The following is a 144179-nucleotide window of genomic DNA, read 5'->3' on the forward strand; positions in this document are numbered from 1 at the left end:
AGGGTGAGTTCATAGCAAAATTCTCAACATAATTTTTTCTAAGAAAGGTGTTGATGGTCTGACCCACTGCACAATTATTTGCATATTTAAATTCTTATGTGCCTAAGACATTTTACATACCTAAGCTGGATTTAACCATTTAGAAGATTTTGATGAGAACTGTTATGGTAAGGAGCTGGCTGTACTGCTCTACTGGAGAACACTGCAGTCTGGAGATGTGCAGCACTTCTGAAGCAGTGGCTCCAAAACTTGCTTGAGCAGAGCTGTACATGTGGGTGGTGAGAAGCTCGTGGCCCATTCCACCTTTCTTCTCATAGAGATGTACCTCACAGCTGCTGTTTTCAAGAAGTAACTGCAAGCCCAGGTAGCAGAGACAGTAACTTCTGTCCATCACCATTCCTTCACACACATACCAAACCATGCCTGTGTATCTCACCAACACAAACTCTCCAAACTCTCATGCTGTTGTAGTGCAGACAAGAACTCTTGGCCCACAGCCATGCACAAACCAGACGTGCTGCACCAGTCCCCAGGAACCAGAGCAGGAAGGAGCCTGAACCCATGCCTATGGCTGTATCAGGACCAGTATGGTTAAATATCTTCATTGGTAACAGAGACAGTGGGATTGAGTGTCCCCTCAGCACGTTAGCAGATGACACCAAGCTCAGTGGTGTAGTTGACACGCCTAAGAAATGGGATGCCATCTGGATGGACCTGGAAAAGCTCGAGAAGTGGGCCCTTGTGAACCTCATGAGGTTCAACAAGGCCAAGTGCAAGGTCCTGCAGGTGGGTCAGAGCAAACCCCAGTACTAACAGGCTGTGATGTGACTGGGAGCAGCCCTGCTGAGGAGGACTTCAGGGTACTGGTGGATGAAAAAATGGACGTGACCCAGCAATGTGCAGTCACAGCCCAGAAAGCCAGCAGTATCCTGGGCTGCATCAAAAGATACGTGGCCAGCAGGTTGAAGGAGGTGATTCTGTCCCTCTGCTCTGGTGAGACCCCACCTGGAGTACTGCACCCAAACCCAGAGCCCCTGGCACAGGAAAGACATGGACCTGTTGGAGCAGGCCAGAGGAAGGCCACAGAAACTATCAGAGGGATGTAACACTTCCGTGAAGACACACTGAGAGTGTTGGGGTTGTTCAACCTTGAGAAGAAAAGGCTCCCAGGACAACTTATTGCAGCCTTTCAGTACTTTAAAGGAACTCATAAGAAAGATGGGGGAAAACTTTTTAGTAGGGCCTGTTGCGATAGGACAAGGGGTAATAGTTTTAAAATGAAAGAGGGTAATTTTAGACTAGATATAAGGAAGACATTTTTTACAATGAGGGTGGTTAAACACTAGAAGAGGTTGCCCAGAGAGGTGAGAGATGCCCCATCCCTGGAAACATTCAAGGTCAGGTTGGACGGGGCTCTGAGCAACCTGATCTAGTTGAACACATCCCTGCTTGTTGTGGGGTGGAGGGGTGTTGGCGATGGACTAGAAGACCTTTAAAAGTCCCTTCCAACCCAAATTATTCTGTGATGGTGCACTAAAGGGCTCAGGCCAGTCCTGTGTGACTCTGCTGCTAGGCTGGTTGCTCCTGGCAGTGAAGGGCTACTGCACCCCTCAGCCTCATTTGTGTACCCAGGCAGTAGTCACAGTCCTTCATGCTGGTCACTATGCCAGCCCTCAAAAAAGCCAGCCTTCAGGGTACAGAGTCACCTATTCTCCTGCAGACCAACCCCTCCAACTCCAGTTGCAGCCTTAGATTTACTTTTTCATCTGCAGTCGGTTCACTTCCATTCTTCAACTGTCTGAATCTAGAAAACAGATGAAGCAGCTGTCCTTCCCCTGGACCTGGTGCAGTCCAAAGCACCAAATACACATTTCTTTTTCAGACTGCTCTTACATTCCAAATCCATTTTGTTCCACAAAGAATCTGCTGCTTTCCCTGAGACAACTGCACTCATAAGGACCGGTGGGAGTTACTGTGTCCCTGAGCGTGCAGGGCCTTCATTTCTCCTAGCCCTTGCACAAACTGCAGGGATGGAGAGCTGCCCTCTCTTGCGTGCTAGCAGTCCAGCAGAGTAAAGGCCTCTGACTTTGCAGTCTGAAGGTATCCGTCCAAGGTAAAGAAAAGTTTTTTAGGGGAAAATCAGGGAAATCCAAGGGGCCAGGATTTATTCATTATCTTTTGATTTGATTTTTCATGCCAGGTCCTATTGCATACAACCTCCCTCCAACTGCTGCCTCATGCATACAAAATCACAGTTGGAAGTCCAGTCTGACCATTTGGCACTGCTTTTTTCAGTGATACTAAGAAAAAGCCTTTGGAAGGTCAAAGGCTTATCAAAACTCTAAAGATTCATACTAGTGCAACTTCGATCTGTTTGTTTTAATTCATTCTTGCTTTTAACAGATTTGGACGTTGCATGTTAGTACCCAATTTAAAAGTGGTATGTAGAGGTAATGCCTCTGGAACTTGCTGGGGCAGCAGCAGCAGCAATGGTAGCCTTCTATTAACCTAGCTAACAGGTATGATATCGAGAAAAGAGTTTCCATGTCTCTCAACACCCGGTTTGGAAGGGTAGAAGGCTGGCTTATGTATAGATATGTAGGTATGTGAATATTAATATTAATCTTTCTTATGCCAAGACGTCTTTAAGCATTTCCCCCTCACTTTCAGGTCCTCATACCTCTTCTCCAAATCACAAGTGTCAAAGAACAACACGTTTAACCCAGAATCTGTTGTAAGACTAATTGCAGTCATAATGCAGAAATTGAGGTTTTTTATACGCACTCACCCTCCACAAAAATATGCCTGCTATAGCTGGCTGCTGGCTTTCTGAGAAACGAGGGGGAATTCTCTCTGCTAGTAAGCATGCCTCTTGCTGGTGCAGACCATGTTTCTGCCAGCACTGGCCTCGTAGATGGCTGTCCCAATTGCAGCATGATGAAAGCAAATACATACTGCATGTACCATTCACACAGATAGACCAACTGCCTTATCTTCACATTATCCTCTGTATTGCTAATCTGGGAGAAGACCTTCTTCTGTAGCAGTAAATGGTGTTCCCTGCAGTTTGGACCCGTTTTTAAGGGGTTAGCCAGAGCACATCAGCCAGTGACTCAGAAGCAGGTCTCTGAGGTGGAACCCCAGAGCATCCCTTCACATGCTGCACTGTACGCTTCCAGGGGCACTCCTGCACTGTGCCCTGCGATTGTAATTTCTTCTTGTGGGTTTCTGGTTTCAGCTCGTGATTCCTGGGCAGATGCTTATTCCTATCTCTGGCTGCTGACCCTTGGTTTGACTTTCTGGTTCCTGATTTTTGGCCATGAATATTTGGCTCCTTTCCCAGTTCTGGATGCGGGCCCTAACCTTTGGGCTGAATAGCCCGTGCTCTAGTCTGTAATCCTAGAAGGCCACCAGGTCATCAGTAGTAGACTGTACTCTAATTTATTCAATAACAAATGAAATCTAGAAGATAAGTTATTTTTTTATGACAACTGCAGCTATTTATTTGTAACCTGGTCTTCTATTAGTATTTTGCTAGGCTGCTAGATGCAAACTTCTCCTTTCTGTTAGTCATCATATTGTGATGGCCATTAATGGCCATTCTTCCTTTGGGGAAAATATAATCATACCTCAGCCAGTGCAGCAGGTAAACAGACCTGTTAGCATATATACAAATTTTAAATTGGTGACTACAAGTCCAATAAATTACACCAGAAAAGGCAATAGTGTCAGATAAAAATGAAATGGAAGTTCATAATAATATGAAACATTATAAACATTATTGATATACTGCATACATGGTCTGCTTTTTCTTTTGGGAGTTCGTAATGCCATTCCATCACACATGACAGAAGAGTGTAAACATACGCTCAAATGTAGTCACTCAGACCTTTTACAATCTCGTGACTGAAACTCGATGAAAATATGTGTTATAAAGTTGACAAAGTATGAATGAAAAATTCCAAATGAAAGAGGAAGGACTGAAGTCTGTAATGTGTGTTAATGATCAGGTGGAAGAAGGGTCAGGTTGCTTTGGCAGGAGAATTAATGGAGAGTGAATATAAAGCTGAGTTGTAAAACTGAACTTAAAACTGAAGTTAATACTTAATCAGCTACAAGTAATACAAAATCAGCAGCAATGTGGATTTGAGTGAAAATAAAACTGCTTTAATATATACTATGTATGTCACATTGTTTATACACAATTGTGTAACAGACACACATATACATGGTCAAGAGAAAATAAAAATCACAAGATCTGGATGGATTGTATTTAATTTTGTTCATCAGTAATTTGGAAATAAAAAGCTCCATGTTGATGCAATGTTTTTGCTTTGTAATATTTTGATGGAGTTAGGTATCTAGACTCAAAGAAACGTATGATCCATCTGTCCTCCTATGTTGAAATGTGACAGTTGTCAGTCTAGGAAAAGTGCACTTGTTAGTTTGCTTTAGCCTAAAAGCAGGTTACATTATAGTCTGCTGTTCATTGATGCTTCATAGAAATGTGACAATTCCTTAATTTTAGAGCTTAAATCGAGACCTATCAATATGGAGACACTTAGATTACATTTTTAAAATTATACGAACGTTTGCTAAACCCACCTCCTTCTCCCTTTCACCAAGAAGGGATGTCCTTTACTGGAGTAATTTTCATGGAAACACACATTTATTTATTTTTCCTGAAGCAGGCTAACTCAAAGAAGGGATAGCGGGATGTTTGTGGAGTTCAGCTAAGGGTGAATTGAGACTCTCCTTTGCTTAGTATAAGTGAAGAGGATGATGGAAGAAGCAAGTTTGGTGTATTGCTTTGGGGTGTTTCTTCCAAATCGGTCATGTACATATTAGTATGATTTTACATACTTTTGTTAAACTGTCAGATCAGAGGAAGAAATCTGGTGAAATAAGACAAGTGACTTCTTCAATTTGTTGGTCAGTTAAAATCTGTTAGTATAAAAAGCTAGAGCAGAACAGCAGGGCATAGCTTTTATCTAAACTGAGAATTTTTGCTTGGTGTAAAGCTCTTTAATGGAACTGCCCGTGAACTCATGTGACATTCACCATGTGTAATGACATCTTTTTTTTTTCCTTTTTCCCCCAAAATGAATTAAAAATGGAAAATATTTCCGGTAGTACTTGGTAAGTACCAAGAAGTCAGATCCCTTGGTACCACTGAGGTCCTTTCGTCATTAGAGGCAGGTAGTTTCCATTATTCATATTGGATCGCATTTCATTTAAAGTCTCACCATTACTTAAGAAGCAAGATATTAATGAGAGGTGTTAACTGAAGTGCTGTCTTTTAATTTGATATTGTTCGATCCAGCTGTTTTAAAATTTCAAAGAATAAAGCTTCCATTACCTTACATCAGAGAAGAATTTTATGGGCAAGAACACCTAATTCTTGCCTAGTTTCTCTTGTCAGCCAATTACCTTTCTTAACTCTCCACCATTTAGTTCTAGGTTAATCCTCTTGCTTCACTTTAAATAGTTTCTCTGATTCCTTGATATTCATACACTGCAGTTAGTTATATAGAGATATTTTTCATACTACCCCCATCCACTTAGCTGGTGAGTAGCCAAGTAATACATACTTAGCACTTTTAATTTTATCTCATAAATCAATCACTGTAGCTCTAAAATCAGTTAGATTTTTTTTTCTTAAACGATCGTTCAATACAAAAAGTCCATTATGCATTCCTGTGAATAATATATTAATTGTGTGGTTTAATTTCATAAACAATATTACACAATTAACTTCATAAAATTGCTCACTTTGAAAATTGTACAACTACAATTTCTATAAAAGTAGTTACAAGATGACATAATTAATCCAAGCACTGTCGCTCCGAATTGCCACTGGTAAAGCAGAGGCCTCTTAAATGTGCGATTATGATAGAGAGAAAGTGTATTCCTTTTTACAGATTTATTCCTTTTTGCCATGCACTAATGATGTAAGGCAAGATTACTTCAGTGAATGGCTTTATTAATATAAAGAAATACTACTAAAGGTATTTTTTTAAAAAAAACAGATTTTTTTAAAAATCTCTTTTTCACTATGCTGTATTCTCTATCAGGTTGTTAAAAAAAAAAAGAAAAAAGATAAAAATTACTTCCTTACTGATTTTACTCTTTTGCTTTTGGCAAACACCATTTTTTTTCTCTTGGGATGGAGACAGAGACGGTATGAATAACAGAATCTACAAAAGAGAATACAAATCAAAACTGAAAGGAAACATGTTTATATGTTGATAATTATTTGTTCCCAGTTAGAAGAGTGAACTGAGATCCAGATTCCACAGGCTAGACAGAGTGCTGATGCCTCTAATGGAATATTCCTGCTGTATTACAGGGTGCTTAGATAAGGCAGGGAAGGAGTTGGAAAAGGCGCTACCCCGTGTCCCAATCTGCAAACCTGAGGTGCAAAGAGACGAAGCAATTTGTTCAGTATTACAGAAATCCATAGGAGAATCGGGAGTGTAAGCTCCCGCCTCCCAGATGAACTGATCTACAACACTGTATTTATACTATAATCTGTTTTTATGCTCTTATCTATTTAATCTTCCCCTCATACCAATTTTTATAAGTATGTCTCCACAGAGAACTCCAGCATAAGAGATGTTTCTGCAGATGAACCCTGAGGTTTTATAGTAACGCTGTATAATCATTACGTGGGAGGTACTCGGAGTTAAAATGGTACAAATTACCATTAGAAGTGAATCACTTCAGCACAGCCAAGTAAGGTTAGCGATCTGCTGGCTGCCGCCTTACCGTCATTCACCAGCGACAGCAGCCGCTTCTACGGCCTTACGTAAGGTTACATATGTGTCGCCAGATTGCCCACAGAATTCTGGTGGGGGTGGGGGGACACCCCCAACCAACTCACACCCCCTCCTGCTGTGACGGGGAGGAGAATCCCGAGGAATCCCGCCTGGGATTTTCCTGTATCTTTTTCTGGGCATGGGAAACTTCGGCCCTGTGCCCCCGTGCGTGTACCTATGCACTGGTGGGCAAACCTGGGGAGGGAGGAGATGCTGGTACCCGCCACCTCCCTTCCCACGGCCGCGCAGGGGACCGCTGCCTGTGCCTCCCTTTCCTCTCAGTGATGCTGCTAAGGAAAGGCTGTAGAACAGCTCCTTCCTTAGCTTGCTCCGTGCTTCTCCTGTCCGTTTCTCCCTGTTATTCCTCGCCGAATAAAGGGGGTGGGTCAGCACTGCCCTCCCGTCACCTGGATATCCACACACGAGGGCTGTGTGGTCAAAGCCAGCGCCATACAGCCATCCTTAACCTTTGCTGTGTAAAAATAACCCGGGGGGACGTTATCCCATGGCTTAGAGCTACGGTATAGAAATACACTAAAATGAAAGCATGGAATTAATGGATTTGGTACCCTGCTACTCAAAAGTAAAGCACAGCCACTAATAGCACAGTGTGCCAGTTATTTCACAGGTTATTTGTTTAAACTGAAGATTCCACCACTGCTTAATTGTACTGTATGTGAAACTCCAAATCTGCTACGGTTCCAGATTTAAAAAAGAGCATTATATAGAATATAGGCCTATTAATTTTACAGTCTAATTTCTGATTAGATTTTACAGCACCTCTGACGATCCACATAGATTTTACCCATTAAAAATGATGACAATTCAGTTCTGTCATTTTAAGTGGAATTAAACCCAGTATTGCCAAGTATGATAATATCCTATGAAAAAAATGAACCAACACTTAAATAAAAAAAAATAAATAATCAGTCTCAGCATCATGTTATTTCTGTATAGGAAAAGTTAACTACAGTGGGATTGTTACCTGTTAGTGCAGCCAAAATCCTGTGGGTCTGACACCAACAGAAATTCTCCATTCAGGCTGAGCAGGTTAAGTACTGTTTCCTAGCACAGCTGTGTAACGTGTCCGTTGGTAATTAAAAGAACCTGCTAGAGCTGGTTAAGGAAAAGTTTACTTTCAACTGTTTTCTATCAGAAAATAATTTTGTTCAAAATTAAAATCCCTACCATGTCTGTGCCTTGTTTGAAAGGAAACTAAAAAAGGTGGGGTTTTTAAGAGGAAAAAAAAATCTAACACTGAAACAGTCTGTTCTTGACTTATTTTAGATGTATACTTAAATAAACACCCCCAAAACCAAAAATGGAAATGTTGTTAATATGAAAATAAAATTTCCATTTTCTTTAGTGTCGATTTTAAATTTGGGGAAGGGGCTTATTCTGACTTGAAACCAAGCCAGATTCTGAAAACAGATATAAAATGACATTCCTACTTGTGACGTGACTTTCCATTTGCATTTGTAGACACAAGGTATATTTTTTAGCTCTTATTTGCTACACTAATCCTGTTGACTTCACTTGAAAAGAATGGCATGCTTCCCACTAACTTTATTAGTGACAGGATTGGGCCTTGATGCAATACCTCATGTCACAGCAGCAAAACTTGTTGCCAATAGACTGTCTCAAGGGAGGAGATTTCCAGTAACTGCTCCCTGAGAACTATTCTAAAAATGCATCTTTTTTTCTGTCCAGCCATCGGGATAATGATATACTCGATCCCTAAAGAGAGGGGCACTGCCTGAGCTGCATTGATGGCACCAGAGGTCCCTGCTGGCTTGTTCACTAAACAGAACTGGCAACTGACTCTGAAGATAAAAGTTCTTGACATTTTTCCAAGCTGGTGGAATGGAGCTGAGTGACACTTAGAAATAAATAGAGGAGGGAATAGTATGATATTGCATGGCAGACAAGCTTTCATGAAAGACTTTCATGGGGGAGATGTGGGATGTAGTGTTCCAGGCTTGAGTCTAGGGGATTTGTTGACAGTTGGATAATGTGCGTGTTTGCTACCACTAGTACGAAATGTAGAGGAAAACAAAGGGAAAAATTCCAAATTAATTCTTTGCTCCCATTTAAATGGTTAAAACCAAAATACAATGATGTATCTCTTTCTTCCCTATAATTGACTCTCTACAAATTGCCAATCTCTTTGGAAATCTGTTAGAAGAATGTTCTCTCCTGACAAGGAAATGTACTTCATGCAAAACATTTGTCATTTGTCTGTTATTATAATTCACGATCTTATCCTTCATTCTCTCACTTGTTTAAGCAAACAGTAATAGTACTTTTAACCTGAGTCTTCAAAGGTAAAAATATTGTGAAGAGGTCCCCATTCTTTTTCTTCTTGTCTCTGATCTCAGACAAAGCCTTTGAACATCAAAGTGGCTCAAAATTTGGGGCGAGTTCTTAAGGATCAGGTTACTAGAAAGAAATTCATTGAATGTCCATGTTCATATTCAACATAGACCAGAACAAATATTAATATTCAAGAAGAGTTTAATTTAATCACAACAATTAAAGCAAGTTGCTGCTTAATCTTTTCTGCCCAGTACAACGAAGCTCACTCGTTCCATTGTATTGCCATGAAAAATCCTTGACTTCTGTCAGTCAGAAATTGCTTGAAAAAAATTCTAACCTAGGAACTATAAAGCAATTAGAAATGTAAAATAAATTCCTTAAACAAAGAATGTTGCCATTTTAATTATAGTATCATACTGTCATGTAAAAGGTTAAAACTTAAAAAAATGAATCTTGTACCCTCAATCTATTACCTCTAACCAATTCTTATTTTCACATTAATTTTTGCAGGTTGTCATTTAAATTAAATACTTTTCAACTCTGTCAGTTTATCTCTATGTGTATTCTCACTACAGCAGTCACTAGAGCAGAAGTAGTTTAATCTTTGGTATAATCCCTGTAGGACCATATTCTTAGCTACAACTTTAGGGGTTCTACAGATGATCTTTTTCTTTTAAACAGCGGCACTCCTTTGTGGGGCAACTCTTGCCCTTGTAAGGACTGTCTATAAACAAGATAGTTTTACAGTCTGTTCTGAAATCTCCTTCATTGTCAGTGGCTAGGTAGTCATAAATCCTCCCTTTCTCTGTTACCTTCTAATTTCTGTGTTCTCAGGAAAGGTTCTAATAACATTATTCTGATAGGTTTAATTTCTAGTTGTTTAAAAGCCAGATCCTGGGGACAAAACTCTTATAATTTTCTTTTTTTTTTTTTTTTTTTTTCCTTTTTCTTGTCACTGATAAGAATGTATCTAACATAAATGATAAAACATGTTGCTCCTAAAGCTAGATCCCTCCTCAGATCATCGCAAGCATGCATGATACATTCTGAGTGTGCAAACAAACCTGAGTGACCACAAGAATCAGTAATAAACTGTCCAGCAGAAACACATGCCATCAGTAAGGCCAATAAGGTGGGCTAATGACTCTGCCACATGACTACTTCTGACTTAGGTTATGGTTATGTTTGGTTATGGAGAATTTTCACTGACTTCAGTAGTATCAGAGAATTGCAGAATCATTTAGGTTGGAGAAGACCTTTAAGATCATCGACTCCAACCACAGAATCATAGAATTATTTAGGTTGGAAAAGACCTTTAAGATCATCAAGTCCAATGATAGAATCATTAGCACCACTCAAGAAGTAAGGTACTTGTATGAGTAAGGTTGCCTGAAAAAAAACAGGCTGCTGCTGTTTGTTTGCCAGAGTGGGCTTTGGGTTTTTTATTTACTTATTTATTAGCTAATAGTAAAGAGTGCTTAGTCCAAGTTCTTAAAAATGACTACAAGAACCATGATAAAATTAAACAGTTCCTTAATCCATGGAGCTGACAGACAAAACACCTTCACTAGCCAGAACTCCTCAGAAAACAATGCAAATCTGGTGCAGCTTGTGGCATACTCAGACCATGGCCAGGAACAGCAGCCCAGGCTGCCTGGCCAGCCCCAGTCCTCTGACCAACCTGATGGAAGGGTGATCCTGCATGAGGATTTCCTTCAGAAGAAAATCAGAGCTGGCAAAGAAATAGTGCCTATACCTAGGTTTCATTTCAATACGTAGGATACAACCATAGTGCACAAGCACCTGGATTCAGGAGCTGAAAAGCACTTCTGAATCTGCCGGTCGAGATACACCAACTCTATCTGAAAAAAAATACAGGGTATGAGCAGAAAGCCATTACCCAGTGTCCACGCAATAGCTTTAAGAACACCAGTAGAGGCTACATGGGTTTACAGCTTATTTTTTTTGAAGTCAGTGATAAAGCCTCCATTAACTTAACTTGGTAGGATCAGCCCCCTGGCAAATATCTCTCAATAATAAGTCAAAGTTCATCAAAAAACTTCGTAGGGCAAGAGCAGCAATAGCTTAAACAGATTTTGTGGTGTATTAGTACCCACTGTGAAAGAACAGCAGGTATGAAACATGCATTAGTCTGTACAATATCTTCCCCTGGAAACAGAACTTGCTATACAAGATGAAATTTGATAATTGGTCTCATTGGCGGATCAACAAGCTGGGCATTAAAATAATCTAGTCTAGGGAACATAAAAGCATGAATGAGCAATAAGCAAAGCACATTTATTTCAGCTAATAATAGGAAGCCTTAATCTTTTGACTGCAATTCTGAAAGAAGAGCTTGCAATCAAAAACCACATAAGGTTTTTAACCAATGAACCTGGGTTGAATTTTAAAGATGGGTTAGAAGTTCAAGTGGGTTTGGGTTGATGGCAAGAGCCATCCATGAACAGCTCCATTTTGTCTGATTTTAACTGAAGAAAATTGATGCTCGTAGAGGCTTTTATAGTCACCAGCTCGTCAATATGGTAATAGCATAGTTTGAAATTGCTGGTTTGGTTGACAAATAGATCTGTGCTTGTCGGCATAGAAATGAAACCCAGCATCATGCCAATGAACAACCCTGTGCACAGGCAGCTACGGACTGCTGAGTAAGAGCAGGGCCAAAATGGAACCCTACAGAGCACAAGAAATAAATGCTTAGGAGAAGGACACAAATTACCCTTGAAAATATAATGCAGGTAACTATTGGATAAATACGATTTAAGCCAATTTAGAACTGTGCCAAACAGGAAGATAAAGTTCCTCAGGCGTTCAAGAAGAACATTAAGATCTAGCAAAATGAGAGTAGCTGGGAATGAGAACCTGTCTTTAGGAGAAGGTTATGTCTCATTGCTGTCTTGGTGAAAATTTTAAATAGTAAAAACCCCACTCAAAATACAGAATTTGATTCCGTACTCACTGAAGCCAGTGTCAAATTTTTATGTATTTTGGAGATGCTGGATTATGGGGGTGTAAAATAAGACAGTAATTCACAGAGGGGTTTTATGCTTTGTGTTGTGTATCAACATGGCTCTCTTGTCAATATAATAAACAGAATTTATGCATGGTGTTGCACTTCTTGCTTTCTTCTGGATTCCAGCGACTAAATAATGTTTATTGTTACTTTTTTTTATTTAACCCCAGAAGAGACAAGAAAAAGACAATTCATCATAATAATTGGGTGAAGCATTCTGAAAATCTGATTTTTATCCATTTTTAAGAGTTTGAGAAAACATCAACAGGTTACTTTTTATCTTCTGGTTTATGGATTTTCTTTCTACCAGAAGCATTCTAGCAGGATCAGAAAATGTTGATGAAAACATTCACTGATATTTCAACTCTCAGTAAAGACACAGGGGAAAGAAGGAATGAAACCCTGTAAGCAAGAGAGCAGCTGTATAATAGGAGGAAAGGTTCAATGTCCTCCTCTTTCGCATGCTCCAGACCATGCAATTTACCCCCCATTTTTTAAAACAAGGAAATTTACTTTTTTTTTTTTTTTATGTGAAGGTGGGAACTGAGAAAAAGCTGATGAGTCATAGAAAGCAGAATTACATGTCTTGATGTCATGATTTACACTGTGTTTTACTCAGAAATCCAAGTACAGCTTATGACTGGAATTGCAGTAGATCTCTGATACTGGGAAAGAGAATTTCAGTAGACAATGGTTATTCATAACACAGTAAATTGTTTCTGCCTTTTTTTTTTTTATTTATAGAAAGGAAATGAACAAAGTCTATTTACAATTAAAGAAATCTCTCTGGAAAACACATGGAACTATTTTTTTCAAAAAGCCAAGAGTTCATCTGAACTGTTGCTTCATTTATTGGCTTTCCTTAAGCATCCATATGAGGAACATCAATCAGATATCATGAGTAGAAAATAACAAGTAACTAGTACATACAGTGGCTTGGGAGAGGTGAAGAAATGTTTATGGATTTAACTAATTTATATTGTGTTGACCTGGGAAATTTAACTGCTTATTAATTATTTGTTAATTAATTGTGAATAGTGATCACCTTTTCAAGAGCTTAAATCTGCTCTAGACAAACACACAGACAATTTTTTTTCAAATACATTTTTTCAAGTAACATTTTTTGTACATTTCTGTAGGTAGACAATACTCCTGGCCAGTAAAATATTTAAGTCATTAGGGATAGTTGTGTGAGTCCTTACCCTTCTATTAAGAGAGTTGGTAATAGTGAGGAAGAACTGACGTAGCAACAGTTTTAGCATCATTTACATTAAAGAAGGGATTTTAGGGAATGGAACAGTTTTAAATAGAGTTTGTCAGAAAAACATGGATCCATTTATATTTTGTATGAGATGAGAGCATTCTGCTTAACCAAAATAACAAAACTCGACAAAAAAGTAGGCACAGCATCAGGTTAGACACAATTCAATATGAAAACATTTGAAATATTTATTTTCCCTGCTGCTTGACCATCTGATTCCTCAGATGGGGGAGGAAGCGAGAAGCAGGAATCCCTAGGAGTACAAACTTCTCCGCCCTCTGTAAGAGGGGCTTCCAAGTTCAGGCTTCTTGAAGTATTTTATTAATACAACAACATTAAGGTCCTGGCTTTCCAAATGAATTAATACAATGAGCAATAATGATAATAATATTGGAGGGCTTAAAATGTTGCTTCTCAGCCCAAATAAACATGAAACAAAACTTTCAAGCTATTCACAAAATGTAATTATTTTTCTCCACTCAAGCATTTACTTTAAAAAAGTTGTTTCAGGCATTGTAATGCAGAAAAATGGATACTGTTCAAGTGATGTAAGCCAGAGATTCTCCGTGCTAAGTCATCAAAACGCAGAATGAATTTTCTTCTCCACAGAAAACACTTTCATTCTTTTTTTATTATACTAGACAAGAAAAAAAGGACACAATTATTTTAAAGAAACAGATTATACTATCTGCTGTTTGGATATGGAAGTATCTCCACATTCTTAATCCTTGCTTTTCAAAGCAAGAGTAATCTTGGCTAGGCAGTTCTCTAAAATTCATGTAAAAAGTGGCAAGAAATTTCCCAGCTCTACGAGAGGATGTAGCTGATGTGAACTTAACCGTTGCTATCTGGTTTATGGTGAGCTGAATCGCTCCTATGCCTCTGCCAGCTTTATGTCACGGGTAAAATACTGGCATGGTGATCAACAGCATCAGAGCTGGATCTGTTGTATATCTAACATTTAGCGAAGCTAATGTCTCCTAATAAACCCTAGATATTTCTATGCTAATAAAAATATGCAAAGATATATAGGTGGATCCGTTATAAAAGCACAGCTAGTACGATTCTGGTTAACTAAATACAATCAAGCAGAAACTTATCTAAGCTTACATGGCCAAGTGATTTGAGTTGCTTAAGTTTTTTTGATACACAGTTTAAGTGGAATTTGCCATTAGGCATCTGTAGGTAAACAGAAGCAGTAATCACTTGTGACTAGATCTGTGATGTTAGGTAAGTAAGCACCGATTTTTTTTGAGAATATTAAATCCTCAGAACTGGGACCAAGTTTTCCAGTCACCTTTTAGGCACCCAGCCATAGCTGCCAGATTTTTTTTCAGAATTTCTCAGTTGATACTTTTCTGAGGGCTTTCATGAGTGGTGTTAGGGAATGGTGAATAGTAGTTCATGTCCTTTCTCTTTCCATCATGTTTTTGTGCATTTTTGAAAATTGTTAAGTGTAGTATTTTTCAAAATAGTATTTTTTCTTTTCATTATAAAACAAGAAAATCATAAAGATCTTCAGTACTTTTGAATTGCAGTAATCTTCAGAGGTTGACCTCTTTCCTTCACCTCTCCTTTCAACTCTCACAATGAAAAAAATAAAGAAAACAATCAGCAACTTAGACAAAAAAACCCACATTATAGACAAATAGAAAATATGTTACTCTGGCTTTTAAAATACTGATATTGTATTATTTCATCAACAAAACATTCATTCTTCTGAGGCATGAGGTATGAGGACTGAGTTGGCTAAAGTAAGGTACCTCCATGCCATATTAGAGATTTGATATTTACACTCTGGTGTAACTGAAATCAGATAAAATAAATCGGGACTTGTTTTTTTTTTCCTTTTATTTGTTGTTAAATAAAATATTGTATTATTTATTAATTTTCTTATAAAAGGAGAAAAAGAATAAAGACATGAAAACTTTGACTTAATGTAACTCAAGTAACTGTTCCAAGTTAGTGGATGGATAGAACCATAGCTTAAGTGTATTAAAATAACTTGTATTTTATATTACTGGTTTTCCATCAAAGGTTGTCTTCATAAGCTGGTATGTGGGGAGGTAAATATATTTAACAAAAATACGTGAGATACACAGTTCAGCTTAACGCAGCAGTTTCATTTACTTGAGTAAGAGCACTTAAAAGCATTTGTACTGATGAATATTATTGCAATTTTCATATGTAATTAAAGTGTTTGAATATTTTAAAACATTTGCCCAGTACCTCTATTATTTTGAAGGGCAAACACCAGTTGCTTTAGCTTTGTTTTTTTAGCCGCTTCCCATCGGTCCTTTCCAGAACTTAATTCATTTGCAGTTTGGTATGGGCTGCCAGATCACCATATGCATAATTTGTACATACTGTTCATTTTATTTTAGAGCATACCATTTCAACAACATGGCTTGTGTCTTCATGAGATCCACGACAAAGGGTTATCCAGTTTCCATGTTAGCCAGCCAGAAAAACGGGGCTGTGAAACAATAGTTACTGAGAGTAACTTCTGAACTCAAGAGTGTGAGAGAGGGCACAATTCTTCAGTCCTTGTTCAATCTGTTATTGCTTATACAGGAAACATCTTTGTCAAAGAAAAGAGGAAAATACAAAGTCTGAAAGGAATATGCATGTTCTGAACAGTTTCAACTACGTGCGTACAACCTTCTCAAATGCTGTCTTTTCATCGCTGTTGACCCACAAGTGGCAACAGTGTTTTCACAGTGTTTTACCTGCTCTACCAGTACTTTCTCATGTCAATTTGCAAGTAGTGACTCCAGGCTCATTATTTTCTGGACATGCCTTCACACTACCAGGAACGTGACTCATCAGAGCAATGTTTGCAGAAGTACATTTTTCATGTTTGTTTGTGTGAGTGGGATGAAACTGCACAAAATTCACAAGTACAGGATGTGTTCTTGTGACTGAAAACACCAGTATTTTATTCTGGTAAAATAATTAATGTGTTCCTATTGACTTAGCATACACCCCTTTGATTCTTCCATGAAAGGTGTTACAGGGGCTGAAAGTAATGTTCATTTCCTGCCACCAAATGTAAGACTCAAAGTGTTACTTCCTGTCGATGGTCAAAAAATGCGCACCCCCACCCCAGAGATGCATATGGGAAAGTGAGCCTCACCCTAGCTCATGCCTCAGAACAGATACAGTGTGCTAGAGGCATGGGCAAAACTCACCAGATGCTGCAAGCATATGATTCCTCCATGAGAGTTTATATGGTACAGCTGTCTTTAAATGTTTTTGTAATTGAAAAGACTGTAGCATCTGGTCCTTCGCTTATTACTCTTAGATCAAATACTCACAATCTGAAGCCTACTTTTAAATAATGCAGGAAAAAAAAAAAAACCAAAAACCAAAACAAAAACTTGAGGCGCTAAGGGTACATTTCTTTCCGATGACCTGCTTCAAAATGCTTGTACAAATATAAGTAAACTGTGTAATACAAAAAAAAAAAAAAAAAAAAAAAAAAAAAAAGGCAGCAGAAATCAGCTCCGGTGGGGAATGTGTTATGTAAGCATAAAAATACCTTTATCATTTTATATGTAGGTGGATAAAGTAACAAGCGGTATGTACTCTTGATACCTTTCAGTTATATAAAAAGTATATTAACCTTCCCTTTACATGTGACTGAGTAATTCAGCTCCACCTCCAACAGTTGCAGACTTGCTACTGTCATGAACAAACCAGGATACGCTCTATGGCACACCCCGCAGAAACGCTTGCCCTGGACCTGTTTTCCCTCTGATAACACTTGCAGTGTTCCCATTGATTTCAGTTAGTCCTAGATGCTGCTCCTGAAGAAAGGCAGACTTTTCCACTTTCCTACTTCAGATTTATGGAAGAACACCGTTACATGATTATCATTTATTTAGGCAAACCTCCTTTGAAGTCAATTATTGAATAAATAATATCGATTCTTTTTTTAATGTTATTATTTATTTTGTGTGCCTACATAAATTTTGGGATACTAGGTGATTTAATCCTCTGTGAGGGCACCTTCGAAATAGTAGGTAATCTGACATATTACATGAATTGAACTAGGCTGAGTCAAGGATGGAATTTCATTAGTTGTCTATGTAAGGCTGACAAACTCTTTTAGCAGAAGATTTAGTCTGGAAATGAATTTCTGTAAAGCTAGCTAGCTTCTTGACCACATCCTAAGCCTTTCATACCATGACTGGATGCCATAAAGCAAGGCCTTAATTATTTTGATTGAAAAAGGTGGTTTCAGAGCTGTTAGTTTTTTGAGAGGCTGAGACAGCCTTAAAGGAAAATCAAAACATGAGCAACTGTTGTTCTCCCAAGCTCTTCAAAGCACTTTATGTGTAGCATTAAAAAGGGGAATCGTGTAATATAATTTTCATTATCTTTTTGAAAATAATACGTGTCTTGTTACCACATGGCACAGACCTACATGTTTTTACTTCAGCAAGACAAAGACAGAGTTTGTCACTGGAACTGTAGCTTTGTTCATAATTTTTAAATGCATTATTGTAATCATCACAGTGGTCAAAGAAAAAGCTGGGGTACATCAACCATTATTTAACCTTTTTTGGAATGGTCACACAGATTAATTCTGTACTTCAAGAATGTCAGAACCACAATTATATTTTGATTTTGATAGAATTCCTACTAGGTCAAACCCATACTTTTCTGTTGAGATTTCCAGTCAGCAGTTTAGAAGAACATGCGCATGTGTATTAATATGTTTTTTTATGAGTACAAAAACAAATGGTTCATCGATATTACCAAAGTACGGTACCAACAGCTCTCCACTAAACGCTTGCAATTCTGGGAATGACTTCTCTACAAATGTGGTTTTTCTCTTCCAAGACTGATCCAAAGGCAGATTATGTTTTCCTGTCATAACTGGCCTTCCATTTACAGGCACCTTATAGCGATGAACTCCCCTTGACGAAAAAAAAATGAAAAAAGCTCCCCTTTTGCAACGTCTATAACTAAGTGCAGGTACGGGTACCACCCACAGCTGGTCGGTTGACAGGTACATTGGTAGAGGCTCATCTTTTATGTTTGGAGAGTGAGAGCATGTTCAGGTTTGGTTGCAGACTGCATGGGAAGAACCAGCAAATACACATCAATACTTTCATGGTTCTTGAGAGACTGATTTCACTGTATGCTGGATTTTTTCCTTTACTTGTACAAAGCATTTTGAATATTGTTTGAATTCTTATAGTTTAAGTACATATGAGCAAATGGCACAATTCAGTGAGTATTAAGCATTGGAAATGACCTGCTAAATCCATACATTATATTATTTAATACAGTCTCAGTTGATTGTATCATACTGAAACTTGTGTCCTCAGGCAACTATGTGTTACCTAACAACAATCGTTTCAACAAATATTCCAAACATGCATTTCTTCTGTTGCTTGTCCAAGACTCCTCATTTTGTAGGTCTCTCATCTACACAATATACTCCCTAAGGTTAAGCATGAAAGAGGTCTCTACTACAGACACCCTTGATTGAAATAGCAGCTAAATTGCTGCAGTAATGAGAAAATTTCCTTTTCCCTAGATAATTCATCTGCGTGGCATTGAGAAATTTTTGAGATAAAGATTCTTCATGAAATAAAAAATTTAAAGATAATTTCTTTACAATCAGAATTTGCTAATGAGCCTACTAAGGAAATGAAAAGCAAGACTTGCTGTTTTAATGGATATATGATCATGCTATATTATGAGATTTACGCTTTCAAAAGAAGAGACGGTTGCCTAAACACTGTGACACGCAGTAGCTTTAGAGAATGCTGCTGTGTTTCTGGAAGAAAGTGGTTAAAAACACACGATGATGAAGTTAACCTACATCTTTCATTGGCTTAAAAAAATAGGTCAAGTAATACATTACTAGCGCTGCTGTAAGCCTGTACACAATCTGTACATTCCAAAGTGAAAGCGGTTTTGCTTAACATTCCTACATCTACTTTCATTCATGGTATCTCCAGGTTAAAATATCTGGCTTTTCACAAATGTGACTCCCTTTTGGTTTTTTTTAAGTGGAAATGCCTGCATTCTTTAATGCTATTAGTCTTTTACCAAAAAAAGGTGCTTGAATACACCATTCATAATTATTTTACCTGAATTTTAGAACTAAAATGTTGGCCTATATTAATACAGATACTATCACGCCATTTAGAAGGGCCTTGGAAACACATTTGCTTCGCTTTTCTCAGTCTTTTAACTTCTGGAAGTCTCACGAAGCGTTCCGTGTGGCATTTGGCAAACACCAAATGCCGAGATAATTTGTTGGCACAGGGGCACACAGAAGATGTGACCAAGGTCACACAGGGCCCGGGCAGCCTGGCCTGCGCGGCCGCGCTCGGGCCTGGCCGCGGGTGCTCTGCCTCGGCGGGATGAGGGCTGAGCGACGGCTGGGCGCGTCAGGCGGCTCCTGCGAGCAGGGGCGCCACCGACCAAAAATGGAGGGCTGGCTCTTCTTGGGAGCCCTACCCAAGGCTGGGGTTTCTCCCAAATAGGATTTATTACCCCGTGGGCAAGCAGCATGGCTTTGGGGAGCTGTTTTGCCCTCACTCTCGAACTGCTTCCGCGGAAAGGGGGGGGGGCAGATCGTGATCCTGGGGTCTCTCCCCCCCACAAGGGTCCGTCCCCTCCCCGCGCCGCCCGACCGGGGGGCTGAGGCCGCGGGGTGGCGAGATGCCGGCAGCCGTGAGGACAGGGCCGGGGGGGGGGTGTTGGCAGGGGCCGCCCGGCCCCCCGGGAGCAGCCGCAGGTGCCGGGGCGGCCGCTACCCTCCCCCGGCGGCGCCGCCGTACGCTGTCGGCCGCCGCTGCTCGGCTCTTCCAAAAAATACCAACAACAAAAAAAAAGTTTCCAGCGCGTGTTTTGCGGGGAAAAGGCTGAAAATACAAGCTCTGAAGCGGCGAGAAATGGTAACCACTGGAGGAGCCCCCCCCCGCTATTCTGAGAGCGAACAGAAGGAAGAAGGGAGAAAAAAAAAAGGTGTTATTTTTAAGCCACCGCTGTTTTCATTAAATACGGGTCCTCCGGTGCTATCGCTCGTAAGTTTGTTTCCCGGGGGCTCTGCGCCTTCAGTTAGATTAATTAGAGAGGGCAGGAGGCGACGCGAGTTGCGTACGTGCGACGCGTTTAGCGGCAGCCCGGCCCGCAGGCTGCTCCCCCGGGCGGGGTGCGGGGGGTGCGGGGCTGCCCTCCCCCCGCCCGCCCCTCCGCCCGCCCGGGGTTAGAAAAGGGTTAAGAAACTTGGCTGGAGAGATGAATGGCGCGGTGCGGGGAGGGGCCGGGCTGCGCCGCGGCGGGCGAGGTGGAAGGCGGGGAGGATCGCGGCTGCGGGTTAGGCTTTGAAAGTCAGCCTCACAGGCATTGCAGCAGAGCCCCGAGCCGCGGAGGGGCGCGGAGAGGAGCGCAGCGGACCTCGCCGTGTATGTGCGCGGGGACGGGCGGATGGGCGCGGGGATGGGAGGGGGGCGGGGGCGGCGCGTCCTGCCCTCCAGCCGGGGCACCCGCCCGCCCAGCTCGGCGTGAGGAGCCGCCGCTGCCCGGACCTGCGCGTCGGGACCGGCCGCCGGAGCCCTCGCCGCTGGGCCGGGGCGGCACGCGTGGCCGCCCGCTGCCTGCGCGGGGGCCGCCGCCGGAGCCTCTCCCGGAGGCGAGGCCGGCCGGCGGGCACCAGGCAGCCCGCCCGGGAGGAGCCGCCGCCGCGGCGGGGGGGGGTGCGCGGGCCCGCTGCGGGGTGAGTGCGGCGCTCGCCCGCCGGCGGCCGCGCTGGCTGGCGGGGGAAATGGCCGAGCGGGGCGGGCCGGGGCCGCGCTGCCGGGCGGGGAGGCGGCGGCGGGGAACAATGCCGGGGTGAGCCCGGCGCGAGGGTGGCCGCGGCGGCGGGGGCCGTTTCCGGTGGCGGCCGCCCCTCCGGCACCCCCCGCCCCCGGTGCCAGCCGAAAGTTTGTCTGGCCGGGGTGGGTTTGGGGGAGCTGGAGGGACGGAAAAGTTACTCGTCGCTACCCCCGAGACCCGCCACTGTTCTCCCCAGCGCTGGCCGCGAGCCTCGGAGCCCGTTTCGGAGGGACACCCTCCTCCTCCTCCCGGTGTGTGCGCCCGTGAATTATTTAAAGCGCCGCAAGCTCGGTGCGCAGCGGCTGCGGCGGCCGGGGAGGCGCCGGGGGTGCGGGGAGACCCGGCCCCGCCGGCCGCGGCCTCGCTCGCCTCCCGCCGCCCGGCCGCCTCCACAGCAGCTGCGGGCAAGGCCACGCTTCCCTCGCCTCCCCCCCCGCCGCCCGCCGCGCCCGCCCCACCTCCACCTGCCCGCCGGCAGCCGCCTGCCTCCCCGTTGCCTCTCGGCGGTAGCGCGCCGCTCGGCTCCCTGCTTCCCCCAAAGATGCCTTCTCATCGCTTCGGGTTCCTCAGGGACGTCGCTGTTGCCTTTCTAGACTAAAGGTTACTTTTCCAGACGTGTTTTTGTGTCCCTGAAGCCCGTTAAAGGTGATCCCCCACCCTTTCTCCCTGCGGAGCGTGCTGATGGTGGCTGTGCTTTGTAAGGGGCAGCTGGTGATGAAGTTGGAAGGCAGCGAGACCCAAAGAAACGGCGTGTGGGCAAAATGAGGGGCAGCCTGGTGTAACATGCGAGCAGCCTTGCGCCACCGCTGCCCCCTTCTCTTCCCTCCGTGTTGTGGATCCTGGCGGTCGGTTAGGTTTTTAATTTCAGGAAGAATTCGGCTGAAATGCTTGACACGTGTTGAAGATGTTGAAAAAAATGGTGGGATTTCTGGCTCTGGGATTCTGGTGGTGTTAGGAAAGCTGAAGTGGAAGTTGTCCCCTTCTGCCTCATCTCTCTGGAATCTGGAGACTGTATTATTCCTTGTTTTATTTTGAGGGGACCTGCCTGCAGTGTCTAACAGCTCACAGGCTGATTAGAATTTAACTGAGTCATGGCACTATAAATGTTCAGAGATACTGTAAAGCTTTATTTAACAAAGAGTGCGAATCCAGCCTACGAAGACCCGTGGGGAAGAAGCAGTCGCTTGTGGAAAGGGGGTGGTGTATCCCTGAGCGAGCGGTAGAAAACATCTTTCTTTCATATCGAAACGCGATTTACTGCTTCTAGGGCTGACTGAACACACTAAAAAGTGACATGGCAAGATGCCGTGTGACAAAAGCTTTCTGAGCTGAGCATATCTTGTGGTTAAAAGTCTGATTTAATGGCATCTGCGTAATTGTCGCTATACGGGCAGCAAAAGTTGACATCTCGGAGGGCAAAAGTTATCGTCTGGAGTGATGTTCAGGCAGTTTTGGGGCTTCTGCTGTCTGGGACAACTGTCCTCACAAACTTGTGGTCGAGAAGTTGGACTTATGTTATCGATGGTCTCTCAAGATAGCGTTGACGTTGACTCCAAAGCAAGACAGTGAGTTTGTCATGAGTGAAATGAGTACGTAAGGGCATGCGTTTCCCGTGGAGTGGGATGGGAGAGGTAAGGAGTAGTGATTGCGTGTTTCAGGTAGGGGTGAAATCTGACCTCCTGTTGGACCTGCCTACGGTTCTGAGCTACCCAGTGAGCAAGAGCTGTCAGTCGTTTTCAGGTTTCCATAGACCATGCATGCACAGAATACAGGATGCTGTGAAATGCCAAACTGTACTGGATGGATTTTTATTTTTTTTCTCCCCTCTGTTAGTCTTGTGGTAGAAAATTGCCAGATGAAAACATGCCCTTCCTCTCTGCTGCCTGTGCTTGTTTCTTTTTCGAAAGTGAAAGACATGCTAACCAAAATTTATTATACCCATAAAAACTATGTTGATGAAGAAGTAAAAGTGAACTAATATTTTTATATTGTAAACTTAAATGGGTGACTTCAGCACTGGCTGTATCACCAGCAGTGTTTGATAGCTGTGTTTGGGGCGAATCTGTTCTGTAAAAGGCGTCAAGGAGAATTTTTTTTCTCTTTTTTTCTTTTTTTCTGAAGTGATTCACTAAAGGTTATAAAACTCAAACATGAATTAACTTTACGGTGATCATATTTGCCTGTAGGTTTTACTTAATGTGGGATTGGTTTAAAAGAATTGACAAAGGTTTGCTTGCTTAAAGCTTATTTTGTCTTTTCAGGGCTAACTTTATTTTTCTGGCTTTGAACATTGGCAGAAGGTTTCTGTAATACCAACTGTATTATTGTTAGCAGTAAGAGCACTGTTAATTTTACCAGTGACAGTGTGGGACATAACTATATTAAAAGATCAACTATGTTTTGCGTTGTGCCGAGCACATGTATAAACTTGCCCAAGGCAAAGCCAGGGAGTTGCATTTCCCACAGTCAGCTGTCTTGCTCAAGGGTTGTGCTTGAAACCTCCTTGCAGGGCTATCGGAGAAGGCACAAGGGCTGTAAAATTTTGTTAATTTTTAGAACAGCTTTTCAGGATTTGCCTGAACCTCAAAACCCAGATGGTTTGCGTTTTTTTTTCCTGTATGTGAAGGTATGGGGAGTGGAGGGGGTCCAGAAGGGGGACTGGGGAGAGCGTGGGGTTTCCAGAAGGGGGACTGGGGAGAGCGTGGGGTTTCCAGCTGGGCACCTGGCAGGGGGGGCACAAGCCCCTTTGCTAGTGGGGCTTTGGTGGCCGAGCTGCCACGTGTGGGGGGTCCTTGAGGCAGGGGGGCCTGAGCTCAGCCTGGCTGATCTTCCACCTGCTGGGTGACACGTGCTGAGCGATGGGCTGGGTGACAGAGCAATAGGTGGGATAAATAGGATACCTATCCTACGGATTAAAAAAGGATAAATACCCTTTTGGGACAAGAAGTGCAAATCTTGAAGTATAAATCATTACTGCTCAGCGGGGGTTTAATGACAAGCAAGTGGAAAGATAATGTAGGTAGGGAATGAAGCCTGAGCAGAAGGAAAAGGTATGAAAGAGTATGCGCAAATGTACAAAAAAGATTTAAAAAAAAGCCTGTAAACTTGAAAGTCTGCCTAAGCAGCCTGAAACTAAAGACAAAAAGGTTAATGGTAACAGCACTTGTGGTTTGCTCTTTCTTCCTGCCAGCAGGCCAAAACGATAAGAACAGTCACCGTCTGCGCTGTGCTGGCCGGCCTGTGGCAGGCCTGGGGAAAGTTACGGGGAGAGTATTTAAAAGGCTTTTGGCATTGCTTTTGGATATTGCGGCCTTAGGGATTTACTAGCTGCATTTGAAAATACCGGATCAGTAAATAGCGCGCTGTGGTGGGCAGGCAGGACTTCGGGTGGACAGCTGTGATCGCGTAAAAACTTCCTGGGAGTTCTCCGTTGGGAAGATCTGCCTCAGAAGAAGCAGGCAGAGGGATTCTTTCAGTAAAGATGAATGCCTGTGCTTTAGTGTTTCTGGATTATTTATTTCAAATACTTAGAAGTGTTAACGGACCTATTTAGCACTTGAAAGAATTAATTTGGTAATTTATTTGGCTGTCTGTTGCAGGTCACTTGGCTTGATGGTTGAAGAAGGAGAATAGGAACTAAGACTCATGTAAATAAATATTCATGTGCAGAAAGGGGAAGGAGCAGTTGCTAGCCATCTTACGTTGGGTCAGACCCCTCCTGGCACAGTCTTCTCTTACTGAAATTGTTACTGGAGCTCACTGCTCCTGTTTAATTGCCTGTCTTGAGAGAAACTCTCTTTTCATACCACTTATTTCTAAATAGCAGGTCTTTAGCAGAGGAAAACCGATTTTGCTTATAGACAAAATCAGATTAAAAGCAGACGCTACAGACCTTCTATTAGTCACTGGTTTAAGAGGTTGAATTTGGTGTAGGAAAGAATCTCAGTGTTGGGGAAGACTTCTGATGGACTGCTCTTCCCCCTTGCGAAAAAGTAAGTTGAGGGAGTCATCATGAGAGGTCAGGCACTAGATGTAACATGTTCCAGTCTTGACCTAAACTATTACTTGAAAACAAACAAGGGAGTATTTGATTTGCCCCAAGAAGCACTTTAATGAATTTCTGTGTAGAAACGTGCCTAAGCAGTACGTCTCGCTCGCAGAACAGTATTTTTGTTCTTCGTGGTGCTAGGCTGATTATGCTGCTCCAGTGCTGACTTTTTCACAGCAAACTAAAAGTCGTGGCTACGAGTTTTCTCCTTCTCTGTGCCGCACCCCACTATGAAAATGGAGTGGGGAAGGAAATTGGAAAGGCTTTTTCAGTGATACAGAAGGCAGGGCTTACCTCAGAGGTAGAAAGAAATGATCGTTCTTGGCCCAGGAGATTGGTCTGTTGGTATTGTTCATGGCATCACCTATCCCACTTTCAGCAATTTATAATACGAAACAAATCAACATTTAGAAAAAAATCTATAAGGTGTGCAAAACAAGTGATCCAGATCTGATGTTTCTGGGAATAAAGTAGTATTCTGGAAAAGCTTTTAAAAATTCTTCTATTATTTTTGAAACATCATTGAAGAAATACGGCATTTCCCCCAAAAATAACAAATTCTTTTGTTCTCTTTTCTCTGAACTGTTACAAGCCTTTTGTAGTCACTTGGAACAATGCAAAAAAGACTGTTTAATGGTGACCTAAAGGAAATCTTGCCTATACAGTGAACCTTGATAGGAATACAATGTGGGGTGGTGGTGTTTGGTGTGTCCATTCCCTCTCCTTGTGCCCCCCCACCCCCCTGGTAGAAAGTGTTTTGTCTGCATCTATTATATAGAACAGAAATACTGAAATCAATTTTTTCTCAAATTAGGGTGGATTGAAAAGGTGTATATATATATATATTTTTTTTTTTTTCCTGAGTGCTACTTCCTTCTGCAGGAAGGGGGGTCCTCTTGTCCCATTTCTCCTTTGGTCACAAAAGATTCCACATCCAGCTTATTTGCCCTTTCAGTGAAACAGGGTTGGGAAGGCTTTGAACTATGTTTATTACCACCTTTGTCACTGTACCCATCATTTCTCATTATTTTGACCGCAGTGATAGCTTTGGATTTATCCCCAGCCTGGAATCCAAATGTTGAGGATTGGCTACTGTTCTGTGATGCAAACTGATTATTTTTTTTTTTTCTTCCTTCCCCGACGAATGTAGGGGAAGGATTTGAAATTGTATATGCAGGTAGTATTTCAGGGTATTTACTTACTTTTCAACTTAATTGGATACATTACTTTTGTTGGGGTTTTATGCTGGCAGTAGTCCAGCATGATTCTGTTATTTCATGTACCTGACAGCTTTGAATAGGTCTTTTTTTGGATGATGACCTGTCTGTTGACACCTGTATTGGTTTTTTTCTTTTCTTTTTTTTCTTCTTTTTTTCCCCAGGGAGCACACTGCAGAGTTAGATGTTTTCTCTAAGCTGGCTTTAACCCAAGTGGTTTTGCAGAAGGGGGAACTGCTGAGAGCCCCCACTGCCCCTCTCCCCTTTGCATACTCTCTTTGGGGTCCTCTCTGCTAGAGAAATTCTGTGTTTAAAAAGCTTTTGTATGTCGTGGGTTTTGTGAGAACAAGCTTAAAGGTGTGGAAAAGAAAGGAGCTCTTCCTCTGCCAGGTAAGGGGAGGGGAAAGTTCAGCCAGACAGGGGAGAAAGTCTGTGTTGTGAGTGTGTGTTTTGTTTGTTTGTTTTTTAGTATTTTATTGTTATGTTTGACTCTTTATGCGTGATAAACTTGCTGCTTGGGTGGTAACTGACTGACAGAAAATTTAATATAATCTTTAATAATGACGCTAGTCACAAGAACAAGGCTGAAATAATACAAATCATGGTGATCTAGGCTAGCTGTAAGTTTGCATCTTTTAGCAAAAGTTGATTTAGGAATAACAGAGAAGTGCTGAGTAGAATTTTTATGGTGATGCTTGTGGTGGGTAACGTACTCTAACTATAGTATTATATACTATTTAATCCCTAAATATCTTAAGAGCAAATATTATAATTTCTACTGGTTTAGTTTTTTCTAACTAATTTTGTGGTGTTCAGCATTACATTCACCAGTTATACTATGCTCTCTTACTTGTGTGTTTATATATTTAAATTAATAGGGGCTCTTTACAAAATAAGATTTTGACATTCATTAAGTGGAAGTATCAGTAATTTCTAAATAGGAAGGAAGGCTTTTGTATGACAGCTGTTTTTTGAATGATAGGAAGCAAAAGAAGACTATGGCTTTGAATCAGTTGAACATGGATTTTGTTCTTGCAGAAATACTGTCCACTTAGTACAAGTCTAGACAACACAATTTGCTTTCTGCTTGTTTTACTGATGGTTCTGTTCAGAAGCTTTTGATTTCTGAAGTTGAGAGTTAGATCTTTCATCTGAAATAAAAATGTTGTTTGCAGATCTTGCTAGCTAAAACAAAGTCTTGCTTTACAACAGCAATTAAGAGAGTAGGTAGAGAGACAATGGATAGGAAAAATTGGTACGTGGACTTTCATAGGGCGATTTCTGCTGTTCTTTTCAGATCAAACATGGAATTGTTGAGGAAGAAAATTAATGCATCCTTGGACTCCTGAAGGAAGAGCTTTCCTGATGGGACCACTTTCAAGGTAAATAATTTGTTGGGGTTATTTACCTTGTCTGTTTGGTTTGGGGTTTCTTCTTCATATTGCCAAATCTGTCAGACAACTGTCTGCTATGTGTAAGTCTTCTAGGATTGTAATATGGTTTAAGTGATAAATTTTCAAGTTAATCCCTCTATTTTGCTGTAAGACTTTTCTTTATTTATTTAGTGTATGCTGATTAAAGAGAAATAATTATTTCAGTAGCGTTTGAACTTTTTGTATGGAATTCACTGGTAAGTCATGAAGATTTAGCCTACTTGTTTGGGAGGTGGCTGCTAAATAGAGAAGAACTTGATTTACATGTAATTTCAGAGTGAAAGAGAAGATTAAATAAAACTTACTGTTACCATTTCTCTCTTTTTTTTTTTTTTTTTTTTTTTTTTTAAATAAAACAGATCCAAATTGAGCTTCTGTGGCAAGGGACTGTCACAGTGAAATCATTACTAGATATTACATTACAATGGCTTGTAGACATTTAGCACCGCTGTCATTTTGTTTGGATCTGCTCCCTTGGTTCCCATTTCCTAAATCCTATTTTTCTTTGATACTGGGGAATAATTCCCTGAGTGTTGTCCAGTGATTGCTTATGTATATGCACTTTGCTTTGTGAGTAATTTCATTCACTTGAGTAGCCCCACTGTACTCGGTGGGCCTAGATGCATGCCTAAGAACTTGAGAATGCTGATGAGCATAAAGAATACAATTTGGGCGTGTAATGGTTGACAAGCAGTTGTTGTTTTGTTTCTGGTCTCTCTTAGGACTCATTTGCATTGCCTCCAGTGGCAACGTTTGAGCATTAGTAGGGAAGGTCCAGAAGCTGTAAGCAGTCATACCAAATCCCAGCCTGCAAAACTTCTCACATATTAGTTCTAATGACACAGATTGCAGATGCAAGGATGTATTTTTCTTTTTTTTTATTAATCCATGTGTTGCTTGACTGCATGTGGCTGTAGCATTGGTCTGTGTACTGCTGTTTGAGCATCTCTGGTACAGTAGAATATGGCAAAGTAAAATCATTAGGAAATACATGCACTTTTTAAATTGAGGAGCTTTGCATTTATCCAATCAGTGTTTTGGAAGCAAAGGGAAATCAAGATGAGGGATTCATTCCTCGGGTCCCTCCTAATGTTTCCTATTTGAGTCCTCAGAAAAAGATGGCATTGCTGTAGTGCTGCTTAGTTGTCTGAGCAATTGTATTTACAGGAAGATTAATTGTATTACTTGCTGGTCTCAGAATCAGTAAGATATACACTTTGGAATTAAAACATTATTAATTAATCAGCTATTTAAAACTTGAGAATTGTGCTCAGGAGCAGATGGTCACTTATACAGCCTTAACTGAACTTCATAGGCATTTGCTTTTGTGGCAGTCAGGGTTTTTTAAGTCCTTCACATCTTCAAAAATAAAGTGATTCAAAGCTTTGTTTTAAGATTGTCACCTCTGTTTAAAAGCAGTTCTACTTAGAGTTGCGGAAGTGTAAACTGTAAATAAGGGTCTTACACCAGACATTGAGCTGGTCAGTTAGGTGGTTAAGCTAAAGATTTGAGAAAATTTGTTTGTCTATACGTGGTTGGCAACCCTGACACAGTTTGCATAGGTTTTTCCGTTGCTAACCAACATTATAGAGCAGTTACGTGCTATGTCTTGATTTTTTTTGTCGGGGAGGGAACAGATTTGTTTATTGGTTGTAAGAACTAATTGTAAATACCTGTGTTGGTATACACATTTGCTTTGCATACCACTGTGAATAGCTTTAGGGTGAAGTGCAGTAGAGTTCTGTCTTGATCAGAGGTTTGGTTTTGTCACTGGAATTAGATTTCTTGTTTTAAGTCGCACTTCTGGACCATTAAGATGGTCTTTATCTAAAAGAGTACTGCTTTGCAAATAACTGTTGATCTTGATCATACTGTGTAACCTTTGTAAAGTAAGAGACACAAGAGGGGAAGGCAGTCATGCCAAGTTGAGCTTCCATCAAGGGAAAAGTCTGTAGCAGTAAGATAAAATTGATAAATTATGCTCTCTTCACTGTTCAGGTCTGAGAAACTTCAAAAGATGCAACTCATGAGAAGATACACTTACTATTAGTTTTTAATTCTCAGCTGCGATTGTCTTGTCAAAGAACAAGGTTGTGACTCAGCGTGAGCCAGGTTGGCTGAGGCAGCCTTTAATTGAGGAGGAATTGGACACTGTAAACCAATTATGCCTTATTTTTAATGATAGGTTTGAGAGAACAGCAAATGACTGTTGTATGATCTTGGCTGATAATACGTGCTTTTCTTGTTGGATAAAAACCTGAAAGCCTGAGGATATGAAGTTGCAAACTGAAGTTTCACTCCCTTCTCCCCCCTTCCCCATCCCTTCTTTTCTCCTCTGAAGAGGGAAAAGTAGGCTATGCAAGTGGAAGAAACCCCACTTTTTTTTTTTTTTTTTTTTTTTTTTCCCCCTGTGAAACTGCTTGGCTTTTGGATGTATTTTGTCTTTGGGGACCAACTTAGTGCTTCCATTTTGTTAGCCTAAGAAGCTTGGTAAAGAGATTGCAGTGTAGAGAAATGTCCCTCATTCTTTCTGTAGCTTGGCATTTAATATTTTACAGCAAACTTAAGTTTAACATATTTGAACTTGTACTAGATAGGGTTAATAGGCTAGAACAAAAGGTCAAAGCATAAGGCATTAGGCTTAATTAAGGGAGAGCAGGAGTGGCGGGAGTATGTGACAGTTAAATGGGTTTCCCACAGACTAATGTCTGTTACAGTGCAACCATGCCTCAACTTAAGTGGGTTATTTTGTGCAAAGGGCAGCAGTGATTAGCAGTTTGACATGCCAGACATTTCTGGCCAATCCCATCTGTTTTGGAGGTTAAAAAGCATACCTTTATGAGCTGATAGATTGATTTGTGTGCCCGTCTTGTACAGATTAGAAGTCCAAGGCCGATGCTGTAAATGCCAGTTACAGAATATTGTACTTTCTTAGTTGCTCTTTGTTTAAACTGTCAGCTGTGTTGTAATGGGGCTAACAGCTATAAAAGTGACCGTGCAACATGAAGAACGTGGCAGGGCTGCTGCGGCAAGTGTTTTGAACCAGAAAGGTCTGGGAGGAACACTTCCTCCTTCATCAGGTTTGTTTTGAACTTGAGCCTGTAGGCTTTGGTCATTTTGCAGTGCTTTGCTTGGAAAGGGAATCTAGCTTAATGTGCTCCTGCGTAAGGCTCTTGCCTCTTCTTTACAGCAGTTGCTGTTCATGTGCTTGTCTGGAGGTTACCTGCCTTGGCACGAGCAGTTTTCCAGTTTGGGGCATGGTTGGCTAAAGGAGAATGTCAGTATTTCAAAGGTTTCCGTATTTATCTTGACTTCATTACGCTCTCTGCGTTGTTCCCGCTCCGCTGCTGAACTGAGATGATACCTATGCGTTTTGTTGGTTTTTTCCTTGGTAGCTGTTACTCTCTGGATAGTTTTTCTGATTGTATCATGAGGTTGCCTTATAAGTCTAAAATAAAATAGGTAGCACAATTAAGTCTTGACTATGTTTCTCGTCATCTTTATGACTTTGTAAAGTCAAAGCTACATTACTATTAATATAAGACTATTAATAAATCGTTGATGCAATAAAACTGTTTTTGATAATGTTCAAGGTTCATACATAGTTGAAGGTGATTATCCTATTTTAAAATCAAGTAGAGGTCAGACTGTATTGTAAGATAACTGACTGTGGCCCAAATGATATGTGATAGCTTCAAGACCAATGAAGGTCTTCCTTGCTTTTTAAATACATACATGATTTTGAGTTAAATTGTTAACTATAAATGTACTTTGTGGTAACATACAGATTACTTCCTTTTGTATTTCCTGAAAAGCAGTGAGATATGTGCTCACTTAAAAGTAACGCTTAAAGCTCTCATTTTTGAAAGACATTAAGTTTTCCCTGTGTTCCCTCTCTCCTCCATTCAAGCAGTGACACTTGTAGCTAAATATAACTGAGAAATAAAATGGCATGAAATTAACATTCGGCGCCTTGCATTTAACATTCCTACCTTAACTTTTTAAATTACTTATGTCTAAAATTTCTTGGTTTTTCTCCTTGCAAACATGATTATCTTTTCCTTGCTCTGTTTAAAAGAAAATAAAAATAAAAACTGAAGATAGTAATGAATTGATATTCATACTATAAAGTCTGTTCCGTGTACCTTAGCTGTACTTCTGCTCTAACGGCTGTGGCCTGTTCCTGAAGAGATTTACTAATTTGTGATTTGAGTAAATTCTCTTCACCTTATCTAGCTCTGTAAGAGCCACCTTAGTTTTTTCTTTTGTTCTTGTGAAAGTCTCTTCCTTTTACTTCTGTTTGAAATGCTTAGAAATATTTTCGGTGTCCTTTAGGATGAGCAAGGCAACATCATTATCTTGCAGTTTATTTAGTAACATGGAGCTGAAATGGGCATATGCAGCATCATGTTCTCTATGGAATAATATCTATTTAAATGATTTGGATCTAATACATATTTACATGAAAAAACATCTTGCCCTTCTCTGTGGGGAGAGAAGGTGAACAAGCATAAATTTTATAATACTCATTGCTTCTGTTGCACTAAATCATACTTAAATTGCAGGAGGCTGTTGGCTTGAGAGTTGTGGAAAAAGTGCTTGGCTAGTAAAGTGAGGGTGCGGGGAGATTTATCTAGTTTAATACTAAGAAAATGTTGTCAGCTGTAGTGCATTGATGTGGGATTGCCTAAGTCCAAAAGCTGTACTTTAGATTTTTGTATATGCATATCTGTAATATTTTTGTGGTTATAATACACAAAATATAATCCTGAAACGATCCATTAGTGCAGTGTGCATGCATGCTTTATTTTGGCTAATTTGATTACTATTGATCATACCTGAGCCATTATCTAATATCTTGGGAATGGGATGGACACTGCGTCTGCTTTTCTGCTGTTTCAGGGCAGAACGTACTTAATGAAGCCTCTTGCAACAGTCATTGTCAACATCTTTGTAATTGCTGCTTGAGCGTAACTAGCATTTCCTGCTCCGAGCATGGCACAGACAATGGCATAATGAAGGTTTTCAGGTAGCATGATGAAGATTGTACTTGGGACTAAACGCAGGATGTTTTCTCCTCTTATCTTAAGGATATAGTCTAGTCTTGTTGATGACAGTGGAAGTCTGGGCAGTGACTTTTTTATTAGGCTTGGGCTTCTCTCCTAGTCTGCGCAATTCATGAAGTACAGCGCTGTAGAGTCAGTATGGTGGTTTCTCTTCTACTGTTCCACTTTCCTCATTGGATAAATCTTAGCAAAACTCTGCAGTTCAGTATTACTGAATGTAACAGCACTGTACCAAATATTCTGTAGTTGTCAGTGTTATCGGCTGCATTTTTAAAACGTATCTCTCCTTTTGTATTGTGCCTTTCAGTCAGAATATAAAATGTTTGCATAGGATATTCATACAGCTTGATTGGCCATTAGGCATTAAAACCCATTCTAAAGTGTCCAATGTTTTCAACTTTGAGTAGCCTTCAGAAAAAGAAAGGATGCAGTTGGTCTTCGGTGTTCCATGTAAATGATGAAAAGGTGAGCAGTGGGCTGGTGTACCTGACCCTTTGTAAACTGGGTAGAAAGGATGCCTCATCATGCTTCTGTGAACGGGCCGACTATGGATTTCTCCTTATTTTAGATTTCCATACTCTCTGACCTTGTAGTTGTTGACTTTGGTCTGGAACAATTTCAAAGTCATGTAAATGAATGTAATTAAGGTATTGCTTATCATCTTGGAGAGTTCACAGAGATGCTTATTGGCTAGAAAGGTTTGTTTACTTAATATGGAAGGTTAATATAAGGTTAAATTTTACTGTGTAAAATGGCTTCATAATGTTTTTATTTAGCAGCTGAAGAAAATAGTGTTTGAAAAGGCAAATAATAGTTTTATTTGACCTCCATGTGTTTCCTGTAGCTTGCATTATTGGGAAACTGTATCTTCATTGCATAGTCTTATTACAGTTTTCCTTTCTCTCCTTTCTAGGAAGGGAACCTCTCAGAACTATTTGTAGGCCTTTGTGAAGGAAAGGAGCTACATTAAGGAAGGAAGTGCAGAAATAATTAACAGTAATTGCTATAAGTAGTCCATCCACTTCCACTTAAGTCTTTTGTTCTCTCTCCCTCTTTTTGCCAGAATGGGATTCATGCTTTGTTCTTTGGTGTTTCTTTTGTCTTTATGCCCACTGCTGCCGAAATAAGGTGAAAAAGCAGCCTGAAACAGGGAAGAGCATCAAGCTACTGGCTTCTGCCTTCATTTCTCAGGCAGTAGAAAGAACAGGGCCAAGCCTACCATTTTCTAGTCTGTAGCCCTCAGCTTTGTTGGAATATAGTTACTTATGGAAAAAATTGCTTGCCTGAGTGTTGGGTTTTTTTCCGTTCACTCTGGAGATTTTGTAGTCATCAAAAAGGTGAGTACATGAGAAGCATCATGCAAAAAATGAAAGCAAACCAACCAACTTATTTCTTACACCTTTTTCATCTCCTGCTTGTGGCCATTTTTCTAGAAATGCAGCTCCCAGCCGGAGAAGCAGACATCCCCGGTGGGTGATGGTGTCCAATTCTGCCAGTCTTGTACTGGGCTGAGTTTGGTGGGGAAGAACAAAGCTATGTGAAAATTGGAAACAACTCCTAATGCACAGCACTTTCTGGAATCATTTGGGCAACAAGAGCTGCTGGCTGTGTTGGCGTTGGTTTGCAGAGTACTTGCTTCTGCCATTTTTCTTCATGTAACAAGTGGTACATGGATGGGCTCCTCACTGTTCGAGGTAGCTAACTTCTTTCTGCTTACTATAATTTTATGTGCTAAATTAAGCAACAATGAGAATATCCTTTAAAGGCTGAGTAATTGAATGAATAGCCTTATCTGAATATTTCTAGCTTGTGGAGATACCCAAGAGCAGGGGTCCTCAAACTTTTTAACCAGGGGGCCGGCGCGCGGGTGAAGTGGCAGGCAGTCATCTGCGGCTGCTTGGTTTCCCCCCCAGCCCCTGGCGGCGGGGGGGCGGGGGGGGGTTTCTGTAAATACCGGCGGCTGGATTGAGGACCCTGGGGGGCTGTATCCAGCCCGCGGGGCGTAGTTTGAGGACCCCTGCCCAAGAGCATCATTCCCTCCCATTTTTGGAAGAACTGAAGGCTTCAGGTTCTAGTCTCTGCTTCCTAAATGTGCAGCTAGGGCAATAGCTTGATTTTTTTTTTTTTTTTTTCCTTGAATTCATAACAATCATTACTTGAAGTAATCTAAAGGTGCTTCTAGATGAGAGATAAACAAAATCTCTCATGGATGAGATATGAGAAGGAATGTAAGAAGCTAAACTTCAAAACTAGAATGTAATGATCTAAAAGTGGTGGGGAGGAGGAATGCCACAGCTAAGTGTGAAATCTTTCACCTTTGAAATTGGAAGAAATGGTGCTGTTGACTTCAGTAAAGCCAATAATTTCATCTGAACTCCAAGATGCTATGTTGAAGTCTGTGAAATTCACTCCCTGATAATGGAGATGTTGTGTATGGTTATGGGGTGGAAAGGCAAAACGAGCTGAACAGTGTTCTTTATCTGTTACTTCAGGCTGTAATTATGGGAAAAAAGGGAAGAATCTATGCACTTCTGCCATTTACTTTTTCTTTGCTAACATACTAAGAGCAAGTCTGCTTCAGACTGCTCAACAGTGGCCCCATAAAAGTGCAAAATTTCTTGAAGAAAAATTTCCTCTTGCTGCTGGAGGTCAAGATGATATCTCAAGAATCAGTCCTGATCCTCTCAACTTACTGGTGTTTAATTCTCTGCTACCTTAAGTTTTATCCCATTTCAAAACAAATGCAAAAGGAACATTTAATAAACCGTGCTGATAGCATTTTGTAACCTCTTTGCACTCCTCCACGTTGGTTTAACTGTCAAGATGAAAAGATAACAAGGTTGTGCAGAACCGCATATACTGTTTACTGAACTCTGGCTTGTCTTTGGAGTGCAGCACCAAACATGAAAGTTTGATCGTTCCTTTTGGATACAGCTCTTCAACAGAGCGGTCTTGAGTGCTTGCTCACAAGTGTGGTTTTTTTTTTTTTTTGTTAAAGCTAGTTTTTCATATGCCTATGGCTATCTCAGCACGAATATAGCCAAACTGGTTTTTGATCTGAAATGCATAAAAGGCCGTTTTCCCAAACTTTATCTTTTGGACCTCAAATATTATCATTAGTCATTTTCTAGTATGAATCCCCTAAATGGGAAAAGGGTCTGTTCAGTGTGTCCTTCAGGCTTTCCAGGCAATTTGACTTTTGCATTATCCTGCTTTGGTTTTGTTTTCAAAGTATTCTAATGCGCAGTAGGAGAGATGAACAGTATTTGGACACAACTTTTGGGGTAATGCTGGGTATTTTGGGTTACAGTGCTCTACGGTTCCTCTAGCTCTGGTCTTCAGAGCCTCATCTATGCAAATGCCAGTTGTGTTTTGTTTCTGCAAAACTGAACTTTAGCAATAAAGCAAGTCTTAAAATATTTGTGCTGATGATCACGCTATTTCTGTGTCTCTTACCTTCTGACTTTGTTGTTATTTTTTGAGGAAAACTGCACATGCTTCACAAGATACCAGGAGCACAGGAAACAATCAAATTTCCACTCTTGCAGCCTTTTGGGGATAACGTAGGCCATTGCTGTTCTGCTACTTAAGTACATTTGGAGTCTTCAGAGATCAGTTACTCTTTTGGATAACAGATTGTATGAATTTAACATATAAACATGCTCGTCTCCTTTTCCTGTCCTCCTTAAAGGTCACTGTACAGGAGGGAAAGTTGAGTCATGGGCTATAAACACATGTAGATCTGCTATCTCGTCTAATTCTTGTTAGCTTATTGCTTGGTGCTGTGGCAGGTGCACTTTGTCAGGTTTGTCCGTGGTGGTGCTACTGTCTCTCGTGACCTGCTCCGTTCCTCTGCAGAAAGTCCCTTCCCTGTAGCGGGATGGCGTAAGTCAGGGTGCGTTGTCTCCTCACCTGCTGCCCTTCCTTGCTGAGTAAAGAAAGTTGCTTGGAAATGCATCTGTTCCATGTGTATCATACAGCTTATTTCTGTGGAAAACCTACTTTATTTAAACTTGCCCATGTCACGTGGAGATCATCTGCAGGATTCAGAGAACACTGACAAGATGCCCTGGACTGTAGAAATAGCAATGATTGTTTAAATAATTCAGAAAAGTAATATAGTATACTGAAATCCTCCTGAATATTGCAGTTACTGTGCTTCAGTATCAAAACTGTATGTAGGAGAAAGACTATTGGAAAGGTGTGTGACAGCGGGTATATTGGAGCTGGTGATACTGGGAACATCAGATACTCTTAAAACTGGGACGGATCTAATGGAGGTGTCCATTTTTCAGTTCCTGAACACATGTCATGCTGTCCTGGGGATTAAACACGTAATGTGGGGGTGGCTTGTTGGGTGTTGGGGGTTTGGGGGTTGTGGGTTTTTCTGGTTGGTTGTTTTTTTTTTTTTTTTTAAATCCTAATTTAGATTATGTATTTTAGACCTCTATCAAAAGACCTCATACATTCTTGTGTGGAAGAATTAGGGCAGAGGGCCACCTTATGACATAATTGAAATTATAGTGATGAAATGCACTTGTAGAAACTAAAAAAAAAAAAAAAAGAAGGAAAAAAAAAAGGAGTAGTGATAGAAGTCCTGGGGAGGGTAGGCTGTGATTATTTGATGTGCTTTCGTATCTTTCAGATGACCGAGGGCCTTACTCCTGGGTAGTACAGGTCTCACTCACATGGATCAAATGTGAAATTTCTAAATGTGTCACTTCTAAAAACCATTTCTGCAAAAATGATGCTTAGAGGCTTCTCATTGAAGACTACAAATAATGCAATGCTCTTCAGCTATATTAAATAAAAATGAGATGGAGAAACAAACACATGCTTACTTTTCAGCCTGCATAAACAGTCTTGCTAATTAAGATAAGGGCAAATATCCCTATGATTTTCTCTTGATTTAATCAGTAGACTAACTAAAAAAAAAAAAAAGTGTAAATATAAACATAATTCATAAACTCACTTTTCTGAGTTTTTCACTCCCTCATACGTGCACTAGTGACTAATGGTGTGTTCCAGCATTATTTCTGTATTTGTTATTTACAAGTGAGTCGCTTAAGATTGTGGAAATAACTGGTGATTATTAAAATGAGATCACAGAGGAGAAGGAGAAGGTATATTATCTTCTGTATGCTTTTATTAGCTCTCTTTCATTACCTTGAGTGTGCTATTTAAATAGTTTTTGAATATTGTTCATGTGTAATGTGTGCATAAAACATTTCCTTCTGGAAATGCATAAGTTGTTTATGTTTGAGTTGTTTGGTGACCATTGTACAACCAGGAGCCCATGGATTTGACCAGCACTGAATATTTTGATACTCTGTGGGCATAGCTTCCTCTCAGTTTACAAGTACTGTTTGCCATGCCTTGGGACTACATGTGTAAGTGATATAAGTCTGAACTAACGTCAGCTACATTTTTGAAGTTAGTTGAGGACCGTGGTTTAAAATTGACATCTTCTATTTAAATATTTTTGTCTTGGAGGCTCCAAGTATACTGGAAAGCATTTTTTTACTAAAAAACAAGTAATAAAATCAGTATTTCTGTGCCCGAGTGATAATACCCATGCCCCCTGCCCTCCATGTGTGAGATAAATTTGGTAATATATGTTTTAATATATTCCATGGCAAATCATGCATTCAATGGCGTTGTCTGTGGGCAGTGCTCATGGAACTAACTGGTGAGAAGCAAATCTATGAAGAGAATTTTGGCCTGTAGAGGAGAAGATACCTAAGCTGTCCTAGTCCAAAGGCAGAGCCCAGTATTTTTATCTGAGTGCAAAAGGAGAGTGTGGATGGATACTGCTGGAGAATGAATGAGTTTGGTCTAGCAGGGGCATTCTTTAGAGGTTTGGTTTTGTTTTTGTGTGTTTGTTGGTTTTTTGTTTTTGGTTGTTTTTTTGTTTTTTGTTTTTTTTTTTTTTTAAAGATAGCATCCTTAGTTTCTGGAAAAGCTGGTAAGGTGATACACGTAAGAATACAATAGAGATGTAAAGACTTACTAGTCCTAAATACTTGGAAATTGGAAGACATTATTACTTGTGTGACTGGAAATACCACTAGTTGAATTGAAGATATTGCCACAATTTGGCAGCTTAAATTCTGTGTGACTTGTTTGATTCTCTGTCTCTGTGGGTGAGAGGGGTAAGTCTTAATGAAAAAAATCTGTTACTTAAGGATGTGCAGATGATGGAAAACTTGAATAATCCCTTTGGGCTAGGTTGAGTATCCTTTAATTTTACTTCTTGTTTAAACAGTGTAGAGGGAAGAGCAACCATGTGGAGGGGAAGAGCGATAGCAGAGGGCAACTTGCTGCATGAAGCACACTATCAGTGGGAGTGTGTGCAAGGCTTCAGGGGCACCTGGAGGCTGATTCGGGGGGAAGAAGAGGAGCAGGCAGGAGCACTGTAGCTTATGAATCCTGTCAGTGCCCTTCTGAACATGGGGTTTGCTCTGATTCCTGAGACTACAGACTGCTAGAAACCAGTGGGAAAGTGTGCCGCTCTGTGCATCTGAGAGCACCGCTGGGAGAAAGTTGTTTAACTCTGGTGTAGTGGAGAAGGTAAAAAATAGGGTGTTCCAGCTTGCTATATGCACTGACATCGTTACGTAGGACTTGCAGAGTCTGTTCTGCACGGACACAACACCCACACTCCCCCGTTCTTGGTACTTTGTTGATATGATCGTTGCCTTAATAGCTTTAAAGCATGTTTTTATAAAATATGTTTTATATTGTGTGGGAACTGCTCTGAGCCTGGCAGCGAGTCTAGGGCATGAATTCTCACAAGTGGAAAAGGAGCAAAATGTGATGTCGAACAAAAATTTATATGTAGTAGTTCTAGGCAGCAAAAGGAAGAAATGGTTCCATGCTCTATCTCCCAGCTCTGGGGAAAGGCTTTAATGTCCATCAGTGGCCTCTTAAGTTTTGGTCCACAGATACTGCTGATGTAAAGTAGCTCGCTAAATCCCCACACACCCACCCTTTAATCACGGTTACAGGTTTGTTGGTGGTGGGTTGTGGGTTTTTTTTTTTCTGTTTGCAAGTGGAATGTGAAGAGCTGGCCTAGTCTAAAGCAACTTACTCCTTAAATACTTCCCAGTGTCACCACTGGCTGGCTGAAGTCTTTCTTTCCTTTAAAAAGACATGTGTGCTATATAGAGACCCTTCTAAACAGAACTATATAAACAGCTTTGGTTAGAATTGGCACATTTGTGGGCTGTATCAAGGGTAGCTAAAGCTATAGAAGTTGAATTTTATCTAGCTAATAAAAAACTGGCAGAAGGTTTAGTTAGGTATTTATACTATAAAGGCTGTGGTGGGTTTATTCTGTTACAGAGATACTGGCTACTTTATGAATGAAGGCAGGTTTGCTTATTTGTATATATTTTTGTTTTTTTTTCTGTAGAAGTTTGGGAACAGTGCTGTTTTTCTTCTTTTAAGCCTTGCAGCATTTAATTACATGGCTTTGGCACCTGCTGTAACAGAAGGTACATACACATACAGCATGCATGCTGTAGGAGGTTATGGGTCTTGGCCTGTAAGTGCTGTGCCTTGTTCCTGGGTGACTCCTTCCCGTTCTGTTTTTTCAGCTCTTAGTGGGGAAAGGGTGGGATGCAAAACTGTGGCGGGCTGACTTCCATGTCCTTGCTGCCTCTGGTGGTGGAACAGACAGGCTCAACAGGGATGTCTGGGCAGAGAGAGGGTAAAAAGTGTCCAGGCTCAAGTTTAAAAATTAATCTAGGAAGGACATTCTAAAAATAGATTAGACCGTGTGAACATACACCTGTGCAAAAGAGAAAGTAAAAGGTTTTGGTCCTAAAAGAGGCTTTTTAAAGGGGTAGCTGTAGGCATCTCTTGCAACACATCACATTGCATATTCGTGATTCTTAAAAATATTTATTACTGTTACGAGGGAAACCTGTCTCTGCTTTCATTGCTTCTTGCTCTTGTAAGCTTTGAGACTGAGTGTAAGAGCATCAGACTGAAGTGGAACACACCCAAATTCAGGGTAAATAGCCCTACTGCCAGCGGAAAGTGAGCTCTATATTTAGAGGTAAAGGCTGAATTTTTGACCAAACACTTGGTTTAATATGCTAACTAACATTTATTTTAGTTGTTCCTGTTAATATCTGTATTGCGGTAAATGTGCCTTTTCCAAGGAGGAGAGTCAGTCCCGTAACCATACTGTGCCCCAATTCCCAGGGGAGCTCAGCATGAAAATGGGTGAAACTGTAAGTTCTCCTGCAAGTTGGTGGTTTGGTTATTGTAGTTTCCTTTTGCTGGAATGTGTAGATTATACATATCAAAGGAAAAAGTGTCTTTTTTTTTTTTTTTTCCCCGCCCTGCCCCAGTCTGTGCTTTTTGTTTCGTATGCTAATGATTGTTTTGTAATACAGGAACATAGAAATTGTAGGTGGAAGTAGCACTCCACTGTGTTTTGGAGCATAAAAACACGTGCAGGCACTGAAACAGAGTAAGAATGGGGTTGCTAAAATTTTACAGGTGTGGGACTAAAATGTAGGGACTTACATGGGACTGAGCATCCAGAAGTGGCATCTGTGGCAAAAGTATACTCCATCCAGAGCCCTGTAGGCTTATGCCAGCGTTCCCGGCTGGATGTTCGGTCTAGTGCTGACAGAACACCTGGTTGTAGTTGCATGGAAGCATTATTTAACAGTAGAATATAATAGAATATAAGAAAAGACACTTGCATAAAACTAGCAAGAACGGCAGCATCTTGATGGCAGTGCACTCAGTTGAGGACAAAACTAAGACCAGGTAAGACAACAGATAACCCTCTCACCAGACATAGTCTTCATTCAGAAACAAATAGAGTAAGTATCCTGATTTTGTTTTTTCTCTTTTTTTCTGTTCTTTTGCTAAACTTGGAGATTAGAAGGCAACAGGAACCTGCCCAGTGCTTTAGTCTGAGGAATTGAAGTACTCCTCTTGCTTGACCTTGTAATGCAGAGGCAAATACTCTGTTACCTATGTGGCTAATGCAGCTGGGATTCAACATTGTTATCAGTGAGGGTTGTCTAGCCTCTGCTAATCAATTTTCATTTTAAACCTGTGTCAAATAATGTGAGATTTTGCTTGCACAGAAGGATGATGTTGTGTATGTGATGGAAAGCTTGGGCATATTCACTTAATTAGCTATGGAAGTGCCAGCGAATCCTTATCTGTAAAGACCAAGTGCTCAGATGGATGTTACAGCTCAGTTTCACTGAGCAGGGAAGTCCTACCCCTGGCCCATCAGTCCTGCCACTTCACTGGAACAGGCATAGACAGCAGTATTACCCTGGTGGGGGCATTTTAAGGAGGTGCACCTATTTGTCCTGTTACGAATACAAATGTCTGAGCTGTCTTCGTTACCTGAGCCAGCTTACTGTGCGATCAGGAAATAGAGTGCTGTCACTAATCAAAGAGTTGGGGCAGGGGGAGGATATGTAGGGAAAGGCTTGCACCAGGGCACAAGTGAAAGTAAAGGAAAGTGGGGTACTGGAAGTGATGATTTCTTTTATTTTTTTTCTTTTATTGCTTGCCCCACCTCCCCCGCCCCACCCCACCCCCAGTGGGCTCACCTGAGCCTATAGGCAAACAATGAAGAACAGCAGCAAGAGATAGATAAATAAAATGTGAATTACATATATTAGGTGAATCTCTGAACAAGACAAAAGAGTGTTTCCTTCCAAGAGACTATCAGTGTTGGAAGCGTTCTGTTTTTTTGTCATGTTGTTCCCCACCCTCACCTTTATTTTGTCCTTATTTTCCAATTTTATTTATTTTTAACACTTCTCCAAAGTAAAGAAAAAAAAGAGATAAATTCAAGTACAGGTGTTTTTGAGTCAGGCTTATGAGGTGTTAACTTCTAGTTTTGCTAAAGGAAATTTTATTAAATGAGAAGTCTGACTCATATGTGTTAACGTTTTTTCATTACAACATGTAGCTCTGTACTATGGTTAGTAAGTGACTGTTCCAGCCTGGTATTATATGAAATGGCACATATTACCACAGTAACTTTTGAATGCATTGGATAGTCTAAACAACAAGAACAAACACCACAAAAATTACCAAAAAAAAATAAAATTGGATTTATGAAGACCACTCATTTCATGTAAGTTTTGTAACAGCAGGTGAAGAGGCCAGGCCTTAAATTACTTAGACGTTTGTTTACAGGATAAAGTGGAACAAACTTCTGAAATTCCAATTCCAACTAACAAGTCAGTCTGTAATCCAGAAGTACTCTGCAGGCAGAACTAGTAGCCATCCATGAAAACGTTAGTATAATTTAGATAAGAAACATCTAATTCCGTAAGCTCGGGTTCATGAGACATTCCTGACTTGGAAACAAGGAAAAACGTTCTTAGTGAGTAAACAAAATGGAAATACACTTTTTAGTTTACCACTTTATAGGTTTTGTCTTTAAAAGACGGTAACTTTTTTTCTAATATTAGTGTTAAAGTATTAAAATTTATTTAATAGCTTAGAAAACATACACTGTTTTAACTAAAGTAATACTCTTGGGGAGGTGGGGCAAAAGCAAGCAGTGTCTGTTTTTCAGTTAATAAAGTGTTCTATATAGGAATTAATTCTGTACTTCTTACATTTGTCTAGAAATGCTGATGGCACGTTCATTGAAAAGAGCTTTGAAAGACCAGCTTCTCTGCTGCTGAAAAACAAGCATTTTGTTTTTTAATACCCTAACGTTTTATTAACAACTCATTGTAACTCTTCTGAATCAAAATGAGATGAATATCCCTTAAATGCTCTCCTCCTGTTTTGTGTATGTGTACGCTGTAGAATTGTCACTAGCAGCAGTAGGAGAGAGATGAGGGTCGAGGGCTCTAGGGTGCCGTTGCACTGAACTGATAAATCTGTGAGCAGGAATGGGCGCGTCCAGAGAGGTGTGTCGCAAAGGGACGTAGATGTGGGGTTGCGTAGCTGCGGTTTCAGCATCACATTGAAGAGCCCCTTTCCGCCTTTCTCCTTTTTAGCCATCTGAAGGACCCCTGGACAGTCCTGGTGTCAGGGTTCTCTGCTTGATGCAGACGGGCAGTTCCAGGCTGTGCAAAAGCAGAGTGAAACCTTGGCCTGTTCCCCTATAGACAGTTGGAGTGTAGCTGGCAGCAACATGGAACGGGACTGAGCAAAGAACACTGCAAAGATCTGCAGTTCTGCGGGCTTTTTTCCTTTAAGACAGGAATTGGACTTGCTGAGTGGTATTCTTGGTTCCTGCCATCAATCTTTTATCCGTGCAGCTGTTGTCTGCACTAGGAATTTGTGTACGTGCTACCTGTTCGATATGCAGTGTTCCAGAGCTTTGCTCGGGAGGCTGTAGGAGACCTATCACAAAGTATTGATGTCCTTGTACGAATGAAAGAGCAGAAAAGGCACAATTGCTTATTTCCAAATTAAAAAAAGCCTCTTGAAGAACATTAATAGGTTATCAACACTGTTGACTGCAAATGTGGATGTAAAATCGTAGAATATCTTGAGCTGGAAGGGACAAATAAAGCTCATTCAGTCCAACTCTGCTCCTCACAGAACTACCTAAAACTAAACTGTATGACTAACAGTGTTGTCCAGATGCTCCTTGTGACAGGCTCGCTGCTGGGACCGCTTCCCTGGAGAGCCAGTTCCAGTGGCTGACCACCCTCTCAGTGAAGAGCCAAAGTCTGGTGTCAAAGAAAAACCTTTTCTTAATGTCTTGATGGGTAAGGGAAAGATGTGCTCTAGTTCATAAGCCCTGGGGGATTCATCCGGGTTTCTCCCACTGATACAGGCAGATTGTGGTGATTGATTCCTCTTGGCCTATGTTGAGAAATACCATGTACTACTTACTACAAATACTTCAGGGTTAGTTTGGCTGTTGCTGTATTTGAACGTTTTATGCCTTACCTGGGTCTGCAACAGTATGCACTGTATAGAACAGAAAAAACAAAATTAAGGCATTCTTTTTTAGAGTTTTGTTTGGGCTTTTTGGATGGATGAGGGGGTCGTGTTTTTGTGGGGTTTGGTTTGGGGTTTTTTCCGGTTTGCACAGCGTTGGTTTTCGGTGTTTCTGGTTATTTTTTTTGTTTGGGTTTTTTTTTTTTTTTTTTTTTTTAAGGCACTGGCTAGCTTTTTAGAAGATCCTTGACACAATTTTGCATTTGGTCCAGGATTGTTATTCAGAACATTTGGACAAAGTGTTAGGTATCTTTATGGGCTAAAGAGCTTGTGTTTTTTTGGGGGAAAGTCTTTTTGTGTTCTCATTGGGCAAACCAAGCTGTCAGTGGTCCAGAGTACTGCATATGCTGTTAATTGCCAAACAGTTGACCGATAAATTACTTCTTCCAAATATTGTTCCTGCTTTGAAAGTCTATTTGGACACCTGTATTACTAAATTTTTGAATAAAATAATACAAATATTGTTGGAATTGCTATAGACTTTTGGTTTTCCAGCTGTGTTTGGGTCTACATAGCTATCAGTTTGTATGCTAAATACCAGCTTAGGGTCTGTTGCTTGAGCTATTCTATTGCAGCACTGTAAAGAAGTTTTATAACAGTACGAATGGGCACTTAACTTATATTTGGTTTGCAAGGAACTTAAAAAAGTACAGTCAGACTCTAATATAGCTATCTATAATAAAATTATTTTTTTCTGGCACTTGGACATTTAAAAAGCATTAAGATTCAGCAGTGCTTAAATGCAAAGGAAAATATTGATTACAATTTGGAAACCTGCTACGAGTTATGGAGTACAACTATATATTTTCATCTTTTACTCTTTAAAAATTAATCTGTTCCTTTTATGTCAGTTGTATAAAAGGCCATGTTATTTAAGTTCTGTGGATAAGTAAGGTGAGCCACTGGTTGTTTTCAGTTTCAGCTGTAGCTTTGGAAATACATGGATTGCAAGCGCTTGTGGAGTTGCCTCTTCTTTACATGAACTCTATGTACCTTAACATTTTCTTCATCTACTGTAAGAAATACTTTGTAAATAATTGGAAAAATATGTAGAAGGAGATACCCTTCACCATGAGCAGTGGTTCCAGAATCTGACCTTTGCATCGGCCATGATGGTAACTCCAGGACTGAAGATGTGTATTTGAATGCTCTCTCTCTCTCGTTTGCATTAGTAAGGTGCATTCTCAAAATTACTACTGATCCTAATCAATCATCTTCCCCTAAAAAAATAAATAAATAAATTGTGGGAGGTTGTTGGTATCAGGTGAATATTTGAGGTTTTGAAATCCTTTAGTCTGGTCTTTGCCTCATCAACAGTGATCGCTTTGACTACTTTGTTACTGTGTGGTGTGTGTCTGTCCATCCCCTCCCAAAAACTCGTAGATGTTTCTTTGTGACTCTTCCTGGAGTGCTGATCCATCTTGCTACCACTTTCGCTGTCTCCAGATTCTTCTTCAGCACCGTTACCTACTTTGCCTTCAAAAAAAAAAAAATCACTGTTCAGTCACTTTCATTTCATATGGTAGTCCAACAGAATTTTTTTTTAATTTTCTGTCTTTTGTAAACAGAAAATTCAAAAGTGCCATCCTTTTCTTTGGGAGTGTTTTTCTTGTTTGGTAGTCTGTTTCTTGTTTTTTTGGTGGGTGTTTTTTGTGGTGGTGGTGTGGGTTGGTTTTTTTTTTTTTTTTGGTTTGTTTTTTTTAAATTTTAAATTCTGTTTTCAGCCAACACTTTCACACGTGGTGGTGTACAGCACTTGTTGGCTTCTCTGGATAACTGAGAATCACCCCAGTCTTGTGCTCTCGCCAATAAGAAAACAACTCAGTTTTCCAGATCCTCTTTCCTTTCCTGTTGGACATTGCACATGCTTTGCCTTCAGAGTATGTAGACATAAAAGTGGCAGGAAACAGAGGTAAAGCACTAAAGGCAGGTGGCATGAGTTTGCTAGTAATTGAAGTGTTTCATCTGTCCCTTTATATAAGCGTGTTGTAATTTGCTGGTTTTTCTGAGGTGATGTATAGGGAGCAGCCTCCCAGCCTTCTGCACCAGGACGCAGAAGAGCGTACCTAGGGGGGTTCCGTGTCACGCAGGCAGTCGCTGCCATTGCGACCTCCCCGCGAGGCTGCAGGCTAGCCGGCTCTTGAGGCTGCGCTTGGTCGGTGCTGTGAAGCTGCAGTTTGAGAAGTAGGCAGCTCCCTACGCAGAGAGGGCATGGGTGGTAAGAACATGCTTGGGCAGTTCTTCAACAGCTGTGTTGGCTTCCTTTTGGCTTCTGGGTACGATTCAAGGTTTCTGCCTTGATTGCTTTTCAGTCTAATGTGACTTGAGCTCTGGCTGAGAGGTTGCCTCCTTTTTTTGATCCAACATAGCAATTAATGTCAACGGGGATACTTGACCTAGATCATCCTGGGTTTTAATGTCAAGTAGCCATTGGCAGGAAGTTCTTTGAGAAGGACTTTTGACTGTGGAATGCACTCCCAACCTGGTCTGGTGGGGCTGGCTTGCTGAGTGGGCTTAGTGCCAGGCGTATCCCATTTCTTTGCCTGTGGAGATGAGGAATTGTTTGGTGCTTCTGTTCTCCTTCGCCCCTGAAGAAAGACAGGTTAATGTGGGTTTATAATCACTACACTAAGATTTTCCATTTGAGCCGTATGGGAAGGCAAGTGAAGTGTGTTTCAGAGAAAAAACAGCATACATGCCTTTATACATAAAAGGGCTTTTTCCCTGAGAGAATTTAATTGAACATTTTGCATGAAATGAAAGCAAAAGACGTTTCCTCACACAGACCAGTTTGAAAGTACAGCAAGTTAAATTTAGGTAAGTGCTATTTTCTTTCAGCTTTGTGGAAGACTCTGCAGTTCACTGCCAGACACAGAAGGCTTCCTTCTTGCTGGAAAGGAGATCTGTCAAACCATTAAACCCATCACCAAGTTCTTCAAGCTTAAAGTACCCTCCCCAAGCCTCACAGCTGAATAGACTGTGATAAGGCTTGCTCTAACCCTCCAAAAGGTGTTTGATGCTTTTTTCCTAGCCATGCCATTTGTCATGAGGTTGGTCGGTTCCGTGAAGAAAGATGTTCAGGAGCAAAACGAACTTTTGAGAAGGAAGGCTTTTGTCTGGAGTGCTACGTGACAACTGCCCACTGAAGCTGGAGCGAACTGTCGGAATATAAATACAGTCATAGCTTTGGCCTGGAAAAACTCCGTGCTCTAGCAGCTACTGTGAGATGTCTGAACGCTTACTGGCAAATGCCCAACAGCTAACCAAGACAACTGTGGCTGTAGAAGGATACGAAGGAGGAAGAGGGGGGATAAATTTGATCTAAACCCCAAAACTTTAGTTCAGGGAGATGGGACCCATTTCTAACGATACAGCTACATCATGCCTCTTCTTGCTTAGTTGAGAGACTGCCTGGTCCTACAGCTTGCATGTCTGCTTTGGGCAGGGTAGAGAAAGTCTAACCACCTCCCTTTCCTGAACATGTTTTAGCACTTTTCCAGTCAGTCTGGCTTCTGGAGAGCTTTGGGACCACAGTTTAAGAGACGAAAGGAGAGAAATTAAAGAGGCTAGAAAAAAGGAAAAAAAGTTGCTTGTTTCTGGAAAAGGTTAGGGATAAAACAGAAGTAGAATTAGGGAACTTAAGAATATTCATAATTTTAGTTCTTTACTATCTAATAAAAATAGGGACTCTGTAAGGAAAAATAAGAGGTAACATGATAAACCTGATCAGGTGGCTTGATTCAAAGTCAACTGAAGAGTCCCTGGTTTCAGCGGATTTTGGGTCATGCTTTTTTTTTTTTCTTTAAGTGCAGAACAAAAGAAAAAAGGCTTAAGAAATGAAAACTTAAAGGAAATAAACTAGAAGAAAATATATGGGTCACACCTGAAGGGAAGGATCTTTTGGTAAGTGTTTTTTGAAGACTGGTAGCGAAGAGAGGAAGTTTCTATGCTAATGAGAAAAGTTACTACCTGGAGTGAGGCAATTCTTGTGACATCTGAGGGGAAAAGTACTGAAGGAGTAAGTGGAAGCTGCTGAGCTGAGTATGTTGAAGTAAACATGCTAACTGGTGTTTGTAACTAAAAGCAGTGATGTGGAGCACTGGTGTTACCCACTAGCAGGCATCCACTTTGCTGAGTGGGAAACTCTTGAACTTACATGATTGGTATGAACTTACATGGATGGAGGATGAAGATGGTGCTAGGACAGACATAGCATGGGATCTATCTCATCTGAGGTATTGATGTCTACCTTTTGAAAGTGGGGGGGAAGAGCCTGTATATATTCAGCAAAGAGATATAGGAACCCTGTAGAACTCTTAGCAGGCAGGGTATAGACACAAACGCTTTTAGGGTGTGATTCATTTGACCTCCTTTAGACATGTGCTATAGGATGAGTTCAGTAGAGGAGTGTAGTAGTTCTTACGGGCTCTAAAGGGAGACTAACATGACTTGTTCAGATACAGACACCTATACTGTAAAACATCTTTATTTGATCAAGTGAATTCTGGCTTAGCGTCCCCATCTAAGAATGGAAAGATAAGGGCACTCTGTTACTATGGCTTATGGTTAAGTGTTAGATTCCCCCCATCCTAGTTGAGTAAAGACACAACACCTTTTTGAAATGGAAGGTGGCATTCCAGGGCCTCCTGAGATCTGCCCAGACAGGGCTAACAATTCATGCTGAAACGTTGCAAAGGCATCGCCCTAGTGCCATCTGTTTATGGGCAGCAGAAGCAAACCTGTTGTGACTCCTTGATCCTCTTATGTCAGTGTACATGGATGCCAATGGTGGAATTTTGTACAAGGCTCCTGGATCCTGCAGCATCACTGGCAAGATGTGAGCACGTGTGTGGTTTACCCAGCTCTGAAGCAGGAAGCACCTTCAAAGAGCTGGAAGTAGTAGCCTGTTGAATTGCCTCTGTCGAGCAGTGATTGATTTACAGGTGAGCGTGCATAGATGTGACAAGTGGTCAGATGGTGAGCTCCACAGGGACACTATTACTGGAGAGCAGAGGGTACGTTCTGGTGACAGGCTTGGTGCTTACCTGTAAATCACCTAGCACGTGTTTGGTGGGCCATGGAAAGTAAATGATTTATTGAAGCTGGTTCCTGGGTGAAACTGGAGTGTGGTGCTGTATTATTAAATAGGGCCACATAAACCATAAGAACTTACGTTTTGTTATTACCAAAAGTCAGTAATCTTAATCTGTTGTTTGGACTATAAGTAATGTGCAGAAGTCACGATTCTTTCACTTGTTTCTATCACATCCATACAAATCTGTTTTTATTACTTCAGGGCTTTGAGATTTTTGTTTATGCTGCAGAACTCCTAAATAAATAAATAAGTATGTGTATCTTTATTTGCAAACTCCATTGAAATTTTTTCCTGCGCTTTATTTGGAATACCAGCATGTTATGTGGTGGCTGCAGTATTCTTTCCTTGGGTATGCAGTATAATTGATATCTCTGGAACTGAAGTTAAAAAAACCCAAACAAACAAAAAAACCAAAACCCGAAGAACTTCAGTATTCTGTTATTGTGAAATGTGTTCAATGTAAATTTTTCAGGAATTTTTGATATGAAAGTCAAAAAAATCCAGTTTTGATTTAAGTTTTATTAAAATTGAAGGCACTGGACTAATCCTTTCTTAAGAAGAGGAGAGGTGACAAATTTAGTGTTATGACTATTACGAAATACTGTATTAAAGGAGTTTTAAAAGGTAGCCTTGTTGAGTGTCTTTATTGCAAAAAAACCCAAAACCCAAGAAACAGATCATTCTCATTATTACACCTATTTTCTTAAAGTACTCATTGTCTCTGTGCAGGCTTATTTTATAATGTATGCATCTGGTAATGAAAATAATAATTAAATTCTTTCACAATGAAACTGTGATTGGGGGGAGGGTGGGGGCGGAGGAAGCTCAAATAATACTAGCAGCTGGATTCATACCCAGTAAAGATAGCTAATTGACTAGTAAGGCTGATTCTTCACGTAACGTATTTTGAAGCGGTGTTCTCTTTTTCTAATTGGCACTCTGTATTTGGAAATGCACCACTTCTTTCTCCCCCAATTATTCTTCCCTTAATTTTCTTTTTCCCCCTTTCCTGCTTTCCCCCCTTGCCCCTGGCCTGTCTTCTCTCCATCCTCATATACGCGCTCTGACCTTCATCCATTGAGGAATTGCTCTTGTACTGGGGCTGTGAGTGACGCAGGCACTGACTTGGAAGTGTTGGAAGAAGATGCTATTGAGGAGGTTGGAGGGGTCTGAGGGAAGGTGCCTTTGTTGGCCCAGAACATGCCTGGAGTGATGAGCCATGCTGTGTGACCAAGCCCAAATAAAGTCTCTCAATCCTGGGAAAGACAAGGATGTAATCTAGAGCTGAGTAGCAAAACCAGACTGATGGACTGATGTGGATTAAAATACAGCTATTTGGGTGTCCGCATGCTGATTGAAATGCAGGCAATGATGCAACAGTTGTGTTGCAACATGGTGACTAAAAGTATTGGGATTAAATCTGATTTACCTTTTTAGTTTTTAATCTCCTTGCTTTTAATTTTGTTATTGCTTATTTTATTTGGGATGTTGTGCTTTCTTCGTGTGTTTTGTCGGATTTTTCTGAAACCTCGTCTTTTCTTTTAAATATTTTTTTTTTTTGGCCTTCGTTTATACTACTTGGCCCAACAGTGTCCCTAAGCGCTGTCTACGCTCCTGCATATCCTCTGCATCTCGTCCAAGGTATATTCAAACAGGTCTACTCTTGAGTAAGGTCTTGAATATTACAGGAACAGCATCAAATGTTTTGAGAGCTTAGGACAAACTTCTGACAGTGCCCAGGCTCAGCACAGCCCTGGAGATCTCTACTCATGTCGCCTTGCAGGCACAGATTAAAGCTGAAATATTCTCACAGCCTTGGACTGTGTAATGATTCCCTGTGTGCAACAGAGGGAAGGAAGATGAGGTGGGAAAGACATCAGACCTGGCTGGGTACACGGGTTTCAGCTTGGGGCAGCTGTAGCATCTTTTCAGGATGCCTTTCAGTCATATCTGAAGCTTGGGGTTCCCTGAGTCCATATAAAAAGTGATTTTCGGGAAGGCTGGTCCAATTCATACATGAGTGCTGCACATTTGGTATGGTGTCAGTTTTCCCTTTTTGAGATTAATCATTGTAGCATTTTAATAAAATGGATGTACAGCCTACTTTTTTAATGAAGGCAAATGGCGTACAATATTAAAGACCTAAAAGATGCACTAAAATGATGGCATGTAATATTACAAGACTTACCTTGCATGAACAAAAGGCAAAGTGACTGTTTTTGAAGTTGCTGTTCCATCATTAACTTGGAAAGTAATTTTGGGCTTTCTGGAACTCATTTAAACTTTCTGCTTCAGTCACCACCTGTAGTAGTTTATGCCACCACCCTTAGCATTAAGTACTTGCTGCAGGACCTATCTATTTACTTGTATTTTCAATCGGTTGCTTTATGTAATGTTGAAAACCTCTGAGTCACCCCAAAATATTTTCTTTCCTGATGAGAAATCAACCTGATCCTTTAACCTCTTCATTACAAATGTCTGAGGCAGTTTATCACTTTCTTCTTTTGTAATCGACATCTCTATCCTTATTTGGATCAAAAATGAGAATCAACAATGTTTCTTTTCTCTGCCTGCAACAGCTGTATCCTTCACATTTTTATTACTTTTTTTTTTTTTTAGTGTAGATTATTTAAAATATACTCCCTCTCATACCTTCTCCCAGAGCAAACTTTTCCAGAAACTGGGGGGGCGACAGGGATGGAGCGGGAGACATGGAACTTGGTGATGAAAAGCCAAGTGTGGTGTGGCAAAATTGGAGTTTCATCAGAGGATTTGCAACTATGTATGCCCATTGCAAAAGCTTTGTTGGGCAAGATAGAATGTGATGGAAAACAAACTCTGGAGTTTGGTTTCTGCTTTTCTCTTTGGCTGTTCCAGGAGAAGAGGGTTACAAAAGCAGAAACCAGGTGCTCAGCTGTGCTGGTAGCTGCTCTGGAGGGGTGGACCAGCAGACCTCATGTCTGACCTCTTGCCTGCCAGCCTCTGTGGGAAGCAGCTTCCATCATCTGGCGTAGCTTCCCTCGCCAGGGAACAACCCCTCCCTTCTCCAGGGAACAGCGGTGTTCAGCCTCCTGCCCTCCCTGGCTCTGTCACAGACATCACACAGGGCAACAGGAGTGCTCTGGCTGAAGGACGTCACTGTTAGAAATAACTAAAAACTTCTGCATCTTTCTCCATGTAAAGCCATCATACATGCATCAAGCTTTGCACTGCTGAGAACTTTTTTTCTTAAAATGAGTCTTATTTTGAGAGTGTGCAGTAGGAGACTGCCTGCTTAGTGGTTTTCTGTACATGCACGAAACTAACGGTTATGATGTGTTACATCTGACTAAAGGAAAAAAATCTCTTATGGGGACATGATCAAGTTCAGTATTGTTAAAACTTCTGAACTGTTTAAAGAGAGCATGGGGATGCTTTGTCCTATCTACTTTTTTTTTTTTGGCAACAAATAGGAGAGCGTAAATGCCATGGGCAGCTTGTAAAAGAGCTCACCCATTTCTGCCATGTGGTGATAGACCCAGAAACCAGAGCTCAAACCCATGTCCAGGTTTGTATTGTGCTTTTAGTGAACTTCTGAAAACTACTACTTAGAAACTGAAGCCTTAACTGCTATGATGGAGAAGCTCAACCCTAAGTACAGAAGGAAACTAGTCAGAGGTTTTGGCCCTTTCCTGCCATTTTTCTTGTATGTGGTCTATATAACGTGTGTAACATAACCGGTGTTTCTGTGTTGGTAAATGACAGTGTGACATGTATAAGTCATGTTAGTGGTTGTAAGAAAGTGTGACTTTAGAAGCCATTTAAATTGAAAGCATTTTATTAGATTTAGTTCCTGTTTCAAACAGCTCAGAAGTGGAAAGTTGTTTTTGGATTAAACAATTTTTTATGTGTTGTTTACCATTATGAAAGACTAGTAAATCCTGTTTCCATGTGGGATGGTAAATTTTTGAGTAATCATTCAAGTTAATTTTAAGTATACCTTTTGGTTGGGTGTTTAGGGGGTTTATTTTTTTGTTTTGTTTTGTTTTGTTTCCCCTACACCACTGATACTCAGCTTTCTAGAATGAATTATGTTCTTGTGGGATATCTCATACAGTTCATCCCAAAAAAACCCTATTGGAAAGGGGTTGTTTTATTTTTTTAAAATAACAGAATACATTCTAGTAGCTTTGTTGCAAAACCATATACCAGTGTGCCTTCATGGTTCTTGAAACAATGCTTTTTCTCATTCATTTGCATTCCTTGATTTTACTATCTACCTAAGAAATGGGAAGTTCTTTGTATTTCTGAGGATGGTTGGCTGGTGTCTGTGAAATGTATTTTTTTTTTTTTTCACTTTTGTTAGTCGTCATCATTCATCTGCTCTTGAGTTTGTGGACTCAGTTTTGCAAGTTTTGTGTTTGTACTGTCATCCATCTGTCATACACACACATCTCATGACTAATAGTCCTGTGATTAGATTTCTTCTGCTTAGGTTCAATCACTATTGTCCTTGTACTTACCAATCTACGTGCTTGTTTATAAGGTTCAGGAAAATAGAGAGTATGATTCCATAGGCAAAATGATTTTCCTTATATTTATTTTTGGAACCTCCTGCTGATAAATGGAAAAAGCTGTGCCTAGAAGCTTACCTGATTGTTACTAGAAATTCTAACCCTTACATTTCAGAAAAGTTTGTTAATAAGGCACAGAATAACTCAGTCCTGTTACTCGTATTTGATGACAAAGAAACATCTGCTTGAAGAGCTTACAGTGACCCAGTTTAAATAGTCTGGACTGTCTAAAACCAGTTCTATGGTATCAGGGTGGATTTTTTTTTTCCTTTCTCGTTTTGAAAGAATCAAAGATAAATGTCTCTCACATTAAGGAGATGAGCTATAATAAAACATGTATGGATAATGTGGCAGCAGTCCAAGAGCATTAGTATGCATGCCCTGATCGAGTTGTGGTGGCAGCTAGCAATCACTCTCAATTTACAGTTAAATGTTACTCGGTGAGCATGGAGAACCTTCCTCAGTGAACTGTGCATGTTTTGGAAGGAAGAAACTCATCCCGGTTTCAAGGCATTTGTTGCCTGGATTGGTGTGAAACCTGTTGATTTGGAGAACTAGTGCCCAACCTCTCCAGGAGAGGGTCTGGGCTGCAGAAGACTGGGGATGCAGCATGTATGTGTTGTAACAGGAACATATGGGTAATATGCAGTCTTGCTGACACAGGACTAGTCATACTACAGACACGGAGCAAAATTTCTGTCTGTTAACACGCGTATGACAGTTATGTGAGCACCATCACTCCTGGATAATTTTGGTTTTTTGATAGAGAGGAGGCTGCAGGTTTTTATGAAACATAGCGATGGGAAATCAGGTGTGAGAGAATTCCCCTGGCCCTTGCCAGCTTCCTTCCTATATCTAATTAGTTATTGGGGAGGACAGCAAGGAGTGGGGGGCTGGGCAGGTAAATCATTACAGTGGATTGGATATGGCCAGCAAGTTGCAGCTGGGGCATTATGGTTTGGATTGCCAAAAAAAAAAAAAAAAAAAAAAGAAGAAAAGTTTTATATGAGTTCCTGACTCTGCTTGCCTTGAAAGACACGTAAATGAGGCGTTGGTGGTTATGTTTAAAGACCAGGTTCTTTTTCTGTTCTTGAGTAGAGGCTTTTGGAGGATCTTAGTAGTTTCTTTTCCATTATTATCTATTTATTCCCTTTGCTTAGGGCGGGAGTAATCTTTACTGCTTCTCTGCGTTATTACATGCTGCTTGCAAGTGTTCAGGCTTTTACTTTATTATCCTTCGGAGACTCTTTCACGGAGAAATGAACCTTGATGTTGGGTGGTAGTGAGCATGAATATTCCAGAGCCAAACTGCGCCTGCTGTGGAAAACCTCATACATAAGAAGAGAATTAAGGGAAGGAAATTTTCCACAAGGTTCTTTGCACAGGTATTTCTCATCTGTTCTTTACATTCTGATGGTGAATGCAACAGAGCAGAGAAGGCTGCTTCATGGGCATGGGAGATCCTTTCGATAATGTTGGGATACACGACGTGGAACCATCTGTGTAGGTCAACTCTGCGTACAGTTGTGTGATCTGTCAGTTATCTTACACTTTTGGGTGGGTGCTATAATGTTAATTTTGCTCTTGTGACCAAATAAATTGGGTCCTTTTATTTTTTTCAGTGGTCAATGCTTTGTTGATTGGTGATGCTTTAATTGATGCTTGTTAATGATCATATGCAGAACACTGGGAGGAGGAAGGGTTTAAGGTTTTATGTCATTTCTCTCCCTAATATGGCGGATACATTATGCACTGAAAGTTGAAACACCTGTAGAAGGACATCTGATATTTATGTATACAACTTTTATAAAGGATGTAAATTATATTTAGAGTAGCAACCAAAACATTCCACCTCCTTTATCTTTTTGAAATTGCTACTCGGTTTGCTTTTTCCCAATATTGCATTTCTGCTTATCTGCGCTTTCTCAGTAGTCGTTCACTTGTACAGCAGGGAAGGTGAAATAATGGAATAATGTTATTTTTCATGATTATGGATGTTATATACATTTCTAGTAGCTGAAATCATTTTTTGTGATGTTAATGTAAGTTTGGAAAGCTGAAGAAGTTAATTGTAAGTTGCTTTTTGGTTTTGTTTGAGGAAAATAATGGTTCTCAAGGTATTTTAATTTAGCAAATCTGTGGTTTTATGTAGATTTATGCCTTCTGAAGAATGCATTTCATGTCTGTGTTTGGCGCACACACACATGCTGTTAGTCATCCATAAATGAAAGTAAGTGAAAAGTGCAAAGGTTTTGTAAATGTTTTGAAATCTTAGGATGCATTTATAAAACTTGTGAAAGCTTCATATTTCTGATTCTCTAAATCAATCAACCTGAAGAGTGGTGGTGGGGATATTTGTACTACTGCTAAATCACCAAGAATTAGACAAACTTGAACGGACCGTTTCACACTTTGAGAAACTGGAGTTATGTTTTGTGGTGTGCACTAATTACAAACTTAATGTGTCTTCTGAAAAAGCAGAACAATTTTAGTGTGCTCCATATTTTCCTAACCCAGGAGTTTGGCAAAATCTGCTGTAGCTTAAAAAATGGTTATGGGTATGGAGGTGTTGTACATTCATTTTATAAAAGCAGTGTGTTTGGGCTGAGAGTTTGTTTACTACAAGAGAAATGAGAGGCTTTGTTTCTAAAAGGGTCTATCTAACCTTTCATAGAAAGGGAAGAGAATGGTTCAGGATAATTGCTTAAGAACTTTTATTTCCCTTGAGGTTTTTTTGTTTTTTTTTTGTTTTTTTTTTTAATTTAAAAGCATTGCTTCTTCTGATGACTTGGCCCATACCTAGGCTTACGGCCCTGGCTTTGACTAGGAACAGGATAAATCTCATTTGCTCTTACTAAAGTTTCTGTTGACTTTAATGGAGATGTAATACCGCTTCCGAGTTACATGGTAGGAGATATGAGGTCTAAAACTTCCAAAGGTACTAGAGATTCGTAAACATTTGGATTTCTAAGGTTGAAAAAAGAAAGGGGAGCCTAATATGTTGCAAACTAGGATATACAGCAGTAAAGTGGAAATCCCTGGCTTGAGTATAAGGCAAAGCACCTGCAATCCTAAAGAATGCTGTGAAGTGAAATAACAAAACAGTAAGAGAATGCATGTGGTAGGTGGGTTTCTGACACTCTTGCTGGCTGAAGAACAGGAGGGGTTTGAGTCACTGTATGATCTAGCAATTAGTATCACTGAAGATAAACCAAAGCGTGTTTGGGAGGAGGAAATGCAGTTGGCAACTGAGGACCCAAACAGCCTTGATAACCGGGAATCACTGCTGACTACTGTTGGCTGCAGCTATTTTGTTGGACACATGGCAAGGCTATTACAGTGTGATCATTGCTGGAACCGTGCAAATGTAATTCATGCTTCTTTTGGGCATATCTGGTTGTCAGCTTCTTACTCTCTTCTCAAAATGGCCTGGGGTACCAGGATAAGGTATGCATGTCTAACACAAGTGCACACGTGGAAATAAAGTGCATGTATACAAAAGATGCTTGCCTGCTAGACACTTCCAGTTTTTCACTTTCCATAACTAGCTATATTTTCTGTAATCAGTATTGCTGTGTAATGATACCTGAGATTTCCAAAGACAATAGAAAGTACTCTTTTAAGTACTCTAAACAAGAGTATTTGAAGGTGAATATTGGCAAAGTAATATTTCTGTGATGATACAGAGACCAATGTATTTGTTTAAAAAAAACCAAAAAAGTGTGATTTTTGTTTTGCCCAGGCTTGTGATATTTCTTCAGCAATCAAATGCTGACAAAATATTATTAATAATTAATACAGCACAATAAAAGGTGTAAAATCAGTGCTTACTTTTGCCTCCTCAATCCCACATCCTTAATTACAAGGATTAAGTGATACAGAAGCCTAAGGAGGTTGGTTGGGGTAATAAAAGAGAGGAATACGGAATCTTCTTTAACTTTACAAAACATAATATAAACCAACTTGTGGATTTTTTTTTAATATTGCAAATTATTGTTGAATGTAATTAGCTCCCCACCACACCCCCCTTTTAAGTACAAATGTGGAAAAGATTGTGTCTGGCAGAGCAGGGGAAGGAGCTCAAGGACCTGACTATGCTGGATGTCTTCAAAGGCTAAGAGTGCGAGCTGTGGCTTAGACTTGGAGATTGCTGGAGTTGAAACTGATTTTTATTTTTGTTACATCATGTTTATACCTTCCAGATATGGGTAGCTGCAGAGATTGAAGGCTAAATTAGAGCCATGGTAATAAAGGTAACCATGTAGAATTATTAAGAGACAACTGATTAAGGCAGCTTTAAAGGATGTTTTTCACCATGTAAAGATGTTTCCAGACATTACTTCGCTCTGAAATGCACTTTAAAAAATTCTCTCTTCTGCAGACAGCCAAAAAGCTGTGCTTGTGAATGTTAAAAATGACCTTGAGCAGAAGAACTCAAAGGTTGTTGGTGGCTTTGTACTGAATAAAATAAACTGGCACAGCAATGAGAAAAACCTGCAGTAAGGTTCAGGGCCCTGATTCAGCAAAACACACTTAATCTTAAACCTGGATACAGCCCTTTTTCTTCTGCGAATGCTCATGTAATTTGTGATCAGGACACAAGTTAAATAGTAGAATAAACTGTACTCATGAGTGTATGTAATATGAAGTGTTGATAATGTCCTTAGATGGGTATCTTAGATGCCTGAAGCAGGAAATGACCCCCTCTCCCCCCAAAAAAAAAGAAGAGTGCTGCTATCTGTGCAAGTAGTCAGCCTTGCTTTTTGGAGGTGCATCTTGTGGAGAGGTGTCCCCAGCTTTGGAAGTTACCCCTTTCGACAAAATATTTGCAGAGGATTGTTGCTGTGAGTGTTCAAGAGTTGTTGGGAGACCTAAATTAAACATCTGGTTTTACTAGCGAAGTGTAGAAGATGCCTGGGTATTAACTGAGATCTCGGTAGAATAAGGTTATTTCCTTTCTAACTGTAAAAACACTGATAATCTGTTAAGCCTTCTTCTTGCCCCTCTCCCCCATGGAGAAGAAACACTGTATTTGATCATTTACCTACATTATTCACTACTTCTTGCCCTTTAACTGTTACTATTAAGCAGCAATTATAATACACTACTTATATTAGTATAAGAAACCAGTATTTCATACTAGTATAAGTAGTATATTACATGCTAGTATAAGACCGCTAGCTATATTAAGTATACTTGCTACTATAATAATAAGGCCTCTCTGCCTTTTCTTTACTTCTAATTTCTGTGACTTTAGTTTAGATGGGTAGAATTCGTACAGACAATTAAGCAGATGCACCTAATGTTTCATAATAGTATTTTCATTTTGGTGTGGTTTTCTGTATAACCATTCTAAGATTTATCTGTGCTAATGCTTTAGCTGTTATTTCAGTACTTAGTTTGTATCTGGTGATGCTTTCTTTTTCATGAAAACACGCTTTTACTATATTAGTGCTAATACATTCGTCTGTTAGCACTATGAAGAGCAATTTATCAAATTTTCTCTTTAGTCAAGTACCCCCCTTACCTAATTTGCACTTAAAAAAATTGTCGTTGCTTTACGCTATAGCTAGCTCATAAATAGTGTAACAGAACTTAATAATAATGAGAAGCATAATTTACAGCTCATCTCTGTAGGAAAGTCCCATGTGTGGTTCTAGACCAAGGGCTGCTTTGGATGCTGCTGGGAAGTAAGGTCAGCAACACTGGGTGATGTGGGCACGGGACAGTTTTTCAGCTGTTCCTCGTTAGTACCAGTACTGATGGGAGTATCCATGTTTACTCCCAAGAGAATGTTTAGTCAATAGTGTTTTTGCTTTAACAGGTACGGTTTTATTTAATAATGGGGTCTAGGTGGGAAGAGAATACATTAAATTCCACCATCTCGCTCCTCTTTTTTTTTTTTTTATTTCCCTGTGCAGAAGTGCGCTGTGTATGAAATAACTGCTTTATGCTTAAAGAACATTAACATTGTATGGTCAGAATCAGCAGTAAGAAAATGGCAGAAATAAGGTTGTGCAGACAGACAGTCTGTGCTTGTGTTGTAAAATGCTGGTCCTGTCTTACAGGGCTCACACGTGCTTGCGTGAGCACGTCTGTGCAGGGAGCCAAGTGGGAGCACTGCTTCTGTGCGCTTGCTGGCCATGAGAAATGGTAGCTGCAAAGACCGTTTCTATCAGATGGTTAGAAATGAATGACTGGCTGATGTAACAGATGTGACACAGTGGCTGTATTTTGAGCGTATGGGACGCAGGTTGCTGCTCTAGGTTCCAAGTCATGGCTAGGTGCTGCAGAACTGCCCTCCCTGCTTCTGCCTGACATTCTTAGGACAGCCTGATTTGGAAAGTTTTCGCTGGACTGTTGTGACTCTGGAAGAAAGCTGCTAATTTGTGTTTTTGGCTTTTGGCTTCTACTTTTGGCAGGCCCACGCGATGTGTCCCATACTTGGCAGCAATGACTACCTGGCTTGAAAGCTTTTGTTGTGTCTTTAAATCTCCCTGCTCAGCTGCAACATTGCAATATGAGTTCTTTGTTTTTGTTTTTGGAGTTTTCACAACACTTGATGTTTGGAAAACCCACAGTATATTTTTGTCACATTAGATGTTGGATAAACTTAAGAAACCACGGATGTGGCATCATGGTCAGCTGTGCATACTGTGAAAATACTTCTCAGTATTTTCTGCTAGGCTAACATGTTACAATGTGAACTTCTTAAACTGGTCTCTCCTAATCCCTCTTCCTGGTAACTCTGGGGTGAACTCAGAGTGTTTTCTAGGAAACACAGTGTAGGACCCAGTACTGCAAAATTGTGTAATAGGCTAAATGACCAAACTTTTTTTTATTTAAACCACAGTTGGCGGCCTATGTGGTGTCCTGTCATTCAAAGGCCACAAAAAGGCCACATTTATGCAGAGATCAATGAACTCACATGTGTGGATCTGCTCAATCTCCATTTGCCAGAGGCCCTGAGGTGGTGGTGATGGCACACGAGGTTGTGCCACCTCCAGCCTCCCACTGCCCTACAGCTGCAGAGCAGAGGCCAGCCAGGTCCCTAGGGCAGAGCAAGCCTTGAGACCTCTCTGAGTAACCCCAGGGATTGTTCTGACATCCCGGTGCTGCAGGAATGCTGTGGCCCTCTGTCCAAGCATAACAAATATTTTGTAAACCTTGGTGAGTCTGTGGAAAAGCAGCTCTGTGGTGTGAGTTCCTCCTCTGCTAATACAGAAGGCACCATCAGTATTACTGAAAACTTAACAAAATTGTTAAAGCCTCCTAAGAAGGAGGGTATTTTGGGAGAAGAGCCATGGTTCTTGGGAGTGAGGAGTGAATCTGTTGTAGTCGGAGGTGAAGGGTAGTGTTATAGCAATTGTGACATAACTGCCAAAGCCGTGTCCTTCTCCAGTAAACTTAAATGTGTGCTGTTCGTGTCTAATAGACTATAGTACTTAAAAAAATGACTGCACAAAACCAGACTAAACAAGCCCTCAGTGCTCAACCAGAGAAGAATCACAACACCCTCTGCTGGTATGAGTGGCTGCTTCTTCCCCTTCTCCTCAAGGACTTGCCTGGCGGATATCCTAGAAATAGTAAAGACAGTTCCGAAGTGCAATGCTGGCTGCTGTTGATTAAGCTAAGGTTATTTTAACCCATTTGGTGGTATTTTTTTTTTTTTCTGGAATTCTGGTAGTTTAATCGGACCAGTAACATGACCACTAAAACCGATAAGGAGATGGTGGCGATGGTTTTTCTCCACTCTCACGCGTGGGAATCCATGATACTTTCTAACTGAGTGTACCGAAGGCTGCTCCTGGCTGGCAAACTTAGTGGAGCTGGAGGTTCTGTGCACAAATAAGTTTCTGAAGAAAGTGGCCGTCCCTTTGATGCACTGATAGTTGCATTCTATTAATGCTGCCAAATCCATTGGGTAAACTTGTGGTTTCATAGAGTAACCATGTGTTCTAGGGCCTTTCCTAGAGGTTGTCTCTACGTGCTTGCTCAAGTTTTTAGAAAGCCTCTGTGCCACTTGTCAGATGATGAGCAGTCAAAAGCAGCCAGGCTGGGCGATGAATTTATTTATTTGTTTTTCGCCAGTGCGTACAGTCATGCTCTCAAACTCTTTGGTAGGCCTGTTGCATATTAATATCCCTTCCTCTACTTCCTTCTTGGCTCAGGATGACTGAGAAGGAAATCACAGGTTAAGACGAGGAGTGGACACTTTTTAATTTCTTCTCATAAAACGTGCCCGATGCCTGCCAGAGCAGCCCTGTGCATGTTCCTGACCTTCCTCCTCCTCTTACCTGTCTTGGCTTCACACACAACATGCCGTGGTAGGTGCTACCGCTTTCACTCGGAAAAATGATCTTCACCCGGGGTATCTGTGGAGGGTTTGGGAGCATGGGGCGCCGCCAGGCACCCCTCTGTCCCACCGCAGCCCTGCGGGCGCAGGGGTGTCACTGCAGTGCTCACAGCCAGCCGGACACCACCTGGGTGCAGGACAGGGATGGGGATGGCGGTGTGGAGAGCTGGCTGAGTGTTCGGTATTAATAACAGCACCGTTCCTGGTAGATGATCGCTTACATAATTGCGTTATGAAAGAATGAACCGTGCTCCTCTCTGTGGCTTATTAAAGTATCCCCTGAGCGCTGCGATGCACTGCCTCCTGCATGGGAAGGGTTAAGAGGAGACAACATCCTGTCAAAGACCTTGTTTTTAATTTTGCCTCTCACACTGGCACAGATCCGGCTAAGAGCAGCCCAGATTAGTTCGGAAAACCTTTGAAGAGATTTAAGATGTCCTTCAGCCAGTTTGAAGGTTTTTGTCTTGCAAATCCAGTACAAGGGCGCCTGCAGGCATCTCGACCCTTGCTGTGCTGCTGATGCAGCTCAAGGTCACGCTAACCCGCCCTGTGACATTCAACAACACACACACACAAAAATTATGCGGTGAAACTGCTTCAGCATTCAGCCAACCAACAACTTCCTCAGCTCCTCACTAAAGGAAGAAGTGTATTTTTTTCTTTTCGTCGTGGTTTTTTTTTTTTTTTTTTTTTTTTTGGCTTCGTAGATTTTTGCTGCAGGAAATAATCCAGGATTTCTGGTGTGTGTGATGACAAGGTCATTTCTTAATTAGAACACATGTAAAGAACAAAGCTAAATGGCTTCAAAACAGCTTTGTAGTTGATGGAGAGGATTTAAATTATTTAAAGAGATAGTCACCCAAGTATGATGGAAACTGAATTCTAAACACATTAACTCTTTCAGTACTCTACGGTTTCCATATGCTACTCCAAAGAAAATATCAAACTTGATGAGCATTATTGCAACTGCTGTTAAATGAACATTTTAATGTCTGTTTATAGTTAGGGTTGTATTATGCTTTCCCTTATCAGAGTTGTGAAACCAAGAGTATTACTATTTCTTTTTTTTTGAACAGTGAAATATTCTGCGCTGGCTAGAGATCAAGACATAGCCACAGGAAATTGCTTCTTGGAGATCAGTGACTGAATTTCCACCACATTTCATATTTTGGTGACTGTATTAGCATAAATATGTGTGTATGTGTGAGTACATGTATGAATTACGGTGCAAGTATAGAGGTACTATTTCAGAACTGCTGCTGGGAGAAATCTGGACAACTGTCCTCAGTACTCAATGTGGTTGCAAGGCATAAATAAGAATATAAAGAAGGTGGATTTCAGATTAGGGAATGGGGAACGAAAGGAGAGAATTGACAAGATAAATGGCAACTTTGCTTAGTTTGAAATGATTGCGAGCTGGCTGGAAAGAGGAGATGGTGTCTTGGAATGTGAATTTTGTTCCTCAGATTTGTTTGTTTCTTAGACTCAGAGCACCTAAATATTAAAGGCATTGGTGCATCTCTTACCCGTGGTCTGAGGTGGTTGTATGTTAATTATCCATCCTTTTAATCTTATCCTTTTTTTTGGTGTTTGTTTTGGCTTTTTTTTCCTCCTTACTTGGTTTTCTAGACTCCTTGGTCTGTAAATGCCTGGGGGCTGGTGAGGTGCCTCACCCTTGGGCTTTGGTCACTCCTGCTGTGGGGTCCAGCCTGGCCTGCTGGAGAAGCCAGATTTACCGGGATCTGTGGGATGTGCCCTGTGATTCCAGCACACAGTAACTTTCCAGGTTGGATGCTTAAGAAAATAGTGAGGAGCAAAAAAATATTTGGAAATTGTTTACCAAGGGGAAAAAAGGCCAAAAATAGCGCACTGAACAGAAACTTTACTGGCAAACTTAGGGCTCTGTATGCCCGGAGATAGTACTGCATGATGCATCAGAGAACTGAAATGCGGAGAATTAAGTCTTCCCCCTCTAATCAAAAGTCTAGCACTTACATGGGATTTAAGTTTTCAAGTGTAAATGACGTAAAATTTACTGAGAGTTTATCACATTGTTGTTTTTGCTCTTGTTTTGTTCGTTGGTTTTTTGTTTTTTTTTTTTCCTGGGGTAAATCTTGTTCAGCTGGAACATGAGGCCAGCAAATGTCAAATGTCAGGCTGAAATGGAGTATGCTAACTAAGAGGGAGATTGTGCTGGCCCGGAGGACTCCTTCTAAGAAGGAAACTGCATTTGCCAGCATAAAGAGGGAAGATCATGCGCTACAACTTCTTTCTTCTTTGGGTTGCTGCTTTTCCTTTCCCTGCACTATCTGGCTTGGATGAGGCTTGTGAGAAGAAAACGGTGGAGTGAAACAGGCTCCATGCAAGAAAGATGGATAGGATGAAACTGATGTGCTCTGTGAAATCTGTATGTTCCTGCCCTTGCCTGGGGTGTGCTGTGCCCTTAATATTATGGGAGACCTAAGCTCACCTGCTAGTAATTTCTAATTTACTGTCCTAATTCATCGATTTGTTATCACTAATTGTACTTCATTTACTTCTGTGTAGTTTCCAGTACCTAAAGGGTTGAAAGGTTGCTGTAATTGGCACCCGCAGCTGCTCTTTCTTTTGACAGGGGATAATTTTGCAGCCTATGCTTTGTGTGACAGCTGCCTAATTGGGCATTCTCCCCTTGTAGCAAGCCTGCCTCCTCCAGCCTCCCTGCTGACAAATGGTGGTGGATTATAGATGAGGACACGCTGACCCGTTCGACCTTGCTGAGACAGCGGGGAGGGGCCTCCTGCTACTTGAGGGAAGCTTTGGGTCATTTAAAGGACAAGGTCATGAGCCAGGTGGGGAAATGACATGATATCACATGACAATAGCCCGATGACACGGTCAGTATGTCAAGGACAAACTCATCAGTATTGATTAATGCTGCTTTTTCCTGGTGTCTGTGCAAAGCCACTGGTATTTCAAAAATATTTTGCTAATTTATTCTAAGTAAAGTGCCAAACGTTATTTTTGGGGTTATTTTGGGGAGAATTTGTACAGTGTTTTCTTCTCGGTACAGATCACGTGCAAAAGCGGTGGTGTTAAAACCCCACCGATGATAATTTATAGGGTTCATCTCGATGTTTTTGGAAAATGTAAATCTGCATGTACTGTAAGGAAAATGCCATGAAGGTGCATGACAGAGCAGAACTTAAGGAGGAGGAAAAATCCCTGCTTTTCAAATTCAGAATTTCACAATTCATTCCTACTTGAAATGCACGTGTGTGAACCCTTATGAAAACACATGTATCCACATGTGTGCGGCTGCCTGGAATGTGGGAAAAGTGCTTAAATAAAGACAACTGAGAAGAAAAGTTGAATCTAAATTGAATGTTTAAAGAAAAAGTCTTGTATTAGCTCAAGGGCAATACAGTTAAGATAATGCCATGCCTATTTCAAGAACTAATACAGTATCCAGCGATGCCAGGCAATAAAAACCTGCTAAGTGGGTTTTTGAAAATGTTTTGAATACAAGTGACAATATTTTGAGAGCATCTTCATGTTGCATTTCTATGCTAATAAACTTCAAGGTAAATGAACAGCTTGTTTGACATTTGCTATGTTAGACAATAATAAAATGCTTTCTTCTGTAATTAGACTTGATAGATTGATTATGTTAAGAGGTAAAGATAAATGTAATCAAAAAGAAAACTCTTTCAAAGGGAGTTATTGCCTGTTTTTGAACTTTAATGCTGTCGTTCCTGTTTAGTCGATGCCTAATGGTGCATCTTGCACGCGTGCATGTGTGCGTATGTGTGCAGGTACACACATGTGTGTACAGACACATGCACACCCCTACAGACACACGCCGAGTTTCTGAAACAGCCTGTGAAGCCGGGAGAGGAGTGTTCACCTAGGAGCACGGTTCCCATTTCTGTGAGATCTGATTTGTTGTTGGAAGCTGTTGTGTCTGAACATCGTCAGTTCACCAGGATATAATTTTACTCCCCTGAGGTAAAAAACAGTCAGTGGGAAAGTGTGATAAATTAGTTCACTCAAGTAGATGCGCGTGCGTGTGTACGTGTTTAATTCTGACCTTGCTGTGCATGTGTTTAGCTGCTCTCAGTGCCCGAGTCAAGCCTGGTGGAGGTTTAATCCTGTGCCCTTGTACACATATACTTGATTAGTAGTTGTGGTTATCTCAGCAGAAGACATTCTGCCCTCCTCCTTGTATTGGTCGGGACCTGGGCATTGGGGAGTCAAGTCGAAGGAGAAAGAAAAGAGATTTTGCATTAGTATTCTATGAAAGCCTTACTGTCTGCAGAACAAATTGATTGCTACAGTGTACCTGTGCTTGGCACCACTGCTGTGAAAGAAAGGTATGGTTGTAATCTGTTTTATTGTATTACATATTGTGACACTCCAAGAATGTTTTAACATTCGGCTCTTCTATGGCACATGCTAGAAGTCTATAAAGAAAAATGTGTGAATGAATGAAAAGTATGCGAGGCTGCCGTATCGGCAGCTTTGTTTACTACAACGAACTAAGTAGCCCCTGCTAATGAGACAAATTTATGTGCCAATGGCAACGTAAGGAGATGGATAACTGAATTCTCTGTATTGTATTCACTTGCTCCCATCTGTGTCAGTAGTTGTTAAGTACCTACACAGATAAAATTCTAATTAACGTTTTAAAGGGGGGTTTGTTTAGCTTTTAGCAAGATGATAAATGTGAAATATACTTGAACATGGATGTGTTTGCCTTTTTAAATGGAAGTGTGGTTTTTTCCCCTAAATCTGCTGCACTGGGTTCTGCATGAATGGGGAGGGGGGAGGGGGGGGATGTATGAAAATACGAAAATCTTACATGTGGTGCTATGGTAAACAGAACAAGAACAAAGCTGAGGAAAAAGCCTTACAGGATTTGAGCCTTCATCTTTCCCCCCAAATAATGTGTAAATATGCACCCGTATTTTCATGAGGAAGCTGGTGCTCTTCATTTCCTTAACTCAGTTGCAGACTTTACACAGTTGATTCTCTGGTTTTATAGGTGCTCCGCTAATGCGAGCTGTGTGTTTGGGAAGTATGAAGCACTCCATTAATAAAACTCGGGCTGTTTCACAGAGAGCTGTGCTTAGTGCTTCGTTCTTGGCATCACTGAAGTTGTGTTGGTGATTATTTGGATGTTTGCTTGTGGTCAGTCTAAAACATCTGAAGTATCTGCTCTTGTCATGCAGACATTCCTGACTAATTAAGTTTAGGACAGGTGGCAGACTCCTCCTGGGCATTTAAACCTGCATGTAAACCTAATCTAATAACTTGATGAGAAAATGAAAATCCATCTTTCCTGGTGTGTTATCACCATGCGCAAGCCACAGAGGTATTTGTGAAATCCTCTCTCTACTCTTTGTCGTGGCAGGTGACAAGGGAGTGAGTTGCTTTAAGGAAATGGGGGACTTGGAAAATGCTGAGGAGCAGTCATGCACTATAATAGTTACTTCTGTCATATGGCCTTGCCGACTTAAGATTAACACTTTATAGATGTGCAGTATATTTATATGAGTGTACCCTTGAGCTTACATTTTACACCTTGCAAAGAGTGTGAATGCAGCCTTATGCATGCAAGTCGCTGATCTTCGAGATCCTGTGACAGTTAAGAAAATTTCGAAGAACCTTGGATAGGGAAGCTCTGTGATGTGACTACTCAAATATTGATTAATTACAACTAAGGAGTCAAAACTTAATTATTCAAAGGAATTATTTTGTGAGTGAGCTATTCTTACCCTGGATATATATATTTATTTTTTTTTAAATAGAAACAAGTGTTGTAATGATAAGAGTCGGTAAAAACAGTTGTACAGTTTACACAGCAGATCACAAGATGAAGGGAATTCACAGTGTTTAACAAGATTTTGGAAGTTAACTGCAGTAATATGGCAGAAATGGTTAAATGTTATCTTAGATTCTGTACTGACTTCTTGTAGATTTTAACCGGTTAGTGGCAGGCAGTTAGAGTTCTGAAGAAGGTGTTAGGTAAATACAGGGCAATACTGCATTTCAATGCAATTAACTTTTGTTCATAAATAATTCAACCTATGACTTTAAATAAATGCTTAGAGGAAAAGAAAATGACATGATTAAATCCAAGTCCTTGAAAACATTTTACCAGTCAAGATTGCTGTGACTGCTTTGAGACTTTCTATAATTCCTCTTTTGAGTAGAGCAAGTTCTGGGAGTTGTGGGGGGGTTCGTTTGTTTCTTTGTTTGTTTTTTTTGTCAATTATTAGTGTCTCAGTACAGAAACGAGGTAGACTCTTTAGAGTGTAGTTAAAAGAGGAGTGATGAGTATGTTTTCTTTGATATCTCCATTTTCCTAGTGCCATGGAATATATCAGCTTGGGTAGCATGTGATTTTTCTCTTTGGTTTTGTTTTGTTTTTTAATGAGCAATAGAAGAATGTTTTGCAGAATTGAAACTTTTACTGCCACCTTATTGAATGAGCATGCCTGATAACACTAAAATCTTGATGAGAATTTTGGAATATAACTTGGCCTGAAGTGGACTGATATATTGGAGTGGTGGGTGGGGTGGGGAGGGGAACAAAACCAAAAGCCCAATGAAATCAAATTGATCAGGTTTTAAAAAACATTTTGACTTCACGCTGAAGGTATGCAGTTGATTCCAGCATTGGTTAACTGTATAACATTGCCTTTTCTCTGGAAATAATTAAGTTTTAAGTAAGCATTGGTGCTTGAGCGTATCATAAGTTTGGGCAGATTTTAGAGGCAAATTCCAGCTTAGGTCCGTTTTTGAAAGATAGCTGTGCCCTGCTTGAGACTGTGAAATGCCTGTTCGCCATCGCCACCCCCATTCCTGCTGTTCCCATGCTTTACCATAGTAAAGAAAAGAGGAAGCTGAGGTGTTGCGTAATTTCTTCTAAGTAAATAGATTTTCCGTGCAGATACTGAAGGTAGCCTTAACTCTGCCAGTGCTGTAGCTACCAGATTCCCGCTAATGCTAACGGCACTTTTGTAATTAATGGCCTTGTGTACTGAACTGAGACTGCTTCGAAACCTCTGGAGGGAATTATTTGGCTATTGTGTTGGTAAACTTTCCCTGGAAATTAGAAGTGTTGCTGATAACTCTGTTGGGGTGATGGGGGAGGATTTTACAAGGCCTTGATGAAATAATACTTGGCATCTTTTTCTTGATCACTGGACAAAGCATCTGCAGCAGCAGTGTGGGATTGAATGATTGAAATGAAGCTGTTAGTAAAAATGTGATCAATCTTACTTGAGGGGGTGAGCGTGGTAGGATAAGAAAGTGGAAATCTGCATCTAAGGTTTTGTGTGTTTTTAAGATGTAAAACTGTAGAAAGAATTGGGACCTGGTCTTGGTTCTAGCGTGATTGCCTATTGCCATTGTGGTAAATGACCTAGAGTAGACAAGATGAATACATCTTTGTCTAATCTTTTCTCTGGAAGCCATTTGAAAAACCTGGGGCATGTTAAAAGTTCCAAACACCTTTTTTTCCTTTACGTGGATCTTCGCTTCTGGAACTTCAACAAGAAGTGTCACTGACTATTAGCAGTTGGAAAGTTTGTGATACTTCCCCTCCTCGCAGACTTAGATGTTTTGTAAAGCCAGTGGCAGCCACTTTGATCTGTTTTCTCTCACTTTGACAAAGGGCATGTGGGGCAGGTATCTGCAGGTGCTACAAGTGGACAAGTATAGGGAGTAGATTATTTATTGAGGTTGGTCAATTTGGAAACTTGCAGTTTCTGAAGTTGGAATTTGAGTTTGTGGGAACTGAACAGGGAAAATGCTAATGCTGGTTATTAAGGGATGAATATTCTTCCTATGCTTTTTGGCTCTGTTTAAATGGGAGGCAACCTTGTTTCTGTAGTCTTTAGTTCTAGTTACTGGTGCAACTTGCAGAGGATGCTCAGTCAGGCTTGCTGTAATTTGGCATTCCAGAGCCTGGGCATCATGGAGCAGTTCAGCACATGCAGACGAAGCTGCCCGTCTGAATTCACTTGCTGCTGAAGCTTCAGCCACCTTTCCTTCATCACTCTGCTTCTGGGATGGACCTCTGGAGTGTTTATACATTGGTGTGCGTATGGATGAACACAGCCCCTGTTCTAGCCCACCTGAGTGATCCAGTGCTGTGAATGTATTGCAGCTGAATCGGACTAGTAAAAAGCAGATTTTGACAGCTTTCTAAAGCAAGGAAATAAAAATGGACCTGTTTGAGAAGGAAGTGCTTAGACATGTATACACGCTTATGTGTACTTCACTATGAAAGATCCTTGCTTCAGGATAAAAAGGACTTTATTGTTCTTGGTTAGGAAAGGTGCTGAAAGTGGTCAGTGGATTGGAAGACCTGCTGCTACAAAACTACCTGCTAATGATGTGCAATGGTCCTTCCAGTCACCTACATAGGGCTTGCCTGGCTCGTGAGGACTGTTTTAGCATGTCAGATCTCTGAGAAATAGGAAAAGTTGGTGGAATTACGGTTTTGATCATTCATCTTTTCAGCTCAGTACTGATACGGTGATTTTCTTGGAGAGAAAGTTGTTTGAGCAGGTGTAGGGGAAAACCTACATTGACTGTACTTGACTGACACACATTTCCTCTTAAGCGTGATGGCAGTGCTGGTAATTTTTCTTATTTTGGAAAATAAAGGCATTTACTGTGGTGTCCTATTCCTTCAGTAAGTCCCATTGTTTCCTCAAGTTTGGTGTACTCAACTGTTGCTCTGCTTCACTAGTAGAAACAAACAAACAAGCCACCAAACAACAACAGAACCCCCCCACCCCCAAACTGTAGAGACAGAATGTCTTGTAATTAAAGGGCCAAAATGAGAGTCAGAAAATCTTTCTTCCTTGGCTGTGAAAATGGACTTTATGTGACTGTGGGCAACTTGCTTAATCTTCCCCTGTGCTTGCTGTTCTTCATGTGTAAAGTGGGAGTATTCCAAAGGACTGCTGTGATAACGTTCACTGATGTTTGTAAAGCATTCTGTTTTGTTCAGAGGTGGAATAACTTTTTTTTTTTTGTGGTGCCTGGTAGCCTCCAATGTGGTTTAGATCCGCACAGCGCATGTAATGAGAGGTCCTGGTGAACAACAAAGGAGTGAAATTACTGTGATCAGTCTGTAAAGAGCAGCAACCATCTAACACCAGATATTTAGATGTCAGATTGAAATAGGTCTTTGGTAACTGAAATGCCTTTTACTTGTCATTAGTTTGTGAGTGGGGGCTTTTATGGTATTGAATTCTCTAGTTCACTCAAATCCAAAATAGTTTGGGATTTTCTTTTCTAGATTCCTGTAGAAGATGGATAGTCTATGAAAATCCCTTCTATAGTTAGTAGTGTTGCCTACTGTCTGCCGCTTGGTTGTGGAGTATATCACTTTTTTTTTAATTACGGAGTTTTTAAATGATGGTTGTATATTGCATTGAAAAAAAATTGGATGCTTGGTCAACATCAGACAATTTCATCTTCTTAGCTTCTCTATCTGTGACTATCACTTTAACAAAGAAAATAATTTCATGGAAGGGTAGTTCAGATACATGTTTGGTGTAATTTGCAAGTGTGGACTCTTGCACATAGTTACAGCTGACAGAGTACAGTCAACGGAGGAAAAAGTCTCTTATCAACAGTTCCCTGCTCCTGAGAGCATTTCTTCTGTTCTCCATGATTTATGAGGTCACAATGTCAAGGGTTTTTTGTAGCATTTAGCTGGTCATGATGGAGTGCAAACCAATCTGAAATTAAAAATGGCTGGATGAGCTTTACTATGCAAAAATTAAACTAGTAATCAAATTTGCCAATCGAACAAAGAGGCTGTTTAACAAGAGGGGTTTTAGTGATAGTACCTAGAGTGGCAAAGGTTTTTGCTTAGGTATCCCTATCAAATAGTCTGGGGTTTTTGGATGTGCATTAGGAAAACTGTCATAAATACTATCACCTTTCTCATGATTGATATCTGTGAGGAACGTGGATCATGCTTGCTCTGGGAAAATACCCATTTGCTTTAAAATAAAGTAATTAAAGGTGAATACAAGAATTTATGGAAAACACGAGAAAGGTGCTTTCAGTAATATGTTCAGATGTATTAGCAAAAAGGAGGCTGTTACTCCATGTGCTTTAGTCAGTCATGTCTTACTGGGTAGCTGACAAAAATAATTTACATTCAGTGCACACTTTGCTTCTTATATGTAGAAGTGAATTACAGGAATAGTTTCATCTACTAATTTTCATTTTGGAATCTTACTCCCATCCCCAATAGAAGTGGAGCTTTTAGTCTGAATGGTGCATAGGGAGTAAGTTAGGATTTTCCTCCCTCCCTCCCTTCCTCCCTCCCTCCCACCCCTTTCTCAACAACAGATTACAGAGTCAAGATGTTTTAGATCTTTCAGTCCTCCCTCTTGTTTCGTTGGTCAAGATCACAGTAAAAATAATGTAACCCTCTGAAGATTCTGACTTGCCATCCATATGCATTGTAACATGATGTTTATTGCAGTTCAGTGGAAATACTTCCTACAGTGGTAGAGAAACACAGCTGATGTTTTAGGAACCATGCTGCCTAGAATTTCATCTCTGGCTTTGTATGTGAACGAAGCAAATTGCTTTTGTATCCTTCTACAGTGTGCAGTATCCTACATCACCTTGTTTGTGCCCTTCTTTTTCTTACTCTTTGGGACTTCACACTTGTGAGACAGTGTCCCAGGCAGCTTGTATAGCTTCACTGTCTTCACCTGCCATTGATGCTTTTCTTCCTTACGCTGACTTTTATCCTACAGCCCTTCCTTTCTGCTTAGTTATCCCTGTATCTTTATTGTAGTTTGTAAGCACTTTGGGGTTGTAGTCTGAATTTACGGGAATATAAAATATTTTACAATACTAATTATGCCATGCAGTGTTTCCCTGCAAATGTCAAGCTCAGACAGACTTTCTGTCATAAACCTGGCAGCATATAAAGAAGACAAGTGGAATTTGCATCCCAGTAGGTTATTCTTGGTAAGCCAAACTGTTCACCTTCAGAAGTGCTACAAGCAAGCTCTGGGTTGCATGATTTACTAGAGAGGTACCAAAGGGGCTGTGGGAGGAAGGGTTAAGTTTGACTTGCAATAAAACTGAAATCAGAGGTAGACACAGTAAATCAAATCCCTCTGATTTGAGGAGTAGGAGGAGAAATTATGTTCAAAAAAAAGTGAAGAACTTGCAGAATTAAGCCTGCTGTTTGGACGCAGAAGGTTATTTTGTTGTGACAGCTGAGGCACAGAAAGCTTCCTTTGTTCCGTTGAAGGAGGTTTGGGTTTATGTTTAACCAGTCCCTCAGACAGGTACTTTCTCTGCCTTCACCTTCCTTCTCAAAAGCTTCCTTGCTCGTGTCATCTTTGGCACTGTTTGCTGTCATGATTATAAATAAATAAATACAATGTTGTCACTGAAAAGAAGTTTCCCTAGGAGCAGTATTTCCTTTCCTTCTCTGGTCTTTCTTCCATCTGTGCCTTCTGAAGTGAAAATGGATTGCATTGGGGTAGGGATGTTGTTATTGTTCCAGCCAGGGAAGGGAAAGAGCCATCACTAGATTTTTAATTGCAGCAGCTCAGGATTCGGGGAGTCCTTTGATGCAGTATTTTAGCCCTTCTACATTATATTTTGGCCCTTCCTGTACCCTTTTTTCCATATAATTAGTCTTTGTGTTCTGCTAATCTTTTAGTCTGTATCACTCTTTCCTTCCCCTCCAGTCATATGTACTAAAAGAAAGGTGTCAGGTGAAAACTATTGTTACAGCAACATGTATCATTACATTGCAAAAACAATAAATGCCTTTTTTTTTTTTTTTTTTTTCTTTTGTAAGAGAGGAAAACATACATATTCTGGAGGCCAGTGTTGCTTTGGGGCTTCATTTAGTTGTTGTCCAGTTGAACTTGTATTACGTATGTACTCAGCATCTCACAGGTGCTTTATATAGTTCATATAGACCGTGATGAGGGAAAGGGAACAAACAGTACAGTGTGAATCGGGGAGGAAAGGCAGGCAGCATACATCACTTGTGTTTTGGCTTGTGGTTTTGCAGGAGGTATTTTGGTGGATTTGGATTAATTTTTGCTATGGTGATTTACTGTTGGTGGAGAGGAAGAAATAGCCTCCAGAGTGTAGATGATCTTCGCCTGGGGAGCAGTGCAGGAGCATAATGGAATTTCCTGTGTGTGAGGTGCCCGAGTATTACAATAAAAATGAGTGTTTGTGGAAACAAAAGGGTAAGGAAGAAGGACACAATAAGTGGTTAGGCTATGTGGGTAGAAATGAAAGAGTTATTAATGACTGTAGAACTCAGATGAGAAATTTTAAACTTAATCTAGAGCAAGCAAAAAACAATTGAAAACTTGAAGTAAAGGGTTATATGGTTAGAGTGTCTTGAGGGGAAGGATTACAGCTGTGTTTTGTGTAGTGTGGAAGGGTCGTTGGATGTTGGTAATGTTACAGAAGTGTGGGTTGTAGGCAGGGAACTGAAAGTCTAAGTGAGAGTAACTTAAGGATAAGAGTGGGAAAAGATGAATACGGTTTTAGAAAAGCAGGATGCAGTGTCAAGTGTTTGTTGTTCATTTTGTTTTGCTTAGTTTTTTGAAGTTATCATGGGTAAATGGGTAGCAGGGGTGTCAGAATAAAGATAATCCCCTGATGACAACTTTATCTTTTTTTGTTTGTTTTTTTGTTTGACAAAGCTGATAGTATTAACTGGGCAAGGAGAACTATACCCTCTCTGGTGTCATACCTTTGCCAGCTTGCATAGCTTGGTTTCACTGTAACAAGCTGACCCACAAGTATAACCAATTGAGGGAAAACTCTTCTAGTCTGTTGATACCTTGTTAAAAAGCAAGACGGGCTCCTTTTCATGAGCTATTACTTAATTAACAATGACTTTCCTGTTACAGTAGGAATAAAATTGTTTTCCACCGTAAGTTTCTGCATCCTGATTATAATGTATTTATTTTTGACAGGGTGAAGTGAAAATCAGATTCACAAAGATCCAGCACTGACACTTGAAAGGTACGAGTTTCTGCCCCTGAATTTGGGAAGAAGTTTATTAACCTGTATTTTTTCTAACCCCAGGCATGGAGTGGTAACTTTATCTAATTTACACTAACTTTGGTCCTTATCCTTAAGAATTCTGAGTTGGAGGGTGGCTTGTTTTACATCCCCAGATAGTTTTTGATCTCTTTCTCCTGAGATGGGTAACTAGGGTGCCAAGCTAACAATCTGCTAAAAGTTTCCTGGGAAGCTGGAGACGTGATCACCTGCCCACCAGAGCTTCTGGCCTTTTCTCAACAAATGGATTTTAAACTGTGCTTTAGAGCATAAAGTCGTTTTGAGAGGACTGGATTTTGGTGGTGGGGTTTTTTTTTAGTTTGTTTGTTTGCTTGGTTTTTGTTTTGGTTTGGTTTGATTTTTTCCCTGCCTGGTGTTTCTTTGCTGCCCTTTTTTAGCTTGTACCTCCCTATCAAGTATGATTGGCTTCTGCATTAATTTGGTATTTGTGAGTCATCTTGTGGTTTTGTAAGATTCTACAGGTACGTATGAGCCTGAATTGCTGTTGAATGAAACCACATTAATGTAGTATTCAGTGAACTTCTTTTGGTATCACTCACTGATGAAATTTAGCAACAGGGGTTGAACAAAACCCACCTTCTTCAGCTTTATGACAGGATTCTTACGAAGACATTAAAAAACAAACAAAAATTTATTTTTTTAAAATAGAATACAGGCAGTTGATGAAACTTATCTTCAGGTCGTTGACAATGCCTTACTATATAATGATTCAGAAAATGCTGGAGTAAGTTATTGATGGCATATTGAGCTGGGAAATGACTCTTCCAGATATATCAAGGAAAGAAGGCTTTATATAACACAAAGGACATGAGTTGTGACCTGTCAGCCATGCTGAGATCTCTACCATGGCAGATAGGCTAGGTATTACTTCCAGCTTAATCAGCTGAGTTGATAGAGTTGTGGTTATGGATAAGACCTATTAAATAATAACTTTATAATATGTGATACATGGCTTAAACACATGAAACTTCATGAAGGTAGCTTATTTACTGGATTCATAACTTTTAGGTCTTTTGTTTTATGGCAGTTACCCAACTCTCTCTATATATATACTTTATCAGTAGACATGAAGTGAACAGATTAAAACTGTTATTACAACTTTGAGATACATCCAGGGAGTTTTCACCTCCCTTAAAGCTGAGGCAAGATACACAAAGGCAAATTCACCACCTACCTCCCACTGCCTTTCATTGTTACCACCATCTGATTTTGTTCACTGATGAATTGGTGTCAGACTTCCAGCGCATGAGAAACCAGATTGCCTGCTATGGTTGGTGTGTGTCGGAACAACTTGAGGAATGGGAAAGCTGGAATGACTGATCTTGCACATCTTGTTTGGGAAAGGGAATCCTGTGCTGTGTCCTGAATAGTAGAAAAATATTCAAATTGTAATGTGAACCAGTTTTCATAGTTATGATGCTTAAACTGGTGATGTATTACTGGTTTTCAGTATGGTAGATGCCCATCTATCATGTGCATAATTCTGCAGCCTTAATACATGTTGCATCAATTAGACACCTGTCATGCACGAATTTGCACGTATGCATAATCTTGCCATTATTTTGTTGTCCTGTTGTTGATCCATAGATCTACTTACGTTAGGAAAAATAAGTTAAAGTATAAAGTTAAAGGACTTACTATTAAACTATTCATGCATGTGATATTTTAACACTTTTAAAAACTTTGTTTGCCATTTCACACATGTAAATACAACCACAAAACTATATTTTTTTCCTTTAAAATAAATAAATAGTACCTTTACAGAATTGGGCATTGGCAGCCATCCAGTGCTTCAGGATAATCCATCGTTGTGTGCTACTTGACTACTAAATTGACCAGAAGTGCTCTCTTCTTTGTGTTAGCTGTCATATTCATTTTTGTTGCTACATTGGCAGTTTGTCACTGCTTCCTTTTAAAAGACAGTGCACTTGAAGTGGTGTACGTTAGGGTCTCTGTGAGGAAAGCTTCGGCTCAGCCTGTTTGAGCTCTCCGAAGAGGAACAGAGTACGGTTGGGTTTCAGACATTTCCTCCATGGTGTCACAGTAAGAAAGAGATCAAAACTGCCACTGGCTGCTGATAGCAGCCTGTCATATCCCTGCCACTTGAAAAATGGGGAATTCAGTCCAAAATGTAGAACTAACAGAACCCCCTTGCTTCTGCAGGTTATGTGTGTAAAGAGTGTGAACTTGTATTTAACCAGGAAAAAACAAAAAACAGCCCAGACAAAAAATAAAAAAAACCACTGCTGCTGACTTTTTATTAAAGGTTTGATTGTGATGATTAAATAAAGTTGGGATGTTCTTGGGGTTTTTTTAGCGTAAGCGTGAGAGAAGACCTAACATCACAGTGAATGAACAGTTATTCACTCTAGTATAGCTCAATTAAAGTAAAAGCTGTTTCACACATTTGAATTTTCATATGTTAGTAAACTTAAATAAGCTATATGACTCCAAATACACTTGCTTTAGAGTTTGAAGTGTTGGATAGCTATACTGCTAATAAACTAATGTGTTTCCTAGAATGTTGTTTGTTGTGAAATGTCTTATATACACATTTTAATGTGTTCTTGGCTCTCAAAGCAGATTGCTGATTTGTTTGTGGATGTTGAATGAACCTCTTTGGGTTTTTTTCTTTTTTTTTTTTTTTTCCTATTTTGAATCACAGTCATTGTCGCTTTTTTTTTAAATTTTTATTTTTATTTTATTCCTTCCTAATACTTCAGTGTAGTGAGAAGCTTTGTCACAAAGTAGGGAAGATGGAAATTCCATTGGGGGGTGGGAGAGCAGGGCTACAACATCAGGAAAACACCAAACCTCCCGTTTTCTCCTGTTTTTCTGAAAGGGTTTAGGAAAGGAGGCACTGAGGAAGGGCAGAATTGTATTGCCCTGAGGTCTACAACTTAACTCAATTTGATCTTAAACCAGTGACTGTTTTAAGATCTGATGAATCACTGTCAGGGCTAAAAACACCTATACCTGTTGTGCTAGAAGCTCGCATCACAGGCTTCCAGAGTGATTTGTATCTGGCTGTAGTACCTCAGGCAATCCTATAGCTTAAAAGGGTGACAATCTAATTCTTGTGAAGGATGCTTTCAAAAAGGAGACAACTTTCTAAAACCTCCCTTTGTTGTTTTTTTGGGTTTTTGGTTTTGGTTTGTTTTTTTTTTTTTTTTCATTTAAGGCCTTTTCATTAGTAGCTGAGCCAACTCAGTCGCACAGGTAGAGTGCTGGAAATGTAATACCTATTAAAAATTAAGTGGGAAACAGTAAACAAATGTTGAAGTGCAGCTGAAACAAGATGCAGGAGGGTGTGTGATGGCATGAAGGTTTTACTGGCAAAGTCTGAGGTGCCCAGCATACAAGTGGGTTACGCAGGTCACCCCAAATGAGCACCAATAAAAGCTTGCATACTAGCGCTAACGGTCCTATTTATAGGACATAACTCTCTATCTAAATATAAACAGCTCCCAGTCATGTCTAGTCTCACATCAGAACTGGTGCTGATGTTGAAAGTGGGGATTCAGAAGTAAAGTACAAAGCACACTATCATTAAATTACTACTTACTACAATGAGCATCTAAACTTTGTGGCAGTGGTACACCTTTGAACATCATATGACGTTGTATCACCCCAAACACCTTTTCTTCCTCTTATTTAAGTGTCAAAAGGTATGTCTGGTGACCTGTAAGCTAAATATTCCTTAGCATGTGTTTAAAGCTTAGAAATATATCGGTGGGTGGGTGGGTGGATGGATGGGTAGATCAGTAAATGACTTTTCGTTGCTAACTATTTTCAGCAGCTGAGTTTTAATGAGACTTTCAACTGTTGCTACTGTGTTTATCTGCTCACTTACTCAGCATTCAGCATTAAAGAAGCTTTATAGGAGGTAAATTTTGTCCTCATTACAGAAGAGGCTAGTTTGATTGTGTTCTGTACAGACCTTGTGTTGAGGGGTTTTTTTGGTTGTGTTTTTGTTTGTTTTTTTTTTTTTTAATGAGAAATATATTGCTGTGTGCACAGATAATTAGGATAGATAGTGAGTGTTGTGCTTGGAAGTGCACATCCAAATATACATTGCTATATTAAGATAAGTAACTTGGACTGCATGAAGTTAAAAACTGAAGTCCTGATTCTTTAGCGTGGTCTTACTGTCATGTCCTGTAGTGAGTGGGTTCTGCTTTCGGGTTTGGTGATTTAATAGGTATCAGCACACAGCTGAATAGAGAGAAAAGGATGGTGAAAAGTGTTTTCCATTTCCGTTTAATATAAGGCCTCTTCCTTAGTTTACCTTGATATGCTGCCTGACATCTCTTGTTCAAATTAAGTACAGGGCAGCTGTTCGTAAAGGTAGGGGATACTTATAAACATGTAAAGTACCAACGTGAAGAAAATGTAGTGTAGTGGTATTTCTGGTAAGTGTACTAAAAAAAAAATAATATCCAGGAGCTTTGATCAAATGCCAGCTCTTACATCAGTCCCCTTTGTAATCTTTCTGCTGATCTGTGACCTTGACCTTGTGTTTCTGTTTGTATGTCAGATCTATTTTAGGGATGGACAAACTACATTCAGTTTAATAGGATTTATACTGCAGCTTCACAGGATGCTTCAGTAAAATATAAAAATAAAAATACTTGTATCTGTTACTTCCAGTCATCTTTTCAGATTTCAGAGGGCTTGAATACATTGACAGTTTTTCCAGTTTTATTTTAAATTCTGTTTAGGAGATGTTTCTTAAAAAGGCATCTTTATCTCACCGATGAACTCTTCTAAATTCAGCACAGGCGTTCTGCCTGGAGGTGGGGTTCCCTCTTTGAGAATCTCACTGGTGGCACTGCTTTCATTTGGCTTAAGTGTAGTTCGGCACTGAAAGGAGTAGGAGTAGTCCTAGGTCTTTGTCCTTCCTCATTCCACGCCTGTAGTCACATGTTCCCACCTGGAGAACTGAAACAACCACTGGACAGTATCTTTAGGATTTCTTTTGAGGGCAATGAGGTCCTTAGTCTGACTTGCCTTGTAGGAGCTTTCTGAGGGAGTGCTTGTGTCAGTGCCAGGAAGGTGTTTGTGTATGTGTTTGCATGTATGTGCATGTGAGCACCTAGTTTAAAGCTAGTTTTCTGTGTTACGCTTCACCCTCTTTGGCAAAATCAAGAATAGCATAAATGTTAAGGTTTATGTATTTGAAGTGGTGGTACAAGCACAAGCAACTGCATATTCATAGACCAAGACAAGGCTACACATTTTGGCAGCAGATTCACACTTAAATCAGACAAAAAATCATGTGGAACCATGTTTTCGTATACATTTAAATGTGCAGCTTCTGAACTAGTTATTTATTACAAGCATCGTTCTTCACGGCAACTGAGATGGGCTTTTTTTTTTTTTTTTTTTTTTCTTCTAGAAATATAGATGGAGCTCACTAGCAGCCCGTTGGGCTCTGATGCGCGGGTGCTGCGGGTGTTCAGCAAGACTCTTCAGCACAGGCTTAATTTTAGACATATGCTAACATGGCAGTGAAGTCGGTCAGTGTAACTGACACTTTGGGCATATGGCTTTATAAAGCCAGCTTAGTGAGGTTGTTGGTTTGACGGGAAAGATGGTCCCAAATTAGCTAATAGTTACGTGTGAGTATGGAGTAATAGATTTATTTTTAATAGCCTTTTTTTGGAGGGGGTAATTTGTTATAGGTGTAAAATCACCCGCTTTTCTTCAGAAATCAGTCGTACATCTGTTGTTCTGCTTTAGACAGTTTTTAATGGGTATGAACACCTGTTGCAACTTTCTTGACATTAATGGAACAAGCAGTAACATGTCTTTTTTTGCTGTTTTGCCATTAATTCCTTCATGCAGCATTCATGAAGGACAGATATAAAACATATTAGTAAGAGCTCTTTTCCACAGCTTTGTGATGGGGTATTATCTTTCTTCTTAAAATGCTTGTTATGTTTTATCAATATAAAATTTGAGAAATTACTTCAAAGCGTATACCCTTATATTGAGGGTAGTTAACACTTCCCCTTGCCATCCATCCGCTGTTCTGGATACAGTTTTCATTGGTTTTGAGCTACGTCAGTATTTTAATTGTTCAGATTTGACTTATGGCAGAGGTTGAGTTGCAGCCTGGTTCCTAATGTTTGAAAGTATTATTAACCAACCGATCATCTTGGTATACCTCTGTGTGACTTGAAAGGCTTTTAGTATTTTACTTAGGAATTTGTTATGAATGTTTTCAGGCTAGGTCTGGCATAGTGGTAAGATGAGGACATGGTGACATTCTTTCCACGATGTTGTTAGCTTCTTCTCCCCAGGTTTTGCTGAAGTTTGTTCTTATGTTGATGTTGTACCTTTAATTTCACTTGGGTTTATTGCTGCTTTTGGGAAGCAAAAAAAATATCATTTTTTTTTATTATTATTATCGTAAATGAGCTAGTAGAGACCTTGTTGCTAATGCAGATTTTTACTTTCTCACTTAACTGAAATTATATGGGCCTTTCCTTTGCCCGTAACCTTTAGAAACATCATCTACAATAAGCTGAAATATCCCATCAGAACAGAAACAACATTGTCCTTCCACTCACTTAAAAAACACCACCAAATCATCTGGGCCTTTAACATGGATTTAGGGGTTTTACATATGATTGAATACTGTGCAACTGTGATCTTATACTTCACTTTGCTGTGGAAAAACTGTGTATTTATGTTTGGTTAGCTGAAACCTATTCCGTTAAAAAGTCTAGAAAGTGGCTCTCATTCATAACTAACCATGAGACGCTCGGTCCCAAGCGGAACACAACTACTGCTGTCAGTAAAAGCTGTGCATTACTTTTTAGTGCTAGCAGTTTGGCCTCTGTGAAACCAGTTCTTGGTTAAAATAACGTAAAGTGATTTATTGTCTTGACAAATCACCTAACATGTACAGTTATTCCAACAAATCCTAGAAATACACAATTGTATTTAGTGCTGTAGATACAGGCATTTATCTTTAGATCCCTCCAACAAGCAGAAGGTCAGAGTTGTGTGGAAAAGCATTATCTGCATGCATTGATCATAACTCAAAAGCATGATTGTCCAGAAGGGGACATTGATTTCTTCACTGTATATTAATCAGGTTTCATTCTTGGGGAGTTGATGTAGAGCTAAAATGCACAATCAGTGATTTGGTTTTGTAGGTGTTGGAGGGAATGGGAATGTTTTGTTTTTAATTGCTTATTTATAGGCAGGTGGCTTACAAAGATTGAAAAGATGCATCCTCTGTTCTGTTGTACCTACAGTATATATCTGCTTCTTTATCCTGGAAACAGCTCTTGGTATACATTTTTGAGCCTGTTTGCTCTTGGTGTTTTTGAATAAGAAGACTCAACTACCAAAAGCCTTTCTGCTCACTGTACTTCTGAGCTTTGAACCACACACTACCCAAGTTAGTGGAGATTTAGTGATATGTGCTATTTCTGAATCCCTGTCCTTACTGGAATAGGATAGGACTTTTCTGCTTTATCATTTAGTTTCTGCTCTTTTTTGTTTTCAGTTTTAGGATGTCAAATACTCCATTCCTTCACAGGTGGCACTTGTAGGTTGAATGTCTATTCCTCTTCATGCTGCAGCTAGCAAAGGGTTGGAGGAGAGCGTCTTCAGAGTTCACATCTGAGTGTTAGCAGATCCCGATCAAGAAATTAACTTGGAGATGCCCTTTACATGCCTATTACAGAACAAAATAGAAATACTCCTCCAGTAGTATTTCTAAGAATAAATGTATGTGACAGACATTTTAGTCAATTCCTTAGCAATCACTCAGTTACAGGGGTAAATTGTTAGTTACATGAACAGGGTGGGGTTTTCCGTATCTAAGAGTGCTTACTTTTGTGATGTTCAATTCTTTTACTTGTTAGATGAAAAAATATTAATTTAAGGTAGGCTGGCATTAGCTATTGTTTGAAGAGTGCCAAAAGCATGAAAAATGGCCATGTGTGATTAGTCTCTGAACTTAGTAGAACTTTGTAGCGGTGTATTTTGACATGCAGGCCAGATTTGGATTAAGCGGTGTACAGTGCTTCAGTGTACTTGTAAACCTTGAGAGCTGCTACTAAGGCTTTCATAAACTCAGTGTTCATGGCCCTTGTGTCTATCCCTCATTCCCCCCCCGCCCCCCCCCCCCCCCCCTTCAGCTGTTTTGGAGGTTTGGTTGGGTTTGGGGTGGTGTTGGGTGAGTGGTTTTTTTGTTTTGTTGTTTGATTGTGGCTTTTTTCCCAGTTTTTCCCCTCCTTCCCGGTAGGTTTGTGAAGTAAGCTTAGAAAACGTGAGTCACGTGTAACTTCAGCAGAAATGTCTGCCTGCAGCCTTGCCTAAGCTGTGCGCTGCCTTCTGGAAGAGGTAGCTGAGGTGGACTGAGCACCAGTGTTGGGCGAGTCATGGCAGACAGCGCTGTTTTGAAATACCCTGCTTCTCAGGGCAGGCTGACCTCCGTGGGCTCCCTTGCTGCTGGGCTGGGCTTACCCTGGCACCCGCGGGCTCTTGGCTCTCACCAATACACGTCAGCCTGCAATGCAGACATAAATCTTTCTGCGAGCATCGCAGCTCTCGGGTTGCTGTCGTTCACGCTCGTGCTGTCCCCTCTCAGGACAGAGGTGTGTGTCAAAGCTAGATGGGTGTTTCTTTGCAGTGTGCTTCCCCAGGGCTGGGTAAAAGCTGTGATGTAGCCAGTCCTGCTCAGGCTTTTGGTCTTTCACGGGAAAATGCTTTTGCCACCTAGTTTTAAGGCGTTCAGACTCTCTCCTCGCATGGGCACAAGCGTGCACAGTCTGCCTCGCCGCCTCCCCAGAAGGCTCTCCGCAGAAATATGAAAATCTCTCTGACATTTCCACACCTCATCTAAGCAGACGGTGGAAATACTATATTCCCCGTTGATATATATTACTTATCGCAAAGCTCCTCATTGCTGTGAGGTGGTATTGCATGGTCTGGGTGAGTCACAGATTCCCGGGACTGTGGAGACATCCCATGTGAAATCTGAGGAGCAGAGGGACACTGAGATGAGGTGTCTGAATCCCCCTTTCCGCACCCCAGTGGGAATATATAGGAACAGCCTCCCCTTCCTTATGTGCCTCTGGGACCACGATTAACAGTAATTAGCATTACGTTTTAGCAGTCTTTTTAAAAGCCAGAGCAAATCTAGTTGCTACCACCAGAACATTTGGGGTTTTTTATTCCCACGCTCAGTTGTTGGTTCGCTAACATTTTCAGTGCAGTGGTCTGTCAGATCTTTTTTCTCACAGGGGAAAACCCATTTCTGATGTCTGCTGTGTTGCTGGTTCTGTGTTCGTGACAGTTTATGTGACTTGGGACTTCTGCATTACTCAGGGTTTGTGTTGCTTTCGTTAAAATGGGAGATCTTGCATCTCGTTGAGCTGTCGCATCAACTTAAGGAATCTGTTTTCTGCAGCATTTTTCAAAATCTACCATTTAAGCTGCACGATCATCGGAAGGTTTTGGTTGGTCTGGGGTTGGGTCTGTTTCCCTTCCCACTCACCCCTTTTTCCTCCTGTAATACTAAAAAACCCAAACCCAAACATCCCTTTCTGTTGTCAAAAACTTCCCTTAAGAAAAGAAAGTAGGGTCAGGATGGTGTTCGGCAGTACCAGCTTAACAAAACACCAGGGGAAAGGCGTTTCCATTTCATATACTTGGCAGGATTTAGCCATGATGCCGTGGCTGTTGCTAACCCTGCCCGTTCTCCAAAGAGGATATTTTGTAGAGTGAGCGATGCTGCCGGGTGCTGCAGGAGGTGCAGCAGGACTGCGCCAGCCCAGAGGGAACACCCCTGCTCGGGATGGGGGATGCCATCTGGGTGGCTGTGGGCTCGGGACCCCTCCAGAGATCCTGGCAGCAGCAGGGTGTCCTGCTGCTGCTGCACATGATTCCCCGTGTGCCCTCTCCTGACCGAGCTGTTTAAAAGTGATAGGCTATCCTTTCCATGTTTAAAATGTCTTTTGGAGTCAGTCAGTAGGCCTAACGAAGGCGTGGGAACATGCCAAGCTCCTGGGAAGAAGCCCATTTTTGCTTTCTCAAAGTTATATCCCACGATTGTAGGAAAGGAGCCTGATTTTTTTTAATTATTTACTTTTTTTTTATTATTATTTAATAAGGCCATTGTAAAAAAGGCTTATGGATTCCCAACTTCTTTTGAGTGCAGCCGTGGAAGAATTCACCATGTATTGCTGAATTTTGCTTCACCATCTGATCACATTTGCTTTTTGGGGGTCTTTTTCTAAATTACCATTTGCAAAGGGAGCCTCGAAATGTCCTTGACAGCCTGAATCAAAACTGTGAAGAATCTCAGCTGCTCCATTCATCTCAATAGATTTCTGACATAAAATGGGGATTTAGCCAAAGCACTTAAATACTTGAGTCTCTTAAAGCGCATGCTTAAGTGCGGCTGAAGTACCTGCATGTTTGTGCAGCTCCGTGGATTTGATACCATGGGGTTGTTTGAATCAGGCCGTTCCATGCTTATAACCTTAGCAAAGAAGAGTCAACTGAAGTGTTACACTACCACTCTGAATACATCCTTCCTGCCTGCTAAAATCCAAAGTAGCACAATTGAGCTTAATAACAAAGCAATTCTGGGACAGCTAGTCTTATTTTCCCCACTCACGTTTAGTCACTGCAAGATTCTGCTGGCAGTTTCCAGTGCATCTAGGAATTTTTTCTGGGATGCCTTAATTTCATTGCGCTCCGCAGCACTTCACTGTAGGCAGCTAGAACACTGAGGAATCACTTAAACTCCTACGTTTTTAAGGTACTTAGTGTATTCCTGGAGCTGTTGAGCAACACGCAGCCTTCAATACCTTTATCCTCAATAATCTTTCTGAAGTTTGCATCTATTATTACTCCACTCTGGGAAAACAGGGTACAAAAAGCAAAAGCAGAAGTCAGACAGGCTGTCTGCAGCACAGTGAATAATTGGAGCCCGGATCCCAAGCTGCTGCTGTAATCGCTGTACTGCATTCTTCACATCTGAAATAATTAAAATGACTGTGTGAGCCATTGGTTGATGTGGTGGGCTGTAGCCTTTACACTTGGGCATGTGAGAATGGGAAAGTCAGTGAGCTGATGAGAGAACGACTTCTGGCTTTTCCCGGTAGTTTCTACCGTTACAACACTACATTATTAATAACTAAGATTTTAATGTCAGAGGCTAGTTTGATTTCAGCTCTATGAATTCATGTTTCTAACTCATCTCAGCTTAAAAGTGGAACATAAATTACTACAGGGAATTCATTAAAGAACTCCAAAGCGCAGTTAATAAAAATATTTTCTCTCTGTGTGTATATATATACATGCACACCCCTCTCGTCTTCTGTTATTCATTCTAACAACGTGCATGAGTTTGGATAATCTCTCTTTTATTAAGTATTCATGTGGGCCATCTGCTAGCCATTGCCGATTTCCTAAATGAATACTTTAGTTGTTTCTATAAGATTTTTTTATAAGATCTTTAATTAAGACTACAGAAGGCGGCACCTTGACAATACAAGTTTTATGAGTTATCTCCATTAGACTTTGTGTAGCCCCTTCTTATCAAGTAATACTAGTCTAGTGGCGTTAATTTACTTTGGCACTCTTCATTTAGCAAAGGGGTTTAACTATAAGTACTAGGCTGCAATAGTGGAAATGCCTTTGGATGTTGTTTTGCTAGTTTAGTGAACTGTTCTTTATTTTTTAAATGGCAGCAGCTGGATACTTGGGTTAACTAGGAGGCTGCTGTTTTGTTTAGAGTCTCCAATTAGGTTTTACACTTGAGGTGTTTGTTAACTCAAGAGTTCTTCAAAAATAATAAGTATTATTCAGGAGTAAAAAGTCATTGGCTCAGATGTTGTGGTTTAACCTATTAGAAGATGTGTTCTGAAATTTCATTATTTTCTGCAACAGTAATACTTTAGGGTGAGTGAAGGCTCTTGAAGTTTATTATCCATTCTTTTTAAATCTTTGCGATGGCTATGTATATCTGTAGTTTGCAGACAAAGAACAAACTCCCAACTGCAAAAAGTAAAATTAATATTCTGCACATATACAGTTCAGTGTACATTTTAATATTCTCTTACCTTCCCTGTTCTGCCCAGAGTTTCTCCCTGGGCCCGTTTATCAAGGCTGTAGGACTGGTTTCCCATGGTATGCTCCGCTTGGGAAGCGTCTCTCCAGGATACAGCATTTGTCTGTGAACCCTGCTGCTGCTTTAGGCCTGTCTAGGTAAACATGGCTTAATCAGCAGTGATTGGTGTGTGCTCTCAGAGGTTCTGAAAACAGTCGCTGGGAAACAAGTGTTTTATTTGTTTGTTAGCATACAGGAGTCTAAGACAAGGTAGTTGAAGCAACGGAGAAGAGCGTATATACAGTAGTTACATGGTCAAGAAAGCACATCAGCTTTATCAAATTATTTTGTCTCATCAGTTAAATATAATTTTTAGGTCTAGAGATTCATAGATACTAAAGGTCGATGTTAAAGGCTAACTGCGATAATTTTACTTCAGCCTTTACTAGGAAATACAAGATCTATTGCTGTTTGGCTTTTCCTTTCGCCTTATTTCTTCATGTTCTTTTTTTTTTTTTTTTTTCTTTCCTCAGTTCTGGTAATATCTGGAAGAGTGTTTTAACAGTGATAAAAATTGCTAACGTTTCAGTGGGTCCAGGAAATTCTTTGGTACAGTCTAATATGTTTTTTAAAAGGTCGCTGAATGGTTGCCTCAGTGTCCAGCTAAACATTAATTTCTGAAGCTGGTTTGGTTGCCACTTGACCACACTTGATTCAGTGGAAGGAAAGCATACTCTGTTCAAAACTCAGTGGAAAAGCTTAGTTACGAGATTGCCTTCAAACCTTCAAAGTTACTACCTGGTTTTCCATCACAAATAAGGCGTAGGTTTAGAGACTTTTTTTTTTAATGTAATTTCAGTTCTGACAGATGATTCATCACATTGTGTCTTGTACATTAGGTCATGTAAGGTTTTATAACACTGATACCTGTTGCAGCACTAGGTCAGAACAGGCTCATTACAAGGATTGCTGATGTCCCATTCCTTATGTGTTAAGTACTTTTCAGATTTCATTCTCTTTCATGAAGGTTTCCTTTGTATCAACCTGATTGCTATAAAATTATCAATATTCCTTAGTATTGCCTAATTTAAAAAAAGGAGGGGGGGGGGGGAGCAAAATACTTCTTTAGAGTAGTTATTGTATGTAAACTGTACTGGCTACAGTGTCAGTTTCTGCAACGGGCATTTCAGTACCCAAGGGATTTGCATAAAAGCATTGTCTTTTTTAATTACCCAGAGCTGGAATGAGTAAAGTTCTACTGAAGGTTGGCTTCATGGTACATTTGTTTGGGACTTTATCTTAAAGGTGGACCTGCAAGGCTAGTTTTTATCAGATAGTAAGAAATTTTGAGAAAATATCAATTTATTCTCTTAAACACAAAACATGGGGTATCACATGCTGTTCAGTCTTTTAAGAACAGCATGCTGTCAGCTTAATTCCCTTATGAACTATGAAGACATGGCTGCAGATAAACAGTTATTTTGGAAGCTGGAAAACTGCATTTTCCGGATAAAGTCCATTCCCAAATATTGAGGAAGTAAGGCCTAGCTGTATTGATGTTGCAGTTGCTGGGTACTTGATATTCATTGGAAACCTTGGGTTTTTTCATGGATTTGTTATTTCTGGGTTTAGTCTGTTTTGGATTAAACTCCGTGAAAGCCCACCCGGCAGTTTCACAGCTTTTTGAAGGAACAGTAAGGTGTCAGTATGTTTTAATTGTATGAAGCCACATTTAAGTTGTAGTTATATATTTGAACAAACACTGTATCTTCTACAGGTTATCATGTAAATGCTGATTAATGTAGACATGTATTTGAGAGAAGTACTGATGGCCCCAGTAATAGCTAGCAACTTTTCATTTGATATTGGATACAAATTTACACTACAGTACGTTGCTGGTATTGGAATTCTGGTTTGGTGGAATTTTTGGGTTAGCTCAGAGTTTCTCTACAAGGCTAAATCTAGTAAGGGCGTAATTTGCACAGAGGGATATATGGCTGTTAACATTATGGCTATTTAGTTGTTCTTACGATTCTCTGCTCTTTTATGATCAGATATTTTTTGACTTCTAGTTGCCTGTAGCTTTTGAATTAAAAAATAGCCTCTGGGAAATATAAAATATTCATTTCCTTTAAGGAGGCAGGGATTTCATCTCCGTTACAGCTTTTTAAACTTGTAAATACAAGTTTTCAATGGGTCTTTATTCTGTGAAAACAGCTTACAGAGTTTAGATGGGTGGAAAGACACTTAGCTTTGCTCACGTTGAATATTTATGCCAGTTTAGAAATGAATGGGTGATGGTATAGCCATGTGAGTTGTAATGATCTCGGTATTGAACTGTGGTGACTGCGCTGTTCATGCTATTCTTGACCAGTAATACAACTAAAACTGAAGGATGCATCTAGCATAAACACCATTGTTGCGCTTTTTTAAAGTGGCTTTTTACAGAATAATAACCTCATCCAAGAAAGTACTGAGTAGAAATGTCTAAACTTTTGGAAATAAGAAGACTTCCGGAGACTAGGGCATTGTGGGGTTTTTTACTGTTACACGTTTAATACATGGGAAGAATGTGAAGGTAAAAAATCCTCCAGCGGGGGAGGATTTTGACATCAGGATTTTATGTTGTATGAGGAACATAAGCACCCTTTTCACGACTCCTCTCACATGATTCTTCTAATTGATTTGTGGTATTTGGGAGTTGTGAGAACAACAGCATTTCTGCCCTGTTGAGCGGAAATCTGATTTGCATACTAGATTGCATTGCTGGATAGTCCGGGCAGCAATGACTACTTGGGTTTCTACTTCTAATGAATAATCTACCTCCCAAATATATATCATATATATGATATTACCTGTTCTGTTACTTGAAAACAGATTCAACATGAACCAAAACATTTTAATTTTAGGTAGCGTGCCTTTTTTCCCCCATAATTCTTTAGAGTGATAGTCTGCATGTTGTGTGTATTTACATAATAAGAAGAAAGGTTGATGCAACTCTGAAGTAAAATCCAATGTAATTCTTTTTTAAAAAAATATAGAGTGATTTAAGATTTTCCTTTCTGTTTGCTATTCCTTATTTGAGCTGTATGATAGGGAAATTAGATGGTAGCTGGCTTACGATAGTTAAGGTTAATTTTTGTATAAAATTTTCTGCCTCAATTGGTTCACAAGTTCTTTAAACTAGTTAACATGGACATTGATTTTTAATTTCTTTTGGAATGTGGTTATTGCTATATATCCGAATCTCTAAGACAAATGTGTTTTGGTTTTGTTCTGTTTTTTGTTTTGGTTTTTTTTTGTTGGTTATTTTTTTAAACGAAAGAAGTCTTTTGCAATTAGATCTTATTCTAAATCTTGTCTTTTCTGTTTTTTGTTTTGTTTGGTTTTTTTCACTTAGGAATTTTATGTTTGCTGGAGATGGAAAAAGATGAAAAACAAGCTGGCTTCTGGAGAAGAAAGAAGGTGGCAGATACTTAATGGAACTTTCTTACTGTGGAACCATGTTTTGAGTACTCCTCTTAGATGTCTTTCATAAATGTTCTAGATATCAGCAGATTGATATGATTGGAAACCTGGCTCATCGAACAGTATACGCTGGAAGAAGCCTGCTTTTGGAATATGACATTTTGTATTGTTCTGAAAGTCTGTGAGAAAAACACTACAGACATCTTCCTATTATTTCTTAACTCTGCATCTTGATCAGCTACAGCAAAACTAGTCTTTGAAGTGAATAGAAACCAGAGCCCTTTTGGAAACTTCTATTGAACATGACTCATGGAGAAGAGCTTGGCTCTGAGATGCACCAGGATTCTGTTGTTCTAACTTACCTAGAGGGATTACTAATGCATCAAGCAGCAGGAGGCTCAGGTACTGCAGTTGACAAAAAGTCTACTGGGCATAGTGGAGGGGATCAAAACTTTAAGATTTCGGAAATATATTTCCTAGCTGTCAAAGTAATGGGTCCGTTCTTAACACAAATACTATCAGGGATCTGGCATGCTGCACCTCAAAAAAGCAAGACTGTTGCAGTCTTCTGAAGACTGGAATGCAGCAAAGAGAAGGCGGTTGTCTGATTCCATTGTGGATTTAGATGGAAAAAAGGAAGCTTTGTTAGCTGGCATGGTTGAAAATGTGCCTAAAGGCAAACAGGATAGCACATTACTTGCCTCTCTGCTTCAGTCATTCAGCTCTAGGCTGCAGAGTGTTGCTCTGTCAACAGCAGATTAGCAGAGCCTTAAGGAGCAAGGGTATTCCCTTAGCCATGATTCTTACAAGTGGAGAAGGACTTAAGGTGCTATGGCGTTGCATCCAGCACCTGAAGACTCTGCTGAAGAAGAGCAAAGCAAAAGATCAGAAGCTGGACAACAGCCTGCCTGATATAACGAAGACCTGCCCAAGAGAGGTTTATAGAATCTCCTCATGCGGTGCAAGAGTGGACCTAAAGTGATAATGAGCCACTGTCATGCGCTGCAAGATTACAAGCTGTTGCAAGCATGGTAGAGAAACGATCTAGTCCTGCTGCTTCACCGAAGCCCAGCGTAGCATGCAGCCAGCTAGCTTTACTCCTTTCAAGTGAAGCTCACTTGCAGCAGTACTCCAGGGAACATGCTTTAAAAGCACAAAATGCAAATCAAATAGCAAGTGAGAGACTTGCAGCTATGGCCAGATTACAAGAAAGTGCTCAGAAAGATATTGGCCAGTTCGGTTTAGCAAAAGGAATGACAAGCCATCTTAATGGTCAGACAGGATCATCAACCAAAACAGCGTCTAGCAAAAGCAATATGGCACCGTTTCAGAGTTCAGTAGGAATCATGCATTCACCTCCCAAAACTGTGGGATACAAAAGTACTTCAGAAAGGAGTAACCTGAAAACCTCTCCCAGCAACAGTTTGCTCTTGCATCTACTGAAAAGCCAGAATACCACCAACATGTAAAGGGCGTGAACAGAGTGAGAGAGCCAGCATTTTTGAAGACAGCAGCACACCGACAACTATTGATGAGTATTCAGACAACAATCCTAGTTTTTACAGAAGACAGCAGTGATGATGAAAGCTCCCATTCTAACTGTCTTCCTATAGACCTATCCTTTAAACAGAGGACAGATAAATCAGATGCGGGTCCACCTGCATCATTGGATAACCTGACTCAGTCCTTGCTTCATAACTGGGATCCAAAGGTTTCCTGTCCAGAAAACAAGGAAGACAAAGACACTCCGAAAGCTTCTAAACTGAATCCTCATCAGAAAGTAACGCTACTTCAGCTGTTACTTGGGCATAAGAGTGAAGAAAAGGTAGACAAGAGTAATGACCCTCAGGGACCACACAGTGCGGCTGATGTGGCAAAATTCACTGTACAGACTGGTAAAAGGACTCCTGTTACCAACAGTCCCAGTGCAAATCGAATGACTCCGTTAAGCACTCCACCTTTGCTGGCTTCTACAAAAGCAGACTCTCCTATAAATCTCTCGCACCAGTCGCTAGCCATCAAGCATGGCTCGCCACCGTATGCCTGCAGCATCCAGCCAGACAGACTGGTGAATCCCGCATCTAAACATTTGATAGACCTTTCTAAAAGCAAAGAAGTTCAAGGAGGCAAGCTGAGCAGGAACGATAGTCCCCAGAACTCTTCGGCATTCAGTGCCAGCAAGCTGCTGCAGAACCTCGCTCAGTGCGGCATGCAGACTTCCGTGTCAAGTGAAGAACAAAGGGCTAGCAAACAGCTGCTAGCAGGGAACGCAGATAAACCTGTTGGCTTGATTGATAGATTGAACAGCCCTCTGCTCACGAATAAATTGAGTACGCATGAAGAAAATAACAAAATATTCAGTTGTCAGCCTGCACCCGCTGAACAAGGACTTCCAGGTTCGGAAATAGAAAATCTCCTTGAAAGGCGCACTGTCCTTCAGCTGCTTTTGGGAACTCCGAATAAATGTAAAAGTGAAAAGAAAGAAAGGATGCTTTTAAGAGATGAAAGTTCTCAAGAACAGACAGATAAGGCTTTGAATGAGCAAATATTGACGGTGAAAATAAAAACTGAACCATGTGAAGAATCAAATGTTCCTTATAATTCAAATGCACAACAAGTTAGAGAGTGCAAGGGTAACAAATTTCAAGGATTTGTTCATTCACTGCAGAGAAACACAGCTGCTTCTCCAGCATCCGAGGAGTTGAAATCTGAGCTCTTTCACCTCAAGATTTCTCTTTTTTCCAAAAACGGCCCTGCTAAGTAGGTTGCTGAGACAGAATCAGGATGGTTACCCTGCAGATGAGCTGGAGAGAAGTCACCGAAACAATGAACTGACACACCTTGAATCAAAGAGTCTTTGCACAGTGCCGAAGAAGAGGAAGCTTCATGCTGAGCCTTTGGAAAGTCCATTTAAAAAAGATGAAAAGTAATGTGTCTGATGCCTGCAACAATCACACTTCTCCTACTGTGGCGCTGTATGGGCCTTTGCTTAACCAGCAAGAACTGAAATTCAGCAGAAGTGATGCTGATATTTAAATATGCTGCCGAGTCATGGTTCAAATAATGAAAGTGAAAATAGGAGTTGGTCTAGAGATAGTAAGGCTTCAATGTGTTGAAACGCTGCTTCTCTCAGAAAACTGTGAGAGAGATCTGTCACAACATAGGAGTAACATACTAACAGAGGGCAAGAAAAAAGGAAACAAAACCAGTGCAACAATTAATAAACCTGAATTTAGCATTTCTTCAGTAAATGCATTAATGGGAAGCCCTGCGCAACAGAACAATTGTGCAGATCATAGAACATTTCAGTATCCTGTAGCAGTAAAAAGTCCTGCCAGTTCCCCCTTCCCTGAACACTTGGGGAGCACAGTGTCTAGGCTTGAGTCTGACCAGTTTAGCATGTGTCCCATGCCCAGTGAAAAAGGGCCCATCAGATGGGTGATCACAGGTATGGACAAGAATGATTATGAGAAAGACTCTCCGAGACTGACCAAAACCAATCCAATATTGTACTACATGTTACAGAAAGGTGGCAACTCTGTTAGTAGCCAAGAAGCACATGACAAAGAAATTTGGAATGAACCTTCATTTACTGATAATTCAACTCCAGTTACAATCAAAGAGGAGTTGACATCTGATGCAGAGCTTAAAACTCCTTTTAGTAACTTAAGAAGCCCTTACAACAGCCATATGGGGAGTGAGACCTCTCATCAACATGGTATGAATGGAGAAGTGCATGGACTTCTGGAAAAAGTGCGAACAATCAAAAAAAGAGCCAGAATAAACTACAGCCTCCTCAGTGAGTTTACAATCAGTGGTTTTGAATCTTTGTTTAAAAAAAAAAAAAAAAAAAAGGAAAATAAAAATGAGTACGAACTTGACTACTGTATAAATTGAGCATGATTTTAGAAAAGCATGGTCTAATTGAAACATGTTTTCATTTGATAAACTTTTTATTTTTCTGGTGATGTTATTTAAAATACATGTAGATAAAATTTGCTTTACAATAGATTGTCACAAGGAAACTAGAAAGGTTGTAATTTGTACAAGACATTTCTGTATGTGTCAGATTAAGTTATGAGTACTCTTTGATCAGAGTCTTACTTGGATCTGCAAGTTTTTGGTATAACATAAAGTGTAAGCGTACAGCCTAGGTGGTGGTAATGCTGCGTTTCCTCCCTCCCTGTAAAATAATCCTTATTTTTTGGAAGCCTGAGCCTAGAGACAGTGTACTTTTCTTTTCTTTTCTTTTCTTTTTTTTTTTTTAATGTTTAGTATGTTTGTGAAATTTTAAGATTAACTTTTAAGAATGGAGCAGTTTGTCCAAGGTATTAGCTTGTCATATTGGAAAACCTGTGTCAGTGTTAATAATTGAAATGCACTGAAATGTATTTTTTAGTGCTTCCAAAATTTTTATTGTTATTTTTAAATCTTGTTTGTGGTCCTGCCAGAATAGTGGTGTAAAAATCTATTTTTCTTCCTTGCCCTGCTCTTGACAAATGCCTTCCTCAGAATCCTTAGCCATAGTTACGAGTTACTAATTGCGATTAAGGGTTTTTTCTAGGTTTTTATACAAAAGGCAGATTTTCATAGGCCATGCAAGTACTGCATGAGTTCTTTCATCGGCACATTCCTGTCACTTTCCTGCTTAAAAGGGGAAAGCCAAAATGCCTCTTGGAGTAGGGAGATTAAGAAAGTGTAGTTACATGCATTTGGTGAGGAAAATGGTGCAAAGTTTGTGAAGCAGATGAGCGCTACTGGCTGTGTAGCCAACATCCTGCTTCCCCTGCAGACGAATACCAACTGTGCAAAAGCAGCACATCACACTTCCACTCAAAGATGGAATAGGATTTTAATGAAAAATATGTTGGCCTCTTCCTACAACCAGGGAAAAGAATCCATATTCTGCCAATATTTATTACTCTCTGAACAGCTGATGCATGGTTTAATGCACTACCCTTTCACTGCAGAAAACTTGGTTTTAGAATAATTTTTCAGGTTGCACTGAGGATAAAATTGTGGTTTCGTCGTGTTCTGTAATGGATAGTGGGACGTGTCTGAGAAATCCTCCTCTGCCCTTTTCCTCAATCCCCACCTGTGCTGTGATTTGTAACATCTGGCAAGATCAGCCTGAAATGGGAGTAACTGAAAATTGCGGTCAAAGCCGAGACACCTTAAAAGAATTGCTGGCTGGGGAAGAGCCGTGCGGTTCTGCTTTCCTGTTAACACTGTCAGTGTTAACTCCATTTGCAGCTTTTATTTCTCATGTGGGAGGAGGAGGACAAAATCCAGTTCCTCTAAATGATATGCATTATTGGCAACCATAAGTTTTGCTGAACTTTTTACTCCCCTGAAAAAAAATGTTCTCCATAGCTTCTAATTTCACTGATGATCCCCTGTGCTATCAGCAGACAGCTCTGGTTGGCTTGCACAGACAATGAAAGCTACGCTCTGTTTTAATTTTGACTGTTCTCACCACTGAGAGCCAGTGACATGACAAAACTGCTGTTCTGTCTGTCTCACGCTTGCATAGCAGAGGTGAGTGATGGGGCATTTTGCTCTTTTCCTTTCTGGTTTGGTTTCAAAGATCTTTTTCCAAAACTGCTGGCTTACTAAGACAGAGCAAGATGTTGTCCCCCTCTCATCCCCTGCTCCCTGCTTGGGATCAGTTTCCCCTTTTTCCAGTGCAGTCCCTACTGAAAGGGACTTTTCTTGTCTGCCAGCTGGAAAATACACCACTATTCTGTTTTGCTCCCCTCCCCCCACCCCCACCCCCCCGGGGATACCTTCTTTTAGGGAACACAAGTATTTGGCAGTATCTGATATAAAACATTCCCCCTGGTTTATATGAGAAATAACAGAGTGATTTAAAGATATATTTTTATGTTATTTGGGTGAAGCGTAATATATTAATGGGCTGTACAAAGAAGATTTATATTTTAAAACCTTCACACAAATCTAATATCATTTTAAATGTCATTGTCTGAAGTATAATATAAAAATAAAATTTTGTTTGTCTTTAATATTGCATTTATAAGTGGCCCAGTGACAATTCAGATGTCTCATAGAATATTCATTAACAAGATAAAAGTATATTTTGGATTGACAGTGGAACTGAATTCTTTTTATATAAGTCAACCCAGCAGAAATATTAAAAAGATGGTATTTGTTCCATCCATTAAATGTCTCTTAAAGTCTTAATTGATTATTTTTCTTGAAACAACATGTATATAGCTAGGAAATATATACAATATAGAATAATAGATGGTCCCCGGAGTAAATACAGGGCTATAATTTACTTGAAGGGCTCCACAGAAAAATGCAGCTTCAATGGATGTGAAATAATCTGGCAGGAAATACTTCATCAAAACAAAGTTGAGGTGAAAAGTAGGGAGGAGAGTTTAACCCTAACAAAGTAATATTGGAGTCTAGGAGTGTGCTTACCTATGTATTTATTCTATGGTAGTCTATTGTTATAATATATACTTTTGAACATTTAGTTTTTAAAGTTTTATAAAACATTTAAGTTAAAATGTTAACAGTTTGACCAGTTAATGATTTAGCTTTCTTTTTAGGTGATGTTAATGAAAGGATATTACCATTCTCACAGACGTCAGTAAACTATAATACACAAGCATTTAAGTTTAGGACACGCTGTTCATGGAAGAATCTTACCTCTTGTAGACTTTGCAATCTTAAGCAGCACGTAACGTAACAATGAGGCCCTTGAGAGAGGGTAGGGCATGCCAACTGGATGCTCTTCAGTCAGCTGCTAAGAGAGCAAGAGTCTCCTGTATGAAATTCTCCAGTACCACTGATGTTACCCCTCCCTAGGGAAGAGAGTCTTCTTTAAAATCTACCCCATCCACATTTACAACCTTTTAAACCTGAGGACCAAAGACTCTTTTCATCATTTATCTTGTAGCGTGGGTCAGTAAAAAGGAGTCACCATAATTTTCCTTGGGGACTTTTCCATCAGAAAAGGGAGGTGCAGAAGCCCGAGATTGCTGTACCAGCAGAAGGACGGGTAGAGCTGGCCATGTTTTCCCAAGAAAGTCAAAGATCCTTGATTTCCACCAGTCCCTGTAGATGAGTGACAAACCAAGGTCATCTGTTGAGTAACACTTTGCTGACTCCTGGCTCCTTGGTTCAGTAGATGTTTACGGCTAGGGCATGCGTTTCCGCTGTCCCCAGTATGCTTCCTCGGTCTGTGGGCGTGGAAGCTTCAAAGATAGCTCTGCAAAGTCAGGAGGCTGAACTTCCAGCTACGCCTTTACATTATAGACCTGAAGAACAACGGGGCCTTGTCAGGTACTGGTGGCAGTAGCTCTGTAGGCAAAGAGGTGTAGGATTGATGGGTGCTGCTGTGTGCCCTCACCATCAAAGGAGCAGGGAGGGAAGAGGGAACACAGCCCAGCTGCAGCTGGGTGACACTGCTGCGGGAAAGCTGCCACCACCTCCTGAAGCAGTGAAGAAGTGAGCTGGGGATGTGGCAGTGCCACACTTGGAAGTTGTAATTGCAACCTGTTGGGACTTAATGCCTGAATTAACTTTAACCTTGCTTAACTGGGAGTAGTTGCAGCAGCAGCAGCAGTTGGGTTGCCAAGTGCCTGCCTGGCGCCTTGCTCGAGGGGGCAGCTACAGGCCCCTCGGCGGTGGCGTAGCACTCGGGCTAGCTAGATTCGGGGATTGGCTTGTAACTGCCACGCAGGTATGCCTTTTCTTTCCAGAGGAAAGCATACGGGACTGAGATAAACACATTTCTCGTGTCTCCTCTGCTAAAGTTTGAGGAAACGATGGGGGGTAACACATGACCGCAGAATCAAAGGTGTTTTGCTGGAGGGCTTCTCTGCTGGTGCCGCGTAACCGGGCGGCTTGGTTCGAGAAGTTTATAAACGTTATGAGATCAAAAGGGAATTCAGCCATAACTTTCACTTTTCTTAGCCATTTGCTCTTAGTAATGTTTTTAAATTTTTAATTTACCAATGTTTTTAAAAGAAAGAAATGAATGGTTTAAATTTTCCCTGTTAAATGTTGGTGAAAGTATTACAGCTCTCATTGACGTCAGTGACATGATATTACCAGTTTGTTCTCTGCCACATCTTACAGAGGAGTAAACTGGTAAGTATATATTATATATATATTTATATATAATGTAAATATATTGACTTGTTACACCTATAATATGTTGAAATTGGTTTTTAAAAGGTGATGTAAATAGTGGTTTCCTTAATGAAAAATACATATTTTGTATTGTTCTAATGCAAAGGAAAAAACAAAAACCCTTTTAATCTTTTTTGTTATGTATATTCCATGTATAAGTGTAAATATGATCACATAGGTTTAAAAACTTTTGCATGTATGTATACAGTTGCAAGTCTGGAAGAATGTATAGAAAAATACTTTTATTTAAAGTTGTGATTACCTGCTGCATGAAAAGTGCATGGGGGACCCTGTGCATCTGTGCGTTGGCAAAAAAAAAAAAAAAAAAAAAAAGTCTTAAGTCAGGTCAGTTCAAAACACAACAGTATTCCACTTCTGGACATGACTTCTGCTGTGGTATTTTAGCTTTGTGAAAGAATGTGCTTCAAATCAAAAGGGTCTGGGGGGAAAAAAAAAAAAAAGCAAAACTGCTTTTAAAACATGAAGTGCTCATACAACTATAACCAGTCGTGTAAGTTCAGGACTCCATTTTGCATAATTGAAATATTGTACCAGGACTATTCCGTCCCTGTAAAACAAAAGAATATTGATTTTCATTGCCATACATAAGAATTCGGGATTTTACCACAACCGGTTTTATTGTGATGTGTCTTCAGTAATTTATCTAACTGGTCTCATTTTTTTATTAGAAATTAATTTCCTCATGTGATGTCACAAAACTGTACATACTGCAGTGTGAAGTTTTTTTAAATCTTTCAGTGTTTACTTCCTGCAGAAGATTTGAATAAATGAGAAAAATGCATTGTCTTGATGGTTTTTAAATCTGCTTTATTTCATGTGTACTTTCTGTTATTGGAGTGTTAGTGGGCTCTTTGCATCAGTACTGTTAACGTAAATTTCTGAAAACAAAAATATCTCAAGTAACTTAGAGACACATAGCCTTCAACAAGGCTACTGACTGGAAATGGAGAGTCGTGGAGCTGGAAATCAAATTATCTAAATCAGATTAGCAGCTTTACTTTACAAAGCACTGTATTATGTTTTGTTCAAATATCCTTCTGCTTGTTAACTTGAAATCAGTGACCATAAACTGGAAACCTCTAAATGGGAATTCTAATGTGAAATTCATTTTAAGCAGATGTTGAAACATGTTTCGGGTCCCCTGTGGAGGGCAGGAAAGTTGTGTTTTCCCACTAAAAACTGCTTTCGTCCATATCACGAAGAGGACTTTTTAGTTGTATTCAGTTAAGTTCTTCAGCAAATGTGTTCAGGTTTCTACACATTTACCTATGAGGACTATACAAATACAAAGATTTAGCAATGCGCTTGCATCATTCTGCAGCTTTCAAGTTAGCTTATGATTAGTGCAAATGGTGGATTGCAACACTGGAGAAACAGCACTTGCACTAGAGAATTTTTCTTCCAGGATACATAGGCACACTATATCTGGAGTCATACAGTTGCAAGCAAGCACTTGGGTCATGACTGTCTCGGGTAACCATAACAGCTATTTTCATGAATCATCCTATATTTTCTGATCTCTTTGCAATAAATATGCATGCATAAGATTCTTTGGAAGCTTTCTGGAAAGCATAAACTGTAATACATAAAGTTAATTTTAAAACGATAAATCCAGCTCCCTAGATCTCATCTTCAGCTATGGCTTCATGAAGTATGTAGCTGAGCATTGTGATTGTTCGGTATCCTAAGTGGAACAGGATTGGGATACTGTCTGTCTTTGGATATGTCATCTTAAAGTACTTACGTAATGCCACCAGTGATACTGAAGCTGTGCTTCAGAGGGAGAAGACCTTTCACCCAGCTTCTGGGTAGACTCTCAAGGTAGGCTTGCCCCTGATTTGCAGGATGAATGGCTAAGCCAAAAGACAGGCACGTGGAAAAGCAACGTACCTGAGCAGCCAATCTACTCCTCTGGTAGCAGTGCAGCTTGGAAATAATGTCTGAAATACATGCTTCCCCACTGACTTGGTGGGTAGAATCAAAACCAAAGGAACCAAGCAAAACCAACGATACGCCTGTGTTTCTCAAGTGATGGTGCCTTAGCGCAGTGCCTTGGAGCACATGAATATCACTGATTTTTGTTTTATTACTCAGAGGAGCTTCAGGCTCTTGTAACGTCACTATATTTATTCAATTTATTGTGCTATAGCACCAAGTAAAACTTGCTTTGTGTCTACCAGAACAAACAGGCCTGCAGAGCTGAGCGTATGGTATGCTAAACAGCCTGTGGAGCGACAAGGATGTCAAACGGGTGTAAATATTCTAAGAAACGTTTCACTCTGAGTGAACGTTAACAGCATTTGCTTAGTGATTCATAACGAACTCACTCAGAAATGCCTCAAACCCCCAGCGAACTCCTTACACAGACCTGTGGTCATGTGGAATCTTCTTGATCTTCAGTTTGTTCCTCGCAAAATGAAAGATGCCTGTGATGTTGATGATTTTTCACAAAACAGCCGCTGGATAAAGAAATGAATTTCTGCTTCGGAGATTTCAAAATGTGGGGGGAAAAAATTAGCAATTGTCTTCATGGGACTTGGCAGCCCAATCTGATGCTCCTCAGTGAAATTAACTTGAACATTGTGGGCATCAAGGACAGATGTGGACTCTGATAGGTCATGTGCAGGCCCGTGCATTGCAGAAGCCTGTGTCAGAGTGAAAAAACTTGTTGCAGTAATGCAAACATGCCTACACGTAAGAAAAGTAAAGCAAATTATTCTTCATTGACTGTAAACTTTGTCAAGAAGAATGTCATTTTGAAACTGAAGAATATAATGACAATATTTTTCTGTATGACACAGTGTGGCACGTTAGGGATGTGTAATGCACCCATGGGAATGTCTGTAGGGACTTGATAGGAGCCTTGAGCAGTAGCTGGGACACGCAGGTAATAATTGTTGATAATATTTTTGTTTCCTTTTGATTGTCAGAGTGACTCAAAGGGAGCATGGCACAAACTCAGGGCATGAAAACCCTGTCTGCTGGTAAATGTCGCTGCCGCTAATAAAAGCATATAATGATCTGAGCTCACAGCAACCCACTTTGATTTGGCTTTTTAAGGACTGCTTGTCCTTAATGAATAAAGAGATTTGTCATTATTTCCAGATTATTTTTCTGATTAAACTACTCAGAATTTAACTGAATGCAAAATGAGTATTACTGACTTGTGACTGTGCCAGTTAGATAAGCATGATGCCTGCCTCCACGATTAAACTCAGCATGTGCCTTCAGTGCATCTTGGTGTGTTGGGGAGAGATGGAGAAATGACCGTGTCCCCCTTCACAGCATTAGATGATTTTAATTCTCTTTGCCCAGTCTAGTTTGGGGAGTTGGGGATATTTTCTCATTATATGGGAGGCAAGCTGAGCTATCCTGTAAGTTAGTGGGGGCTCTCTGGCCTCAGTCTTTACTGAAGCTGGCGTTGACTTTTAAGGTCACCACCCTTGGCATGCTCAGAAATTCTTTCAAACGTTTCATTACGGACCTCAAAGGTGGCTTCTGCAAATGTTTGTGCGTAGCCACTGGGACATAGATACATCCAATCTGTTGCTGTTAACCTCTTTGTATTTGCCTGTCTGCACCTTTGCAACTCTAGCAAAATGTCATTGTTTTGCCTGATTAGCACCGATGCCCAAATCTCATCACTGGTACTGAGGGAGAAGAGATGAAATGCAAGCGTGTTTTGGAGTTGGATGCCCTGACACTCAGTCTCTTCTATGCCGTGACTTGGTAAAAGCTTTACTAGGGGTTCTGTGGAAGGCAGAAGGAAGTTCCTCTAATACCTCTGTTAGCTGCTAAATTGTGCAATTTTTTTTCAGATGTGTTGTTCACATTTGACTCTGAATGAAACCCTTGGGTGACTCACATGCCGTACGAAGGGCTCAGCATGTGATTCTCCTTTGGTCGTGCTGGAAGCATGTTGTGTTCCTTCTGTTCCTACACGCTGTCCCCATGCTCGTATGTATCTGTATCCCTGTCCTTTGTTTTTGCTGTGGCAAACCAGTGACTTGGGGATGTTACCTCCTGGGCCACAATTAATTTAAGGGGAAGAGGAAGAAAGAGAGGGAAGGAGAATCTCAGGGTAGCAAGCTACAAAGATGTTCTTCTTTTACTTTCTAATCTCACCTCATTTTCCTCTTTTGAGCATGGTCATGGGGAGAAAGTCTTCAATAATATTTGCAGCAAGTTAGATACATCCAGGAAATAAATAAAAAAACCCTCATGCAACTATTCCTCTCACAGATACTGAACTATATTTTGTTAGTATATTACCACTGCTTAAATCTCAAGAGTGCTACTGCTGCAAGTTTACTTGCTTCCTTACCCAAAATCAAAAGAAGCCTTACATTTCACTATGCAGAAGTATACCAGTAGCTGGTTGGTCGGCCTGTAAATATGCTTGGAAATCTGAAGGGAATTATTTAGCTAATCCTTGCATGTAGTGATGTGTCCATCCTCTCATGTGAGCAGCTGTCCACTCTCATGCCATTTTGCTGTTTCCTCTTCCCTATTATTTTGAATCGTTTCATTTCATTTTTTAAACTACACAGGAGCCCAGTCATCACCCCTGAAGGGCAGAGGAGGCAAAAAAGAAGTATATATATTTTTAGACAAAAAAGCCTGCTTTGAAATTAGTATTTGCCTAAGGTACCGAGTTAGAACATTTCAATAAGTCAATGCATATTTGTCTCACCTACTTGAAAGTATTCACCGAAGGTATTGCGTAGTGCTTGCGTATGAGAAGAAAGGTGATCACATCTAACAGCACCTACCGCCACGATATCTTTACTTTACTTTAGCATGCTGCTTACTATGGCAGAAATTAGTATGTCACAAAGCCTTTCCCTGTGCCCCGCCCCCCCCCCCCCCCAAAAAAAAATAATAATGCTATTTTAAGAGGTTTTTAAGCAACACAGAACAGAAGGTGCAAGTCCAAGGACAGAAAAGGAAAATTAGAGGGAAAAATTTTGTATTTTTTAAGCATCCTCAGCATGGTCCAGCTGGCAGCCTGTTGCCTGCTCCCATTCTGTTCCACCACCCATTTCCCAGAGGGAATACGCAGCAGTGGTGCAGGCAGTGGTTTCTTCCCAGGGGGGCAAATGCTGCCGTTTCCATGAGATCTGACACAGAGAGCTGGGAGCTGGTGGTGGCTGATCTCACTGCTAACAAAACAGTGGCAGCTGCTGATAGAGGAAGAGAAGGCACTGAAATCCCCCGCTGAAAATGTTAACAGCCCAAAGAATCATCCTGTGTTTTTGAATAGCATAGATTTGCAGTTAATAATTTAGAAGCGGAAGGAATAGTTGTCTAGAAACAGACAGCAGCTATTGTATTGAATACATCCCACTCTTTAAAACTTGCATAGAAGGTCCAAGGATAATAGTTACACAAAAAAGTGACTCTCATATCCAGATTTTTTTCAGTCTTCCCACATCTGCTTAGCACTTGAAAACTTGGTTCACTTTGGAACTTCGCTATTCCAGTTTTCTTGTCATCTTTGTCTTTCTTTTTACATAAACTTTTATGTTGTGCTTACACTAGAACAATACGGCTTACTATCCCTTTTTTGATTTGATTGTAACACGGTTCAGTTCTGCCTGCAATACATTTCTTGACAGTCCCAGGAACCTCCTGCAGGAACAGAAGTCTCCTCTGACCCAGGCTAACCGTTATGCCTCACTGCTAGGATGCCCGTGGCGGTAAGTGGTAACGTTGGTGATATGAGATACCGAGCACTGAATAAATTCCTGTGTAGCTCAGTTTTTGTATCTCCCAGTTTGGATCAAGGGGGATACAGAAATTTTTGGCAGTACATAGAGCATAGGCTGCAGAAGTAGCAGCCAGTTTCCAGGCATCTACTATATATTCGTGTTACCCTGCATTAATGGCACAGCTGAGCCAGTGTCACCCTTTGAGCATGTGCCCAGTTGGCCGAAAGCAAATGTGGTTACACAGGAGCTGAGGTGGTGCTGTCCGTTTTGATGTGGAACGTGGCTGCCTGTGGCGTGGGGTCCTGTGCTTTGTAGGAAAGTAGAGTTCAGCATATGACACCAAACTCCTGACAACTGTAGAAACAGCTGTAGGGAAGGGTGGTAGAGCTCCTTTTTATTGAGGAGCCATACTGGATGCTTGGAGTTTGCTCTTATTCTCTGCTTGATGCACTGTTTTGCGTGTATTTTTCTGTAGTGTGAACCAGAAAGGGAAGATGCAGATGAATGAGAATAGCACTCACTGGGTTAAATCCAGTCCCTGGAGTGAGGAACCAGATCAGAAGGCAGTGAGGCTCAGAGACCTCTGTCCAGAAAGGTATCAAGGCCAAGAGACAGTTACAGTAGCAGGTTGATGGAAGGAGTGCTTAGAAAGAGCTCTGTGTCTTTTTTTCTATCTAGTTTGCAAATTCCTGGTGTTACCCGAGACCTGGCAGGAGTTAAAAGAGGTACCAGGAAGAGGTGATACAGCCAGGAGCCTGCTGGCTGCTACTGCTGCGCAGTGGGGTGCTGGTAACATAGTGGCCAGCTGAGTAGATGGTAGCATTCTGAGCCTGGAGGGAATGGTGACTGGATTGGGCTTGCTGAAAGAGTCCAGGATAAGAAGGAGATGCAGAAAACGACCTCAGAAGTATTGTGGTGCCAGGGTGCCTTGCTTTAGCATCTGAGCAAACATGGTCAGGTTGCAGAGCCAAAATGATAAGGCTCCTGTAAAGGCAGAGGTTCCTGTTTACTGTGTTTTCTTTTTCTGTAGCAGAAGTTACAGCTGCTACATCATCACTGTCCGCTCAAGTTCAGCAACAATCACTGCAGTCTTCCTGCCATGAGCAAGGGTGGCTTTTGCACACAGCATAGCTTCTAAGTGCAGCATAGATGAGAGCTGATGCCTGCAGCCTGTCATCACTGGTTGTATTTCCTACCGCCATCCTCACGAAGGGAAGAGGGATGGTCCCCTAATTACGACTGAGGAACCCCAGGTTTGCATTGTGGTTGACTGTGGGGTTTCATGGGATTTTAGGTAGGGCATATGTCAATACTGTGTGTCAGAAATTCTCTGTTAAATAGGCAAAAAAAGGTTTCTCCTTGTTTTAGGGAGACTTCAATGCTAGTGGAATATCAACTGCACATGTACCTGAGATAGACAAGAGAGTGTAATTTCTCCTATATCGAGTTTGGGTATATTAAAATACATGGCATGTGGTTTGACCTTCCCATGTGGAGCACCTAAACGGGAAGATTTCCATCAGATGGGAACATCCCTGGAGATGATGGAACTGCTGTGATCTGGTAACCTGTCTGCCAGAAGTGGCTTTGCAAGTGTTGGATCACAAAGTAGAAGGTAAACTCCACAACTCTGGTCTCTTACTTCCTGTCTGCATCAGTTATTTAAATCACACTCTAACCCTGCCCCTGCTTTGGTCATCTTGTGTGGGACCTTTGAGTAAAACTAGGTTAAAATGTACTTGCAAGAGAAACATTTTGGAAATACAACTCATTTACAACATATTAAATGGGCAAGTTTACAAGCCAAGGAGAAGGAACAAAATGAAAGAAAGGTTTCTGAAGCCGGAGAGTAACTGAAGCAGAAGCAGGGCACCGGCTGTGATTTGTACCTGCAGCCTGTGAAAGCTGACCCCAGGCTTGCGGGTATAGCAGGTCTGACCCCTAATAGGCTTGGACAAGTAAGTAAGACCTTGCTTGCAGCAGTGAAAGTGCCTTATTCAGACTGCTTGTGGGAGCCTGATGACAGTGTTTTTTCTCAGCTGGGCTACACCTTACTGTGTTTTCCTCAACTTAAAAGATCTTTCACTTAGGCTTAGTTCCAGTTTTCAAGATATGAGTGTATTTTTAGCATGTTGTTTGTTTATCATCTGCCGTATATTTCTTATATCAACAGCAGGGCAAGTGAAACTTGGGGTCTTGTGTCTAAAATAGCTTTTCTTGAAGAGCACAAACAGTGTTTTTATGCTCACTGATTGGGTTTTTGGGATGGAAGGGGAACTTTACTAGGAAGAACAAAAAAAAAAGTGGAAAATCTTTAAAGCTGACCGTGTCTCCAGTTAATCCAAAATGTTTGGATTTATGTGCAAAATAAGGAATTTAGGTGCAGGGGATTATTTTAGCATTTCTTTCTGCAGAGAGAAATGTGAATGAGCACGTGTGTGTACCTAAACACAGGCAGAAGATTGGTACAATGACTCACGCAGACAAAAGAAAAATTAAGAAAGCTGACAATGCAAGGGCTGATATTTAAAACAGTAGGCGTGTATAGTGAGCATTCTTGTAAAGCAGCCATTATTTATTAAGTAGAGACAGAGTGAGCGGAGCTATACAAAAATATAATGAGACATGCTTCAAGGAATTTGCAGCCTATTACAAACTCAGAAAAAAACACTGCAGGCACATAAAGTACATTAAGTGCTGGTACAAGTTAGCAGTAGTGAAGGAATCTGGCTGAGGACACTGTTGAAAAGTATTGCGAAAGGAATAAGTCTGGAGGAGGAGCGGGGGGGTGGGGTGGGGGAAGTCATCTGAGGTAAAATTCTTTGGAAGACTTAAGTGGACCTGGCACTGGTTCCTCTGCGTGGGGTGAATTTTATCCTTGATGCTGGGGAAAGATGACTTCCCATTTGAAGAGGCTGCTGGGCGGAGAGGAGGAAAGTGAAGCAGGTTGAACTGGAGGGAAAGGTTTCATGGTAGGACTTGAAGGCAACTTTGAAGACAAGGAAGGGAAGGTGAGAGCAGGAAGGGAAAGAAGAATTTGAATATATGGAGCTATAAGATAGCAATGAGCTCGATTTGGAGCTAGTCAAGAAACACAAGTTCCAGATGGTACTGAGCTGATTTTCAGGAGTTGAGTCATCCCAGAGTATTCAATATGTTATGATATTTAGAAAAGTGATAAATAAAACAGGAGTAGAAGAGAAAGATTTAATTAATAAATTCCATACATAGGCATTAGTATTCCTTATTTTGGGAGGTAGTGTGTTGTTTCTTAACTTGAAACAATAACGATTAACTATGGCCTGTATAATGGAGGTGATCAAAATAAAGAAGGGGCCTGTTGCTGTGGAGTCCCCCAGTGATCCCTTAAAAATGACCCCAAGAATAAGTGTGAGGTAAGAAAAGGAAGACCAAAAGCGGGGTGAAAAAGAGGTCACTTATTAATTGCCCAGAGAGGAAAAAAAAAAAAAAAAAGGTGCAAAAATATCTTGTTTAATACATTAAGAAATCTAAAATATGCACTGAGGTGTTTGGCTAGATGCTCTGATGGTCTTGGAAATGCTGCTGATGCCCACACTGACGGGTTTACAGCTGCTGTGGGTATGTCTGCACAGCCGCAGCAGCAGAGCCGTACCAGACTACGCAGACATGCTCTCGGGGCTTTGCAGGAGACTGGCCTTGAGATTTTAGCAGAGAAGTGAAGTGTCACCTAGGTCTGAAAAATGAGCAGTAGTGAGGTAAAAACAGGAAAAACTATATGGAGAGAGCTGACTCCAAGCCTCTGGGTGCTCACTTCGTTTATACTTAGTTGCTTTTGACTGTCACAGAGGTATAGACTGGTGTGTGGGTGGTCCCGGCGCTGCAACCCAAGGCTAGTCTTTGCTTAGTTAAAGGTTAGTGCTGACAAGACCATCTTATCACTGCAAGCTGACAAAAAAAAGTGCAATGAGACTTCCTAGTAGTGAATTTTAAGGAATTTTCCTGATTTCTGGTTGCAAGGGACAGGAAAATAACAAATTACGGCTAGTATAGCATAGCTTTTGGGAGGGTTTCAAACCAGCCATGGTATTATACAGAGTTTGATGGAGTAGATCACCTTACTTGCACTATAAATTGTAAAAGAACCTACCCACACCTTCTCTTGTTCCGTAATATTAGTGTGTGTTCATAGGGGCTGCACATATACAGGGGAGCCAAGCAGCTACAGGTAGCAGATGAACCCAGCTGGTTTTACAGCAGACCATGGAGAGAAGGGGCAGATGGTCTTTCTTGCAACTCTACAGACCATAAATTTCAGGAAGGAATTCTTCGTCCCCTTTTAAAATGACCCAAGAACATCTACTGGCCTTCAGTTAGTTAAGCTATTAATGCCTAGCCTTTGCTTTTCCACTGTGAAAGCAAAGCAGGCTTGTTTCTTCTGGGTGTGATCTTTGGCTCTCCTTTGATGTAATTTAATGAGCGTCAGTAACACCTCACCTCTGCAGACTGACCTTGCTTACCTTTCTCATGGACAACTTTGAGACTTAGACTGAACAACAGTGCATTTAGGTGTGAATCTAGGTAAACTGCATGTTGTTCCCCAGGTACCTGACTATGCATTTGGGGGGGATTTGCCATTATCTTCAGTTTCTGCGTTCCTCAGCTCCTCCATTTGGAGCAGGGGTTCTGGAATTTATGGCCTCCTGCATTTATTTCATAACAGTGCAGACACTTTTAAGTCAGTGAATTCAACCATCCTGACAAAAAAATTTGCTTTTCCCAGCTGTCTTTTCCAGGGATGCTCAAGAGTTCCTTACGGCCCTAGTAGAAACATGTCTGCTGTGGAGACACAGTCTCTAAAGATTATTCATGTAAAAGATGTAGGAATACCTGATGAAATGAAAGAAATAATTTGACACAATGTAGATTTAATTGCATACCAGATGACTTTTCACCTATTTAGCACGTTAGTTAGTGTGAATACACCTTCTGTGTGTCTCTGCAACAAAATCTGTTTAGAACAATCTGCACAGATTTGGAAACAGAAACTTGCACTTTGGGAAAAAGAAATGCATTTGTGGACTGCTGCCCCTGCCAGATTACAGGAGTTTATTACTCATAGGGGAAAGCTTAATAGTCTGTTAATTGAGAAGACAGAAGATCTTTTACACTTGGCTGCACACTATGATTAGGAACATAGCAATAAAGGGAGCAAACCTTAGCCTACATATTCAAGTAAAATTTTGCAAAATAAGTTTAACAAGATAGTGATGGATTATCCATGCTACAATGTGCATGGTTCTCCGTAGAGCACAAAAGGGCTAATAGTGGTAAAAGCACTGATAACAGACAGGGATTCTGCTGATTTTTGTTACTGCAGACAAGGTGCAGTTGCCTAAGCAAGCCACATGTTTCCCGAACACTGTGTGAGGGCCAACACTGTGAGAAGAGCTGGGGCGTTTCTGGTGCTTCTGACCTAATCCACAGGTTGCAGAGCTACAAAACTCCGTAATATCCTGGTGGTGGGTCGGGCCTAGCTTGCAGAAAATTACCGATTTTTTAAAAATCTCACCACTTTTTGAGCTCGGGAATCAGACTAGTAGATCAGAGTGAACATTGAGTTCCTTGAAGGTACAGAACAGTTTGTTCCAAGGTTTTGCTTGCTTTGTATGCAGGCACAACTGCTGCTTTTCAGAGTGTGATCTGATGGTACTGTGATTCACACATAGTAGCATTGGTACCATGACAACTCCAAACTCAGCCTCGCTTGTGAATTTCAATCTCGGCTCCTAGTGCCAGCCCCATCTTTTATAATCCCCTTGTTTGGTTTGGTTTGGTTTGGTTTGGTTTTTTAAATAGTAGTTTCACTAGGAATTGCTTCTAAGATTTTAGTGCAAGTCGTTACTGCCCCAACTCAGGCAGAGAAAAGCATGCTTAATACTAAACTTGCAAACACCTCTGGGTCTTACATTTTTATACCTAAGTAAATTATGACTCTGTAAACAAGAAATTATTTCATAAATTCTATTGTCATAGATTCTTACCGACTTAAAGGAAGTCAGGTGTGTGACCGTGCTGCCAGTATGAAGTCTATGAAATTTAGATCTCAACCACACTTGTGAGTAGCTCCTGGTGTTTGCAGGTGGCTTTACCCGGGCAGCTGGCTGAGCTCATGTCTCCATTCCAGGGAGATGCAGAGGTCTCTTGCAGATGGAACTGTGGGTGTTTTAATCTGCATATCTAAATCCGATACATTTTCAATGGATCTGCATCATATACCATTTGGGAGAAGGTTATTTTAAAGCAATGTTTAGAACATCTGCACTAGGGAATGTAGAGAGTGTGCAAGTATTGTGAAGCAGGGTTAATATTTATGTTTGTATGCCTCTTGTCTCTGTGGTTTAGAGATGCTGCCGCAGGTTTTTTAAAAAGGTGTTGGTTTTTTTTAAATCCATACCCAGTGGAGTATGTTGATTTCAGTACAGATGCTTTTGTCTTGTCCTTTGGGTATCTGCTATGGGAAGAAGCTCACCCTCCAGGGGTTACACTAACACATGGGACATACACCAGTCTTTCCCCCCAAATCTGAACACAACCTGTGTTTTAGTCAGACCGTCATCTGGTTTTATAGACAGGCAACTGGTTCCAGTGCAGAAGACAGATAGCTGGAGGAAGGCACGGCACTGGGGTCTGTCTCTCTCTTCGGGGGAGAGCCCACAGCCAGCCCGCCACCCCATGCAGCCCTTTCAGGCAACCAGGGGTCTGAGGGAGCGGTGGACACATATTCATAACATACATATTTTTAAAATTTGCAGTTTACAGAAGAAGCTTCTGTTTATGCTCCTATTAAAGAAACAAAGACAAACAAACAAAAAACCCACCAAAACCCCAAAAAGCAGGGCTGTTGTGCAGGAAGAGCTTGCATCTGGCATGATGCGATAACTATGCTGTAAGGAGCTTTTGGTGGCTGACATGCCGGAGCTGACAAGGGTTTTACCAGGAGGGGGATTTTAAGTAAAGAAAACATATTACCTCCTACTTCTGCAAGCACGCGGGTGTAGCTTGCAGCCCAGGAGCCGGCTCTGTTTCTGTACTGTATTCACCTCAACCACCAGGTCACGCACCTGGGTGAGCCCTCGATAAATTTCTGGTATTTTCTTCTGTGAAGTTGCTTGTTTAGAAATAGCTATAACTGGAGCTGTTGGTGCAGCACTCACCCTGCCCAGCCCACCGCACCAGCCCCGCTGGTGCTGACACCGTGGCGGGGCTGTCGCTGCCGCTGCCTGCCATGTGCAGCCAGGCCGCCGTCGCTCCCTGCGCAGGCAGTGGGAGGGGCCCGGCTGGTGAGGCCCTGCCGTGCCCTGCCGGGGTGGGTGGCCCAGGCCATGTCCCCCGCATCCCTGTGCCGTGGCATGGGCAGGGGAAAATGACGTCTGTCGAGCTCTCAGATGAGGCACTTGTCCTCGTTCGGGAGGAGCAGAGGGTGGGGGCCCAGGCAGTGTGTTTGGTGTTGGTACCTGAGGGTGCTGGAAGATCTGGAAGATGTGTGGAATTTGCATGCAAGATGTGCAGCAGTCACTGACATAGTTTTGTAAATCCCAAAGGGGGGGAGGGGGGGACCCACAAAAAAACCCACAACAACAACAACCCCAAGATGGAGAAGGATCTTTTCAAGCCTTTCTTCCAAATGCATTTTTTAAAAATGCAGCAAATCTATTGCGTCTCATGACAAGTACTGACTAGCCTGAGGTCTCCCACTTACAAATTCTGTCTGCTCTGACAAAAGGTGAGATCGTTTTGGGCTCATCTGGATCATGTCAAACCCATACACACCCTGTTATCCTGGCACCAAATGTACCAGTGTACTACTCTGGTTGGGTCGTGCTGCTGCTCTGACCAGGGCAGGTATGATGCAGACATAAAAACCAAACGGGTGCCCAGCATGGCAGCATGCTGCAGCTGGCGTTGCCTCCCAAGTCCTCCCGTTGTGGAAGCAAGAGAAGGTCTCACTGTGCCACCCCACAGGAGAGGGCTTGTGGGTGCTGGAGCTCACAGGGGCACTTGGGGACTGTTTGGAAAGGAGGTGGTAGGGCTTGAGGAGAGCAGTTCTGCTGGTGGCAACGCTTGTCCACCAATGCCTCAAAATCTCACAGCCAGCTGAATCACCACCGACACTGTGTCTTTAGCTCTTGCTAGGACAAATCAAATACTGCACCTAGTATGGTGTCTCTGCTGTGCCAGGTCTGTGAGCTACTTAAGAGTAAAAGTAGTCTAAGGAAATGTGATGACTGCTAGAGCTGCCACAGAGAAATTTGGAGTAAGACACTAGTGAAATACAGGAGACAGTGCACGAGCTAATACTGGCTTCCTGGCCAAGGGTTTCACAGCCCCTGTCTCTCCAAGGGAAAGATCTCCTGGGTGTAGAGAAATGGCGATACAGTCAGTCATCGGTGTCACCAGCTAGGGAGGATTCTCAGCCACTCTAACAAACCAAACAAGTGACAGAGACTGAAATGTGCCCAACAAAGGGAGGGGAAGTTTCTGTGTCTGAAACTGCTGTTCTTTTTTTACATTGGTGAAACTTAAGTCTGCACAACTACGTCTGCAAAGCATGAAAATTCCTCACAAGAAAAACTGGTGATAACAGTTGGTGTGCTTCACAGACCAGAGATGCCGACAGACAGTTCTCAGGAAGTGAATGGGAGCACCACACGAGAACATGAACATCTGCTCACCAGGAATGAAGCTCTGGGGGCCACATTTTCCAACAACTGAAAGGAACAGAGTTTGGGCAGCTGTCTTTGAATGCAGAGTGTTCAGATTTGCATCTCTCTTCTGCAATTTGACGGTCTAGTTGTGTAATACTCCTGGTGGCTAATACCATACACTTGGTTTCCGTCGCTGCAAACTGACTGGGTGCTCCGGTAGCCTGCCAACTGTTGGGATTTTAAGGCAACAAATGCTTTGCAATTATTCCGCTTTGCAATTATTCTGTTTTGCACATGCTTGTTTTAATATGTTCAGATGTGGAAGTACTTAACTGCATAATGCCCCAGATGTCTGAAGGCCTCTCGGGGATGAGAGTATGCATTGGTGATATTGTAGCCTGGGACAGTGCTTTTTGTGTGCAATAGGAATGACTACAATTAGTAGTGGAAATTTAGGACAGGAAACCACCGACCTAGAGAAGAGATTAACTACAGACAGAACCATACACAATAATTCTGAAAACCAAGCAATATTTAACATTCAGATAAAATAAAGTCTGAAACTCAGCAAACTCAAAAGGCAAGTTAAAGTAGGTCAGTGAGTTTAGACCCAGCACTGCAGTTTGAACAACTCACAGAAAATATCTGCATATTTTTCAAAACATAGGCACTGCCTAAAGCCATGGCTTTGCAGCAGATCCAGAAGTCGACTGAACATCCAAAAGTCTGATCTGAGACCTTCCAATGCTGCAGTAACATAGAAAATGAGACTAAATCATCATCCTTTTTTAAGAAGTGTTCAGTCAGGGAAAAAATTTAAAAGGGTTAAGCTTCAGCTGACACGTGCCCTACTTCTCATATGATCTTACTTAGGAACAGCAGTGGGAATGCATCTCTGTGAGAGCAAGCCAGGCATGAAGCTTGGTTTTGGCCTTTGAGTCGTACCGTTTTGCCCCACCACAGGGTTTGTGTGGTGCCACAGTACTTCTCTCCAGCGCAGTCCTGCCCACCACCAGCTGCTTCGTGCACAGGCAGAACCTGCAGGCAGGGCTATCAAAAACCTCCCTGCACGTGACACGGTTGATTCAGTGTTAAGAGCGTGGAAAAGAAAAGGTAGCAAGTATCCAGCTTCCCCTGGGCAGCGTAGGTTAGTGCCATGGAGGTAATGCCTGAGTTCCCGGCAGGCCACCCAGAAATGCAGCAGGCCGGGGAAGTCCTGTCAGAAACAGCTGTACTGGTTGCTGTTAGGAAAGCATGCAGCAGGATCACTGTTTCCTCATATGGGTCCAATGCTAGTAATAGAAATAAAGTTATTGTTAACTTGTTACTGGGGAAGAGCAGCAGCCTTGGCCGATTACTGAGGCTGGCAGGTGACTTCTCCCTTTACGTGTTGGAAGTTTTTCTCCCCTGAGAACACAGAAACTTCTGGTTCTGGCATGCTGTTTCTCTGCAGGTTTTCAGCCCAAAACAAGAAGGTTGGTTTAAAAAAAAAAATGTAAAAAAAAGAAAGTGGAAAAAAGAAACAACAACAAAAAAAAAAAGGCAAAGAAAAAATGCAACCCAGAATAAAGTGACACCATGTAGCTGGCTAGAATCCTTAATCTTTCTTGATAGCACAGGAAAGCTTGTACAGACTTTCACAGTGAATGACTCAGGTCGGTATTTAAATTTATTTGAGAAGAAATCAACCTAAAAATATAAGTGAAGACTGATGCAGTTTTCTAGGTTAGGTCTGCCTTATTTAGTGAGCCTCATTACATGTTCAATGACATAAAACCAGGTGGCAGTTGACACACTAAACCAGTCTAAACAGGTCACAGTCTGCTCCAATGTCAATCATTTGCCTGGGGTCAGGAAGTAAAAGTAGGCCATGACTTCATTTCTAAAAACATCAGATTCGTTTTTGTTCCTTGTTAGTTTTGTTCAACTCTCATGTTGAAATACAGTGGTCGTATGCATCCCGTGTAAGCAGCTAAACCTGAGACTGTATCTTCATTAGGAAGCCACCGCACAGGTTTGCTGCTGCTCCTCACTTTGCAGTGTCCACCCCTCCCTGTTTTGGCCGCTGAAAGGGTGGTTGTTTATTAGACCTCATGCCTCAAGCAAAAATCATTTCAAATTTCACAGAACAGCTCTCTTAAACAGCTCATTCGATGTAAGCCAAAGGTATACGCAGTCATGGAACGCGCTTACAGGGATAAAAGTCTTAGCTGATAGACTGGCATCATGAGCTTTCCTTTGGTGCAGCTCTGCTGGTTGACATCAGCTGATTGATACCTCTGGTGCCTCTCTTTTCAGTTAGCAGGGTAATTATAGTAACATACCTTTTTGCTAAACTAGAGTTTTCTGAAAATGTAGTGTATACAGCAGCCAGCCAAAAGCTGATGCTGTGTGAAAAGAAAGCTTTTGTAAAACTGCAGTTTTTATGAAGCAAAGGCACATACTTATTTCACTGAACAGCACTTCATTGTACAATCTTACCGGATTCTTTCCTTGCTTTTCTATGTCCTTACTACGGAGTAATCCACAGGGAAAAAATAATACTTCTTGAAGTATCGAAACCCCAAAAACAGCATTTTATTTTCTTTTCACTCCAATCCAGCTGTAAGGCCAGGAATTAAAGAGCCGTGTTCTCCTTTTCAGTCCCATGCTAAAGTGTAGTGAAAGCAGCGGTAGGTCAGTTGAGAACTGGCCTGAGATTTTTCCACTGGGGGCATACCCCAGTCTGGGTTTCTTTAATATGCAGCACCGCTTTTGTTGTGTGATATTTCATCGTGTCAGAGATGCTTTCACCATGTATTTTGGAGGCTTTAGTAATAAAACCGTAGGCAACTGCTGAATCAAGTGAAAATTCATCACAATCCTTTTAGATAAGATGCTGCAGAACCCTTGACACAAGTCTTTGGGTGATAAATTTCTATTGTGTGTTAAATAAAATTACTTAGAATCATATTCCAATTTTTAATTCCAGGCAGCTGTGTGGATCATCAACATTCCTAAAGGATCTGAGGTAAATTTAATTACTGAGAAATGTTTCACCTGATATAGAAAAGTTGAGTGGTGTGCATTACATTATTAGATGTTTGTTTATTGATTTCTGAGGACTTATCCTATTACAGTTTTTTAATCCTGCTAAAGACCGCCTCAGGTTTTTGAAAAACACTTTGGGGCTGAACAGCCATATTGAAGGAGTGATTTATCTGGTCTTAGTGTGAGGGGATAAAAAAAATCAGCATTTTTAAATTTGTCACTAGTTGGAAACTAAGATTTAAATTTGACAAGGGTCAAATCTGGATTAAGTATTTTAGAGGTACTTCTCAGCAGAAAATAATGAAAAAGCAGAAAAATTCTGAGACAGTTCACAGATGGAAAAAATATTGCTGTGCAAATGTTAAGAGAGAAAATTTACTGGAGACTGAGGTGGTAGCTTTCCAAACTGATAGGTATTGTAGCATAAACTGGATTGTAATGGTATCTTCCAGTAACTGTTATATATATCACAATTCTGCACGGATCAGTAAATTCAGTATAATGTAATAGGAGTTGAGCACATATATACATATACATATATATATATATATGGTACATTGGTGAGTACTGTGTGATTTGAGAGCCCCAACGGAAATGCCACAGACTCTATACTCTTGCTGTTATTAGGCAGGCATGCCTGGGTTGACTTCAGCAGGTTTGCAGCTTCTATTAGACGTGGAGATACTAACTTCTTTCCCAAAATTACCACTGTTCAGGGATGTGTGAGCTGTATCATGTATCTTGTGTCAGTGCCCAGTTGGAGCCAGCTGCTTGCTGGGGTGGGCAGCCAGAGAGAAAGGGCTCTTCAGGTCATAGGCTTCAACTACGGCTGACGGAAAGTGGCTGAGTAAGGCCTTTGAGTTACGACTGTGAGTCTGGATGAGTCCTGTGCTGCTTAGTCCTGATGCAGTTTTCATCCAAAATCACTATACACGGGCTTTCCACGGAGGATATGAGTTACTACAAGACCTCTTTTAAATAATTGCTTGTCACCTGCTGCAGAATGGGATACAAGAGTGCCATCTCCTCTTCTTCCCTGTTTCCAGCAAAAGAAGTTCATCAAACCCAATGCAACTTATTTTAGCCACCAATGTGTTCTCTTGTGGCTGGTTCCAAGTACACCTTTACACACTAGAGACCAAACAAAAATGAATTCTCCAATTCCACATGTCTGAATACAAACTTGAGACTGAGCCATAAGCAGTTAAAAACAAAACCCAAATCCTGGGACCAAAGAACTTCATGGTTCTATAAAAACATTTGGATGTTGCAAAGCAACATAGTGCTTGTCATTACCTGGTAAAATAGACAGACATGATATGTTAAAAAAAAATATGAAAAGTACTACTTACACTTTCTTGTACATGAATCTCCAAAGCATGCTAAAGCTGGTTGTGGGACTATTTGTTGGGGACTGCAAACTAAATTGAGATCGTTTTCCTAGTGGAATTGTTGATTACTCATGTTGATTACTCATTTTTCTTGTTTTCCTTCATAGGAGCGCACTCCAAGGTTATGTATTTTAGGACAATAAGTTTAATTGTATCCTCAGAGCATATCAGTTCAGTTTATGCAGAGAGCATCATGGCATGTGTCATATGAATTCACTGGTCAAATGCCATCTAGTGCTGGTCTGCTTTAGTTCAGATTATCCGTTGTTTGTAAGTGTAAGACCATGATCTTTGTTGTCAGTCGGTAGATATCTAAAGCAGAGATCATCGAACCTTTTTCTCAAAGTTATCCTGCTGTTGATGAGATAGGCTCCTTAGTGATAGAAATGAAAAGTGCTTTATTTTCTTGAGTTTGTTGATGGTCTGCAGAAATTAGTAGTGCTCTGCTTTAAGTTTCAGAATTGGAAAATAACCAGTCATCTATTTACAGAAGCACATTTTACAGAATAAAACTGAGAACTCTGCATTGTAAGCACAGCATAGCATCCAGCACTGAGAAATCAGTGGAACTTTTAATAAGGTCTTTAATGAAATTGAAAGTTTGTGTTAACAGAATGCCACAGCTTCTCAAAGTATCACAGCTGTATATATTTTCAATGTAAAGTATTATTGGCTTGAATATAATGAAAGTATAAGAAGGCAAGATGTTCTGCTGAAAAATCTATTTCTGACTTCAAAGAAACTTAAACAGAAGAGGTAGAAAGCATTAGGTCACCGATCACTTTCTCCAGAGCCCTTAGAAGTCAATGGGAATTGCTGGATGCGATCAACCACAGCAAATGTGAAAGCTTGGTATGAAAATACCCTCATAAGCAAAGAGATATTATGTCTGATGGTTGTGGATGCCAGAAAATTGCTTTCTGTGGGGATTCTTAAAAACATTACTTTTTCAACAAATAGATATAAAAAAGTATTTCATGCTGTGTTTTATAACTATTTTCTAGGGTCTGTGCTTCTAATTGCAGCCCACTGATTCAACTAAGAGCGAGGAATTCTAATGTGTTCACACATTTCTCTCAAAACTGTTAAGTCTTCACATAACTAAGAAAGTTATTAAGTTTAAGTTACTTTTATATATTCAGATAGTCTCCTGAAACTCAATATGACTGTGGGCAAGCTACTCTAACTGCTGCTGTACTGAGCCAGGTTGCTGTTTATTTCAGTTCACGTTGTGTTAGACTTTCATTTCTAGAACTGGTTCAAGTCTACATATTTTGATATAACTAGTAGTGAAATCTCCAAGTAAGGAAAGGGGCTGGAATAACGCAAGATTTACATTGATAGAGGAGTGTAGGAAAGTTTCCTGTAATACTTGGCTGTAGTGAGTTTTATTATTATTTTATTTCCTTGTTGTAGCCAGGCGGTACTGGTTATCCGCTGCACAATATAAATTCAACAGCAGCTGGTTGGCTCCCACGTTATTCTGTAGATGTCTTCAGTATAGGTATTTCAAAATTCAGTCTGGTATATCGCTTTCCATATGTTTCACACTAAATTCTCAGGAGAGGAACGTGTCTTAGTCTAGATACTTTCAGTCACACCTTCCTGGTACGGAAAGTCCTGCTTTCATACTTTAATCACAAATGTACTTTTTTTAGATCTCCACAAGCATTGGCTTCTGCTGCTGTTCTTCTAGCTGCCTGCCTTTTGTTCATGCATTATCAATATAGGTGAAAATAAAAAAATCTTTAGAGGAAAAAAAAAAAAAAGAAGATAAGGATTTGCCGCTAATTGAAAGATTCTAAGGTCATGGCAAAGTACCTTAAGTGAGCCTGACGGTAGCAGCATACAATATCCAGTAAGTATCCTGTATACTACAGGAAAATACTATCTGATTATTTTCCTAAAAACAAAGGGCGGGGGGGAATGACACAGATGGGCAGGATGGGGGACGTGGATGGGAAGAGAGATTGTTGGTGTTTACAGGTTATTCTTTTCCTGATTAGCCATAGATCTTACTAAACACATTGAAGGCACCCAGTTAAGATCTCATTTATCAGGATTACAGGTGAAAACTCAGAAAATGGAGGATTATAATTACATCAGCAGCAAAAGATCAGAAGTACCTTCATGCTTCCCAGTCAGTGGGGTAGTGAGCCATGCTGTACAGGTGGTAGGGGCAAATCCTTATGTTCCATTTGCTGTGCAGTGTCATCACACTGGTATGTGCTGCTAAGCCTACAGGTTAAGGTTTCCTGTTCAGCAGAATAGGTAGTATAGCTGTGTCCAGTATTTTCTCATGCTGTCTCATGGGGTTTTTGTGCTTTGAAGACTTCACCCTGAAAGAGAAAGCAAATTTGTATTTGTCTATTAGGGCTTTAGCTTTCCTAACCTGATCCCTAGCTGCATGGACAATTTCTCTGTATTCCTCCTGGTCTACCTGTCCTTGCTTCCACCCTCTGTAGGCTTCCTTTTTGTGTTTGAGTTTCTCCAGGAGTTCCTTGTTCATCCATGCAGGCCTCCTGGCGGTTTTGCCTGACTACTTCTTTGTCGGGATGCATGGCTTCTGAGCTTGGAAGAGGTGATCCTTGAGTATTAACCAGCTTTCTTGGACCCCTCTTCCCTCCAGGGCTTTATCCCATGGTACTCTGCCAAGCAGATCCTTGAAGAGGCCAAAGTCTTCTCTCCTGAAGTCCAGGGTAGCAAGCCTACTTGTGTGCCCTCCTTGCTGCCCTAAGATTCATGTTCCCCACCAGCCCCTCCTTGTTGGTGAGAACAAGGTCCAACACAGCACCCCTCCTCATTGGCTCCTCTATCACTTGGAGAAGGAAGTTATCAACAGATTTCAGGAGCTGTTTGGATTGCTTGTGCCCTGTTGTATTGTCCCTCCAACAGATATGGGGGTAGTTGAAGTCCCCCATGAGTACCAGTGCTTGTGAACGTGAAGCTTCCCTTATCTGTCTACAGAGGTCCTCATCTGCTTGGTTTTCCTGGTCAGGTAGCCTGTAGCCGACCCCCAATATAATGTCACCTGTCCCTGCCCTCCCTTTAATCCTGACTGATAAGGTCTCGGTTGGCTCCTCATCCACCCCCAGGTAGAGTTCCATGCGCTCCAGCTGGTCATTGATGTAGAGGACAACACCCTCTCCTTGTCTCCCCTGCCTGTCCTTCCTAAAGAGCCTGTATCCTTCCATTGCAACACTCCAGTCACAGGAGCCATTCCACCGCATGTCCATGATGCCAATAAGATCATAGCCCAGCAGGTGTGCTCCCATCTGTAACTCCTCTTGTTTATTCCCCATGCTACTTGTGTTTGCACAGAGGCATTCAAGTTTGGCCATGATGAAGCTGACTTACTGGCTGGAGTGTCTGACATTCCTTTGTGCTGCTCTTCAGGTGCTCTCCTGCTGACCTGTGATCCCTCTCCAGGCTCTGGGAATCTATTGCTGGCACTGGCATCAAACTGGTAGGAGTGGGATGGATTGAAGCTCACCTCCCCTGGCAACTTGAGTTTAAAGCCCTCTTCACCAGCTTAGCTGGCTATGACCCAAGATGATTTGCCCCTTCCCTGAAGATGGACCCCATCTGCCCAGTAGACCAGGTGGACCTGCTTACTCTGGCAGCCTTTCATGACTCAGCAGCCTTCTTTAGGGATCTCACCGCTACCTACAGTGGGGAATAGAAAAATGCATACCATACATTGCATATTTTACCTTGTATGTATGGGAATCCAAAGCTGTGGTTGTACTCATGAAAATGAGTACAAACCTGCTACTCCAGCCTTCCTTGAAGAAACCCCAAGAACACAAAGAGGCCTTAAGTGTCCTTACATGGGACCTTCACCCATTCCGCATGGGCTTGGGAGCCCCATTCCACCTGTGGGCACCTGTACCTCTTTCCAGTCCCATTCCCAGTCCAGTCTCTGTTTGCTCCCAGCAGGACCCCCAGCTGGGTCCTGGCCCCAGCCCAGCCCCTTGCTGCTTCTGGAATAACCGGTCAGTCCTGCTGCTGCTCCTGGTTCTGCTCGCTGCATCCGGAGGCTGGAGGATGGGGGCTGATGGCATCCTGGGCTGCATTAGGAAGAGCCTTTTCAGCAGGTGGAGGGAGGTGACCTGTCCCCTCTGCTCAGCACTGGTGAGGCCACAGGTGGAGTCCTGGGTCCAGTTCTGGGCTCCCCAGTATGACAGGTGGATACACTGAAAAGAGTCCAGCAAAGGACTGCTAAGAGGATTTAGGGACTGGAGCACCTCTTCTATGAGGAAAGGCTGAGAGGGCTGGGACTCTTCAGCCTGGGGAAGAGAGGCTCAGGGGAACCTTATCCATTTATTTAAATATCTGAAGGGAGCATAAAGAGGATGAAACCAGGCTCTTTTCAGTGGTGCTCCACTGCAGGACAGTAGGCAATGGGCACAAACTGAAACACAAGAGGTTCCACCTGAACATGAGGAGAAGCTTTTTTACTGTGAGGGTGATGTAGCGCTGGCACAGGTTGCCCATAGAAGTTGTGGAATCTCCATCCTTGGAGATATTGAAAAGTCTTCTGGGCATGGCCCTGGACAGTTGGCTGTAGATGGCCTTAATATTTACAGCCCATTTATTGTTAAACTTTAGAAGTTTGGTGTTGTTTTCATAAAACAGGTCCCTTAAAATAAAATAAAATAAATAAATACTGGCAACAAATAATTTTCCATTTCCAGAGTGGACTTTTCTGATTTTCACTTTTCTCAGTTATTAAATTAGAAGTATTATAGTTCATCTGTCTCTCAGTCTATGAAATTTCAGAAATGAAGCTTATTCAGTTGCAGAACTGTTACATCAGCAGAGACAACGGCAGCACAATAGTTCCTCTTCTTTGGCTGTAACGTGATTCCTGGGCTTGATCTGTTGCTCGCTGGAGATAAATGGAGAATGCCCACTGAGTTTATTCAGACCTGAACAGGGATATGAATTAAATGTAATGCTCAGAAAAAGATAAGATTTCATTTCTTTTATCTGCAGAACTTAAAATTCTTCTAGCAGCTTTGCCCACTGAGTCAAAGTAACTTTTCATTTAGCAGCTTTTAGATGCATAGCCTTAATAAGAATATAATTTATTTTATCATCACGGGTTTTAATTACTTAGATTATGATGCTCCTGAGTGTGAATAGGGAAAGTGTAGTTACAAACTTTCTCACAATATTTCACAGAAACTTAGCATGCATTTCAGATGTTAGAGACAACTAGGCTGAATATAAGTTTTTCCTACCTGAGTAAGTTCTGAGTAATTGGTAAGAAGAGATAAAACACTGAAGTTAGAATCTGTAAAATACCAAACCCCCAAGCTTCTCATCACAAAGAAGTTCAGCCTTCTATTTCTGATGCATGTCTAAATTCTATAATTTCTGTCTACAGATTTGGAAATGCCTAGAAGACTGTATCAGCACCTTATCAGTTTCAGTGCATCCAATATTTTGCTTAAATACATCTGCCTCAGTTAGTATACTGCCTACAGGCCAACTGAGTTTTTTACATTTGGAACAAGTTCTAAAATTTAAATCAGGAAAAGACCTCTGCTGCATTTTCTGTGAACTTTGGAAAAAATCTACAGAAGAAATGGTATAACCTAGATTCACAGTTACAAAAGGAATAATAGTAATATTTTGTATTCAAGGGGACAAGAGAGATTGGTGTTATGCAATATTTCAAAGCTGCTGAACAAAGCAACTTGATAATGGAGGTAATACGAAGTGAAATATCCAAGGTCTAAAGAAACTCTGATGGAATGATGCTGTTAAAGTCACCAGGAAGGCTGCATCTCTGGAGATAGCCTTAGCAAGGAACTAGGCCAACGAACTGAAGCTCTCAGCTTCATCTTTAATAGATAAGAAGCTGATTTTGAAAAGATCAGTGTAGCACAGTTAAATTGAGGCTCTGGTAATTATAGTAGCTAAAGTTCTTCTATTAGATATCTCTTCCATGCTTTCTTCTATTTATGCTCATGCTACCCTGCTATCCTGCCCCTCTACCATTTTCTTTCCAGCCTCCAAAACACCTGAGTTGACTGGTTAGACGTGGCATTCAAGAAAAAACAACTGATCAGCAGTCAAGCAGTAAGTGGCATTATGGCAGTATTTCAACAATAAAAGCTAACATGTACAGATAAACTACCAAGAGCAGTCTCAGAGCACAGCAGGGTTGATGCACCTCTGCAAGAGAGAAGCAATAGAACATGGAAGTATGGAAGGGCAAAAGGTCAAATAGATTTTGGTAACAGATTTACATGTAGCTTATGGTCTGGATTTTTGTGTAGTGCAGTCAAGAAGCAATAATGAAGTTTTGGAATCCACCTAAAGTATTAAAAACACTGCAGGTCCTGAAAAAAGACTGGGTGTCATAACACTTGCTGAGCCCAGAAGAACACAAAGCAGGGAATGTAGCAGAATTACAAGGAAAGATTGGTGCAAAAGCCAAAGACTGAAAATCAAAGATAGAAAATATGTGGGAAAATCCCCAGGGAAGAAATAGGCATGCTGCTGCTGTTGCTGCCGTTTCCAATAAAAAAAGGATAATAACCATTTTTTAGTTGATTTCCACCTCATGAGATGACAAAAGAGCACTTGGAATGACTATGACAAGAGCCTATATGCCCCAAACCCTTACTGATTCATATATTGATTTTTTTTTTAGAAAAAATTTCTAGCCTTTCTTATGTCTGGTAAATGTAAATCAGTGATTTGAATTATCTGCTACTTACTTTTATATGCATACAGTGATATGAAAGTCTTAACTGGAGGGATTTGCAACCTTATTACTTTTTATCTCATTTGGAAAAGTATAAATTGGGTGTTGGAACTGCACTGAACCTTATTAAATACCTTCCCTATCCCCGCTGGTTGCCTTAAGTGCACGGTAGTTCTTTCTTGTTGCTGTAAGAGGGATGAAAGATTTAGAAGCTCAAATCTACCCAAAAGGCAGCACACATATGCAGATCTGAAGAGGGTAGTTTCTCATTTGTAACAATGCCAAAATTTTATTGTGATGCCTTGGAAGAATCTCTAGGTATTGATTCTGCAGAATGATGGCACAAGGTCAGCCCTAGTGAAAGCTAGGCTTATCCAGCTTGCTTTTGAGGACTTCAGCCATCTATCAAGTGAACACAGCAGTTTTTGCAGATCCGAATGAATCATTCCTCTACAGCAAACTGTACAGGAGCGTACAGGAATGCTTAGCTTAATCTCAGAGCTACTATTCTAATAATAATTTGACAATTAGCACTTTTTTTTTTCCCCCCTCAAAATGAATGTTCAGTGACTCTTTGCTTTGAGATTCAGTTACTGGGATTTCAAATTTAAACAACTGATCTTTATTGTCAGAGAGGCTGCTAGCCTTTCATTATTAGTCACGGGGATCGTCACGTGCTCCTTCCATTGTGCCTGTAGATCTCTTCCCTTCTCTGGCTCATGCTGTGTAACCTCCTTTCTCTCCTACGTCACAAGTGCTGCAATCCTTTTCCTTTTCTGTTACATGCACAGCAATAATCTCCTGCTAACGCACCAGCTCTGACTGAGAGAATAAGCCCTGTCACTCCCAAGCTCAAGCAGCTTCCCGAATAATACCACATGATGGGAGATTACATGCTTAAAATGTATTTCAGTCTTAGAGTTTCCTTGCTTGTTGTAATTCAAGCCCTTCCTTGCAGGTTGTGATGTTGCTCAAATCCCTCCCCAGGCCTATAACCCCGTGGTCTGGTGTCTAGTATGACCTTACTCGCTATTTGGCCTTCTAACGAGTCTCCAGGTTGCTGGTGAGGCACATGCCTTCTGATGTGCCTTTAGCTCCCACAGATGGCACTTAACTCTGCCCCTTAGCTAAGACCTCGTAACAATAATGCTGTGCCCTGGCGCAGCGCTTAAGGCCCCTCAAAATTGCAAAGTCCTATGGAAAACAGGTTGCATTTTGCGATCCTGCTGTCTTAGATCTGTAGCTGATCTAATAATGCCTTCTGATTTACTTCTGTATTGTTGTAGGTATGTATGTGTTTGTACTTATCTAGCTGGGATTTTCACTAAGTTGTTAATAAACGTGGTAAATATAAAGCTTTACACAAGATTTTTGGAAAGAAAGCAAGCAGGTCAATATATCTGAATATCCTCATATACACTAAGAATGGGGTCCCTGAATAGCTCTTTTACATAAAGTCTAGGTTCATGTGCAAGTACTGGGTGCATAGGTGCTGGTTTATAAAATTTTAGTATTGAAACAACTTTAGAAATCAATTAAATGTTTCTTATCTCTTGTAATTTTTTTAGCTGTTTTTTCTTTTGGCTGGACTCTGAAGACTGGCAAACAAGTACTCCAGGTTGCAGAATTCTGTAGTAAGGCTTTGGCGCATCATGCAGTCAGAGATCTGTAAAATACTATTGTCTTCTACACAGAATCTCGTATGATTATTATTATTTTTTTTTACTGAAACAGAGTGATGTAGTAAAAGCAGAATTTTTCCAGGATGCCTGAACTCATTATGTGCTCCACTACACAACTCTGAGAGTGGTATTTTTGCTCTGTGGTATGCTAGCTGTAAAATGAGCATATTAGTCCTTGACTTCTTTAGTAAGCCTATTTGAGGTGAGATAAGTGTGAAGGAATAATTATACATTATTACTATGATAACACTTTTTTTTTAAATGTATGGTTTCATGCAATATTTCCTAACATTCTTATTGATACACTGTTGAAGCATTAATTAGCCTTTTCCCCGTTAAACTATGATTTTTAAAATTTTTTTATATTTTATTTTTATTTGCAAGACAGCATGATTTTTCTGCTGTAACTGTCTTTCTGGTTGGGGACTTTCAGCCAGTGTTGAACTTAAGGAAAGAGAATAGGCTTCTCTTTCAGCATGCTTTTCTTGGTAGGCATATGAAATGGATACAATCTGGAATTATATAGAAGAGTTTTAGGTTGGAATTAATTTTCTTTTTATTTGGTTATCTTAAAGTTTACTATCCATTTGAGGTTAATTGTGTAACTAAATATTTTCTGGTAGGTGCCTAAGTCAGCTGTCAGTCTTTCTCACAGTCTAGTTATTCTTTTTGAGTCTGCTGTAGAAACACTTTTGTTGATCCAATGTAATGCATATTTTCACACATGGAAAGAAATTTTTGTTTCTATTGCAGAGTTGTGATATTTTTAACTTGTGTGTACAATTTTCTGCATTTAAAAAGTGTAAGTGTATTTGGAGGTAGTAGAAATAATTTCTCACAAGCAGTAATGTCAGGGAGGTCAAGAGCATAGAATTCTTTCTTCTCATGATTTCAATTTGTTGCTACCAAGAATATGGCTAGCCAAGAGGCAATTATTCCTGCCCTATTGCATAGCTATAAATAACTGAAAATTCAGTTGCATTTATTCACAGAGCCGGAGAGATTGCTAGGCACAGCTTGGTTTAGATGTATTTTTACCTGAGTTTTGCTCTGGGTTAGATGCGTAATTTGTAAGGGTATCAGACAGCAGAAGGTCAAAAGGGGAGTTCTGTCCTGTTTGTCAGTGTCTCTAGACTACAACATGGCACAGTTCAGGACACCAGAGTTAAGTTGTAAAGTTACAAGGTGGAAGCTGGACTGTGGTCTCTATGCAGCTCAGAGTTTTGTTATCCTGAGCAGGACTGTATGTGAAATACCATGGTTTATTTAAGCTTGGGTGACTTCTTTGAAACATTAGTAAAGCATAGACAGAACATGCTTCTTTCAAGGTACCACCTAAGCTTGCACTTGAATTTTATGGACTCTGTTAGGTGCAGAAGCTTGATCATCTGCTCTGAAAGATGTATGGAAACTCCACAAGTCCAACATATTTTCTGCTTCATTTTAGATGGCAAAATCTGTGACACAGGAAAGGGCTGTATGGTTGAATGAATCATAGCATACAAGAAGTCTGTAACTGAGATCTATTTTTCCTGACTCCTACTCCGCAGATATGTCTTCCCTTACTCCACTTCCATGCTGTCATAACGTGCCATCTAGGCTTTGTTACTGATACAATGGCCTTATGAAAGAAACGTAATTAGAAAATTGAAATCTCCTCTAGCCCTGTTAGAAACTCATATGAAAGGTATTGAGAGACACTGTAACACCAAGAGCGTAAGTTTTTAAAAATACATTTTATTACTGGATTTATTCAGAAATGGCATTAGTAGATTTGGAGCATCAAATGAACAACTGCATAATGCAAGGCATAAGAACCTGTCAGCAAACAACATATCAGAGACAGCTAAAGCAGAGTGTTAATTGTGGTTCAGGTTTAATGTTTGGAGGGGCAAACTATAAAAGGCAGAAAAGGTAAGAAATTATAAATACTGTTTTCAGCCAGTCAGTACTTAAGATCTTGATTTGCTGGGAGAAATCTGGAATGTTACTTGAAGTTTTAAAATTAAATTGAGTACTTAGGAGCCTAAGGCCGTGGTCAGCCAATGACTGCAAACACAGCCATGCATGCTTAGGGGGCTACTGCTCGCCACACCGCCGCCCCCCAAGCTGAGTCAGAAGAGCAGATCTACCTCGGAACGGGTATGAATTCTCCTGAATTGCCTCCGTACAAAGTTAGTTGGATTTGCTTAAACTGTTGTTCAAAGCAGTTCAAGTATTAGATAATTGACAGCTGTTGTACTTATGATACTATGAGGCAAGTATGGTAAACATTTTAGTGTTTGTTTGTGAGACAGCTGAAATACATTTTAAGCACATAATTTAATAAAAGCAACAACAATAGTCATTAAACTTCTTACCAAGCATGCAGAGTGTACCAAAGACTTCAACAATTCTCAGAATTATTTTTGTGCTGTACAGCTTAAATTCTCAATCAGAATTGGCAGGAACAGTAAACTAATTGATGCTGGATTGCAATGGAATTCCTACAAACGTGTGTCTGACATCTAGACTTATAGCAAATGAGGTCTCCATGATTAATGTTACCATGATGAACACCAAAGGTATTAATAAAGATTAGACCAGTTGTTAGACAGTGCCAACCAAAAGAAGATACTTCAGTGCAAAAAAATGATGTTCAATATGAAAAAAATCAATGTCACCCCTTAAAATTCATGTTAACAAAATGATAAGGATCTGACTAAAATGGAAAAGCCCAGACTGTTCTTTTAAAAGTGCTGCAGCCTGTTCCTTTCTGGTGAGGCAGGGATACGTGTTTCTGCTGCTTGAGGCACTCCACATGGTTCGACAGAGGTGTGTGCCGCACGCCGTATTCAGCACGGCCGAATCTGGATCCACCCAAGGACTACCAGCAGCAGCATTATATACAGAGAAGAAAGCATTTCCAAAGTCTGCCAAATATGGTTTTCTTACAACTAAATTAACAGAATAAAAAAGCCCAGACCCTGATTCAATAGCCATGCAGATGGCAGGTATTGTTAATACATGAGAAAGTTTTTCTTACTAGTTTCTTTGGATATCATCTGCCTGTAGACTTTCTGCAGTTTATTTAAAAGATTAACTGAAGTAGCAGATTATCTGAGAATTTATTTTAAACTATAACTTACTATAACCTAGTTAAGTTTTTATGTATGAAAATGTGTTTTTGAAATATGCTGACATATTTAAATTGCTGACAAACGTTATTAGATTTCAGTGGCAGATAACTGCTCAGTTCCTGCTGATGAACCACTGGGTCTCATATGGTGCTGTGAGAGGAAAGACAATGTTGGGAGGTTGTTTGCAAGGAGAGAAGTGCAAGTGTACAAGAGAGTTTGATTCAATACACTGAAGGGATTGTTACAGACCACAGAATTATTTAGGCTGGATAAGACCTTTAAGATTATCAAGTCCAACTGTTAACCTAGGACTGCCAAGTCCATCACTAAACCATGTCCCTAAGCACCTACGCATTTTATGAACACTTCCAGGGATGGTGATCCCACCACCTCCCTGGGCAGCCTGTTCCAATGCTCGACCACCCTTTCGGTGAAGACATTTTTCCTAATATCCGATCTAAACCTCTCCTGGCACAACTTAAAGCCGTTTCCTCTTGTCTTGTTGCTTGTTATCTGGGAGAAGAGATCGACCCCCCCCTGCCTACAGCCTCCTTTCAGGTAGTGGTAGGGAGATCCCCTGAGCATCCTCCTCTCCAGACTAAGCAACCCCATTTGCATCAGCTGCTCCTCGTAAGACTTGCTCTCTAGACCCTTCACCTTTGTTGCCCTTCTCTGGGCATGTTGCAGCACCTCAATGTCTTTCTTGTAGTGAGGGACCCAAACCCAAACACAATGTTCAAGGTGCAGCCTCACCAGAGCTGAGTACAGGGGGACAATCCCTTCCCCAGTCCTGCTGGCCACACTGTTTTGGATACCAGCCAGGCTGCTGTTGGCCTCCTTGGCCCCCTGGGCACACTGCTGGCTCATGCCCAGCCGGCTGTCAACCAGCACCCCCAGGCCCTTTCCCACCAGGCAGCTTCCCAGCCACTCTGCCCCAGCCTGTAGCGCTGCGTGGGGTGGTTGTGACCCCAGTGCAGGACCCGGCACTGAGCCTTGTTGAACCTCATACAACTGGCCTCAGCCCATCAGTGCAGCCTGTCCAGACCCCTCTGCAGAGCCTCCTGCCCTCCGGCAGATCAACACTCCCCAACAACTTGGTGTCATTTGCAAAATTACTGAGGGTGCACTCAATCCCCTTGTCCAGATCATCAATAAATATATTAAACAGAATGAACAGGACTGCCCCCAGCACTGAGCCCTGAGGAACACCACTTGTGACTGGGTGCCAGCTGGATATCGCTCCATTCACCACCACTCTTCAAGCTTGGCCCTCCAGCCAGCTTTTTACCCAGCACAGAGTACACCCGTTCAAGCCATGATCAGCCAGTTTCTCCAGGAGAATGCTGTGGGAGATGGTCACAAAGACTTTACTAAGGTCCAGGCAGACAACATCCACACCCTTTCCCTCATCCACCAGGCAGGTCAGTTTGTCATAGACAGAGACCAGGTTTGTCAAGCAGGACCTGCCTTTCATAAACCCATGCTGGCTGGGCCTGATCCCCCAATTGTCCTGCACATGCTGTGTGATGGCACTCAGGATGATCTGCTCCATAACCTTCCCTGGCACCCAGGTCAGGCTGACAGGCCAGTAGTTCCCCACATGCTCCTTCCTGCCCTTCTTGTAGACGGGCATCACACTGGCTACCTCCAGTCTTCTGGGACCTTCCCAGTTAGCTGGAACTGTTGGTAAATGATAGAGAGTGGCTTGGTGAGCTCCTCTGCCAGCTCCCTCTGTACCCTCGGGTGGATCCCATCCAGCACCATAGACCTGGGCATATCCAAGTGGAGCAGCAGGTCACTGACTGTTTCTTCGTGGACTGTGGGGACTTCATTCTGCTCCTCATCCCTGTCTTCCAGTTTGGGAGCTGAGTACCCTGAGGGTAGCTGGTCTTACCATTAAAGACTGAGGCAAAGAAAGAATTAATACCTCATCCTTTGTGGCAATGTTCCCCCCTGCATCCAGTGAAGGACGGAGATTATCCTTGGCCCTCCTGGGTTTTTTTCTAATGGATTTGTAAAAACATTTTTTGTTACCTTCTACAGCAGTGGCCAGCTTGAGTTCTAGCTGGGCTTCCACCTTTTTAACTTTTTCCTTTTTATTATATATATATATATATATGCAACAGGTCACAGAATTTCACTCACTCTACCCTGCATCTGAAAACATAGCCTCCACGATGGCAACCAGTGCAGGGGGATGGCTCAAAAGGTTGGCGAGGAGTCATGGACATGGCTTGGCATGTGCTATCTTGTCCAAGTTCATGAAGTGAACATCCTGCCACCACTGATGATCATCACATCATGGGGACTCTTGCCTCTGTTTATTTCAATGGTGTATTGCTTATTGTGTAACCACATGGGCATGATATGTGTCATCTGCTGTTAAAAAGTAATAAAAATGTAAACTGAGGCAGGGAATCCCTGAGTTGAGCCATTCTCCACTTTTCCCCTGAAGGCCTCTACATGGTTATTGGGACTGCTCATACTGATTGGAGTGCGAGTATATGATCAATAAACTAATAGCTATCTAGCCCATTGTGGTCCCACATTTCACCTGACAGTATCAAACTGCACAACTGTTTCTGAGAATCTTTTCGCCTACACCCTCAGTATTTTCAGAATATAATATTCTTGACAGTTTTTTCCCCATTTCTCTGATCACCAGCGAAAATACAGTAACTTCCATGAATGTGAGTGAACGCTGAGCTAAGCCTTTCCACAAAGGGAGCTGCCAGGCTGGAAAAGCATAAGGGCCAACTAGATGAGCTACAGTAAAATAAAAATCATGATCCAATTACAGTACTATATTTGGAATATGTATTTCAACATTTTATAACTATGTTACTGAAAAATAAAAGTGATAAAGAAAAATCTTCCTGCTGCGATATCCAGAGAGGTTAGAATTACTTACATGCAATTACTATTTTATTTGATGAATGTAACTGTTCTCTGTTCATGGAATAGCTCTGTGAAGTCTGTGATGTCCTTTAAGTGCATTTGTTGTTCAGAATTACCTGACAAAGCATTACTTCAGTGTTTCTCATTTAAATCAACTTTTCTGTGAGATTTTGATTTTAGTACTTGTTTCTGAAGTATGCTTACCTGTGAAAGGTAACTTATGCTGTATTGCATTATCCTCTGATCGGACAGCTGCTGCAAGAGACTCCCTGTTGTGGTTTAACCCTGGCTGGAACCAAGCCCCACGCAGTCACTCACTCACTCCTCCGCTCCATTGCGATAGGGAGAGAATCGGAACAGCAAAAGGTAAAACTTGTGGGTTGAGATAAAGACAGTTTTAATAGGTAAAGCAAAAGCCACGCACATAAGCAAAGCAAAACAAGGAATTAACTCACCGCCTCCCATGGGCAGGCAGGTGCTCAGCCAGCCCCAGGAGAGCAGGGCTCCACCACGCATAACGGTTACTTTGGAAGACAAACACCATAGCCCCAAATGTGTGTGCCCCCCCCCCCCCCCCTTCTTTCTCTTTCCCTCAGCTTTATATGCTGAACATGATGTCATATGATATGGAATATCCCTTTGGCCTGTTGGGATCAGCTGACCTGGCTGTGCCCCCTCCCAGCTTCTTGTGCACCCCCAGCCTGCTTGGTGGTGGGGTGGGGTGAGAATCAGAAAAGGCCCCGACTCTGTGTAAGCCCTGCTCAGCAGTAATGAAATCATCCCTGCCTTATCAACACTGTTCCCAGCACAAATCCAAAACACAGCCCCATACTAGCTGCTATGAAGAAAACTCACTCTACCACAGCCAAAACTAACACACTCTCCCATGCTTGTAAATTTTATTTTCTTTTTCTGTAAATCCCCTCCTTTTCAGGCAATTTAAATGTGATTGCATAAGTGTCTGTAGAGTTTATACTGTATAGAAATTGAATTGGAATAAATTTTAAAACATTTTAAAGTAACAGCAGGTTTAAACCCCACCCAATGAATCTCCTGAACTTCTCTCTGTGTAATAGGAAAGAGAATCTGGGACACAGAGGAGAAGGAAGGTATGAGACAGATCATCATCATCTCCTATAAACAGCTCACCACATAGCTCCTGTGCTCGATTGCTGCAGTTCAGCCAAAGGGACAACGTTAGTACAGTGAAGTTATTTCTGAACCAGGAATCAACTTTTCAGGAAAATCTAAATTTTCCCCATATATGCTTCTGGTTTCTGCAGAAAGTTCCTTTTTTTTTGGGGGGGGGGGGGGGGGGGGAAACTGGCAGCATGACACAAATACACACTTTTGTCAAAGGTCACACCTTGCCGTGGAGGGAAAATGGCTGCATATACATGTTGGCAAGGCAAGGCAGAAGTAGACACCTCAGAACCTTCCTTATGTAGACTACAGGAAAGAAGTGCTAACTGAGCTTGCAAAGCAGCTGTATAAACCCTCTTCGTTTCAAACTGGTGTTGAGACCAAATCACCTAATTGTCCAAAGCTAAGTTCACAGCTGAGAGACATTTGCTGATGCAGCTCTGCTACAAAGTCCTGCTGGTGGTAGTGTCCTTAGGATCTGAAAAGATTTGCTTTGCTACCACAGCTGGTTCTGACTCCCTGGATGAAATGTACCAACAGAATGAAATCTTTAAAGAAAACCACTCATGTTATTTGCACCAGAGATTCTACTGCAAAATATTACCGAAATGAAAATTTCCTCTCTAAATTAGTGTTGTAACAGTGAAAGATTTTTTTGTTAGACTATGGCCTTCAGAAGTTTTATAAAACTGAATGGTGAAGCCTCTTTAAAGCATATGTGTCAGTCCAGAAAGGAGCTTTCCAAGAGTTTGCCTTTTTGAACAACGTACTTGCCAACAGAATAATATGGTACCAAGCCCAGGATGGTAAACCCTGCAGAGAGGTAAGATGTATTGGATCAGGTCTGTAGTTGTTCCAGTGTGGTTGCACTCCTCTTAATTCACTTCTATCATGGAGAAAGCAAACTCACATTTGCCTAGAAAGCGGTATGTGGACATATGGAAAGATGCAGCTGCAACAATACATTTTTGTAAAAAGAAACATAATAGCAGTAGAAACATTCCCAGAGAAATACTGGGGTAGAAGGCACGTCTGAAGACAACAGCAGATGGGATGATAATGTGACCACTTTAGAACTGTTATAATTTTTAGTGATCTACAGTGAAGTAACTTTACTTTAAAAAAAATCAAATGTCAGTGGAATTTCTTTCAGTTCGCCACATTCAATGACCTTTACATTGACTGTTTCTGTAAGCCTTTGAGATGGAGCACATGCAGCATGTGAAGTCCCATGTCATGTCGGTCATCATTCTCTGCTTGACATTTCTTGTGTTCCTAAGTCGATATGTTCCAGATTAATGAGGCATTTGTTCTCAATCAAGAAGCTATTTAAGAATACACTTTTAATTGTAATGGGTTGTATATGATTAATTATTTCTACATGGCTTGCTTATATTTTTGGATAGTTCAAAGTAGATTTTTTTTTTCTCTTTTTCCACTGGGTACTGCCCAAATCTTTTCAATGTTCATACTAGTTATCACCCAATAATTTATGGAAGTGAATTGTCTTCATGAAGGGTTGTGAACTTCTTTGAGAAATTTGCCTGGAGCTCTTTGCTGTAATGACCTCTAACGTTCTTTGTCTGTAAAAGGAGTAAGAGGGCTAACATTCAGTTATTGCAAAAGTTGTGTGTTTAAGTTAATTTGTGGGCTTTTTTTGAAAGACTCCATTGTTTTAGGACTACTCATCTCACAGCTGGTTCTGATGAGAGTATGTAGCCATTTTAGTATTGTTCTGTGCTCATCCTTCTGAGTTTTAACTCAGCTATGTCTTTAGAAGAAACTGTTTCAATGGCCAGTACATTCTAAACTGGACCAAGTTGTTCCCTACATGTGGGCTCCCTGCATGGGGAAAAAGATGTGCCATGTGTTTCCATTTGCAAAGCTTGCTTCAGAGTTTTTTCACACCCTGAAGAATTTCCATTTGTTGCGGTTTGTGAAAGGACAAAAGGCTCAGTACTTCAGGGCTCTGGGTCTCGAGGGATTATTTGAAAACTTGGTTTATTTGGTTGCATGGGACATAATGCTGGCAAGTAACTATGGGCCTGATGGTGGTCAGCACACCAGACTGAGCTCAGAAGAGAGTTTGTACTCGTAAGGGAAGAAGAGATTTTTTTCTCCTCTGAATTAGTAAATAATAAAATCATCATTATTCCTGCCCTTCCCACAAATCTGTTGTTTGTGGCTACAGAGATTGCAAATGAATCACCTGTAGGGGGATTTGGGTACAGAGGGAGGTTCTTTCCCTTTCACATCACCTTTGTCTGCGGCTATCAGGTAGATAATCTGATCTACACTTACAAGATACATTATCCTTTTATTAAGTGCATCCACTCTAGTAAAATAATAGCCATGAAAATGCTACAATAAAAGAATAATAAGAACCCAAAGTGCCTGTTAGAGCTGTCTGTAGATAGCTGTCAGCTATTCACTGCCTTGTGACTGATTTTTATAAGTTTCATGTGAAATGTACTGTGGGCAGCTGGCATCCAGCTATTTTTCTTGGCTGTTGCCATTTTAGATGGGCAGGGGTAACATTATGAGGAAAGATCCATTTGTTCAAAGGGACCCATTAGGTCTAAACTTAGGGGCTATAGCATCAGATTATGTGCTATCTGTGGGTGGCTTTTTGTAGCATATGGTGATTGAATCTATGTTCTCTCCTCTTCTCATATAGAATATGTCATGAGGAGTGGCTCCTCCAGAAGAGTTTCTCTGTAGGAAAGACATTCAAATTACTTTGATTTTCCCTAGTATCTATCATGGCAGTATGTTCCTGCAGGGCAAGGGACAGAGAGCTTTGTCAGTTAGGTTTACAGTAAAAGAGCACAAGTGGTGCAGAATGACTTAGCAGAGAGTTAAAAGGAGGAATTGCTAATGAAACAAACCATGGTCGTGACAAAGTGCAGAGATGATGAAAACCTCCAATAACCACCCCTCACCCCCACCCCCCAGAGTGCTGTGTCATTCAGGGCTCTTCTCACAAGTGCCACTGATTCATTTCAAAGGTTAGCATCCTTCCCCATTCCTTAGTGGGAGGTCATTGCCCTTGATGCAGAGGCAACAGATCTGAATGTGTGATTGCGTATAAGCTACCATAGCTCGTAGCTGATTTGCTTTCATTTAAACTGCTGCATAATATATTAATACACAGAGTAGTACAATGAGGCAGCTGGAGAGTAGAAACATTTGACAGTTTTGCCAGCCAGGACGGCAGGTGGGGAGCATAATCCTCTATTCTACCCAGTGCAGCCTGATGGTGTTTGTGTGTCAGAGCTCTTGTTCTAGAAAGCACTTCTCCTACCCTGGTTGTCAGAGGCTGAGTTTTGCACTCAGAAGTGCTTTTGTATAGATGCCTGCTTGTGAAGAGGGTGAGATGATGGCAGAGATGAGTAAGGAAACTCTGAAGTACTGGTTTTTAACACTGTGACTACAATTGTACTCTCAACACACACCCCCCCCCCCAGCAACTCAGCTTCAAGAGAGTGCAGCATGTGTTAGCAATTTTGCCCACAAAGTTTGTTTCACTGTAAAGAAAAAGAACAGCTTAATTTTTTAGCCTGAAGGTTAAGACACAGCAAAAGCCTGTTTTGAGTTACCCTGTAGAAAGGCAGAGCTGGGACATGGAACAGCTATTGTTAAAGGCAGAAGGACATATGTGGAGACTGATAGAGAAGCAAAAGTGAACTAGAATAGTTTGTGTCTCACTGAAGCTGAAAATATATGCTCCGTTTAAAATGATAATTTATGGAGGTCTGATTGCCAGGTATTCAATTTGGTCCTGGAATCACTTGAACTCAGATTATATTTGTGAAACAGTCATGCTTTGCACAAATATTGTCGATGTCAGCTGTACTGAACAGTCTGGGTTGTTGGGTTTTTTTTGTATTAAGCATAATTATAATTAGTTGAGTAAAATGACAATTATGTCCAAAAGGGACCTCTTCCAATAAAACATTGTGCTATGCTACCTATTGCAAGTCTCATAAAAGGTTTCATAATCAGATTCGGTCATCCTTTCCTCTATCTGGATGGCCTGTAACCTACAGAATCTGCTGTTAATTTGTGAGTTTGGGGTTTGAACAGAGCTTGCTGAGAAGAACTCATGCAGAGTTAGTGCCAAGAACCCTCTTCGGAGATACTGATGTAAATATGGCTGGGCTGGCCCAACTAGACCCTCTTCATCATTAGCCGAACTTTGGGACTGCTGGACCTAGTAAACTAGTTCTGCCAAAAGAGTAAACCTTTCCTACTGGACTGAACTTGAAACAGGTCATATGTTGAAGTCAATTGCTGATCACATAAAGGAGAGACAAAATGTTTCTCATAAAATTCAAGGAAAACATATCTTTGCTGTAGTCTTCATCTGATGATGTAAACAAGTGACCAAAATGATGAAGAAGGAATGCTTTTAGAAATCCTTGATGAATTATAGGTTAAATAAAGTAACAGGTCATGCAAGGTTTGTAGAACTGAAAATCAAAAGGGTAGTTTAGGACAAGCTCCCTAATAGTGAAGATCTGCAGGTCTTCTGCAAAGTGCACGTTATTTTATAGACACAGTAGTGAAGATTATTCTATGAGAAAGGCCTGGAAATGCAAAGTATGGGTTACATCCTAGTGAAATAAATTCTAGAGCTGAGTTACGTTTAAAGCTTCATTTCTCATGAATCGTCCTCCAAAGCATGGGTCGGGTGGAGCAGGATGAGAAAAAAAATCCTCAGTTGTGTTCTGAGAATGAGATGGTCAAATCTAAAGCATGCTGAAGTGAGAGCTTGTATTGATTTTGCTGAGATTTTTATCAAAGAGCAGAATCACAGGTATCGGTCAGAGCAACACTTTCAGGCACACAGTGGAAGATTTTTGCTTGCAGATACAGCAAGACTGAAATGCTGAGTTATACTCAGTTATAAAGAAGTTCAACTTCTTTATAAATGAAGGACTGAACTGTTCTGGGAATATTTGAACTTTAATAAGATGATCTTTATTAAAAAGACCACTCACACCATGGTAATCCAAAACTTACATTATGAGAAATTCCTTAAGGACAGCCCAAATTAGAATTTGTTTGGGTTTTTTTCCAAGACTGCAGTTATCCCAAATTAATGCATAGAAATCTAGTATCTTCCAAGCCAAGGGCATTTCCTGTTTCAGTTCCTTAAATGCTTATCCTGCCTGTTAGACATGGGACAAATACTAAAAGCAAAAGTAACATTTTTGTTGGCTTTTCCTCTTTTTGGAAGCCTTTTGACCCACACCAATTAGTATCAGTCTCTTTGCACCTATTGAATACCCCTCAGGGAACTCCCATAGCACAAATCTGAACTGTGCTCTATAAAAACAGTCATGTTTTAGATTAACTATTTTGTATATTTTCCAGCAGCATAGTTGCTAAAAGGGCAGCATGGGGATCTTATCCTTTAGAGAATGAAGATAATGAAAACACCTATACTTGACACATTCACCATTGACAGAACTGTGAACCTGAGCTTGTGTGAAATAAACTGTGCAAAAAGTCCTAGTGGAGAAACATCTGCTGTAAATGTTTCAGTAGGGAAAAGGTATTGTCCGGCTGAAAAATGTAGGACAAATTCACAAATGCAGCATGTTGCTATTTAACAGATATACGTGGCCTTAGGGACCCATGTGGCTCCATTACTCGTCCAAAGTTCAAAATAAAGAGAAAAATAAGTTTTGACAGTCACTTCTGAGGGAAGTGATAACAGATCAAAGGACTTTCTTTTATTGCGATATTTTCATCATTACGGAAAAGAATCACTTTGGACTTCAGCTGCTGTTTGAAATCTTTACCTTTTAATAAGTGAACTCTGTAAATGTAGCTGAGAGAACAAAGGTTCCTCTTTTACAGTTAAACTTTTAACCCTTGAGGTTGAATTGGTGGAGACCAGAGGGAAAATCCGCTGTGTTTTCACTGAACTTTTTACCCTTTGAAAAAAGCTGAACAAGTTTAAAGTTCATACACTGAGCAAGAGGTCTCTACTGGGGATTTCTGGTATTATTAACTTCCTGACCTCAGATAATTAAAAGGGAAGAGCGGAGGCAGTGCAGACTTTGACTCAACTTTGAACTTTTAACCTCTTCAGGAACATTTTTAGTGTGCAAGTGGTAACACACAGTAAACTCTCTTATTAACTTTCTTTAACCCATGGACACAAAAAATGTCAGCGGGCCAAAATTATCCTTTGTCCTTTATGTCATATTTCTATTTGTGTAGCAGTTAAAACTCAAGGAGTATATTGTTTGGATACAAAAAGTGACAGAGACAACTATTTTCCAGGAACTGGCAAGTACAGTAGGCATGCAAAAAGGAGAAGCAGCCATGAATCTGTCAGACACTGCTGCAGAGTTTGTAATTCAGACTATATTGGATTTTAACTTTAGGACGTACACCAATATTTTAGTATTGCCCCTCAGCAAAATTTTCTTTACAGAGTGGAGGTATTTTATCTTTTTATTCAACTGGGCTTTACTTCCTCCAGCATTAACCACAGCGATACTCATCAGCCTAGGAGATTATAGATTTATTGATTAGGAAATAATCGAACAAGAAACATTGTGAATTCTGTATTTGAGCACATAAATTGTACTTTTTTATGGCTGTAACGTAAACGAAAGAAAAATAGCTTTGCTTCTTCTCTCAGCAAGCTGAAGATTATATGTGGTCAGTTGTTTGTCAGGGTTACTATTTACTATGAAATAATCTGAGGAACAATGTGGGAAGCAGTAAAAGCTTCATTTAAACCTCCTAGCATTAGTGTTATTGGGATATAAAATAGAATTGTCATGAATCCCTGTTGTCAGAGATAAAATAATTTATCTGGGAAAAAGAAAAACAACAAAGAATGTTGAATGAAAATATTTCCCATAAGAGAAAGACGTAAGCTTCTGGGGCAAAATGTCAGTAATTGGTATCTTCTCAATTTTTTCGCTATAAGGAAGAATAAAAGTGAGGTTATGTCTTATGTTTCCCTAAATTTTTATTGCATGTCATGGTGTTTCCAATCATAGCAATCGTTTGTCTCATCCACTAGGAACTCAACAGTGTTCAATGTAAATTGTACCATTCATTTCAGTTTTCTTTAGATGCAGAAACACAATCAGAAAAAAATGCAAAATGTCTTTTGGAAGCAGATGTGCTAAAGCATGAAATTGCTGCATTAGGATTATTAGAAGATTAGTAGGAAAATCTTGAGGCTGGCTAGATGGTATGGTAAGTATGGATGCATGCATCTTGAAAGTTCTGAATTTGGGAGATTTCGTCAAACCTCTTGATTAAGCCAGCTGAACACTGGGGGGAAAAAACAACCAAAACCAGCCCTTCGTTTGGGAAGGCACCAGATTAGCCTGCTTTCCTGTTTTTCTATTGGTTTTCATTTTACCCCCCTAGTTTTTAAAAATGTTGGCTACATTACCAGATAGCGCTATGCAATTCAAATAGATCTGTAGAGTGAAACAGTAGGACCCAGTATTCATGCTGTATGCCTATACAGGGTACATTTCGGTCTAGCTCTGGTCTGATCCCATGAGCCAAGCACATATAGCAGTGGGAGCAAAGCATGAGTACTCCTGAGGTTTGTTTTCTGCTTAATTTTTAACCTGGAAGAATCTATTTTGTGTGTTCTGTGACCACCTGACAGTGCGAACCAGAGGGCAAGAAGTGAAGGTGATGAAGGGATGCACTTTCAAAGCACCCTCCTGTTCTGGACTGAAATGTCTATGCAGATGTACCGTGCGCCATTGAAACAGGGAGCAGGAGTTGGCCCCTGTGACCAGGTCGCATACCACACTGAAAGCATCCTTGTGATTTGTATCTGGTGAGGCAGGTACAGGCTCACCCCTGAAACTGGGTGGGTGCAGGCATGCGTGTTCTGGGCTGTGCCGGTAGCAGGGCACCCTGTAGAGGCGGCATCATTGGGAAACCCACACTAGGATATGGTGGCTAGGAAAGAGCCATCCCATAGCCCTCCTTCCCAAGGTACATCTGTAAGGGTCGATGTGCAAACGGAATAATAAAAGGCCATTTAGTATTAATCTCTCACCACCAGCAGCTGAGTACATCAGCCATGCCCCTTAGTATAAACGGTGACCCACACTGGGCTGTGTGGGGGCCAAGACACACATGAGGGACACACATGTAGAGAGAGGGATGCGGAATGACTGTGTGGGCCCAGTGGCCAGAAGCATTTGCCGTTAAGCCCCCACAAAGGTCTCTGGTACTTCTTGCTTAAGGCAGGACCATCACAGCAAGTCTGAATTAAGTATCCTGCACTGAATCTGAAAGAAGTGTTGCCCTGTGTCTATGAAGTCCTGGCTCAGGAAAGCAATAAGGCTCTTGTTTATGTGTTGGAAAAGTGGAGTTATGAGTAGACTACTATTAGTTAAAAACCCCGGGGGGGGAACACCTGAGTTGGTACAGATAAGAAAATCCATAAATTTTCTTAAATGTAAATTTGAACATGGATTTTCAGGGCTGCAGCTGAGCAATGGGTCTTGCTGAGCCTTGGCCAACAAGGTGCCTTCCTCCTGGATGGGAACGTGGCCTCCTCTTCAGGGCACAGTGAAAGAGGGGAAGGGATACACTTATGAATGCCAGCTTCCTTCTGCTCCACCTGCAGAGCAGGTGAATCCTTTCATTGTGCCCTGACCTCGGAGGAGAGCATGAAATCCACGGCAAAGTCTCATGCTTGGGCTGAGCTGGTTCATCCCCTGCTGCACCAGCGGCACCAAGCAACCTGGAGGCTGGGCAGGATTTCTCCTGCTCCCTGAGCAGCTTTTGGCTCTGAAGATTTTCCAGATTTTCAGCTGCAAGGTAGGAGGCTTTGAGGTCTGGTCGCTAGGCCAAAGCAGGTGATTTTTCATGTGGATGGCAAAAAGCACTCTTGGAATAAAGGCCCAAGTCCTCCAGAGACGCTGAAATTCCTGCTGCAAAGTATGGGGTTAGTAAGAACGTCTCTACTAGCAGGTTACCCAGATTTTATTTTTTTTTTTGGCACAGACAAAACAGTGCATTTTTCCCTGATCCAGATCACTGAACTGTCTGAACTGTTTTAGTGCAGAGGTTTTCCAGAAAGCATTCGGCTTGGGGTATGTAGTTGGCACAGAAAATTTCAGCTGGAGCTAGACAGGAGAAGTTTGGCAAAGTTACAGGCAATTGATAGCAGGGTGTTTATCATAACAAGTGTTGGGAAACCTCACTACCAGCCCCTCCTGCCATCTCACAGTTCATACAAAGAGACAGAAGATGTAAAATCAGCGTGAGTGTGTATGCATGTGAGCGTGTGGTTGTGTGGAAAGTGTCAATGTGCGCACGAGTTTGTGCACTGCGGAGCTACTCGCGTGAGAAGGTAAGTACCAGGGTCTGTCCCTAGGCATGGATTAAGGAAGGCAACTAGATACATGCTTAGACACTGGGGGTGCCTTCCTCTGCTGGAGCTTTGCAAATTCATCTGCCCTTGTACACGAGTGTGCCTGTGGAAACACTGAACTTCACCTTCCCATTAGATTTCACCATTGTTGAACCGGCACCAGCTGTTGTCTGTGGCAAGAGCCTCGTCTCTGCTGATGTACATTTGCTGTCCCTCAGAGCAAAATGGTGTCTCATCTTTTTTTGTGGACTTGCCTCCTGAACATGGAGAATATGTTCAGCTTTTAGTGGAGATGGAGATGCAAGCAGGAAAAACTTAGTAATAGAGATACCTAACACTCACATGGAGCTCTTCAGGAAATAAGTATATGATATAGGAAAATATTGGTGGGACAAAACTGCACTGTATTTTTTCCTGGATGGAGCATACAGGTATTATGGAAATGGATAGAATACAAACCAAATAATTATTTTCACCTGTATATAGCTGGAGAGCAGAAGTTAAATGGTTTACTTGGAATTTAGGATGAAACCATGTCGGGATAAGGTTTAGAAAGTCAAAGCCTTGTTCTCAGTCCTGC

General features: G+C 40.9%; 1 protein-coding gene across 1 annotated transcript; it reads left to right on the forward strand.

Annotated features, from left to right (window-relative positions):
* The first annotated feature begins 20720 nt into the window (after positions 1-20720).
* On the forward strand, positions 20721-100618 carry NRIP1 (nuclear receptor interacting protein 1). The gene is given in 16 exon segments (XM_037377846.1): positions 20721-20859; positions 27834-27918; positions 75990-76038; positions 91581-92107; positions 92110-92160; positions 92163-92447; positions 92450-92491; positions 92494-92572; positions 92574-93098; positions 93100-93205; positions 93207-94400; positions 94402-94560; positions 94562-94678; positions 94681-94751; positions 94753-95447; positions 98224-100618. Coding segments are annotated over 13 exon segments (3621 nt in total). The 5' UTR covers positions 20721-20859; positions 27834-27918; positions 75990-76038; positions 91581-91950; the 3' UTR covers positions 98364-100618.
* The last annotated feature ends 43561 nt before the right edge of the window (positions 100619-144179 follow it).

Source organism: Falco rusticolus, chromosome 2 (genome assembly GCF_015220075.1).
Source record: "Falco rusticolus isolate bFalRus1 chromosome 2, bFalRus1.pri, whole genome shotgun sequence".
Classification (NCBI taxonomy): Eukaryota; Metazoa; Chordata; class Aves; order Falconiformes; family Falconidae; genus Falco; species Falco rusticolus.